Source organism: Talpa occidentalis, unplaced genomic scaffold, assembly GCF_014898055.3.
Source record: "Talpa occidentalis isolate TD23 unplaced genomic scaffold, MPIMG_talOcc4v2.1 talOcc4.12, whole genome shotgun sequence".
NCBI classification, from domain to species: Eukaryota; Metazoa; Chordata; class Mammalia; order Eulipotyphla; family Talpidae; genus Talpa; species Talpa occidentalis.
The window spans coordinates 86,740,871-86,859,396 of NW_023601212.1; the positions used below are offsets into that span (position 1 = coordinate 86,740,871).

At 44.4% G+C, this 118,526-nt stretch overlaps 1 protein-coding gene across 2 annotated transcripts; it reads left to right on the forward strand.

The window, feature by feature from the left end:
* Positions 1-25,886: 25,886 nt before the first annotated feature.
* Positions 25,887-117,890, forward strand: XPO6 (exportin 6). Of its 2 annotated transcripts, none has more exons than XM_037507381.2 (24): positions 25,887-26,389; positions 51,612-51,702; positions 54,403-54,515; positions 55,263-55,460; positions 60,884-61,043; positions 63,089-63,166; positions 71,122-71,575; positions 74,716-74,842; positions 79,619-79,728; positions 90,379-90,487; positions 91,885-91,977; positions 93,095-93,164; positions 99,846-100,005; positions 102,559-102,651; positions 104,673-104,817; positions 107,007-107,153; positions 108,007-108,190; positions 111,352-111,507; positions 112,518-112,632; positions 112,801-112,972; positions 114,343-114,504; positions 115,855-115,953; positions 116,114-116,344; positions 117,245-117,890. In XM_037507381.2, the coding sequence occupies exons 1-24, from the start codon at positions 26,387-26,389 to the stop codon at positions 117,344-117,346; spliced, it is 3,372 nt and encodes a 1,123-aa protein (XP_037363278.1). In that variant the 5' UTR covers positions 25,887-26,386; the 3' UTR covers positions 117,347-117,890. The 2 variants fall into 2 exon arrangements, with proteins under 2 accessions (XP_037363278.1, XP_037363279.1); XM_037507382.2 differs by having other exon boundaries at positions 26,192-26,389; positions 91,888-91,977.
* The last annotated feature ends 636 nt before the right edge of the window (positions 117,891-118,526 follow it).

The following is a 118,526-nucleotide window of genomic DNA, read 5'->3' on the forward strand; positions in this document are numbered from 1 at the left end:
GGCGAGGCTGGGAGGACGGGCTCACAGATGCCCTGTCCATCTGGTCATCTGTCTGTCCAGCTGTCTGCTCCTCCCTGACCAGCCAGCACCGGCAGCCCAGGGCTTCCCTAAGAAAGTTTGTTCTCTCCTGCCGGGATGGGTGGCAGGCGTGGTCTCCAGAGGGAAGGTCAAGACCTGAGGCCGAGGGACAGGCCAGCAGCAGGTGAGGCTGTCCCCGGAGAAAAGTTCTGGCCCCAGTGGCTGCTCCGGTGCCTCCGAGGCTCAACTGGAGCTAGCTCCCTCCACTCCCTGCTCCTCAGACTCCTACTCTGGTGGCTGCTGCTCTGGCAGACCGGCTTGGCTGTGGGTATTAATAGCTCCACATTCACGCTGAGAAGGCTGGAGGTTAACTCCTTCCCTGCCAGAGGGGAGGCTGGTGGGGCTGCCGGTGGCGGCAGGGAGCAGAGGCTCGGCTGCCTCCACAGAACCCTCAGATGCCACTTCCTGCCCACGAGGCAGTGCAGCACTGGGTATCTGGTCTCAGTCCAAGTGCCTTGGCCATTTGAACCCCATGCACACCCCCTAGAAGTCTAGCAGGACCAGAACCTCCAGGCAGCACTCCTGGAATGGGGGATTCTGAGCTCCAGGGAGCGTCCCTGGATTCCTGCACTCGCTGACCCCTCCACCCCTCCATTCCCTGGGGCCATTGCTTTCCCTTAACAAACAGTCACTATTGTGGGACTCTAGGTCCAGTTTGGTTGCTGAATTTCTGTGGTCCTGCCCCCGGATAAACCTCATGCAGCTCCAGTGGGAAACACCAAGTCCTCTCATCAGTTGAGGTGTGTGGGAAGAGGGTGGAGATGCAGGAATCTGAGTATAATTTGTTTGCTTGAAAATGTTTATGAAACACCTGCTAAGTGCCAGGAACTGTGCTGGGTGCTGGGCACAGTGAAGAAGAAGGGCCGTGTTCCTGCTCTGGAGGGCTGGCAGGTCACAGTGAGAGGGCCGGTGCCACAGCTCACCTATGTGATGCCCTCCTGAGAATAAGGGCAACTCATTCCCTGCAAGTATGGACAACCCTGGCGCACCAGCTTGCGGATGGATCCAGGCTAGGGTTCTGCTCCCCTCACCTCCAATGCAATTTATAACATGCGCAACCATTCACATTGCCCCTGGAAGCACCAATAAACAAAGGAAAAATAAACCCAGAGTCTGAAAAATACTACAAAATGCCATGAAAAAATGAAACTGGTATGTGAGAGGGAAGATGGTTTGGTAGAATGTTCAGGGAAGACCTCCCAAGGAAGGTGAGGTTGGAGCAGGGTGAGGAGTCAGATCTGGTGGGAGGAGGTCCAGGAAGGTGGATCAGTAGATGCAAAGGCCCAGAGGCAAGAAATGGCTGGTGAACGGTTTGAGGAAGAGAACTAGAAGCTAGAAGACAGTCTTCAAGCTGGGCCTTGCAGAGTGAGACTTTTAGGGGCTTCAAGAGAGAAGGTTTCAGCAGCGGAGATAGCAGAGTATGTGCAAAGACTCAGAGGCCAAAAGGATGGGTGGCCCAGTGCTAGGCACGACGAAAGTTACCCTCTTGGGGCTCTAAAAAGAAGGATGGGTGGGAGGGGGACGCGCGTGGGAACTGGGGGCCAGTGGAGGGGCTGAGGAGAAAAGGCTAGGCAGGAAAAGGCTAGGAAGGAAACATCTATATTTGTTTAATTGAATTCCACTGGCTGGAAGGACAGGTGGGGGCTGAGGACACTGCCTCCGCGTACAGTTGTTTAGGGCGCACAGTCCACAGGGGCATCCAGGCAGATGGTGAGTGGGAGCTGATAAACTGTGAGGGGGAGGTGTCCGCCATTTTCTATTTGGGCCACCCAGCAGGATGCTTTTCTCTAATTGGTCAGCTGCTAAAGTGCCTTTTTCTGATTGGTTCGCTCAAAAGGATGCCTGTTTATGATTGGTCAGCCTGAATAGCGCCCTTTTTCTAATCGGCCCACCTAGAGGATGCCTTGTTTTAAGTGTCCCACTCCAAGGGGGTGCCTCTTTTCTGATTTTCGTGGAGGTGCCCATAGGCTGGGCTGGGGTGTGTGATTTAGGGGTAGGGGCCTCCGGTTCTAGTGTGGGCTCTGCTATAGAGGTGCGGCCCACTAGGCCAGTCACTGTTGCTTTCTTATCCATAGAACCTCTAGACCTGGAGGACAGCTGGTCCATCCCCTACATACCTCCCCCCAGGAGAGGGAATGCGCCCCAAGAGGACGGGACTCCGTGAAGTCACACCATGACTCACAGCAGAGCCCGGTGCGCTCATCTGGGTGCTGTGTCTTCTCTGTTCCAATCTTCAGCCTGAATTGCTTGCCTCCGAGGGCGTGTCCTTGAGGAGAGTACAGGAATGAGAAGGGAGGGCAGCAAGAGTGCGGAGGGAAGGGGAGGTCAGGCCAGGATATGGCTCCCTGGGGTGGAGTCAGTAGGGCCTAGGGTGCCCCAGGCCTCCAGGCGCCCCTTCCACCTCCCCGGGCCCCTTGGGGTTGTCATTTGCAGATGTTAATTATTCAGGATGCTGGTGCTTTGCCTGGTTTTAATGCACTCACTCTGATGGCGTTCTTTAGCTAATGGGGAAAATCAATAGGTTTTAATTCTTAGTGGCCGTGAAGCTGTCTGTCTTCTGTTTGGGTGCCTGAGCCTGGCTCTTGGGCTGGGGCTGGGGGGTGGAGACTCAGACCCAATTCGCAGGGAGCCTGAAACTCCACCTTTTCCTCCCCCTCCACTCTTCCCCCAGGCCCTCAGATTCCAGCTTGGGGAGGGAAGATTATAGTCACCAGGCAGCTCCAAACTCTGCGGTAGGCATCGTGGAGGGTCTGAGCCCTCAGATGTCAGTCTTTTGCTCCTCCTCCAAGGGATGGCATCCCCCTTGGCCCCTTCTGGCCCCTGCACCAGAGAAGGGGCCAAAACAGGCCAGCTGGGGTAACCCCACCCGCTTTGAGGGAGGGGCGCTGGAATCAGGCATGCAGTTTTTGTCCTCGGTGCTTTCAGGTCTTGTGGAGCCTTCCCACCCAGCACTCGGAGTCAGCCCAGTCATCTGCCTGGGCTCAGGCCCAGCTCAGACCTGTCTCAGGTGTCGGGGGAATCCAGCCCAGGCCTCACATTCCTGAAGAGCCTAAAATGTGAATCTCTGATATTATTTCTCTGTGCAGTTGTACATTCAGGTATGACAATTTCCTGGACAAGACTGAAAACTGAGAACATTCATGGGGCATTAAAAGCATATTGCTTCTCAGACCATATCCTCCTCCACCCCTCCAGGGATGCCCCTGCAATGTGTGTTGCTCTGTGTTTGTATGTTTGTTAAATGCATTAATTAGGCAAGGGTAACCAACCATTTAAAATACATATGGTCTCATGGTATTGTTTTTGGTATTTCTTAATGTTTCCACAATACAATGAGCCTCCAAAAAAGGAAAAGATCTGAGATGTCTTGACCTTGGAGAGGCCTTGCCTGCTTCTTAGAGAACCCAAGCCTTTGCCAGTGGACCCAGGGCCTATGCCTGGCCTCTTCCTGCCCGGCCCACCCCCCGACCCCCCACAGCCCAGTCCCCAACAAACCTTTCCCTTGTTTTTATCCATTTCTCTCTTCTCTTTCACTCCCCTCCCCACCCACCCCCCTACCCCCATGGTGGGACAGGCAAAAACTGCTGAGGTTACTCTAAAAAGGCCAGCTCACGGGCTTTTGGAGAGAATTATATGAGCCAGAGCCTGTGAAATGCCTGGCACACAGTAACTGGTCAGTGACTTGGTTCTCACCCCCAGGGCCCTTTGAAACTTGGGTAAAATACCTCCCCTTTTTGTCACCTGTGCATGTCTGACATTTTTTAAACGCTGGTATGGTGCACAACTCATTCCCTTTTCAAATTCAAATTCAGTAGTTACTGGGTGCACATGCAAGGCCAAGTCATATGCTAGCAGTGCCTGTGGGGGCCCAGATAGGCACATAGAGGAAAGGATGCCCACTGTAGGGGATTCTCTACTCAGTGGGGGTGAGTGGGAGATAGCCCTTTTCTCTCTATCCATGAGAGAGCCACTAAGCTGCTATGAAAAAGAGGCTTCACATTACATTGACTCAAACAAATCTTCTGACAAATTAATTAAGATCACAAACTACAGGTTTGCCATAGGGAAAGAGGCTTATGACCAAGTTGGTTCAAAGAGTCCTTTTCCTTTTATAGGAAAGAGCATGATTAGATATTTGCAGTTGGAGCAGACACAAGAAAAAAGAAAGGATGGTTTCATATCATTAGGCCCCAATGACTGACAGTTGGATGGAACAGGAAGTTGGCTTCCTAGAAGAGGTCTTACTGAATCAGAAGTTTATCAGAATGTTGCTTAAGCATTTTGTCAAGAGAGCCAGTGTCTTCCCAGAAGGAAACTGTGAATTATACCACGTGGGAAAAGTTATGTCCAAAGCAGCTTTGGTCCAATTTTTTAAAATCACAAAGTAGGTTTGTTTTTTTTTTCTCTTTGGGTGACATGATGTCTGAGGGAAGGGGCTTCTCTTGCTGATGCTGGCTTGTGAGCACCACCATATAGTCATGTTTTAGTTCTAAAGATGGAATGATACAGAAGTGATAGTTCTCGCTTCCTTTTATATTTTATTAGCAAGTAGTTGGCCCCCAAATTGCAAAGGAAATTGGGAAATCTACATAGCCCTCTGTAGGGTAAGGTAAAAAGTATCAGGCTTTTCTGCCCTCCTGCCATTAGGATAGATGACGGAACCCTGTGGTCCCAAATGCATGCCTGATAGCGGGCACCTGGAATAGGGTGTGGGTATATGTAGATGGGATTCACCTGGACTGAGACTGGGCTTTTAGGGGTAGCATCGCAGGGATGCCAAGAACAAACAGAAGCAGAGAAGCAGAAGCAGAACCACGAGAGAGAATGCGAGAGAAGGCTGGAGAGCCCAGAAAGAGTAAAGACTTGCTGGGAGGCTGGCAGGCTGGCAGTCCTCCCAGCCCCCCAACCCCCCAGCACCCCTGCCTGCCGTGTACCTGGTAAATCCCAATAAAAGCCTGCAAAAGCCACTGAGGGCTCCAGGACTCTTTCCTCCTTTACCTGGTCTGCATGGGATCATAGAAAACCTGCACTGTGTCCTTCCTGTCACATACACCCTCTGTATTGCTAAAAATCGGGTAGGAATGGGGTGTCATTAAAGGTAAGTGAGAGAGAATAGGATATGGCTAGCAGTCATGAGGGCCTTATTCGTGATGAAATTCTGAATTCTTTGCTTCCTTCACAAACTCTGTTGACTCGTCCATTTTTCACTCTTTTTAATTGAGAAAACATGTGGGACAATCTATCTGAAATCCAGAGGACAGAAGTTCTGAGACACAGATTATATGATGTCCTTGAATATATCAGGAAGAGATTTTCAATTTTGACAGGGGAGTTCGAAAATGCATTAATTTAGGTGAAATAGCCCCCCGCTCCAGCCCCGGTGGCACAGCCGATTGAGCACAGCACTGTGAAGTTGTCCACAGCCTGTTCTTCTCCCCGCTGTCTCTGGTGAATCCTGTCACCCTTCCGCGCTTCTGGCCTGTACCCCAGCTCTTGTATAAATAAATAAATCTTTAAAAAAAATTTAGATGAAATAAAATAACAAAAACAAAACAAGAAGCAATTATTAACTCCAGGAAAAACAAAAAAAGTTGCACAAGTAATCATGGTAACTATGTGCCAAAATTGTGAATATTATCTACAAAGGAACAATATAAATACTGAAAATTATATTAACCAAAAAGGGGTTACTATATTAAGAGATACGTGTGTGGGAGGGAGTGTTTGGACATAAGAGCACTAAACTTTCATTTTCTATATTAGGAAGCAAGAACAAAAACGGAAACATCAAGAACTAGCTGTATTAGCATGGTATTTAGAATCTTGACATTTAAAGAGTGATCCATGACCAGCACCATAAGGGAACTTGTTAGAAATGCAGAATCCTAGAACCTCCCCCACAACTGTTGAATGAGAACCTGCATTTTAACAAGATCCCAGGTGAACCATGTGCTCATTATATTTGGGAAACTCTGTCTTAGAAAGAGAAAGGCAAATAGAGAGGGATAGCTAAAAATATTGAATTCATTGCCTTTAGGAAGAAACCTGAAGTACAGAGAGGTGGAGTAGGGGACTGCTAAATTTTTATATGAGCCCTATAGCTTTTTTCTGAGTTTCAAATCATGCAGATTTACATTGTTGAAGACAGGTAAATCATGCACATGATTTAAAGTCCTAACAATCAAAATGCAACGCAAAGCTTTCCTCTCACTAGAGCCCACAGACTCCCTTTTGTACTTCTAGAGTATCCATTCAGAACATTTATCTACATTTCCAACCTATATGTGCTTTATTATCCTGCTTATTTTTTACAGAGAAGAGCACATGCAAAACACTGCTCTACATCTTGATATTTTCACTCCACAATATCTTGGAGAGTATTCCAAATAAGCACATATAGATCTGCTTAATTCATTTGTAGGTTGCTTTTATAGGCTATTACAGGATGCCTAGTATTATAACTTACTTAACCACTCCTCTACTGATGGGAAATTAGGTTGTTTCCAGCTTCCACTGTTACACACAATGCTGCAGTAAGCATTTTGTAACCACCATATAGTGCAGAGTTAAGGGCACAGGCCCTGGGCATAGGTGCCAGGGATTGGAAACCCAGGGCTGCCTATAAGGTCAGTCATTTCCTTTTTTATTATTATTATTTTTAAAAAAGATTTATTTTATTTATGCATACAAGAACTGGGGTAAAGGCCAGAGGTGCAGAGGGTGAGAGGATTCAGTAGATTCTGCTCACCACTCTGGATTCAGAGGATTTTGCTCCATACTCTGTCTCTGGTGAATCCTCTCATCCCCCCACACTCTGGCCTATATCCCATTTTTTGGATGCATTAAATCTGGAAAAATAAAAAGAGAGAGAAAGAGCCATCATTGCAGGTGAGCTGTGTTGTGATGGAGCTGCCTGGAGGACTATAGTGGCATCGGCCACAGCTGAAGAAGCCAGGTGGCCTCAGAGATGGAACTGGAGTCTCATTCCAACACAGCCCGTCCCTGGCGCCTGAGGACTCTATCTCCAGATCTGGTCCTTCTTCCAGAGTGGTATGTGGTGCGGAGTAGGAACCAGAGAGTGAGAGGCTGGGGATGCTACCTTTGGGCCAATACAGCTGGTGGGCTCAGCTTTGCAAGGTTTGTGGGCTGGGTCGCTGTGTGCAAGCAGGCAGGCTCAGCAAGGTGGGTCTGCGAGCCAGGAGAGCAGCCCTCTTAGGCCTTGTTGGTCTCTTTTCTGATCAATTCCAGAATTTCTCTGTAGTCTTCTTTGGGACAGAAATCTGATGGGAAGAGGAGGAGGAGTTTGTTCTGAGGCAGAGAGGGAGCAAGGGTGCTGTTGAGCTGAGAGTATGTTTATTTGGGATGTTTATTTGAATATGTTTAAAATATGTTTATTTGGGATGAATGAGGGGAAACTGATGAAGTAATGGGAGGGCTAAAGTCTGGAGGAAATTTTTCTTTAGAGACTTCTTTTTAGATTTTTTACCCATTTTTCTCTTGGATTATTGGTCTCTTGCTTATTGATTTTAAGAGTTTTATGTTAGGCAGAAAAGTCATTCATTTATGGTATGAGTTACAAATATTTTTGTCCAGTTTGCAGATTTTCTTTTGACTCCAGTGAGGAGCAAGAGATATATGGGCACTTGTGCAACATTTCTGGAGGGTTGTGCAAATATGTACAATTGTGATTGTCAACCTGTCATTATCTATCAAAACGAGAAATGTATCTCTTGACTTGGCAGTTTCAATTCTGGGAATTTATGCTATAGATTTACTTGACATTGATGAAAATGTGTGTGTGTGTTTTAAAGATTTTATTTGTTTTTGCATAGAAGAGCTGGGATGTAGGCCAGAGGTACAGGGGGTGAGAGGATTCACCAGAGACAGAGTGGGGAGCAGAACAGGTGGATCTACTGAAATACACCGCTGAGGGGAGCATCAGGTAAGACAAGAGAGGTCTGCTGCACCATGTGGGTCAGCTCCCTTGCTGGGGATCTAACTCAGGCCATGAATCGCTGTGGTAGCCCTGAGACTTAACCCCTAAGCCACCAGAGAGGCCCCACGTGTGTGTTCGTACTGTTGACTTTTTTCTTATAATACTGGAAGTAAGTCAAAGAGGCCATCAGTAAGGGACTGATTAAATAAACAATGGTAAAGGGATAAAATGAAATATTTTGCTGCTATAACAAAATGAAGATTGTTTCTATGTACTGTAACAGAAAGAGCGTTAAGATACACTGTTGGTGGGCCTCCCCGGTGGCGCAGCGGTTGAGCGCTGGGTTGTGAAGCTGCCCGCAGCCTCTGCAGCGCCGGTTCGATCCCCGGCTGCTCCCCGGCCACCGGAGGAGGGTCCCACATGGCGCGCAGACCTCTCCTGCCGCCCGCTGCTCCCCTCAGCAGTGTACTTCGGTTCTTCTGCCTGCTCTGCTCCCCGCTCTGGCTCTGGTGAATTCTCTCACCCTCCCGCGCTCCTGACTGTACCCAGGGCTTATATAAATAAATAAATAAATAAAATCTTAAAAAAAAAAAAAAAAGAAAATTAGACACAGTTCTTGAGGGGTACGGTTCCAGCACAAGTGTAGGAATTTACCTCAGTTTCTCCATCTGTAACATGGGGATTCTCAAGCTAACCATGCACTGATTTATATCGAATGAAATTTGTCCCTTCCCTGAGGCCCAGGACGGGCTGAATGCAGATTTAGGCCTTGGGAACAGGCTTTGTCCACAACTCTTCCCAATGCGTTCTCAAGGACGAGGCCAGAGGAGACTGAACTGGTCCAGCGTCTCACAGCCTGAGAGGGAGAGGAAGGGAGACTGGGACTGATGCTGGAGGAGGGGAGACCGCAGGCCTGCAGCCAAGATGTTGGGTGTCCTCCCACACCCTTCCCCAGCTACACCAAGCCCACGATGGGGACAGATTGGCCCTAAATTTAGCTGAAAAGCAGCCCCAGAGAGAGCTCTCAGAAATCAAATGCGTAGCATCAGCCATCGGCATGTTATGTCCCTTGCTTCACAAAAGAGGAAACCAAGGCTCAGAGAGACCAGAGGGGTCATTTACCATCTATAGTGAGGTAGGCCTGGCTCCTGCTGGTAAGTGTATGTTGTGGTCTATGTTAGAGCTTCTTCTCCCAACTCACGTGCTGAAGATAATAAAGGTGAAATCAGGGCCTCCCTGGTGGCGCAAGGGGTTAAACACCACACTATGAAGCAATCTGCAGCCTCTGCAGCACGAATTCGATCCCCGGCTGGCCAGGGAGCAACACACATGGCCCGACAGACATCTCCTGACTCGCCCGCTGCTCCCCTCAGCAGTGTATTTCAGTAGATCTGCCTGTTCTGCTCCCTACTCTGTCTCTGGTGAATCCTCTCACCCTCCACACTTCTGACCTGTACCCCAGCTCTTGTATGCATAAATAAATAAATCTTTAAAAAAAAAGTAAAGGTGAAATGAGGTATTAGGGTGGCCCGAATCCAATAAGACTGGTGTCCTTATAAGAGAGGAGATCAGGACACAGACACCCAGAGTGGAGGCCATGTAATGACAGGAGAAGACAGCCATCTACATGCCATGGAGAGAGGCCTTGATCTTGGATTTCTAGCTTCCAGAATTGTGAGGACATACATTTCTGTTGCTTAAGTCCTCTAGCCTGTCATTTATTAGGGCTGAAGGAGCCCTAATATCAACTTTCCTTTCATGTCAACTCACTCTGGAGGCAGGCAGTCCTCCTAAATAGTGCTGGCCATGTAGAGACTCAGCTCCACCGTCTCTCCCAACCTGCTATTCTCAAAGTCACCTGTTGGACCAAGATGGACCAAGATGTTGGAGTGGCTTTAATCCAGCCAGCAACAAGGACGCAGCTACAAAGTGTGGGTTCCTCTTTTTAAGAATTCCTGCAGGTGCCCACGTGCAGTTTTGCTTACATCTTATTGGTTACTGCTTAGTCACATGCTCATCTCTCACCTCAAGGGAGCCTGGGAAATGTGACTAGCTGAAAGCAAGGGCTTATCCCTAAAGAGCCAGAGGAGACTGGATGCTGGGCGATAACCAGATGTCCCTGCCCCAGACTGTGACCCTGGATCACATACTCAAAGATGCACGAGAAACTTTCTTTACATTGTCCACAACTCAGTATGATTTCTATAGCAAGCCAGGGTGGCACGTCCAACTTTCTGTGTGAACGTGTCTAACTTGGGTGGCTTTCTTAGTGCCCGGCTTTGGAGGGCAGTGTCAGTCCTGAGGTCCCGTGTCCATGCAGGTGTGCCCATGACTTCAGCCTCAGCTGTCTGCCTCTGTCCTGCAGCCCACACAGGTCACCTTCTGCCTATGCATCTCCTTCGATCTTTCCTGGACCATCTTCAAGGCTTAGGGATCAACCTGCTGCTCCCATACCTGTTGGGAACCAGGCTGCTTGGGTACAGCGTTCTTCCCATCTGCTCTGAAGCTTCTCAACCTCTCTCTGGAGTCTGCCCCTTCTCCTACAAGGGTTTCGGTCTGGAGACTGCCCCAATTTTTTATTTTTTAAAATCTTTCCTCTCAGGGGAATACCTGTGATCTGAAGATGGCTTGCCCTATTTTCAGCTTCTATGTTTTTTCCAATAAGGACTTATTGCGGCACAGATTCATGGCTTTCCCCCCGCTGATTCCCACACACTCACATTCCTCTTTTGAAGATACAATCACAGGTTTTGACTTGACATCAGGGAAGAAAAGAAAACATCAGGCAATTGTAAAGAATATAGGTTAATGTTTTTAAAATATCTTTCTGCCATATTTACAATAAACTGTCCTGTGGTGGACACAGTTTGTCACTCCTCACTTCCTTTTCTTTGGCTATTGTCAGTGTCAGTCCAGAAGCTAAATGATTCCTTTCCCAGTCTCTCACAGTTCAGCCAATAAGTTGGGAACAGAAGACAGCTCATATTTAGAGGAAGGCTTATATTTTGTACAAAAAAGAAGAAAGAAGAGGAGGAGGAGAAGGAGGAAGAAGAAAAGAGCCCGGTGTGGCTGGTACCATTTGCTTCCCTCTGCTTCCTACGTAGATGTAAACATGAAGGCTGGCACTACAGCAGCCATCTTGCTACCATGAGGGCAAATTTTAGAAAATCATAGAGAAACCAAGACAGTAGTTAAGCCTATACAGCATCACTTATTTATTATCAGGCAGGAAATATAAGTTGTCATTTTTTAAGTCCTTGTTACTTGCTGCTGAAAATATCCCTAATTAATATACTGTAACTTTATTTAAACTAGTATAAGTGGGTTTCTCATTGTTGAATTCTGGCCCATGTGAAGTGAGAGAGTTCCTAATCACCCTCATCTTACCCAGCCACCAGGTCTTTACTGGTGGGCGCCATGCCAGGATCTAGTTTTTATTTGATTATTTATTTGTTTAAAGATTTATTTATTCATGCATACAAGAACTGGAGTACAGGCCAGAGGTGTGGGGGGTGAGAGGATTCGCCAGATACAGAGTGGGGAGCTGAACAGGCAGATTGACTGAGATACACTGCTGAGGGGAGCAGCAGGCGAGTCAAAAGAGGTCTGCTGTGCCTTATGGGTAGCTCCCTGGCTGGCTGGGGATCGAACTTGTGCTGCGGTGGCTGCGGATAGCTTCATTGTGCTGTGCTTAACCCCTTGGGCCACCAGGGAGGCCCCCAGGATCTAGTTTTTAAAGTGAGTTATGTGGGTAAGGGAATGCTGTTTAGGGTACTGAGTGGAAAACCTTGGTCCTTGTATCAAGCTAGAGAACGAAGACAGTCCACTAAGTACTGTCAGCCTTGGGACCCACCACATCTCCTTGGCTCCAGTTCTAGGCAACAGAGGCCTCTGTTCACTGAGTGTTTGGGGGAAATCCAGACCTGTCTACTAGGGGTCTTCTGCAGGCTGTGTCATGACACACTGGGTAGTTTCCCGTTGACCAAAGGGGAAGTGTCAGCCTGAGATCTCCCTTTCTGAGAGGATAAATCCCTCTCCACACTCCTCCCTGTACCCCCACCTCTTCGCACCCCCACCTCCGCATCCTCCCACAATTGAAGTCTCAAGTTCTGGATGGGGGAGTGATAGTTGGCAGATATGGACAGTATGTGGAACATGTGTACATCCAGGACTTCCAGTCAGATTCCATCCAGCTCAAAAGTGATGACTTAAGTCAACCTAGAATAAATCCTAGGACTCTTTCCAGAGAAATTCAAGAGATAAAAAACAACTTTCTTTCCTTTAGAATTATTCCTGTAGGGATGATGGTCTGGAGCAGCCAGAGACCACCACGAAGGGAGATCCTGGGCAAGAGCAAAGCAAAAACTAAGAGACACAGCAACCAAGTCCCAAGGACATGTCAAGAACTCCCAGCTTAGGCTACGCCTGAAGGTCACGTACAGAGAGACTTTCACTATATGTGAATCAGAATATGTTCCTGTTTTGGTAAAACCCAGTGGAATTGCTTTTCTCTCACGTAGACTAAAGCGGTCTTGAGAATTCCAGTCTGTGACAAATAACGTGGCATATAAACATAGTGGGCTCAGAGCACAGCCCAGAATGCCTGCTGTCAGATCCAGCGCAGTGCACTGGTTGTCCTGAGTCTGAAGCCAAAGTGTTCTGGGAGAATTTGTGTGCACATAGCTTTTCTTGATGCTGGAGTCCCGCCTTGTCCCTGAGGATTTCCCAGACCATTGGGTTCAGCCCAAAGTGCATCTCTCTACTCTCCACATTGTCTGCACGGTACATTTGGCACTGAAGTACGTGCCATCTCATCTGTTATTGTCTTGAGCTGGTCTTTAAATCTTGGCAAACTCAAGCTTCTCTTCAACTTTTCCCTTTTGATGTGAATGCCTGCTGTCCAGTGACAGGCTCTCATTGATTTCATATTCCCACATAGCTCAGGGATAAGCATGGAGTTGGAAATTTTGGGGGCAACATGGGACCCTGGCTTTGAATCCTGGCTCTGCCACTTATTAGCTGGGCCATGTTCTCTGAGTTATTTAACTATTTTGCATTTATGAAGGTTATTGTGAAGACTAACCAATGTAACATGTCATTCATTTGTTGGTTCATTCAAGTAATATTTATTGTATCAGGCATGGGGCAAGGGACTATAAATACAATTGTGAACGTGCCAGTCAAGACATACTTTGTTTGGTGGCAAATAGTGGTAAGTCCTGTTTCTTTTTTCTTCCTTCATACAATTAGTCTACATTTCTTAGCCTCCCTTGCAACTGCATGGGGCCACATGACTAAATTCTAAACAGAATTTGGGGCAAAGTGATATGGAATACTTCCATGCTTTTCTACTAATGGCCCTTCAACAGAATCCTCCATATGCTCTTAACAGATGTAGAGCTGATGACTCTAGGAACCTAAAAGAGGGTTGAATCCCAAGATAGAAAGAGCCTGGGACCCTGAATGACTGTGGAGCAGAGTGCCTCTCCCTCCCCTACTGCCAACTCACTGTGACTATAACATGAATAAGAAACAAACTTCTGCTATTTTAAGCTACTGAGATTTTTGGTTGGTTGTTACAGCAGCATAGCTTACCCTGAAATCAACTGTGGCCAAGTTAAAAGTGAATTTCTTGAAAGGCAATGGTCTTCTCACAGAGTCAACAGGAAGCTTAGGGATGGGCAGCTCCAGGGACAGGAAGTGGTGGCGGTGGGGGCACCTCACAGAGTGGGCCACAATTGAATCATTTCAAATTCCTTGAGGGGAGGGGGCTTATCTGGTCTGGCTTGGGCCATACACCCTTCCATTGGATAGAGGATAGAAAGACTCTTATTTCAGTTCCTACTGACTATATTCAACGAGAGGAAGAAAACTCCAAAGGGAATTGTGGGGGGAGAGATGGGTGTTGGGCAGGTTGAAAGCAGAAATATTTTCCAAACGAACACATTCCCTTCCATCTTAGGGTTCTAGCCCAGGAGAGGCCTACATAGCCCCCTAGTCCTACATTGCTCAACAATGGACGGGGGTGACCTCATGATGGAGACATACAACCCCACCAGACTTGATCTAAGAGGTCGAGCACAGCTTCCTAGAAGAAGTGACACTTGATCTTGGGCTTGAAGTGTCATCTACTATGAAAAGGGAGAAGGGATGGCAAAAGAGAGAACATATGTAAAGAACCTTGAGGTACTATAGTAGAAATTTAGAAGCAAATTTATAGAATATAGAAGCAAATTTTTCTCACATTCGTCACACGCAGGAATTGAAATCAGAAGATCCCTCTTTGATTTTCAGTCATTTCTAGGAAACGGAAAAAGGGAAGTAAAATGAACATGATTTGCAGATCATAGAGTTTTATATTTGGAAAACCCAAGTGAATCTGTTGAAAAACAAACAGTAAAAAAAATCAGCTAGTTGGCTGCATCCAATATTAAACTAAGGAAATCAATAGCTTCCTTTTTTATACCAACAACAATCACTTAGAAGATATAACAGAAGTAGTGACCCCATTTACAATAGCAACACAAAAGGTAAAAGACCTAAGAATAGACTTAATAAGAAATGCATAAAATCTATATGAAGAAAACTTTTAAATGCTGATGAATGATGCAAAAGAAGACTGAACTAACAGAATGGTAAACTTTTCTTAAAAGAAAAGTCAAGAGCATAAAAATGTCACTTATTGCCTTAGATGATCGAGGCAATTAACACTGTTGCAATTAAAAAATAATTCTTCATTTGTTCAAAGCTTCCCAACTCATTAAGGCTCAGATCAATGCTATCACCTCCTACAATAAGCCCTCCAGGTCAGAATGTATTGCTCAGTGTCCCTTGAACTTTATTCTGCTTTTAATCTTTTGTTGGGGTCAGTGGCAAATACTTGCGTCTCTCCTTCATGAATGAGAATTTTCTGGAAGCCAAGGACTGCCTTCCACTTGTCTCTATAGACCAACCCAGTGGGGTTTGGGCTCATAATTACGCAAGGCTTGGGCAGCTTAGAACCACAGGGGTTCCTAGAGGTCAGGCCACATGTGGACACCCGTTGGAAGTGGTGTCCAGGCCCCTTCCTGGGCTTGTTGGCCTTCTGTTGGCTGGGACCTTCTGCTTGCCCCGTGCTTCTGTTTCTTGTCATCAACCTACTGGGATGTGGTGTTGCCTCTGGCTGTCCTGGAGTCTAAATGTGGCCAGTTCTGGGCACTTCTTCAGTACCATGCATTAAGTCCTGCCAACTGACCTGGCCTCTTTCTGGGAACAGAGTCACCTTAGTCTGTGCTTGGTTCACGATTGACGTCCCCACTCAAACAATAACTTGGATTCATACCTCATCCTACACACTCAAATAAACTTCGCGTAGCTCAAAATTACCTGTTTGTTGTTCCTTAAACTATAAAATACTTCAAGTAAGGACTGGCAAATATTCCCTCAAACTTTGGCATAGGAGCATTCTTTTTTTTTTTTTTTTATAGAGGCATACTTTATTTATTTGTTAGCTGGTTTGTTTGTTTGTTTTGTTTATACATGCACTGGGTACAGTCAGAAGCGCGGGAGGGTGAGAGAATTCACCAGAGCCAGAGCGGGGAGCAGAGCAGGCAGAAGGACTGAAGTACACTGCTGAGGGTAGCAGCGGGCGGCAGGAGAGGTCTGCACACCATGTGGGACCCTCCTCTGGTGGCCAGGGAGCAGCCGGGGATCGAACCGGCGCCACAGAGGCCGCGGGCAGCTTCGCAACCCAGCGCTCAATCGCTGCGCCACCGGGGAGGCCCAGCATTCTTATTTAGTATGACTCAAACTCTAGACATTGTGAAAGATCAATCAATTCAGCTTTAAAAATAGATTAAAAACTTTTTCATGGAAAAGTAAAATCAAAAGCAATGTCAAGAGGCAAATGAAAATCTGGGGAAAATGTAAGTCAATCTCACAAGTAGTTAATCTCCGTATTTTGTACGGGTGTGTGTGTGTGTGTATATATATATATATATAAACCCTCCTAGAAATCTATAGAAAAGAGCCCAATAATTTAATAGCAGAGAGAGGCAAAGTACATAAACAGACAGTTCACAAATAATTTTTTTTTTAAAAAAGATTGATTTATTTATTTATGCAAGCACTGGGTACAGTCAGAAGCACGGGAGGGTGAAAGAATTCACCAGAGCCAGAGCGGAGAGCAGAGCAGGCCGAAGGACCGAAGTACACTGCTGAGGGGAGCAGCGGGCGGCAGGAGAGGTCTGCGCGCCATGTGGGACTGTTAGGGGGAAAAGGCTGTCCTAAAGCTAATTCCATACAGGCTTTGTGGACTCCACCCCCACCCCAGGCCAAAGCCAAAGACACTGGGAACTCCAAATCCCATCACCACCAAAGGGAAGGTGGCTGGGACCTGAGGGTGGGGTTAAGCAGCCAGGTTGGTATAAAGCCAGACACGTGGGCTTTGGAGGGGTCCCCCATTTTGGCTCTCCACCAGCTCGCAGCGTCCGGCCAGCTCTGAGAGTGCCTTTGGGTTTCCAGGTCGGCGGATCGGGTAGGACGCATTAAAGACTTTATTTCCCTATTTTCTTCCTGAGTTGTACATTTTCCTTATTTCCTTTTCCCTTGTAAATAAACCTTTTATTATTCTTTTGTGTGTGCCTGTAGTGGAGTATTCATAAGTCCCTTTTAAGCGCGCGGGTGAGGACCCACAGCCAGGCAACCCATTCAATATCGGGGCTGCCCTATAATAGGACCCTCACCCGGTGGCCGGGGATCGAACCAGCGCTGCAGAGGCTGCAGGCAGCTTCGCAACCCAGCGCTCAATTGCTGTGCTACTGGGGATGCCCAAGACAGTTCACAAAGAATTCTGAGACACTGAGATACTCTTTTTTATTTCTTAGACGGGCAAAACTACAGAAGTTTGACAATATATCCTATTGGCCAGACTGTGTGGAAATAAACACTTTGTGCAATGGGAAGGACTGCACAGCTCCTAAAGGGTTAATGCACATTGACCCTTTTTTCCAGAAATTCTACTGTTTATGATTTTATCCTCTAGACACACCTGCACACAGATGGACATATTTGCACAAATTATTTTTGACAGCATTGGTTTATTAGAAAATGAATGGAAACCATATTATCTTGGGTCATGTGCTTACTCTGGACGTCAGGGAGAGGTTCAGTCCTGTGCTTCAAGAACTGTGTAGAGGAGAGGTGATCCTTCGTGGCAAAATTAGGGTTGTCTGAAGAAAGAAAAGGAACAACAAATGTCTTGCGCATCATGTATTCCTATATAACAAGGAGTTAATGTCATTCAGCAGGAAGATCCAAGCACAGAGGATAACAGGCCTTGGGGTGAGATTTCAAGGTGTGTTCAGGTGGCCCTCCATGGTGGCTCAGTCGCTTTCTACAGAGTGACTTCTGCTAACATTTGGGCCCATCGCTTCGCTGAGCTCCTGAGGTGAGGCAGGATACACACAGGTAGGTAGCATCTCGGGAGCTGCTGAGTGACTTCTCTGCAGAAGGGCAGGGAGAGAACCTGGAAATTTGGAATGAGATTCTGGAGGGAGAACTAACAGCCAGGCATTATGAGAGATGAGGGGCTCAGGGAGTAATGATGGAGTAGCAGTGCTGCTGATGATAGATTGTGGGAAGGAGCAGGACGTGTGAATGAAGGTTTTAGGTGATGCGCCAGGGGCTGTTGTTCCTTCTGTAGCCCTTTGCACCTTCAGTACAGATGGAGGCCCACTGCTGGGGGTGGGAGTTGTTTCCACCTAGGGTGGTGCTGTCCTCAGAGGCACTGGAAACGTGAGCTGGTTATATTATACTTGTTCTGTGACTGTTGGCGGTGGGGGCATGACAATTATTAACTTAGTGACCAGGATAGTACCATGTGTGCGATGTGTCTCACACACAGTCCAGTAGTGCACTGGAAACCCTGCTTAGAGTTGTTTCAGGAAATTTAAAAATGTTCTGAGTTTTGCCTCCAGATTAAAAAACAGCATACAGGAACCATGGGACAAAAGAGCAGCTGACACCTGAGTCCCACCTGTATTTAAGACTTTGCTTATCTTGTGGCTACACACATAATGAGTCTTTTTGTGACTTAGGTTAATTTCTTTATTTGTCATCTGCTTCATAATAAGTTGTCCTTTTCATTTCTGTGTTTTACATTATTTTTTATTAGTTCTAATCTGCATATAAAAGCTGCACTCAATTTGCATTTGTTAGTCCCATAGAGGGGGCTCATATCTTTTGTCAGCGTTATATTTTTGGATTCACTTGTGATCTTTTAATATCCTCTCCATTTTCATTTGCCATAAAAACAAAAGTAATTTTTGGTCAGTAACACACTGAATTTCCTAAATTTAGATGTTGTTTGGGAAACACTGAGATAAAAATAACTGTTACACACACTGTTCAGAATCGAGGTATTGCAATTTTTTTCTATTAATAATTTATATGCCCTGCTTTATCACTTCATAACAAAGTTGTCCATGCCAACAGAAATCCATTTCAGCAACTTGCTAAAAGTAAAGGTGGGAGGCTGTGTTCCAGCTGAAGGGTCTCTGATCTGAAGCTCCAGGGAGACTTAGGTGTGGCTTGGGGGTTGAGTGGGGGGGTTGGTATCAGGTACTTCCTGTCTTAAAGGGCTCACTCAACAGACCACGTGGCCTCTTGTCAGGGGGCTGCCTAGTGGTTGAGGGGGGTTATGGGCAGTGGTTTTTCCTAGTCCTACAAGGAAGGAGCTGCGAAGTTTCTTTTTTAGCTTTGTGATGACAGTGCTCTGGCTATGTACTGTCCCATGACTAATTGTTGGGGGAAAGGATGTCCTGAACAAACTTCACAAATAGGTTTTATGGATCCCACCCCTACCCCAGGCCAAAGAAATCCAAGACACCAAGGACTACAGATCTTGAAATGTCATCACCACTGAAGGGAGGATTGCTAGGTACTGAGGGTGGAGTTAAGCAGCCAGGTTTGGTATATAACCAGACATGTGGGCCTTGGTGGGCCTTGGCTTTTTGCCGGCTTTCAGTGTGCTATTGGGGTTCCAGCTCAGCGGAACTGGTAGGACGCATTCACCATTTTTCTCTCTCCCTCTTTCTCCCCGAGTTATTCATTTCTTCATTTTCCGTTTTTGTAAATAAACCTTTTATTATGCCTTTTTGCGTGTGCCTGCAGTTGAGTCTCATTTTAAGTCCCTTTTAAGTGCACGGGTAAGGACTCACAGTCAGGCCAACCCACTTCACATTGGGGTTGCCCTGTAACATAACCACCCCCAAATGTACTGACTTTAACAAATTATTTCTCACAGTTTTGCAGATTGACTGAGCCTTATTGGGTGGCTTTCAGTTGGGGCCTCCCACGCAATTGCAGCCAGAGAGGTGCTGAGGCTGGAGCCTCCCACGTCATGACTGTCTAAGATCGCCGCCTCACTCCTAGGGCCGGCACCCAGGAGCTAGCTGTGACAGCTGTAAGTTGGTCAGATAATATTCTTTCTTCACCTGGTCTTTCCACATGGCCCTTTGGGACTGGTTCACCACATGGCATTCTCAGGTTGTTGGACTCCTTACATGGTGACTGGCTTATGCAGAGGGAACCTTCCAAGAAATACCCAGGCAAGAGCAGAAGCAGATGTGGCTGAACATCAGAGATCTTTCCCCCGCTGTGCTGTATCATGGGTAATTCCTGTTGTAGAATTCTGGTGGTTGTTACAATTTGGTAAGTCTTCAGGCATGATATCTCCATTAATCAAATTAATGGATGTTAATCCAGATGGGGGGGGGAGAGGATCTCTTAGAGAAGACTCTTGAGTTGGTCTTTGAGATGAGTAGGAATTTAAAAGGAAAGGAAAGGGATGGAGAACAGATAATTCCAAATGGCGGGTCAACATAAGCACAGACTCAGAGACATGAAGAAGTCTGCCATTTTCCAGGAGCCATGAGGAATCTAGCTTAGTGGGTTTGTAAAGGGAGAGGAAACGGAAAGGTAGGCTCAAATGAGGATGAAATAGTTGAATAATTAATAGTTAAAATTTACTAAACTGGGCCTCCCCGGTGGCGCAGCGGTTGAGCGCTGGGTTGCGAAGCTGCCTGCAGCCTCTGCAGCGCCGGTTCGATCCCCGGCTGCTCCCCGGCCACCGGAGGAGGGTCCCACATGGCGCGCAGACCTCTCCTGCCGCCCGCTGCTCCCCTCAGCAGTGTACTTCGGTCCTTCTGCCTGCTCTGCTCCCCGCTCTGGCTCTGGTGAATTCTCTCACCCTCCCGCGCTTCTGACTGTACCCAGTGCTTGTATAAATAAATAAAAATAAATCTTTAAAAAAAAAAAAAAAAAAAAATAAAATTTACTAAACTCTTGTAATGTGCCAGGCACAGTTCTACACACTTCATGTGCTTTGCTGCAGTGATGGTGCTTTGCTGGCTCTTCCACTTGCACCTTTGGAGTCTCATTCCCCCTTCTCTACTTACCCCTGTGCCCAGGAGATTGGCCTCTACGACCTACATCCCCAGACTCCTTTGTTCTCTGGATTCCAGTTGGATTTGTCCAATGGAGAGCCCCAGCAGGAGAGAGAGGGGAGGAAGAGAGAGTGTTTATTCCACCGACTTCCTCCCTGCAGAACCACCTTGGCTGGCTGCTTCCCTTAGTTACTCTCTCCTCCTGCTCCCTTTCAAGATTCTGGCAACTATTCCTCCTCTGGCTCTTTCAGGACTAGGGGTATTAATTGTCTTGCTGTTACTAGACCTGGGGACTGTATTATCTTGCATGGTTGGAAGGTTTGCCCACACCACTACTAAATCACCTCTTAACACTGTGCTGTAATTCGGTGACTGTTTCTGTCACAAGGGTGTGAACAATTTGCCTGAATTATATTTATTTTGGAATTCTTAGTTTTTGCAAAATATGTGGCACAAAATTGGTGCTAACACACTAAATGTTTGTTGAATGAATAACTGGATGAATGAGACCAAGACAGTGCAACAGGAATGAGTAGGAGGAGATGGATGGGGGCCATCCCTGCAGTGCCAACCAAAGGTAATAGCAGTCTTAAATTTTTTTTTTTTTTGGAATAGACAGACGAGATTAATATTAATAACGAAATGTTATTTGGTTGACTTGGGCAAAATCCCTGGAGTAAAATTAATAATAGGTGTGATTTACTGCACGCCTTATGTGCCAGATGTTTTTTTTTAAAAAAGATTTATTTATTTATACAAGAACTGGGGCACAGTCAGAGGTGTGGGAGGGTGAGAGAATTCACCAGAGACAGAGCAGGGAGCAGAACAGGCAGACGGACTGAAGACACTGCTGAGGGGAGCAGTGGGCGAGGCAGGAGAGGTGGGACCCTTGCTGCGCCATGTGGGACCCTTGCTGGCAGGCCAGGAATCGAACCAGTGCTGCAGAGGCTGCGGACAGCTTCACAGGGTGGTGCTCAACCCTCTGCGCCACCTGGGAGGCCTGCCAGATGTTTTTTGTACATTAAATTTAATCTTCAGGGCAACCCCCTTGGGACCCCTCTCTGCTCAGAGAGATTTCCTTATCTGACAGTAAATTTCTCACTTTTTTGCCTTAAAAAAATTTAATCTAGGGCCTCCCCGGTGGCGCAGCGGTTGAGTGCTGGGTTGCGAAGCTGCCCGCAGCCTCTGCAGCGCTGGTTCGATCCCCGGCTGCTCCCTGGCCACCAGAGGAGGGTCCCACAATGCGCACAGACCTCTCCTGCCGCCCGCTGCTCCCCTCAGCAGTGTACTTCGGTCCTTCTGCCTGCTCTGCTCCCCGCTCTGGCTCTGGTGAATTCTCTCACCCTCCCGCGCTTCTGACTGTACCCAGTGCTTCTATCAATAAATAAATAAATAATAAATAAATCTTTAAAAAAAAATAATCTTCACTCCAGTCTAGCAATGGAGGGATAGTGAACATGTGGTGATTTCACCACATCTTCCTTTTTTCTGGGCAATTGAAATCAACTCCAGGGAGGACTCTGTAATAGTAATAGTTGTAGTCATAGTCATAGTAATATCAGTCTATCTGATTGATAGTAATGCCATTCTCCTCCATGGTGGGTAGTTCAGACAAGGCCTGGCCTAGGCCAATTAGGACCAGGAGGACAAGGCTTCTTTCTGTGATGAAAGGATTGACAAAGGAGACTGTCTTTTGTTTCACATGAATGGGGAAGTTTGTGGTCCTGGCTGTTCTGGCAGCCATCTGAGGACAAGACTGATGCATGAAGGAGAGCAGAACCGAGAAAATCCTAAATGAATGGGTGCAAGGCGCTGTCTCTCCCTGAAGCTGACCTATCTCTGAATGTCCAGTTATGGGAGTTATATGAGCCAAAGGCATAGGTCTAATTGAGTCTGTTGGGGAGCAAATGCAATCAACTCATTCCCACTGTGGGTTCTTCTAGGCTGGCAAATAATCAAACTAGCACCAGATAGATTGATAAAAGAAGTAAAAAAGAAGTTTAATAAAAACATAAATACCTCCTCTTTACATGGTCAACACCCGGCCTTCCTGATAATTGGCCCAGGTGCCTTTAGAAATCATCTTAAATAGCTTAGCCAAGACCAGGATGTGTGTGTGGGGTGGGTTTTGAGGTGGGGGGAGGGGAGAGGGAGGAAAATTCAGTAAGGGAGGTTACCAGGAAAGCACAGTAGGCAAAAATAGGAGTCTCTACTGTGAAAAGAGATAAGGAGAGTAGGTTTCCCTGGGAGAGGCCCTAGTAGAGATATTACATCTAGATATCAAAAACAACCTCCATCCACACTTCAGAGCTCCTTCCATGCAATTGATCATTTGTCAAAAAGAACTATTTGGGGGTGACAGATTTTTGCTCTCCTATAAGTCTGAGTTGAGTTTCTGTTATTTCAGCCAATTTCATAGTGAGGAAATCGAGAGTTAGTCACTTGCTCAACAAAACTAGTGGCAGGAGCAGGGATTCCTCTCCAAATCCTTCTCATCCCTAAGGTTTTGCTTATTACACTAAACCGAGCCAAGAAAAGGACAAGCCATTTGGTCTCGGTTCTGACTCATCTCTTTACCTCCTAAGATGACTTTTCTTGTACATGCAATTTCTATTGCCGAAACTATTCTATGCCCACTCCTTTTTTTTTCTTTCAGATTTATTTATGATTAGAAGAACTGGGGTGTAGGTCAGAGCTGTGGGTGTGTGTGTGAGAGGACTCACCAGAGACAGAGTGGTGGCAGAACAGGCAGATTTACTGAAATACACTGCTGAGGGAGGGGAGAAGTGGTTTAGCTCCCTGGCCAGGATTGAATTCAGGCCGCAGAGGTGATAGGTGATCCTGTGGTAGTGCCGCAACTTAACCCCTTTGCCACCAGGGAGGCCCGGGGCCCCTCTCTTTTTCTAGAAAACTACAACATGTCTTTCAGGCCACAGCTTAAATAAAATACATATCACTTCCTGACCTCTTACTCATCCCAATACCTAAGATGAACTTGATCCCTTGGAGACAGGAAAGGTCTCAGGAGAGAAACAGCACAGGGCTCAAGGACAGAACTTTGCTGTTTCCATTGACTTTATTGGGCTGGTAAACAAGAAGTTAAATAAACCTGATTCTAGGCCCAGACACTTGCTACCATAAATTTCCTTGGCCCATTGTGGTGTATTTTTTTTAAAATTATCATTATTTTTACTAATTTCCCCCTAGCCTATGCTTTCCTGAACTATCTTCCTATAGACCTTGAGACCAGATGGGGACAAATTGGGAGCTGCAGGTGCACAGTCTTCATGAGATATCCCCCCACAAGTCAGTCACCAGCCCTGCACCACCACCAAGCTGCAGCTGACCGGTGCTCACACTGGCAACAAGAAATGGACCACCCTTAGACAAGTGGACTTTAGTCAAGTCCATTCTCCTTGTCTTCTTAAACCTTGTCTTTGTCCTCAAGCTCCAATCCTAAAACCTATATAGACCCCTAGCCCTGGCACCTCAGAGAGTCTCCCTCATGCCCGGAGCTTTCTTTCCTTGCTCTTTGGCTAATGAATAAATGCTGACTCCTTGTCCCTGTGTGGTCCTCTTTTCAGTCTTCACCAGGGGGTCTCACGAGCCCTTTCCAGGGCTTGGGAGCAGGGCCCCTCGGCCCATCCCTTCAATTCCCAGTGGGTAGGGCAGTGGACAGCAACTGGTTCATGCCCAGCTTCTGCACCTGCATTGTTGGAGGATCAGACTGAGGAACCCCAGGGGCCCCCCTTGTCCTGTGACACCCTATTAACCCTCACTGTGATTGGTATTTTTCTTTCATGTTCATATCACAATTATAACTTATTATATATATCTATATAGATTATGAAATGTTGTCTATTACGTAAGTGCATAAGTGTGTCTTTGTCTCAGCTCTGAATCCTCAGACCGCGGCCCTTAGTGGGCAACAATCAATGATTGATGAAAGAGCGAAGCTGTGGCTTTTTGTGGTTCTGAATTATAAGAGCAACTCTCCGGTGTAGTCACTGGAGCTACAGCATTGCCATCACCTGGAGACTTGCTAGAGATGTAAATCCTTAGGCCCCAGCCCAGACCTATTGAATTAGAAACTGGGGGAGTGGCCCACCCTCCCTCCATGTTTTCAAACAGTCCTTCCAGGTGCTTCTGGTTCACCGTGGAGTTTGAAAGTCACTGATTTATACAGATTTGCTCCCGTCTAAGCAGCAGGACACCCCAGGCTTCAATTTTTCCTTGGGATTGTTTTCTTCTTTGATTTCTTAAAATCAGCCTTTTGACAAGTTGGAGGGGTAGGAACAGGAAGGCACCACACTTTTTACCCTTTTGCAACCCTTTCAGTTGCTGTTCCTTCAGCTTTGATAACTCCTCCCAGTATTGATTTTATTTTTCCAGACCTCAGCTTACATTCCACCCTGCCTTTCCATTGTCTCGCTCGGCCCTCTTCCTGTTCCCTTTTCTAACACAGTGCTCTTCCTTTCTTACAATTAACTTATTCAGTGGCTTATGTTGCTTACCTGCCTCGAAGGTAGGGATTACAGATTTTTTTTTGATAAAAATGTGATTTTTATTTGACAGATTGAGGGGACGGGGTAGCTGTTTTGCTCTCATGAGGGCAGCGTCTGCCATTTGTTCCAGGGGTTACGATTCCGGCCGTACCTGACCCTGCAGTCATCTGCCACTCCTCAGCCACCACGCCTTTAAAACTTTATTGGTGTCAAACTTGGTAAAGCTCCACTTCTTGGAAATATGAATTTTCTGGCGGCCAGGGAACTTGAACCTGGCCCTTACACCTCATTGACAAGCTCCTTGCTCTGCAGCTTGGTACTGATGGACAAGATGACTTGGCCAATGTGGGTCACTGTGCCCTGGGGCGCTCCAAAGGTGCCCTGCATACCCGTCTGGGGACTAACAGCGGGGACAGCATGAGGTTTTATTAGTGGGTGAGTCCCAGTTCCAGCAGCAGCAGCAGCGCCTGGGCTAACGCAGGGCTAAATTAGTGCGTGGATTAAATGGATGCAAGTGCCAAGAAGACAAAGCTGCGTGCCCCTGACTTCCAGCCAGGTGCCCGGCACGTAGACGGTGTCCCCCAAAGCTGTGCGGAATGCATGAGCCAAGGAAGCAAAAGCGAAACCCTCCCTTCACCAAGATGGCAGGTCGCGGTCCTTTACCAACATGGCCGCCGCCCGCGAGGGCCTGCGGCGGCGCGGGGCGGGGCCCTGGGGGCGGGGCCAGGCGGGGGCCGTCAGGTGCGGCCCCGCCCCGCGCCCGCCTCCCCCTCCCCGCGCGATTCCGGATTGGTCCGGATCCAGCGCCGAGCCCGGCGGCCGCGCCGTGGGGCCGCGCCGGGCGCTCGCCACTTCCGGCGCGCTGGGCTGTTGGTCGGGGGCGGCCGCGCGGCGCGGCGGGCGGCTCCGGGCGGCGCGCGCAGGGATGCTCCGGGGGGCGGCGGCGGCGGCAGTGTGGGCAGCGGCGGCGAGGACAGCGCCGGCGCCCGGGCCTCTTCCCTGAGCCCCCGCTCGGACCGCGCCGCCGAGGCCCCTTCGGCGTCCGCCCTCCAGCCTCGGGGCCGGGCCAGCCGCCGCTCCTGAACGGGAGGCCGGGGAGCCCCTGCCTGGGCCCGTCGCCTCCCCTCGGGGGTCGGGCCCGGGCAGGGGGCCCCCGAGCCGCCGCCTTCCTTGCCGGCCGCCGAGCCCCATTTCCTGCTTTTTCAGTTTCCTCCGGGAGGGAGGGTGGGTGTGGATGAATTCTTCCGGGGGTCCCCGATGAGGCGGGCCGGGGGGCCGCGCTCTTTTTAGAGGGTCCCCGCGGGACCCGGGGGGGCACGAGGCTGTCTTTGCATGGGCGGGGGACTCCCCGAGCCTGCTGCGACCATGACCTGAACTGTGCGAGCGGGACGTGTCCGAACCCGAGAGCCAGCTCACCTGAGCCGCCCTCGCCCCCGGCCAGCATGGTAAGTGGAGCCCGACCCCCTTCGCACCCCGGATGTGGGGTCTCAGGGCTGGGAGCGGGTTCCTGGACTGCTGAGCCATCGCTGCTCCCCGGGGCGGGGAGAGGCGCGTGCCGAGCCCGGCAGTGACACATGCGTGTAGGGTTTGCAGCCCCAGCTCTGCTGTCCCCTCCCCCCACCTTCCCCCACTTCTCCCCAGGGGATGTCTCCGGACGGGGAGGAACCTGGAAGCGTAGCAGGCGCTACTCTAGCATCTGGTGATTGCCTCTCTTACAATGTTGCTCATCCTGACAGTAGCCATTATTTATTTATTTGAGGCCTTACTATGTGTGTGAGGCCTTAGGCTAAGTGATTGACGTGTGTCATTTAAGTAGCACACCAACCCTCTGTTCTCGAGCTGGGACACTGAGGTACAGAGCAACATTTGCAAGGTCACTTGACAGTGTTGAGGTTGGAGCCTAGACGGTCTGACTTTTGGCATCATTTTAGATACAATATGCTGGGCAGATTTAGACGGGATCTGGAAGGCTATTTCATCCAGTTTAGGTTTCTATATGGGGAAACTGAGGGAGGGTTCCTGATTTGCAGGGGTCATTTGCCTCCATAGTAGCAAGGTCAGGAACAGTGCCTATCTTTTGCCACCCAGTCTGCTGTTCTTCTGCAACAGGCTCTGGCTTTTCCCCTGCTGGTGCCTGGAAAACTGATCATTCTTCCAGATCTAGCTCTGAAGCTACCTCTTCTGAAGATACTTCCCACGTTTCTCACACCAGTAGACACTGAGGATTGCCTTAGATATGTGTACTCAAATCTGTTTGTCAACGGGCTTTTGTTTCTGAGCCTTTCTGTCTACTGTAGACTCAGCTTCCTCAGAGGTGAAATTTTCTGAATCTGCTCCAGCTCTTGACACATGGTAATACCAAGGGGGGAGTGGTTGCCCTGTGTGGGTGCCCTCAATGTCAGCGCTGTTCTCCCATTTTCAGGCTGCCCATTTTACTCCTGCCCAGTTAGAGTTTAGTAGAGAAAGGGACAAAACGACATGTGTGATGTAGGTGGTCAGGGGTATTCAGAACATTCAAGACACCTGAGGTGGTTTGTTCTGGGCACCGCCCTTCGTGGGCCTTCCAGCTGAAGGGCATGTTAATGCTGAGCAACACTGTGTAGTATAGCCCCCCCTTATCTGCCCTTTTGCTTTCTAGGTTTCAGTTTCTTGAGCTCATCAGTGGTCCTCAAGAAGATGTTTTGAGAAGAGACCACATTCACATAACTTTTGTGATTGTTTTATTGTATTAGTTACTCATGTTATAATCTCTTGTGCCTACTTAATAACTTAAACTTTCTCGTAAGTATGTATATGGGGAAAAATGTAGTATATCTGTAACTCTGTGTTTTGTACTCTCTGGTTTCAGGCGTCCACTGGGAGTCTGAGGACATGTCCTCCAGGGTGAAGGGGACTGCCATAGATGTTATATGTAGCGTAGTGACTGATCAGTTAAGCTTTCTTGAGTCACAATTTCCTCGCCTGTAACACGGAGATAGGAATTCTATAATGAATAATCCAAATATACGAAATATAATTAGTGATGAAAGTAGTACTATTTCTTCATTCTTACAGCGAGCTCTTGGTTTTATTTTTAAATTGTGAAATATACATAATGTAAAAGTTACCATTTTAGTCATTTTTAAGTGTGGTTTGGTGGCCCTAAGTGTGCTCACATTGTTGTGTAGCCATCACCACCATCCATCCCCAGAACTTTTTTCATCTTGCAAAACCGAACTCTGTATCCACTAAACAATATCTCTCCTTATCCCTTGGCCACTAACACTTTCTGTCCCTGGAGCTCTGACTACCTAGGGTATATCATGTATAAGTGGACTCATACAGATTTGTCTTTTTGTGACTGGTTTATTTTACCCAGCAGTCTTTCATCTTTAGCCATGTTCTATCATGTGTCAGCATTTCCTTCCTTTTTCAGACTGAGTAGTACTCCGCCTGTGTACTGTGTGTACCATCTTTTGTTTTCCATTCATCTGGACACCTGCGTTACTTCCACATTTTGACTATTGTGAGCAGTGCTGATGTGAGCATGGGTGGACACATCTTACAGTCAGGTTTAGCCACTAATGCCAGGCTCTGGGGTGTGTACAGATGAACCAGTAGGCATAGTCCTCCCTCTGGGGGCTCTCAGTATTGCTTTAGGACCCGTGGATGAAATTTTTTAGAAATTTTAGCGGCTATCAACTAAGCCAGCCAAGCACTCTTGATTTTAGGTTTCATTGTAATTGGCAGTCATGAAAATGACTTCTTTGAGCAGTTCAAATAGTTGATTTCATGATCATCATGTACCTTTTTTCCTGAGGTAAGTTTCAAGTCAAAGTTTTTATAACCTAGACGTCACTTATTTAAGCGCAGGGGTGGCCACAGTGGCTGTGAGGTAATTAGGACCATCTAATCAGGTCCTTCCGCATTATTGACATCATCCTTTCCTGTAGGTGACGGGGGTAGGAGTGGGCCAGGCCTCATCCCCAGAATGCAAGGTCTTATACTTTGATGTATAAATTTGAGCCTTTTTAATATTTTTAAAATTCTACTTAAAAAAATCAGGCTTCATGTGGACATGGGACTTCTAAAAGTAACTTCAACTCTTAAGATGAAAATGGTGTAATAATGACAAAACTACCATTTATTAAGTATCTGTGGTAGCTAGCTAATTTTCTTTTAGTTATTCAGTGTCAGTTAACTACACGGGCCCTGTTGGGTTACTTACTATCTTTACTCCCAGAGGGTGGGAGATAACAGACCTGCTGTAGGGTACCTGCCCAGCCAGCGGCAGAGCAGGTACCTGAACCCAGGGGGCTGAACTCCAAAGCCTGTGCTCTGTGCAGTCCTTGGACCAGCTCCCCTGGAAGACTGGCAGGAATGTCATCCAACTGTGCTTTGCTTCTGAGAGAGTGATGGACACCTAGTGGAATTTACTGCAAGCTGTTCCTTTATTTTCTTTTTTTTAATTTTTTTTCTTTTTTTTTTTTAATAGAGGCATGTTTATTTATTTATTTGTTTGTTTTGTTTATACATGCACTGGGTACAGTCAGAAGCGCGGGAGGGTGAGAGAATTCACCAGAGCCAGAGCGGGGAGCAGAGCAGGCAGAAGGACCGAGGTACACTGCTGAGGGGAGCAGCGGGCGGCAGGAGAGGTCTGCGCACCATGTGGGACCCTCCTCCGGTGGCTGGGGAGCAGCCGGGGATCGAACTGTTGCCGCAGAGGCTGCGGGGCAGGTTCGCAACTCAGCGCTCAACTGCTGCGCCACCAGGGAGGCCCGCAAGCTGTTCCTTTAGAAAGAGGGGTCTTGACTTGCAAATTTAGAACCAGTTAGCAAAGATTTATTGTTGCAGTACAGAATTACTAGAACAGCTAGACTGTGACTCCATTTGTTTAACTGACAATTTCAGGTTGATTTCCTATCAGTTCTTGAGTGGTGTAACATGTTAGAAGTTCCCACCACTTCTCTGAAAACTTGTTACTTAATATTGAACAAGCTGTTGCCTGTTTTGGAAATTTTGTCCAAAACTGAAGCCTGTCTTAGTGTTTTTTTAATTGCTTAGAAAATTGGTTACAAAAACTTATTTTTGAGTGTCACCTTCCAAAGTGGCCCCTGGGATGGGGGCAAATTAGACCTTCTAGATGGTGTGTTACTCATTGTTCATCAACAGTGTTGCATCGTGTACCATATTATAAGAGCTTTGAAGAAGCCATAGTGATGGAGGGAGATGGCAGGGAGAGGATCAGTGTACTCAGGTCTGTAGTCAAATAATTTAAGGGTAGCCTGCGAGACAGGTTAAATATCAGAAATGACTAACACCTTTCGAAAAAATTAGTATACGACACGGTTCAAGTGATAAAATTACCTGGTAAAGTAAACAAAAGCAGAAAACTATTAATGTGGTTTAGAGAAATAATTATAGTAAGGCAGAACTTTTTATTACCCTGGTTTATTTTATTTTTTAAAATATTTACTTATGCATACAAGAACTCGGGTACAGACCAGAGGTGTGGGGGGTGAGAGGATTCACCAGAGACAGAGTGGGGAACAGAGCAGGCAGAATGACTGAAATACACTGCTGAGAGGAGCAGCGGGTGAGGCAGGAGAGGTCTGCTGCGCCATGTGAGTTGCTCCCTGGCTGGGGAACGAACTCGTGCTGCAGTGGCTGCGGATAGCTTCATAGATTGCGTCTTAACCCCTTGCGCCACCAGGGAGGCCCTGCCCTGGTTTATTCATGAAATAATTTATTGACTTTCCACAAGAAGCTTAAGGTACTGTGGGTATTATATAATAATATAATAAATTAATAGGGCTTAACATATGCTGGGCACTTTACATACATAAACTCATTTATTCTTCTAAACAATGCTGGGAGGTAGAGGCTATTTTGATTTCATCTGAGGGAGATTAACTGAGGAGAGGGCCCTGGGAGGAATATTTGAGTCCTGAAGGATGAGGAAGAATTTGGCAGGTAGTCAGAGGTTAAAAAAAAAACAACTTTCTAAGTAAAAATTGTTTACAGATAGTTATGAAGCTTAAATATATATCAATAAAGATGATAGAAAATCGATGTTTAGGGAGAATGAAGGAAGGTATAGGCCTTTTTTGGGCTTTACATATGTCGATGTAACACACATACTATTTTTTCTCATTGTAACTACCATTACCCCTATTTTTCTGGTGAGCTTTTGCCACATTTCTTTATTCTTCTTTGCTACAGAACTCCAGGAAAGAGTGGTCTCTACCCCTCTCTAATCCCCCCAACTTTCATTCTCTTAAGCTCACTTTTCAAGGTCCCTTCTACCACTGTTGCTAAACCCAGTGGTTAGCTCTTAGTCATCTTCACTTGTCCTGTCAGTAGCACTGGACAAATTGGACACGCCCCTTTGCTTGAACTCCAGGCTACCAAGATGTGGTTTTGCTCCCCCCACCTCTAGTCCACCCCCAACCCCCACCATGGCCACTGGTTGTTTCTTCCTCATCTCACTGATCATTGACTAGCTGGCGTACCCTAGGGCTCAAGCTCCTAGTCTAGACCTCTCTCCTCAGCTGCAGTTCTCATATCCAGCTGCCTGCTTTGCGCAAACTTATTTGTAAGACATGTGAAAGGTAACATGTTGCAGACTTAACTCCTGATCTTCCCTCTAAGTTTTTTCCTCCTTTAGCCTTCTCTGTTTCAGTTGAGGTCAGCTCTATCCTTCCAGTTGCTTGTGCCAAAAATCTTGGAAGTCATCCTTGATTTTTCTCTCCCACCCCACGTCTAGACCATATCAGGAAGGTACATTGTTTTCTACCTTTGAAACGCAGCCCAGAATTCAGCCCTTCTTGTTCCCCCCACTGCTGTCCCTCTGGCCTGGGCCTTTATCTCTTGACTGGATTACTGCACTTGCCTCGTTAAGTATTCTGGCTTCTGACTTTGCCATTTTATAAGCCATTTTTAGCATGTGGTCCCAGTGGTCCTTTAAAAACTAAGGCCAGTAGTGTCTTTGCTCTGCTCCCATGGCTTCCCCCACCCCCCACCAGAGTGAAGACAGCCGCCCACATGGTTCTCCATGAGCTGCTGTGTCCACTGTTACATTCCTGTTTGTCTCCTGCTACTCTTCCCTGGCGCTCTGATTTATCTACCTTGATCTTGTTGCTGTTCTTCAAGCAGTGGGACTTGTGTGTTCCTGCCACACGTTTTGGCCTGGCTATTGCCTCTGCTTGGACTACATTTAACTCCCTTGACACCTGCACAACTAACTTGGTCTTCTTCGTGTCCTCTCAAGAGCCATCTCCCAATGTGGCCTATGCTTACCTCTGTTTAAAGTTGTAATCCCTCTCCAGAACTCCCAGTAAATCAGCTTGGACTTTTCCTTATCCCTTGAATCTGCAGTCAGTCAGTTTTTAAGTAGTCCTTTACTTGTGACATTTACAGTTTTAAGTCATTTCATATACTTAATGTCTTTAGTTATTGTCATTGCCTTCTGCTAAACTAGAACTCCATAAAACTTGGAATCTTTGGTTTTTCACTCATGGATCTTGAGTCTGGGACAACTGGCATAGAGGTGTTGGTTAAGTTGGGGTAGGACTGCTATGGAGGTCTTGGGAATTCAAAGAGGGCTTCAGAGAGCTGGAGTAAGCTAGGTTTCCTAGGGTGACTAGAACTTGCAAAGGGAATGTTTCAGAAGATAAAGGTATAAATAAATATGAAATGTTAAGAAAGCACTGAATAAACTGGTTTGGCCACGGTAGAGGTTTCTTGTATAATTGCAGAGACAGCTGTAAAGGTGGGTTATGGCTAGATTATGGAAGCCTACAATTTTACTCTAGGAAATTTGCCTTTATTTTTTTGCTTTGTTAGATTGGCATGGGAAACCAAATATAACTCTCTGCCTGTATGGCTGTGACAGGCCTGTGCTGGGTGCGGAATTAGGAGTGGAGAGGCAGACTGCAGCAGGAGGTTGTCACTACTTAGAAACGGACTGATTGTAGATGCACAGGATGAAGGGAAAAGCCCAAGCTGATTTTGGAAGCCTCTAACCTGGTAATTTAGTACAGTGGGACATTTTAATTAACTGGTGCTTTAGATTTGGGGGGATTGGAAGAGACAACAGATAAGGAAACAGGAAGATGGGTCTTCTACTGATAAGGGATTTGACTCTCTAGGTAAGTGGGCATTTGCCGCTGGGTTGAGATGATGCTCATTGGCATTGGCCCAGAACAAGGACCTTGAGGATTTTAGGTGCCCAACTGAATCGTTGGCTTGTTGATCCGCATGCCCCGGTCTTGGAAGATGTGGTAGCACAGGCTGGGCGGACGAGGGAGGGAATTCCTGAATGTGTAGCTGAAACTCTGCTCTGCTTTTGCAGTCCCCATCCCCTGCACCCCAGTGGTCCGTTCTGCAACCCACTGCAGACTGCCTTTTTCTTCTCACCGGTTTCCAAGATCACCTTTAACTTCTGTGTGCTGAAGTCACCACAAATAGCTTTTTTCCCTTCCTTCTATCTTTTAACTTTTCCTCTCGACTTTTGGCAACCACTGGTCTCCTTTGGTGTGTTGGTTCAGTCTCCCTTGATGTTTATCGTGGCTTCAGTTATGACCTGTATACCAAAGAGAATTCAGCCTTCCTCCCCAGCCCTTTGTGTCCTCTCGACTGTCCTGTGGACATCGCATTAGACATGTCTCGGCCAAATCCATCATCTTCCCCTCAGGTTAGTGCCGCCTCCTTAAGCCCTAGTTCTGCTACTGACCTTTTCACCAGACACTAAAATGAGAAACCCAAGCCATCTTTAACTTCCTCTTTGGCTGTCAACCCCTCATTTTTAGATCTCTTGATGCTTATTTGTTTCCTGACTCCCTAGCCTTTCCCTCCATTTTCTCTACTTTGGTTAGACCCATTGTCATCTCTTGATTTCAGTGTTGGTGTCATGACAGCTTCCGGGTTCTTCTACCAGTCCATCTTCTGTCTTCCTGCCAGAGCTACCTCATAGGGCTCAGGTGTGATCATGCCACTTGGTCCAAGCCATTCAGAGCAGAGCGTCTCTGTTGTGTCTCAGACACCAAGTTTTCATCATGGTAGAATAGCAACAAACACATGGACCTGGAAGTTCATAGATTTACTTCCATTTCTCCCAGTGAGGTTGAAGGTGATTTATTAAATGCTTAAAGTGATTTGGAATATCTTTTAAAGACTTCCCAAGTTATGTCTTGTTCTCTAGCTGCAACAAAGCACTTATCATTGTCAGAACACTGAGAATGCTTTCTTCCTCCTGCCTCTGCGCAGTGCTGCGCCCTCTGCTTGACTGTCTTTTTCTTCCTTTTTTGCAGGTAAGACCTTACCTCCCATTTCAAAGTTACCAAAAAACATAACTTCTTTGAGGCTTTCCAATGACTAGTTTGAGTATCTTTAATTATAAGGTTTTTTTTTTTTACTTATTTTGATTTTTGTTATTATATAAGAATTACAAGACTACATTCTTAGTAAGCGTCAAACAATCCAGAAATTTAAAGAGCAAAGTGTGAAAATCTTCCATCCCCTTGCTCCTTCTCTGCAGGGACCTAAGATGTGGCTTTGCTACTTCCACCCCCTCTACTGTCCTTACCCCACTGGTTGTTTCTTCCTTATCTCACTGATCTTTTTTTTTTTTTTTTTTTTTTTTTTATAGAGGCATGCTTTTATTTATTTTGTTTTGCTGGTTTGTTTGTTTGTTTGTTTTGTTTATACATGCACTGGGTACAGTCAGAAGCGCGGGAGGGCGAGAGAATTCACCAGAGCCAGAGCGGGGAGCAGAGCAGGCAGAAGGACCGAAGGACACTGCTGAGGGGAGCAGCGGGCGGCAGGAGAGGTCTGCGCGCCATGTGGGACCCTCCTCTGGTGGCCGGGGAGCAGCCGGGGATCGAACCGGCGCCGCAGAGGCCGCGCGCAGCTTCGCAACCCAGCGCTCAACCGCTGCGCCACCGGGGAGGCCCCTATCTCACTGATCTTTGAATAGCTGGAGTGCCCTAGACCTCAGACCTAGTGACTTCTCAGTCTCGACCTCTCTCCTTAGCTTCAATTCTCATGTCCAGCTGCCTACTTTGCCATGCAAACTTTGTAAGACATGTGAAAGGTACTGTGTTTCAACTCCTGAGCTTCCCTCTAAGTCTTCTCCCACGACCTTCTCTATTTCAGTTGAGGGCAGCTCTATCCTTCCAGTTGCTGAAAAATTACTGATCTAAAGAGAGGCGTCATATGAAGAGAAAAAACTTGACTTGTGAAAGACCTCAAAGAGATGTAAGAAAACATTTTGAGAAAAAAGAATTCCCCTTTATACCTCAGTAGTGAATCGGTTGAAAATGAAAGAGAACTTTGAGGTGACAGCTTTTATTGGCATATTCAATAAACCTGTGATATTTAACACTTTTGTTTTTGAATTTTTTGTCAGTAACCTTCAAGGCCTTTGATAAGTTATTTCAAAAGATATGACTTGTAGCCTCTTCAATTGTCTGGAGCAAGTCACTTAGGGGGCCGTCTTTACTTTTGGAAGATAAACCCCCAAAGAAATTCAACTACTAGAACTGGTAATGCAAATGAGAAGCTATGAGGAAGTTAAAGTTCTTGGGAAGACAGTAGAAGTTACAAATAAAGAGTAGAATGTTAAAATTTGGTGTCTTGGGGCCACTGTAATCTAGATCTAGGAAAAAAAGGAAAGCAGTTCCTAGTACGAGGCCATGGTACATGTTGCTGATTATTTACAGAAAGTTGAAGAGATACTTGTGCCAGTCTGTGTACCTGAATGTGTGTGATTTGTAATTCTTTACTGAACTGGAAAGTCAGGAGCTGGAGAAAGCATTATTTGGGGATGAATTGTGAATCTGGGGGCTCACTTGCAAGAATTGCAGAGTAGTTGGAATTCATCTGATCTGCATCTACTAAATGTAAGAATGGAAAGGGGGAGAAGTTCTAAAAGTGTGTAACTTCTGAAATTTCTAACCCTGGATGTGGTGGGGGATAAGTGCAGAAACAGAACCTTGTGAGAGGGATGGCTGTTCTTAAAAAAAAAAAAAAAAAAAGCCTGACCAAATTGGGTTGTGTCAGTGAAGTTTCCCAAAAGTCGGTGTGCGTGAGTTGGGTTTCAAAGCAGTGGTAGGAAATCAAGAGGCAAAGAATTTGGGACCTGAGTTGAAGAAGCAAAGGGCCTTTTTGGGCAGATGGAGTCACAGATATACATGGAAAGTGTAAAAGTTCAGTGTGTTCAGGTGATTTCATAAAGATGAAAACTTCAAAGTGTTGAAGAACAAGGTGTCTATTAGGTAGCACAGGTGATGTCTGTGACTGCAGCTACTCTGGGAGAGATTTTTATGTAATTCATGAGGAAAGATGCTTTACCATTCTCCAGGAAATTATTCATCTACATTCTGCATTCTGTTTTTAGAGAATGACAAATTAAGTGATCTATCAAGGATTTATTTATTTAAATTAAGTCTCTTATTTTGGGATAATTTAGATTTGCAAAAATAGTGCAGGGAGTTCCTGTCTATTCTCAAATAGGGGTTTATTAAAACAAACAGTTCCCTTCTCCCAACTGCAGTACACAGTTCTTCCAAGATTTGTGACTAGTAATTTAGCTCAATTTCTGCACTTTCTTTGTTCTAGCATTGCTAGACAATTAAAGTATGTGCTGCTGCTGTTACAGAATCGCTGCCACATCTTGATTTTGGTTAGTTACATTTTCCTGATAGTAAAAAGTATTTTAAACTTTGTAGAATATTTAATAAGTGTTAAGACAAGAAATTACCACCATCTGATTCAACTTCTCATGTCATGTCATTTTTGTTTCTTCTAGTCTTTTTTTAAATTACTTTTAAAGTATGGTTGAGATCACACTGTAAAGGCACATTTTCTGCCTTTTACACGTAGCATTATAGTATAAGTGGTTTTCTAATCATTAAAAACTTCATAAATATTTATGATGACTGTATAATATTACATTGCATGGATTCTTGGATAGTTAGATTGTTTTATATTTTGCCACTGTAAATAATATGTGATTAACGTTGCAAAAAGCTTTTTCTGTAATTCAGAAAATTGCCTTAGGCTGGATTCCCAGAAGGGCCCAAGGGTATGAAGATTTAAAAAAATCTTTTATTTCAGGATAGATTTAGACTTAGCATGAACATTTTTAATGAAGACTGCGAGATATTTTCCAGAAAGGTTATACCAGTTTACTCTTCCCACCAGCTGTAGATAAATAACACTTGTCAGCATGGCATAGTCTTAAGAAAATTGTTACAAAATTAGTAGGTTAAAAAATGGACATTTTGTTCTTATTTACTATGCACTTAAGTACCCTTTATATTTTAATATATTAGAAATGGTGCCTTAGCATTTTTATTTTTTCACATTCTTAAGTTGGATACTTTTAAAACATTTTTGATGAAATATATTGATATATAGATGAAATTTGCCACTTTAAAGTGTCCGGCTCAGTGACACTAAATTACACTTGTCCTGTTGTATGGGCATCACCTCGCCAGTTCCAGAGCCTGCTTCACTCCAAACCCAGGCTCCATGAAGCAGTCACTGCCCATACCACTCTTCCCTGCCCTGGCCAGACATATCTGCTTTCTGTCTCTCTGGGTATGCTTACTCTGAATATCTCATATAAATGGGATCATACAATATATAGCCTCTCAGTATATTTTAAAACAGAAGAAAGATGAGTTAGATTGTTTGAGTTGAATCTCTGTATTATAGTCTGAAAATTGGTAACCCTCTATGCCAGTAGTCTTGAATTCAGCATATTTAGTTGGTCATTCCCAGTTTACGATGGAGGGTGGTAGGGAGAATGGAACCTAAAGTAGGAACAAAGATAGGAATAGGAAAACACGGTGGGTAGAGAGTAAAAGCCAATAAAATGAAAGCACTTTCTGTGGCTGGGAATATACTGGATTTCTTCTAGCGGTTGTTGATCTTTATGGCATTGTGATTTGGACAACTTTCAGATAAGCAAATAGCCTAGCCTCAAAACTAATAAATTCATTCCTGACAGTATCTAATACAATAAGATCTCAGGGAATGTATGAGTTTTTGGCTTGAGAGTATGAGCGGGGCTGGGAACGAAGACCGCCAGAGCAGGAAAAATGGCACAAAGTGTGCTTGCTGGGTGAAGGTGTATTTAAAATGTTGATAGCTGTTACTGGCTAACCTTCCGGTGAGGCAGCCCTGGCTCAGGCCCTGCCAGCCCTGTGGGAGAGCCAGAGGTGCAGCTCATGGTGCGCAGTGTGGTGTTCCGAAACCCAGAAAGAGTGACTGGCTCTGCTAGGGGAGACTACAGTAGCTCCCCAAAGGTGGTGACATTTTCAAGGAGTTTTAACACACAGAAAGGAGTTTCCTAGGTAGAGGGGGACATTCTAAGTAGAGGAACCGGCATGTTTGGAGACATGGAACTATCATGTGGAGGGGAAGTGAGAAGTTGGGTCTGGCTGAGGCACAGATGGGTGAGGAGACGGAATAAGGAAGTGTGGGGACAGTGAAGCTCGGGCAGGTCAGTGCCAGATGGCATGGGGATTTGATCGCCTGCTGGTCCGATGCCAGAGAGCCTGAGTGGCTGCCCTTGAAAGATGCTTGAGAGAGAATTTACAAACCAGGTATTTAGCAGCCACTTTTCACTCCAAGAAAACCTTCTAGGTTGAACTTGAATCACACGTCATGCTGGGAGGGCTTTAGTGCGGAGGTGAGGTGTTTTACTGTGAAGTCTTTTTTTATCGTGCTCTGCAGGCCCATCGGGTTCTTGGAGCTAGTTCAGGAGCTGGATTTGGGCATGTATAGGCATTTGTCCCCCCTCCCCCGCCCCCGTTAATTAAACAGGGTCCCTGAATGAGTTTTATATATTAGGGTTCTGCGCCTGTTTTGTTCTGATTCTTTTGGGGGGAAATATATATATATCAGAACAAAACAGCTTTTGCTGCTGGAATCGTAGATCTGGTCCCAAACCCATGCTGTCCAGACCACAAGCGGAGGCCTGGACTACATGTAGTACTGTTTTCCATTCTTTGCTTGTCCTGCTCGTAGGTGATCTATATAAAAATGAAAGTAAGACAGTAGGGCTATTTTTAAGCACTTACTCGACACGGGGAATTTTTATTTGGTTTCCTCCTCTTTTTTTGTTAAAGTTTATTGACTCGCCAATGAAATACATAGTGAAGTAGTATTGCTCATTTATGATGCGGGGATTTGCATCCATTATGTCATTTACTTCTCATAACTAATTACCCAGTGAGGGGAAGTACTATTGTAAGTCCATTTTGCAAGTGAGGAAACTTGAGGCTCAGAGTAATTTGCTGAAGATGATGTAAATATAAGTGTGAAGTTAGAAATCAGATGCTGAGGGCCTCCCCGGTGGCGCAGCGGTTGAGCGCTGGGTTGCGAAGCTGCCCGCGGCCTCTGCGGCGCCGGTTCGATCCCCGGCTGCTCCCTGGCCACCAGAGGAGGGTCCCACATGGTGTGCAGACCTCTCCTGCCGCCCGCTGCTACCCTCAGCAGTGTACTTCGGTCCTTCTGCCTGCTCTGCTCCCCGCTCTGGCTCTGGTGAATTCTCTCACCCTCCCGCGCTTCTGACTGTACCCAGTGCATGTATAAACAAAACAAACAAACAAACCAGCAAACAAATAAATAAAGCATGCCTCTATAAAAAAAAAAAAAAAAAAAAAAAAAAAAAGAAATCAGATGCTGAACTGGAACTGACTTCAGAGCCTACATCCCTTCAAATGCACCAGCAGTGCATTTTCAGACAGTTCCAGGGTAGAGAGTACCCAGCCACCTGTATTGGGTTTAGGGAAGACAGAATTGGAATTACTGCCCCTTTCTGCTACCACCCAGCATGAAGAGCATAGCTGGGGTGCTGAACCCAGAGCAGCATTGTATCTCCCTTTCCCACTCCTTCCCCATATTGTAGCACTTCTGGTTGAGAACCAAGGGAGGGGGGATGCTTGCTGCCTTCTCAGGCTGCTTATTGTGTGGGGCTGGGCGACCAGTGGTACCTGCTGTGGTGCCACCCCTTCATTATCCTGGGGTGTGAGCAAGGCAAGGTGTCTGGCTGGGTTGGGTAATTGGAGGAGTTCATTAGCCACTTCCTTTCTTCTGAGCACCTCCCTACCCCCAATTAAAAAGCAAGAGCCTGTTGCCATTCTGCCTTTCCAACTCATTGAAACTGATATGGTGGAGGAAGGAAGGAAATCAGATATAGTTCTAATACTACAATATAGTTTTCCATATTGTAAAAATTACAGCTTTTTAAAAAGCATAGTTTTGATTACCAACTATGCTACTGTAAGTAAGAGCTTAGCAAAATTGCCTTGGCTAGTCATGCTGTGCAGGACACGAGAGTCCCCGGCTGGAGAGAGTGGCTCTCCCCAGAGCCTGCCTGTCTTCTACCTCTGTGGCTAGTAGCCATCTATGGTGGTGGAAGGAGTGTTCAGAACCCTGGGCCAGGAAGAGTCACTTCCTACTGCGCACAGATCTCTGCTTGTGCAACACCATCACGCTTCCTGCCTACGTAATCAGAGGTTCCCCACCAGTGCTCTGCTGGTGTGTATATTGTGTAGGGTGCATCAGCGCTGTTTGGCAGTTGGTCATCATGCTTTGAGAGCCTGAGGTAATGTGACTGAGCCTGAATTAAAGGGTTAAGGTGTGCTGCCTCTATTGAGAGGGGCATGCTGATGACCATTTAGGGAGCTTTGTCCTTAGGAAAGCAAAGCCAAACATGGAGTTTGGGTAATTCCTGAAGCTTGCCGCATTAGCCGACATAGCCCAGTGCTTTGTATCCATCAGATTGCACTTTAATACCAAGGATGCTTCAAGAGCTTGCAGGAACTGCCCTGCATTACACAGGCTGTACTCTTGACGTCCATGCTGCCTCTAATCTTGTGTTTTCTCCTGCCTTGCTGAGACTGGTCCACCTCAGTGGGAGCACTGGTTCTCGTGACACTGGCTTGTTCTCGTTCCCGTAGAGGGTGCCAGTTCAGTGTCCGCTCATCTCTGCCTGGGCGCACACTCAGAGGGCTAGAGTTGTCATCCGGGGCCCAGGTGGGAACAGTATTGGAGCACCTTCTTCTGGGCTCTGTCTCCAGCCTCTCATTTCTTCTTTCATGTGTGATTTGTCTTCTAATTTATTTGTGATGGGTGCCCTGGGGAGAGCCAAGCCAAACTGCACTGGCTCTGTCCTCCAGGTACAAGGCCACTGCATCAGGACACTCCTGACCTGTGTGTAGACCCTCACACCTCCTTAACTTCCAGAGAAGCTTGTCTTCCTCCATGTCCTGCCACCTTGTTGTGGCTAGAACCAGCTTTTCCCCTACACTGTTCCAACCAGGGATGACAACTCTAGCCTTCTGAGTGTGCGCCCAGGCAGAGAGAATGGACTCTGAAAGGGCGCCCTCTGCATGAGTAGCGAGAACTAGCCAATTCAAACTACAAACGTATCCACAACTAACAGGCGTCACCACAGCCAGTGCTCCCACTGAGGAGCCAGGTGTGTAGCTGTAGGCCAAGGTGGGAGGAGTGGGCATTGCAGCTTTGCCAGTCATGCAGAGGACCTAGACTTTGATCTGCACTTGAGATCTGCACTTTGATCCGTTTCTTGACACTAAATAGAAATGGATAAAACCTGGAGAAAAGTGATGATGTCCCCCCCCACCCCCCCAAATCCCAACAGTCATGCAGTCTGGAGCTATTTGTCACAATCAAACAATTGTTATTTTTAACTGTTTAGAAAGCTGTCTGGAGATAATTCAGGATGAAGGTGGTGTGGGTTTTACAGGAGACTTGCTCTTGAACTGTATAGGTGGTTACAAAGGTGGATATGAAATTATTTACATATGAGCCGTAGTGTTAATTGTACTTTTGCATATTTATAGTTGTCCATCAACTTCATACCCATTCATTACCTCATTTCATCTGATGCAAGGTAAGGCCAGCTCATTCATCGACCTTTCAGCCCTTGAAGCACAACCATCTGTGCCTCTTAGGGGGTAGCGGAGATGGTCAGGGAAGGGGCTCCGATGGCCCTGCCACCATTGACTTGATGAATAACTGGCTGATTTTGGGCAGGATATTCTTTGAGCTTCATTTTTCTCCTCTGTAAAACAAACTTGGACTTGATGTTCTCTGGGTTTGTTTATTTCTGTCTTAAGATTCTGTAATCTTGTTTTAGAATTTCTTGGTAGCATGCCTTATGCTAATTAATGTGCTCAGTAATCGTCTTTTGAGTTTAATTGACTAGGCGTGCAGATATAAACATTCATGCTCCCGGGATATGTACCTGGGAAAGAGAAACAGATGGGGTTGTAAAGAGAAAACCTATTCTTGGCTAACTTATTTTAGACACTTTCTTGCAGAATAACTATTTTTATCGTTACTTTTTTGGCTGTCTAATTAAAGCCTTCTGATTGGAATATAAATAAATAAGTATATATATTATAAGTACTTCAGCTCCTATTGGGTTATGGGTGTTGCCTAACCAGCAGATGCAAACTTTTTAATGTCTGGACTATATAAGATCCTTTTTCAAAAACTGTGCGTGGAGATAGACCTGATCTGAGAATAAAGCAGGCTTCTTCCTAGGGCGCTATTTTCTTATTTTCTTTTTCCTTTTTGCCCATCTAGCTTGGAGTGGTGCGAAGCAAGGTAGAGTTTCCCAATCCAGCAGATGAGATGTTTAAAAACTTTTTATTTGGAAATAATTTTCAACTGCCAGAAAGAGTGCAAGGAATGAGTGGCACAACGAATACTCTTAAGTCCTTTACCCAGACTCCACAGTCGCTGACATTTGCTTTGTTATTTGTGTTTCTTATTATATACATGCATGTATATATGTGAACACAGTTTTCTCCCTTTCCCTGAACTCTTTGAGAGTGAGCTACCTGCGTATACTTCCTATGAGGGATATTCTACCATGGTGCAGTTATCAACTTCAGTTAATTTAACATTGGTTCAGTACTTTTACCAGCTCTACCATCTGTATTCCAGTTTGTCGGTTGGTCCAGTTTTTTGTCCTTTATAACATTTTCCCTCCAGGACAGGATCTAGTTTAGAATCAGATGTAGCATCTGCTTGTTAGGACTTTCTAGTCTTCTTTAGATTTGTTGTTTAAGATTTTTGACATCACTGTACCTGTTCACTGGTAGCTGTTTGGTGCCTCTTATTTTTGGGCTGCCTGTCGTACATGGATAGATTTCCCCAGTATAAAACATCCTGTCCTCTATGTACAAACGTTTTCTCTGATTGGCCCTCTTGGGTATAGAGTATGCTCCCTCGACCTTGTCACTACACAGGGGCACTGGCTGGGCTTTCTGGCCCAGATGCCTGGCGTTCATCCTGCTTCTCACCAGTGTCCTCAGCAGTAAACAGATCGCTTTTGTTCATGAAAGAGACAGACTCTGACTGGGCACACTGTGCAAACTCAAGAAATACTGGGGTGGGGGCAGGGGTGGAGGGAAGGGGTATTTTGCCACTATCACCTTTATGGTAGTTTTAGATTAAAGCAGAAAAGTGCCTTTTAATGACTAGAATTATGTATAGATGCAGCTGGAGCATATATTTTCATCAAATATTAAGTATATGCATGATGGTATTATGCAGAGTTACATCTGAATATACTCCCAAAGCACAAATATTCAGATTTAGCCTATCAGCAAGTCAACCAGGAGCAAAAGCGTGACTCCAGTGGTTAGTCCCAGGGCCGTGTTCATAGCTGTGGTAAGAGTGCCTGCCCTGGCCTTGATTTCCTGAAATGTGGTTGGCTCTCTCTCTCTCTTTCCTTCAGTAGAAGACATTTCTTTCCTGCAACTTTTGCACCTAATTTTCAGGGTTAGTTACTTCAGTGTATGTATATCTGTGCCTCTGGGCTTTCCTCCCTTTAGCTTGGCCTCTGCCTCTATCACTGGACAGTCTAAGGGAAATCAGGGGCCTGAGGGAACTGAATGAGGCCTTTTGAAGGAGGTGTTGGATGCCCCAGGGTTTTGGTTCTGAGTGCTACACTTTGAAGTTCAGCTGGTTTCATCAGTTTGCTTTTGGAGAAATAAAGTGAGATTTCTACATCATGATTGTTTTAGTTTGTGTGTTTGTTTTTTCAAAAGGACATTGTCTGCAGGTTGAGAGATGGAGCAGTGACAGGAAAGGTGGGGAGAGAATTTGTCTTGGATGTTTTTCTTCTGACACGGGCTTCCTCCATTTGCTTCCTAGCATTTGAACTAAGGAGGGATTGCATAGAGGTGGCATTGATTACCTTCTTGCACTGTAAAATTTAGTGTTGCATTGCATACTTGCAAACATGCAAGCCTAAATGCCAAAGAGATCTTTTTCCTTCTCTGTTTTCTGTGCTGTGAAGACTGTAGGGAGGAATGAGTGTTCTTTTTGAGAGCTTAGAACATCCATGACAATCCAATTAGTTTCCAGAGAAAGTTTATAGGAGGTAGAATTTCCTTGCTAATGCCATCTGTTGTAACACACTCAGGTATGTTTAAATACTTTTTTTTAAAGAGATTTTTTATTTATGCATGCAAGAACTGGGGTACAGGCCAGAGGTATGGGGGGGAGGTGGGTGAGAGGATTTGCTAGAGACAGAGTAGGGAACAGAACAGGCAGATTGACTGAAATACACTGCTGAAGGGAGCAGTGGGCGAGTTAGGAGAGGTCTGCTGCGCCATGTGGGTACCTCCCTGGCCTGGGATTGAACTTGTGCTGCAGTGGCTGCGGTTAGCTTCATAGGTTGCATCTTAACCCCTTGTACCACCAGGGAGCCCCCATTTAAATACTTTTTTTTTTTTAACGATTTATTTATTTATACAAGCACTGGGTACAGTCAGAAGTGCGAGAGGGTGAGATAATTCACCAGAGCCAGAGTGGGGAACAGAACAGGCAGTCTGATGAAATACACTGCTGAGGGGAGCAGCGGGCGTAGCAGGAGAGGTCTGTTGCTCCATGTGGGTCCCTCGCCAGCGGCGGGGGATCGAACCATCGCTGCAGAGGCTGTGCGCAGCTTCGCAGCCCAGCGCTCAACCTCTGTGCCACCAGGCGAGGCCCCCATTTAAATACTTTTTAACTTGGTCTCAAATAGTGTAGAAACACTTTTCTCAGAAACCCTCTTTATATATAGTCAAGTAGAGTGATAAAATTGTAATAAAACTCTTCTAGAAATGTACAAGAATATTGAGTGGGGTGCTGGGCACTAGTTCTGATTTTTTTCCTTTGGTATCAAGCCATGAACCTGAATATTGGCTGCCCATGATTCACCTCCTTGTAGGAACTGCAAAATGTGGCCCCTGGAACAGACAGCAAGAAACTTGATAAAACTTGATAAAAGTTTTCCTCCAATACCAGTTTTACAAAAAGACTAGTCTTTTTGCCCCAGGGATGAAGCATCATATTATCTAACTTCAGTTGTAATTTTTTTTTTTTTTAGATAAATTATTAGCAGTCTCCTATTTTTCAAAATAGTTTCATTGAGTGTTAGCAAAGCTTATTATCATCAGGACCATTACAGTGGGAAATTTATTTATTTATTTTTAAAGATTTTATTTATTTATAGAAGCACTGGGGTATAGGCCAGAGGCGCAGGAGGGTGAGAGAATTTACCAGAGACAGAGCAGGGAGCAGAACAGGTAGAAGGACCGAAGTTCACGAGGCAGGAGATGTCTGCCCCGCTATGTGGGAATCTCCCTGGCAGACCAGGAATCGAAATGGTGTTGCAGAGGCTGCGGACAGCTTCACAGCACTGTGCTCAACCTGCTACGCCACCGGGGAGACCCTACGGTGGGAAATTTAAACAGTCATATGTATCTTGAATTTTGGAGGAGTTACCAGTATTCTGAAGAAAACTAAAAGTGATACTGGCAGTCTTTTTGTTCTCTTTATCCTCCTGAATTTGGTCTATGAAATATTTGAACACTAATCCATGCTGGATGATAAATGTACTCTGTAGAGTCTCCTTGAAGACAGTGTATGCTCTAATTCAGGAGAGAGGCCTAATATCTATGAAGTAGAAGTACTAACAGTTCCAGTATGACTTTCAGCACTTATTTTATTCCTGGCATGGTGTTTACTATGTGCTTCACATAGATTATTTTATTTAATCCTTAGAACAACCCCATGTGTAGGTTCTCTTATAATCCCCAGTTGTACTCAAGAGGAAAAAGATTGACAGATTAACCAGGCCAAGGGTTGAGGTACCTTCTAATTTGCACCCAAGGAACCCAGCTCCAGAGCCAGTGTCCTTTAATTGCGTCCTCCTGAAGTAATCAGGGAGCCGTGCCTTGGGCAGAATGCTGAAACTAATTACTGGAGAAAAGCAGAAGACCCACAGAAGGGAGACTATACTGTAAAAGTAGTAAAAAATGTCGTGAAGGTTGAATCCTGATTGCAAACCCAAGAGCAAATAAAGGATGGGAGTGGACATTTGTGTACGCAGCCATGAGTAACCATGGCTTTCTGTGCCCAGTGCTGCTCAGTTGCCAACCTTTTTTCTGTCTCCCTCTTAGTAAAAACATCATGTCCTTTTTTTTCTTCACAGATTCTTCCCTTCTCCCCACAGGCCAACTCCAATTCTTTGAAGTCAAGCTCAGTTTTACGTATCTTTGCATCTTAGGGGACTTAATGCAGTACCTGTTACTTAGTGAGTACTGAGCTCGTTTGTTGAATGAGTAGCTGAGTCTCTTAGTCGGTCCAGATTTAAAGGCTCCTTAAATCTAGATTTAGAGTAACTGGGGCAGGAAATCTATATTTAGGAGTATTTATCTGGTGGTAAAGTACAGATTGGATTGGAATTGGAAAAATTGACCAAGGAAAAGAAATTATAGTAATCTAGGCAGGAGGTGATAGACAGAGTTCGGTAGAAGTAAGTAGTAGTGAAGGAAAAGGTACAAATCTAAGAAGTAGTGTGTAACAAAAATTAGTTCCAATGACATTTGTTATGGGCATGGAGGATGTGGGGGAGAGTCAAAGAGAGTTTCCAGTGATGTGACCCCTCCCCTCCTTTTCCTTAGAGCTCCTTAGGTGATTATGGGCCTAGGTTGACTTAATAAGTGAGTCAGCAGTGTAGTCTCTGAACTGCTGACCCATGAGCAGTGTGCTAACAGTGCAGCTAGAGCCAGGGCAGGCACAGTTGAAGCTCTTCCGTGTTGCAGATTTTAACACTTTATGGAACAGAAAATTTTGGTTTATTTTTAGATGTATTCATGCTTCTCTGAGAGTATATTCTGAGCCAATAAGATTTATGCATAAAGAACTGGGGTGTAGGCCAGAGGTGCAGGGTATGGGGTGGTGGTGGCGAGGATTCACCAGAGACAGGGGGGAGCAGAACAGGTGGATCTCCTGAAACACATTGCTGAGGGGAGCAGTGGGCGAGACAAGAGCTCCCTGGCTGGGGATCGAACTCATGCTGCGGTGGCTAGAGATAGCTTGATAGTGCTGAGACTTTAATGCCTGCGCCACCAGGGAGGCCTCTGAGTCAAGTTTAACTCATCCTGCCCAGAGTTTTTACTTTGCTGTTGAGATAAGCCAGGTAACTCTTGGGAGTTGTGTTGCCACTCCGGCAGCTCTGAAGACGAACATGTGATGGTTCTCAGAAACCCAGGATTCTTACACTCAGACTTCATCGGTTGTGTAGCTGCAGACTTCCAAATTACTCTCAATAGTTGTGCTAACAAATAAACAGTTCCTGTTTAGTGTCTGAAAGTACCAATTTGGAAATTAGAGATAAGAATAACATTGATTTAAAGATTGTCTGTGTGGTAATAAAAGTGATCTCCTTATGACACTAAAGCACAGATCAAGAAAACATTGTCAAGCCAATATCCCTCCTCTCTGTGAATAGCCATTCTTCTGATTATAACACCATAGATCTGTTTTGCTTGTTTTTAATTAGTTACATAATAATTACATAATTAATGAATGCAAAGTGAATAATGAAGGTTATGTTTTGGCTTCTTTCATTCAACATGTGTTTGTGAAATTCATCATGGCGCATGTAGCAATATTCATTTGTTCTTGTTTTCTTAGAGTGTTCTATGAACGAATAAATCACAGTTTATTTGCTCTACTGGTGGTGGACATTGGGTTCTTTTAACTTTTTTTGGATATTATGAATAATGGTGCTGTAACATTTGTGTACCTTTTTTTGGGGTATGGCTATACAAATATCTATTGGCTCTATTACTGAGCAGTGGATAGACAGGATCATAAAGCACGTAAATGTTCAACAGCTGTGTGATTTTCCAGAGCTGTCTCTCCTCCCACCAGCACAGCATATGCATGTTCCAGTTGCTCAGTAGCCTCAGCAACACTCTGACTGTCCTTTTAATTATAGCCATTTTGGTGGGTGAGTAGCACTATCCTGCTGTTTTTCTCCTGCATGGCCCCATTTCCAGTGAGGTTCAGTACTTTATGTATAGGCTTTTTGAATACCCTCCTTTAAAATTATTTTCCTGTCCAAAAAAAAAAAAAAATTGAGTCATTTGTCTTTTCCTAATTGAGTTGTAGATGTTATTTTATAATATGATAGTAGTTTTCTGTGAGTTAACTCTAATGGAAATGTCTTCTCCCACTTCTTTTGTACTTTTCACTGTGCCGTCTGAGGGACATCCTGACTTGTCCTTTATGTTTAGTGCTTTTGTGTGTTAAGAAATTTTTCCCTACCTCAGGGTCATGAAGGTGGTCAATATTGTCTTCTAGAATCTTTATTATTTCACCTTTCACACATGGATCTACAGTCCAGCTGGTATTTTTGTGTGTGTGAATGTGGCTCTCTTGGTTTTGAGCTAATCTTATCTTTCCTTAGTACATCAAGATCTGGTTCTTGAATCCCAAGCACAAGATGGGAAGCAGTTGGGTGTATCTGAATTCTGAGTGTTCTTCATAAATTACTCAGCACGGTGCTACAGTAGCCTTGGGAATTGAAGTCTTTTCTCCCTACCACACCATGGAGCTTGGTTTTTGCTTTGCTCCTTTGTACTTGAGAGTGTAGTCTGTGGAATATTACTACATCTTTATTTGCCATTAATTCCTTAACCCACTGCAGTATGGATTCTGGCCTCACCACCTGGTTGAAACAGCTGGCAAATGTTCCAGTGGCCTTCTTGGCCAAATGGGGAGACTTCTCCATTATTCTCAAACCTTGTGCAGGTTTTGAACATAGCCTTTATATCTTTACATCTCTGTTCTGATTGCATGACCCTGGTAAATGCTCAGCTTTCTTTACTTCTCCTATAAACTTACATAGTTTCATTTTGAAATCCATTTGAACAAACCTAGCTTGATTTGTTTAGGACAAAGCCCTTAAACCTGAGGGCGTGAATCTCCAGTTTCAAAGTAGGCCCAATCACTTCTTTTGTTTTGCACTGGTCTGTTTTCTAAGACCAAGTAAAAATAATAGCAACCATAACTATGAATTACTTAATTCCTTAGAGTTTACTTAACAGCTTTACATGGATCACTTCATTTTATCCTCCTAATACCCTGGGAGGTAGGTACTGGCGTTCCAGTTATAGAATGGATGGAAAATGCAAACAGCATATTTATTTGTTCTTATTGAGAAACACCTGGTGATGCCACCAGGCTAGGTTTTGGAATTTCCTTTTTCATGTGACCATCATTTGTTGGGAACACCGATCTTATGATCCTTGTGGGTACTTTTGTCTTTCCACTTTCTGCTGGTGTGTTGACTTCTTGGGTTGGAGCAGGGAGGATGGGGTGGACAAGAATGGGAATGGTGATGGAGTTGGATCTTTTGGAACTTGCTGCACAGCCTTTCATACGGGCTGGCAGTTGTCCCATTCACAAGATAAGTCATGATTGGTTGACTGAATGTTGAGCTCAGGTTTTCTAAAGGATCTTCTCTAAAATGATTCATAAGAACAAGTTGTAGAGCAAATTGAAGACATGGCCTTAGTTTTCAGGGACTCATTTGGGCTCCGGGAGAACTACTGATTTATTTGAACTAAGTTCCTGACTTTTTTTTAACAAATATCTCTTAAATTATGTTTTTTTAATTTTTTGCCAGTAAGTTACTTTACCATGTAAGACTTCCCTTTTAATTCTTCCCACAAACTTTCTTTTTGAAACAGCAAGTCCATTTTGAAACAAAATGGTATACAATTTGATTTATGAAACAGATCAAAGCAATCTTTTATATAAATTGCTTAAAAAATTTGAATTTTTAGCATTTACTTAGTCCCTCAGTGAGAAAAGTGAAGCTGTTTGATCATTGCAAAACCTTGAAACAGGTTAGGAGAGGTTGTGGTCTGAATTCAGTGCCACATCCAGTTATCTCTGTATTTGAGTTATGTGGTTTTCACTAAAACAACTTGCAGTCCAAGGATATTTTTCACCTGAACTGACATATTGGTTGAAAAAGGAGTAGAAAGCTATTATAAATATAAAATTGCTGATAGAAAATGATCTCAAAAAAAAAAAAAAAAGCTATCACTGTTGTACAGTGACTCCTCACTCAGTGTGTCAGAGGTCAGTGTCACTGCACAGCTGTGGTGCTGTGGCTGCAGTGTGACGAGGTATTGTGTCTGGCACTGCTGGAGCGTGGTTGCGAGTCCTGTGTAGTGTCCTTTCACATGCTGGTTGATTTAGATGGGCTTGTGCAAGCATGGTTCTGCACAGCACCCGTCCTGACAAATCACGGTTAATGCACAGAGATGGCCCAACTTGCACAGTCTTCTCAAAAGTCAATAACTAGGACTCTGGTAATATTATACTTTGGTGCAGGACATATTTGAATGTGCACTTACAGTTTTAAAATGTAATTTATGTAGTCAGTTTTCTCTCTGGGGGCAATGGAGAGGATATGGAGAAGGGAAGAGGAGAGAGTGGGTGGGAAGAAAGGAATTAATAGATTACCAAGAAATCAGAATTACTGTTGCCTCTTGATTACCTCTGGGTAGGTTAATGCAAGTGAAGATTCAGGAGTGGTCTGGGAATGCTCCCCATCTTTGCAGATGGGTAGTATGAAGGAGTGTTGACACAGACTTACTGCTGCAGCAGGTGTTCCCCACTGCACCGAGAGAAGAGGAAGTGTTTTTGGGGAATCTGTATGGAGAAGGGAGAAGATGAGAATTGGGAGCCTCTGGCCCATGGCTCATTATCAGCCTGAGCAGCTTTGCTAAGCCGGGTCTCTCTGTAGGCCTGCGGCTGGGAGCGGCTGATTTTGAGTCCCTGCTCAGCTCGGCTCTTTGCTCTGTTGGCTGAGATTGAGACTGGAGAAAACCCTGAATCCATGTACCAGTTTGACTACATTTGCTCCAAGTCAAAGTATGGCTCATTACTCAGATGGGGAGAAAGTATATTGCCAGATGGGCTGCAAGAAACCTAGCCTTCTTCTTGATTCTTCACTCCTGCCTGTTCTGTTAGGGCCAGGGGCTGCTTGCTTTCAGTGTGCGTCCAGAATTAAAGTTTGAATTATTTCCCTTCTTAGCATAAATAATTGAAAAATTGATTGCACAGTAGCATGGATTTATACTAAATGTACTAAAACTTTGGGTTTCGAGTCAGCTGGGAAATTCCCTTCAGTTTTCCTGGCTTGCACCGTGTATTTGAAGAACATTGGACCAAAATGTTTGAGGGAGTAAAGTATTATCACTGTTAAGTGTGACTTGGAAAGAACTGAGAAAGAGTAGAATTGAAAATACAGTTTATTGATCTTTTTTCAAATTCCTTTATTAGGCATCTGAAGAAGCCTCCCTCAGGGCATTGGAAAGTCTGATGACAGAGTTTTTCCATGACTGTACAACCAATGAGAGAAAACGTGAGATAGGTGAGTGTAAAGAGCTGCTGATTACAAAAAAGACCCCAATGGGGAGGAAGGAGTTGGTAGTCTTGGCTGGTCATACCTGCATGTTCCCCTTCTAATTCTTGCTCCTTTTGCTCTGGTTCTGATGCTTGGTGGTTGGTGAGGTCTGGAAATCTAGCTGCCAGGACCAGTCCTTGGGACCTGTGACAGTCAGTGGTGATGGATTTCCTCTCCTGTGGCCAAGTGTGGGAAACCTTTCTCCTTGCTTTGTTCTTAATTTTGAACTTTGTAAGAAGCATGTGGCTATTAATTAAAAAAAAAAAAAAAAAGCAAAACATAAAACAATTCATACAAGTGTCAAGGTAAACATGTTTTTGGGGGTGTATATCTAATTCAAATCTAATTTAGTACCTCGAGAGCCTTTAACTGGTGCTAACCTTTAGGGGCTGGTTTTATTTTCCTTACCTCTACTCTTATCTGTCCCATTCTGCAAGTTTTGATAAAGGATTCAAATGAGAGAGAGATGTAGATATGACCACTTCAGCTCACCTGGGTACCTCAGCACCTTTTGAATTTTATATTCATTCACATGAGCAGCATGCATCAAAGCATGTGGTAAACTAGAAAGTGCATTCAAACACCAGATCCCTGCCTCACAGAAAGACTGCACCAAGTTCTCACTGAACCCCAGAACTTGAGAACAAAAACTGTTTTCCTCTATCCATACGCAAAGGTTTTTCCCTTGGATATCCAAACTGACCTTCATTCATTGCTTTCACCTCTGTGGAGGCTGTATTCCTGTGTCCCCAGTACACTGGAGGCCCATTTCTTCATTCCATTCACCTTCTCTGGCTGTGTTTACCAGTTAAATATTAGGACTGGTTTCTGCCTTTGGTCCAAAGCTTGAGTGGTATTTGGACTTGCAGGTCACGCAGGAGACCTTTGGCTGTAGCCCATTTTCCCTTGTATCTTTGAATATCACATCAGCTCCTGGCAGAAGCTCATTTCTTATCTCTTTAATTTTAAACTTGGTGGTTTCTTTTGGGCCTGCCCTGTGCATACTTTCTCTTCTGAGGAGTGCACTGTAGAGAACAGAGCGTTTGTAAGCAAGGGTAGTGGACAGAAGCTGCCCTGGCGTAGAGGATCCATGCTGCTTGCTTCCCTAGGTTTTCAGCTGGACTCGCCCTCCAGAGAGTGATCCCTCTTGCTGGTTTCATGCCACCAAAGTGCCTTACACTTACAGACACCACTCATGATTTTAACCAGAAGAGGAGGAGGGTCTTTCTCTTACATCAGTCTACTGTATTCCAACATATTTCTCCTCAGCCCTCTTTTTAGCTTGTGATTAATATGTTTTTTTTTTTCTTAATTTTTGCTTTGCAAAGCAAATATTTGCTCACCTTCAGCATTCATGAGTTAGTAGTGGAACCTTCTGAACATGTTCATATTCTAATCTGATTTTAAAATAGCTTTAGATAACCAGATGCTACAAATGTCTAATTTAAATAGCAGGCTAAGGGGAATCCGGGGGTTTGGTTTTATGTAGTGGGTGTGTCATAGTTCAGTTCTCTTTGTTCTTAGTCTTCCTAGCTTTATTTGAGTGTGTGGGCTGGAGTCATTTCTTGCTGCTTTTTTGATGTCTTAGGATAAACTATAGGCTTTCCTGGCTAGGTGGGAGAAAGGAGGAGGGGAGGGGCTTTGTAGGGGCTTCACTGCACCTACCCTCCACTAAAGTTGTGGTGTTCGTGCTCTCTCAAGAGAGAGAGCTGTTAGCGGGGAGCCTCCAGTCAATTGGATCATTTTAACAGTGGAGGAAGCTGAGGCATTGTAAGGAGGAGCAGTGGCTTTCTTGGGAAAACCATTAGTGAATTGGTGGCAAAATCTGCTCTTCAGTTAGAGCTCATTCTCTCCAGTATGATTTTACCTCTTTACCTACCTTTTACTTTTATAAGAACAAGCCATCAGATTCCTTTTATGGGATTTTCAAAATGAGACTGCCTTGTGGCATTTAGCCTAAGTCGGGTACTAACGGAACAGTGCCTTTAGATGTGGTTAGAGTAGTGATTAGAATGGGCTCCGGTGCTGCTTGCTTTTCCAAGGACTTCCTAGAATTAGGGTTGTTGCCTTTGTATTTTCACCTTTTTTGGTGTTACATTTCATGTCTAGTGCAGCAGGTCAACGTGACTAAGGGGCTGCATGTCCAGAAACATGGTTACAGATTCTTATTGCTGATGCTGCCAGCAGTCGGAGTAGGAAGAAAGCCGTTCCTAACTGATTCAGTGGAGACAGGGTGGCTCCTGGCAAGTCCCATGATTACTGCTCTTATTTTTTTGTGTGGTATTTTGAAATAAAACCAACGCAAATGAGGAGATCTAGTCATCTTAAATTCTCATCCATTTTTCCTTGTGTGTGTGTGTTTTTTTTAATAAGGTTAATCTTGATCTTTTCTAGCCATCATTTTTTGTGGCCAGTGTGAGTGGTGAGGATATATATCTATGTAGCTCATACCCAAGAGGAAACAAGTTCATGGTCCCCTCAGAGTAAAAAAAATATTCCGTGGTCTGTCCCTTCTTATTGAAGAATCAGCAAGATTTTGTAGTTGATTTTGACATCATTTACATTATATGGAAAAAGGTGTGTTTAAAATAATGATCAGCTCAGCCTTGTATTAACTTCATGTAATTTCATAGCCTTTTTTTTTTCTTTGCTATTTAACTTTTCCAGAGGAACTTCTTAATAACTTTGCCCAGCAAATAGGAGCCTGGAGATTCTGCCTGTATTTTCTCTCCAGCACTAGGAATGACTATGTAATGATGTACAGTTTAACGGTTTTTGAGGTAAGTTGTAAGTTAACTTTATACTTGATGTTCTAAAAGGTATTGTCATGGTATTTATTGGCACTTGACTCGAGCTTGGCTGGGCAGATGGCTGGGGAGCAGTGGTCCCTCAGCGCAGGGACTCCTCACACACTGCCTTTTATCTAGATATCTGGTGTTCTGGGCTACCTTTCCATCTTCCACCCCAGAAAGGTAAGATGGAATTAGGTAGGTAGGTCGTTTGTGGCAATGGGTAACTTTTTCTTCCATCGATACCACTTAAAAGAGAAGGAGAACTAAAGAAAAACAATTTGGGAGGAGGGATGAAACCCCTGATACCATTATCCCAACCACAAAAAATTTTCATTTATATCCACTCTCATCTAGTTTTTATCTTTCTGTATCTACCTTAAAAAAATCCTAATTATGATCATTTTGCACATACCATTTTTGTATTTACTTATACCCTTATTTACCAGTCCTTTCTCTTACTTTGAACATTAAAGTTGTTTGGTTTTTGGTGGCCACTCGAGAGCCTGTGTGAGGAAGGCTTTTGCATGTGCAGCCGCTGGTATCTATTAGATCACTTACCCAGTTGTCCTGGGAGTGGGTTGTGGTATCGTAGGATTTGGACAGCTTTATTTACTCTTCTTGCCAGATTCCCCAATCTTTGCTTCCTGTTTGTTGTGCTACAGGTAACCATTAGAGAAAAAACAGTTATTTTTGTGTATAGATGGTTAACTTAAAAGATGTGTATTTGCTTTTCAGAATTTGATCAATAAAATGTGGCTTGGGGTCCCGTCTCAGGATAAGATGGAAATCCGTAGTTGCCTGCCCAAACTCCTTTTGGCTCACCACAAAACCTTACCTTACTTTATCCGGAACAAACTCTGCAAAGTTATTGTTGATATTGGCCGTCAGGACTGGCCCATGTTCTACCATGACTTTTTTACTAACATTCTGCAGGTAAGGATATACCCGGGAAAACTTTATCTTATGAATTTTCCGTGTGTAGAACTGATTATTGCCTTGTCATAAAGGGAGTTTGAGCACGTTGGAACTGCAGTAGCAAGGTCATTATAGGAATAGATTATTTTATTCACTTAACTTTGTATTTTTGAGACATGTTGCACCTTGGAGGAAGGGTGGCACGGGGGTAGGACTCAGTTGCTTTGTTAACCTCTTGTGAAATTCTGTTCAGCAAATAGTTGAAGTCCTGCACCAGGTGTTAGGATGAGGCCTTCAGTAATTGTAATTTAGTGGGGAGCTAGCCTTGGAGACAGTAATTATCTAATGATCTGGTAATTACTATAGGGGAAGTATGTGCAGAGTGCTCTGGTAGCATAGCATTTAGCCCCAGGGAGCTGAGTTACTTTCGGGGTTGTTTCTGGTGAGATATCAGGAAGTGGGGCGGGAGGATGAGGGACTAGATGATGGGCCAGGGGCCAGACAGGATGGGACATGTTCTTGCAGTGGGGCTCAGTGTTTTCATCCAGTCCTGTGGGAGCTACTAAAAAGTATAGAGAAGGAGGAATGCCTGGTCAAAATATTTATGTGGGAATGACAACTCCACCAGCACAGTGGAGTGTGGCTTGCCGAGGGGTGAGACTGGAGTGTAGGAAGCCAATAAGGCTACTGTTGGAGAAGGCTGAGCGAGAGCAGGGGAATCGGAGCCAAGCAGAGGCTTACCTGGGGGTGGAGACGAAGCACTCAGGAGATGGAACCAAGAGACTGATCAGTGACTAGGCAGTAGTGGTGAGGGGAGGGAGGACTCTAGAAGCATTTCAGATTTCTGGCTCAGATAGCAGATTTTCTAGGCCAGGGATATGGGAAGAAGAAATGGATTTGGGTAGAAGGTGGTGAATTCAGCTTGGCAGAAAATGCATTTTAAGCTTTGTGTGTTCCCTTTTTGCATATCTAGTGAGACTTTAGGAAATGTAAATCTGAAAGTCATCAGGGAATAGATGGGACCTAAGAACCGAGAGGGAGAGGCTGTTCATTTGGATCATCTGAATCCTGTGATAAAGTTGGAAACATTTTCGTATTACTGAGACACATATTTGCTGGAAATGGATATTATGTACAGTTCATGGAAATGAAATTATTTTAAAATCGGTTATCAGTGACTGTAGGTCCAGGATTTTTGAGAACAGTATCACTTTCTAACATTCTATGTGCTTCCCCTACAAGCTATTTGAATGATGCAGCAATTAAAATAAAAGTTCAGCATCCACATTGCTTCACTCATATTGTCTTGCAAGGGGCACAAAGAATTCTTCATTCCATTTTGTTTTATTGAGTGATTTGTTTATCTAGAGATTTGTTGGATTGATACTGCAGAGGAGATTCATGCATTTATTCAGTAAAATGTTTGTTGAGTACCAGCTATATACTAACTAAGCATGTGCTGGGCATATAGCAGTGAATATCCTGCCTTCCACCTCCATGGAACTCATCATTTTGAGGGGGGAGGCATCTGTAAATAATAAGCAGAAGAAAGAAAAACAACAACCTTTCAGGTAGTTGTAGTATTAGGAAGAAAACTAAGTCAAGGGCAAGGAAAGACTATCAAGGGGTGTTACTCAGATGGGATGATCTCGAAGGCTTTTCTGAGGAGCAGACATTTGAGCTGAAACCTGAGTGGAGGGGGTGGGGTGAACTAGGTGGGTATTAGAAGGACTAGCAAGTGCAAAGGACCCGAAGAATGGCAAGGAGGAGGCCTTGAGTGGTAGGACAGGAGGAGAAAGGTTTTCCTGGTGCTCTGATATCTTTCCTTTCACTCCAAGTTGTGAGTCTCCATATCTCTTAAGACAGAACCAGAAAGTCCTCTGGAGATAGAAAAGACCAACAAAGTTGGGGGTCTAAGTGGATTCAGTCCTGGGCTCGTCGGTGACATGTCCATGAGATGAGTCAGTAGAGTGTGAGCCAGAGTCCTGCCACCAGCAGGTGAGGGGGGCCGTGAGAGGGGCCGTGTTTTCACCAGGCTCGGATCAGTTCCTTTTGAAGGACAGACATTTCGTCTGCCCTGGATGTCTAGTTAGTGATAACATGGGAGTGGAAGAAACTTAGGCCAAGTGCTTATGGAGACTTACACAGGCTTGTTGCCTTCTTCATTACCCACCACTTTCCTCTTTCTGCCCCCTCAGAAGTGACTTTAGCCTCACGCAGCCTTAACGACTTGGAGTCTCCACTAGAAGGAGCACTGAACTGGGGAGCAGTAGGCTCGGGCTCTGTGTCGATGTTTATCACAAATACCTGAGTTTAGCAACTCCAGCCACTTAATGCGAGCTTCCATTTCCTTCTTTGTGAAATAAGAGGATTGGACTAAGTGATCTTTCAAATCCTTTCCAGTCGTATTGTCTCTGTTGCTTATTTATTCCAGAGAACCAGTCAGTAGCATGTAAGTCTTCTCAGGGGTGACATTCCTAACAACAAAAATAAAGTCAGCCTTTTTTTCAGGTATTAGTAAACAAAACAAAACCAGTTGAAACTGATATAAACCAATATTAACTCAGTAAAAAGTTTTACAAAAAACAGATGAACAAACAAAAACAAAACTGGTTGCGAAGTGAACTGCACCATAATGTGGCCCTTGGATTAAACCAACTAAAAGATTATTGACTCAGTTCCACTGTGGTTGGCTTGCATAACTTTTTCTGGGGTACATAGCTTTTTTATTTTGCTTTTTATTTTTTTTATTTTTATTTTATTTTTTTTTAAAGATTTATTTATGCATGCAAGAGCTGGGGTACAGGCCATAGATGAAGGGGGTGAGAGGATTCACCAGAGACAGAGTGGGGAACAGAACAGGCAGACTGACTGAAATACACTGCTAAGGGGACCAATGGGTGAGACAGGAGAGGTCTGCTGCACCATGTGGGTTGCCCCCTGGCTGGCTGGGGATCGAACTAGTTCTGCAGAGGCTGCGGATTGCTTCATAGTGCGGTGCTTAACCCCTTGCGCCACCAGGGAGGCCCTATTTTGCTTCTTTTTAAAACTCTTAAGACAATGCTGAGTATTCATGTAATTTGTGTTATAATTTGACAAGTACTATACCAGGCAGAGAGGAGTCGATTTGGGTCTCCAGAAAGATACTTATTGTTGCTTATACCCTTTCTCGACCACTGGTGAAGGAAATAGTTAAAGTGAAAATTGACTCCTGTTGTCCCTACCCCCTCCTGCCTCCACATACCTCAGTGCACACAGCACACCTTTCTAGTCTCTTCTTCAGATTCCTAAAATCTGCTGGACTGTACTTGGTCACATTGTGCTTAAGGGGTAAGCAGCATGGGAAAAAAGAACTTCTGTTTCTTCTCTGATTGACAGGTGTGATAAAAATTATCGGAGCTTCTCAGAAGCTCACATTAAGAATTTAAACCTGGGCCTCCCCTGGTGGCGCAGGTGATTGAGTGCAACGCTGTAAAGCTGTCCGCAGCCTCTGCAGCGCCAGTTCGATCCTGGCCGGCCGGCAAGGGTCCCACATAGCGTGGCAGACCCCTCCTGTCTCGACTGCTGCTCCCCTCAGCAGTGTTCGGTCAGTATGCCTGTTCTGTTCCCCGCTCTGTCTCTGGTGAGTCCTCTCACCCTCCTGCGCCTCTGGCCTGTACCCCAGTTCTTGTGTAAATAAATAAATAAAAATCTTAAAAAAAATAAAAAAGAATTTAAACCTGATCTTCAACCTATAGGTGCTTATTCTCTGTTAAAATTAATTGCAGAGATTACCTGTGTTCTGAGCTTAAATTATATATATGAAAATGGTAAACACTTCTAATAAAATGCTTTCTAGACACAAAGCCAACACGAAGGAAAATGAATGTTTTATCATGGTGTTCTTTCAGTAAATTTTGCTTTTTAACTGTTTTTTTGCTGACCGCCTCTTAACCCAAATGATGAGAGAAAGGAGAGCCTTAAGATACATTTTCCATACTGTAGGGATTTTTTTTTTTTTTTAAATATCTGGGGAGCACAGAAGTCTTTCATATCTCCAGAAAAGTATATTGCCAAATGGAATATTTAGTGATACAGGTCAGTCCTTGGCTGGGAGAGTAAGATTGAGATCTTTGGAGAAGATGGAGATCCGAGAGGTTGTGCGGGTGGGGGTGGAGGAAAGAGGTGAAAGGGGATGATATGGAAATATTTTAAATTACAGATTGAAATTCAAAGGTTTCCAGGTGGAAAGTGGTGCATCAGAAGGGTCAATTCTACCTTCTTATGTAAAAAACATTCTTTAGAGGAGGGATATCCTGTTCTTCTACTGTACTATCTGAATTTAAGTCGGTGTTAGAAATAGTCCAAAGCTGTAAAAAGTAAAGAATTGTGGTACTTAGAACTGATTTGATATAGAGCATTTTTTACACACATTAATCGTGACTGGTTTTACTAATGCTGTTGAATTTATTGTAAGTTCCTATTATTCTAGTGCTTTCCCACCCATTTGGGGATGAGATTTTTCTTGGTCTGTAGTGAGAAGAGTGGTTTTCCAAGGAAAGGAAAAGCCTTGTATTTCTTGAAGTGGAAACTATCCATTCCAGCTCCTGGAGTGTCCTCTTCTTGAGGACTTATGTTTTACAAACTGAGCAAATAAGTAACTTATTTGTATCAGGGAATGAAGTAACATATAAAGTTAAATGAGATTAAAGAAAATGGTCAGGTGTCCCCTAAATTGTTTACCCAGCTATAGTTTGTACCATATAACTCAACAGTGAATTGTAGTGGCAATCACTTGTAACATTTCTGGGAACTTATAAAGTAACCAATAGTAATGGTTTGAATTTTGTGACACTGATTAGAAAGATAAAAATAGTGTTACGTGTTGAAGGTCTACTTTTCTTTCTGCCTCTTGTTTGAAGAAACTTTTTTCAGGTAGGTGAATATTGTAGATGATAGGAAAAAAGCAGCTTATTTTGCTACGTAGATATTTGCAAGATAACTGTAGCCATAGTTGAATGATATGTATGCATACTTCTGTTCTGCCACATGTTTAATCTTGAACTTTTATGAAACATGTAAAGCTTAGAAATGTAAAGTTGATTTAATCCTTCACTGTTGAAAAGATCACAGATTGGTTTACACATATCTGAATCTCTAAATAGCCAAGACACATTGCGAATCTGGACATGTATAAAAATTGTCATGTGCGGTGTAAAAGAGCATTGTTTTCAAGTTCATGGTATTAGAATTTTGTCTTTAAAATAAGGTAAAAATGTATTTTGAATGGTTAAAAAAGATGAATATTGTACTCTTTGATTTTTCTAAGGCTTCGATTGTTGTGGTCTGTTCATGTAAAATTAATAAGCACACAGGGATACTTCATAGGGTTAAGGTTATGGAGTCCTCTTTGTACCTTAATTTGCCAGATTCTGAGCTCAGAACTTACTTTTTCCTGGCAGTTGATCCAGTCCCCCGTGACAACCCCCCTGGGGCTGATCATGTTGAAGACAACTTCGGAAGAACTGGCTTGTCCCCGTGAGGACCTCAGTGTGGCAAGGAAGGAGGAATTGCGGAAGCTGCTGCTGGACCAGGTGCAGACAGTGCTTGGGCTCCTGACAGGTGAGGTCTGGGCCTAAGAACTGACTGGTGTGGGGCGCCTGCACCTCCAGGGATTCCCGTGTACAAGGACCTCAGAGAGTGCTTGTGACTTACTTGTCTTGTAATTGGTCTTGATTAATGGTTGTATTAGTATGATCATGTGTTAATTGGTAACTGATTAATGAGGTCACAGGAATGTGATTGAAATGCTGATTACTGCGTGCTTAATAATGTGGGTGGTGAGCACGTTAGTTAAACTAATTTGAATTGAACATCCAGAGAAGTTGGGAGAGGAGAAAATTTTAAATTCTGTGTAGGGCAGGAAGACAAGGTGTCAGATCGGCCCTCTGTGCTAGGTTGTAATTGTGTGAGGTGTTTTCTTTTCATCTTGTCTATTAAAACCTCATGACGATGTTCAACAAGTAAGAATGAAGAGAAAGCCAACCGCAGAAAGAGGAAGGCAGGGAGAGCGGAGCCTGAATCACGAGGCCATGGCTGCAGCCGGAGCCTGCTGGGGTGGCTGCAGGTGTGGCCCAGCTGGCTGTGGGAGGCTCTGTGGCTCAGCAGCGTCTGCCTCCAACTCCTCCACCCAGCTCTCTCCTTGGATGGCTAGGGACTTTTGAGCATTCTTTTGAGCCCAGTGTAGTGCTGGGCATGCAGTACCCTCAAGCTGGTTATAAGAACTTGCCTGAGCAAAAGTGAACTGAGTTGGTTGTCATTTTATGCCCTGAGTGGGCTGGGGGGACATACACCAAACCTCAGAGCCTTTTTTTCTTTCAAAGCACATTGATACTCCCAGCTCTGGGTGTTACCATCTCTGAGCTGATATGTCTGTACAGACATTAAAATCTTGTAAAAATTGAGATGCGGGCCTCCCCCATGGCGCAGCGGTTGAGCACTGGGTTGCGAAGCTGCCTGCAGCCTCTGTAGCGCTGGTTCGATCCCCAGCTGCTCCCAGGGCACTGGAGGATGGTCCCGCATGGCGCGCAGACCTCTCCTGCCGCCTGCTGCTCCCCTCAGCAGTGTGCTTCGGTCCTTCTGCCTGCTCTGCTCCCCGCTCTGGCTCTGGTGAATTCTCTCACCGTCCCGCGCTTCTGACTGTACCCAGTGCTTGTATAAATAAATAAAAAATAAAATAAATCTTTAAAAAAAAAAATCGAGATGCAATTCCCATGTCATAAGTTGTCAGTTTCAAACAAGGTATATCTTTGATTTTCAGTATGTTCACAAGATTGTATAACTACCACGGTTGTCTAATTCCAGGGCTTTTTATCGCCTACTACCCTGAGCCCCGGGCAACTACTAATCTGTCTATATGGATTTTCCTATTCTAGACTTGTCATAAAAATGGAATCATATGATGTGTGACCTTTTATGTTTGACTTTTTTTACTTAGCATGATATCTTCAAAGTTCATCCAAGTTGTCAAATATATTTGAAAATAAAATATTTTCAAGAATATTTATGATCATCGATGTGCCAGGTTCTCTAAGGAGATACAAAGAGAAATAAAATGGCACCTTTCCTCCAGGAGTGTGTACCCCAGGAGGGGAGAAGGGCTGCCACACCACAGTGGGTTAGGGCCGAGGTGTTTTCATATGCAGGCAAAACTGAGCAGATAGAAGATTTCTTTGAAGAGGTGGCACCTGGGTGGCATTCTGAGGGACAGACAGGTAGCAGAAAGGTCAAGTTGGGATTGGGGAGAGGAGGTCATGTTAGAGATTAAGAGAAGGAATAGCTCCTTGAACATGAAGCCTTTGTGGGGTGGCCTGAAGGCGGGACAGGTAGAGCACATGGGTGAGCAGAGAGGCAGATGCTGAGATTACATGGCCTGGTGCCGGCTACTTGGTGAGAAGCATAAGAGGATTATTGCAGGTTTGTTAGACATAGAAGTTGAGTTTGAGTACGCAAGTGGTGGTGTCCAGGAAGCGGTTGGATGCATGGTTGAGAGAGGGATGTGTAAAATACAGGTGTTTGACCAAAGGTATCAGCTAATCATTTATCTAAATCTGATTTTCATCTGGTGAACTTTATTTCTCAAACTCAGTTTCTCCCTTTTTTGGTAGGTATCTTGGAGACAGTCTGGGACAAACACAGTGTTACTGCTGCCACCCCACCACCATCCCCGACTTCAGGAGAAAGTGGTATGGTTTGCTCCCCCTAACATGTGATGTTCCTCTTTGTAAATGCGCTTGGGTGTTTCTGCAGGGCAGTGCTTGCTTATCTACAGCCCTTTTTGTAAATGCGCTTGGGTATTTCTGCAGGGCGGAGCTTGCTTATTATCTACGGCAGATACAGTGGCTAATGCTTCCTCAATCTATTTTTGACCTTTCTGCCCATGTTTTCTGAGTTCCTCGTAAGTACTTGTACTTTCTAATACAATTTTTTGAACGGCATATTTTGCCTTTTCCTTGTCTACTAAGAAGATGGCACTTTTGATCTTCTGCCATTCACCTTCATGCCCTTCAACTCATGACTGCTGTCTTTCCTGGTTGTTTTTCCTTCCCCCCAACATTTCCTGGTCTTATTGCCCACGTTGAAGCTGATCTGATCCTGTGGGCTTGACGAGTCTGCTTGGCATGCAGTGCCACGGGGTCCCAGGAGAGGGAGGGAATGTGGGAATGGGGAGGGCTTTGGGTTGGGGGCCAGTGGGCAGCAGTCAGCACTGACTGTGTTTCGCAGTGTTCAGAAGATTGGTAAGGCCTGGGCGTATTTACAGTGAAAGTTAAGTCGTGTATTGGTGGCTAATTATTGTCCAGTTATGTTAATATCTCTTTCAGAAGTCAGAGTTCACCAAAAAATGGCTACTTTTAAGCATAGAGGGAAAGAGGAAATTGTGTCGGAGCAGGAACTTTTAGTTTCTAAATGCTTCTGTTTACACTAAATGATCACAAATGCTTTCAAGTCCAGTACATCCTGTGTTCTTCCTCTACTGTAAAGGTTGATGCGGCTAATGAGAAATGTTTCCACATCTTTCTGCTTTACCCCAGGAAATGGACTGTTGAAATCAGATACCTCTGAGCTCAAACTGGTCATGTAGCCTGCTGTTATGTGGAAGTTGAAATTCTTGCAGTTGCTATAGCATTGGAAATATGTCATGAAGTTTTGAGGATTGTTCAAAACTGTAGTGTACTAATTTATCCCAAATCCCCTTTATTATACTTGGATGAAAAACTGCTAGTCATTTGTCATACTTAGATAAAAACTGAAACATGTTAAAAATCCACAGAAAAGTGAATTTTATTTGTACTTGGTGGCAAACCTTCATTCTCCAGGTGAGGTTTGAGGAGGCTTAGCAGGTTTACATTTTGTAATAGTGGAGTGGTTAAAGAAAATATTGCAGATGATGCAGAGATTTTAGGAGGGTGCACCTTGGAATCGCCTGCCATTTAGTTGATATTAAAATTTGCAGTTTCATTTATAGTTTGCAAAGATTAGTTCTTTTGAATTAGATTTGTTTTTAGGTAGTTGAATATTAATTTAGCATCTAGTTTAAGTCAGCAGCAGCATTTTATTCCAGTAAAACTTACTTGATTCTCTGAAATAATTTTCCAGTGCCAGAAGTTGTGTTTCTGGTACCTGCCCAAGCTAACTCAGTTTATATTTGCATAGACTGACTTTTCTGGAGGCTAGATTGGGGAATACAGGATAATACAAACTAAAAATACATACCTCTTTCATGTGGCACCTAGGTTTTGTTTATGAGATTAGGTGAAATAAAATATGAACTAATTTGATATTTTCATAATAGACAAAATCTAAAAATACATTTTGTGTACATTGTGAGAACTGCCATTTAGGCACTATTAAAATATTTTGAAGTGTTAAATTTTAGTATTTGAGAAAAAGCAAAATAACCTGAGACCAGGGTAGGGGGTAGGTGGGGAATTATGTAAGCTTTAAAGCTGGTGTACTTCCCCTTAAAAAAAAAAAAGAATTGTGTGTTCATGTGTTTTGATAATTTTTATGACATTTGCAAGTAAAGTCATCAGCTCTGTTATATGAGAGATATTGGTGATGTAATCAGCATGTATTTGGATGCCTTTGTGCACTTAAGACACCAAGTTAAGGAGTAGAACTTCTAGAAAATTGTTTAGCTTTGTTGACCGGAAAGCTCAGTTTCACAGAGGAAATTCATTTTGAGAAGCTTACGGTTTAGTGAGTAAACCCAGGTAATTCCTAAACACACCCCTCTAGCCGGACCCTTCCTGTCCCACTTAATTCCAGGGGATTTTGGTCTGCCTTGTAGCTTTTCATTTTGTTTTCTGTTTATTCACTTTCAAAGAGCAAAACCCAGGGACTAGTCTCTGCAGCAGTGACTCCAACAGTCTGGGTAGAGGAAAAAAAGGGTGTCAAGGGTGTTTGTATGCCATATTTCTCGGAATAATTCCCCGTAATTGTTGTCTCAGTTTCCTAACCTACCTCACTAGGCCAGAATCCTATGACGCAGGCAGATGATGATTTTCTCTTGTTTACAAACAAGGAAACTGGGGCTCGTGGTGGAACAGGGACACAAGCCCATCTTTCCAAGTCTGGGTGTGCACAGTCTTTATCTTCAGTTTGCGTTCTTGGTCCCTCTCACTGCTTCTGCCTGCCTGTTGTTCCCCTGGTTTAGAGTCCTGGCTCCAACACTGTGTACCTTTTCTGACCACGGGCATCCATGGTCTGAGAGGAGAGGGCTGTCCTCTGGGGAGGGAAGGTGTGGTGGGTGTGCCTTTCATTTTGGGCTTGGCTTTTATCTGCACTTGAGCAGCCTCAGCCTCCTTTCTCTATTAGTCTTGTCCCTTTTTATTCTGCTTGGACAAATGGAAGAAAAAGGTGAACAAAATGAAATTGTGTAATTACTGTAATTCTCAGTTGACTTTGTTCTGCAATAAAAATAAAGGGACCATATTTTAGCTATATGGTATAGTTTCAGAAATACGTACGTAGAGTGGTATTGGAAAGTTTCCCAGGGTGAAGATACATATTAGAGAGCTTGAAATGATTGAGATCAATTTATACCTTATCGTTTTTTCCCAAACTCTTTCCAAATTATATATCTTTGTGTATTTGTAAATCTTTTCACCTATTCCCTTATATGCTACTTACAGAAAAATGGGACTTGGAAAGGTCACTCACAAGTATTGTGATCATGATTGCCCCTTCTAAGGACTCCATGAGTAGAGTTTCTCCCCAGTTTCACTGAACTGAGGTTATAATTAGATAGTGGATCTCAGTTGGGGGGGTTTTGCTGTGCAGGGGATATTTGGCAATGTGGAGAAATGTTTGGGTTGATACAGCTGGAGGAGCGAGTTCTGCTGGCATCGGCAAGTATAGTGCGGGCGTGCTGCTAAATATCCTGTAATGCAAAGAATTACCCAGCCTGGTAATGTTTGCTGGTTTCTGCTCTTCATTTAATACCAATGCAGTCCAACACAGGCACTCTTTGAGAGAAGGTGCCAGGGGACAACTATTTGGTCAAATCTACTTTGACCATGAAAATTAAATCCCTTATTAATAAATGACAAAAATCCTCATTTTTAATGGGTGAGGAGATTGAGGCTGAGAAAGATCAACTAATTTGTTCATGTTCACCCAACATTAATTACTATAAAACAGCAGTTCTCAGTAGGTCTTGGGACTCCTAGGAATCCCAACCCTTTCAGGGGTCCCAAAGGTCAAATATGTGTTTGTAAAAATACTACACAACGTCAATTTTCTCTCATTCTTTTAAGTATACCAAATAAAAAGAGCTCATTCAGATTCTACATTGTAATGAACTTCTAAGAAATGACTACTCATCAAATTTTATTATATTAGCAACAGCTAGGTATCGAAAAAGACCACGAAGACTCTTCTTTCTCAGTTGCCTATGTGTACAGCTGGGTTTTCTTTATGTGCTTCAATGAAAACAACATATTGCAACAGATTGATGCAGAAGTAGAGAAGAGAATCTTTCCTGTCTGCTTTTAAGCCACACATTAAAAGGATTTCCAAAAATGTAAAAATAGGGCTGCTCCTCTCACTAATATTTTTGGGGCAAAATACAGTTTTTCATTTGAAAATGTTACTTATGCTAACTGGTAATGGGTTTGTCATTATTAAATAAACTAAATATTTGAAAACTTACCAGTTTTAATTTCTATTATGGCAAATGCCAGTAGAAATAACCTGCATGAAAGGTTTGGTCTGAGACCAAAACTTTTGAGACTGCTGCTGTAAGGCACAAAAGAAAATGTAAAAATTTACCTGGTATCCCAGCATATAAAAATAACATCTTTCCAGAAATACAGGAGAATAGATGTGTGCAGGCGTGGACAAGATAGATTTAGCTCAGCAAAAAGGCAAAATGACATCATATCTTATTTATTTTCGATGAGAGGAAAAAAAAACCCAAAAGAAACTTACTGATATTTATACCTCCTGTATACAGGGAGAAACCCAAGCCACGACTAAGTTGTCCAAGTGGCTCCAGAGGCTGCCATTAAATAGCTTAGCTGAGAAAAGGGGACTTGGGAGCGGAGCCAGGGAAGTGCAGGTCTGGAGGTTACCAGGAAAGCACAGTAGACAAAGACAGACAGATTTAAGTTCAGTTTTATAATCATACATAACGTACATACATACATATGTGTGTGTATATATATACACACATATAAAATAAAAATATATTTTAATTTTATATATTTTTACACAGGTCTTCATTTTTTTTTTTTTTTAAAGATTTATTTATTTATTTATTTATACAAGCACTGGGTACAGTCAGAAGCGCGTGAGGGTGAGAGAATTCACCAGAGCCAGAGCGGGGAGCAGAGCAGGCAGAAGGACCGAAGTACACTGCTGAGGGGAGCAGCGGGCGGCAGGAGAGGTCTGCGCGCCACGTGGGACCCTCGCCAGAGGCTGGGGATCAAACTGGCGCTGCAGACGCTGTGGGTAGCTTCGCAGCCCAGCGCTCAACCACTGCGCCAATGGGGAGGCCCCAGTTCTTCATTTCTGTACAGTGTATGGTTTCTCCTCTCAGTTGTAGTCCCCGTAAAATTCCTACCACCAAGTCACCCATGCACCATCACCATAGTCCTTTGTGCTTTTCCCTCCCGTTTTGATCCCTCTGCCTTCCCTGCAGAATGTCTTTGATTTATAGTTGTCTGTTGATTTTTTTTAAAGATTTATTTATTTATGCATACAAGAGCTGGGGTACAGGCCAGAGGTGTGTGGGGTGAGAGGATTCACCAGAGACAGCGGGAAACAGAACAGGCAGATAGACAGAAGTACACTGCTGAGGGGAGCAGCGGGCGAGTCAGGAGAGGTCTGCTGCGCCGCGTGGGGTTGCTCCCTAGCCAGAGATCGAACCGCGCTGCAGAGGCTGCGGACAGCTTCCACCCCTTGCGCCACTAGGGAGGCCCCCCTCTGTTGATTGTTTTTAAATGTATTATAATTATTATTTCTTGATCCCCTATATTTTTATTTTATTTTTAAAGATTTATTTATTTATGCATACAAGAGCTGGGGTGTAGGCCAGAGGTGCGGGGGGTGAGAAGATTCACCAGAGACGGAGTAGGGAGCAGAACAGGCAGATCTACTGTAATACACTGCTGAGGGGAGCAGCGGGCAAGGCAGGAGAGGTCTGCTGTGCCATGTGGGTCAGCTCCCTGGCCGGCCGGGGAATCAAACTCACGCTGCAGTGGCTGGCGATAGCTTGATAGCGCTGTCTTTAACCCCTGTGCCACCAGGGAGGTCCCTATATTTTTATTTTTAATAAAGGCATATTTTAGTTTTACCTGAACTGACAGAATATTAAACTGAAGGAATTGCTGGTCTTCCCCACGAGGAATATTAGTTTGTGAAAGATACCTCTAAGATTAAGTAAAAGAGATTATGAAAACCAGTTCCTTACTACATGTGTTAATTTTAGACTATGCTTTTTAAATCATATCTTAGTGGTTTGCCATACGTTTATGTAACTACATGATTTTAGGAGTACAACTTCACACCTCGACATGTGCACACCCTTCATTCACCCACCACCAACGCTGTGGTTCCAGCACGCCAGCCCATGCCCCATCCCCTCCTCTCTACCCTCGCCCTATTTTTTGAGAGTTATAGCTTGTGAGAGATGAGAAAATTAGCTGGCACACCCTTCTATAATTCTTACATTTGTTGAGCCTGAAGTTTATATTTAACTCAAAATTTGCATTAATTAGTCCCTTTGCTACAGCTTCTCCGTTCCCGAATTCTTTTTAAAAATCTCTTTATTTGCATAGTTTCATTGTCGAGCACCCTCCTTAAGAAGAATTTGTGGACAGCATGTTATGGGAGTTTCTGCATGCTTGAGAAAAATGTTACCTTCGTTTTTGTCAAAGGACAGCTTTAAGTTAAGTCATTCTTTGTTCCAGAACTTGTAGACATAGCTCCACAGTTTTCTAGCTTTGAGTGTTACCTTTGAGCGGAGGTGTCTGAATTTGGTGTTTTCCCCTTTTGATATGTGCTTTTTCTGCCTACACTCTTTCCTTATTCCTAAAGTTTTTAGTATTGATGATTTTTTTTTTTAAAGATTGATTTATTTATACAAGAACCAGGGTACAGGCCAGATGTGTGGAGGGTGAGAGGATTCACCAGAGACAGAGTGGGGAACAGAACAGGCAGACTGACCGAAATACACTGCTGAGGGGAGCAGCGGGCGAGGTAGGAGAGGTCTGCTGAGCCAAGTGGGTTGCTCTGCGGCCGGCAGGGATCCAAGCAGCACTGCAGAGGCTGCGGACAGCTTCACAGTGCTGCGCCTGTGCCACCAGGGAGGCCCATTGATGATTCTTTATAATTTTTGTGTGTGGAGGGGGGCACTGAATAAGTCCCTTTATTTTGTAGAGTTACACTTTTTTATTCAGAAAAGTTTTCTTTTTGTTTATAGTTTTAAGTATTGTTCTCTAAAATCATTTTAGAGTCCCCTACCCCCCATCCCATTTCATTTTGTGTGATTTCCTTTAGTTCAGTGCTTCTACCTAGATCTTAGGCAAGAGGCTCAGAAAGCCAGCCAGCACTTACTGAAAATTAAGCAAGCATAACAATCACCTGGAATTTGTAAAACACAGATTTCTATGTTCTACCTTTCAGTTTTGCTATAGTAGGTGTGGGTGGCATCTGCTAATTTGTATTTTTCTTATATTGCAGTAACATTAGTTTACAACACTATATATATGTTTTAGCAGTGCAAGTTCACACCTCTTCAAAGATGTGTTACCACAGCACATCCCCCACCCAAGTACTCCTCCCCAGTCCACTGCACCCCGTATCCTTTCCTCCCACTCTCCATTGAAACACAGTTGACACACAATGCTGTTATTTTCAGGTGTGTAACATAATAATTTGATGTAGGTGTATATATTGTAAAATGACCACCAAAGTAAATTAACATATTACCGTATATAGTTCCCCCTCCCCTTGTAATGAGAACTTTTTAACATCTCTCTTAGCAAATTTCAAATATGTAGTTAGTATTGCTGACATAGTCACCATGCTATGCATGACACCCCAGGATGTCTACATTTTACAACTGGTGATTTGTATCTTTTGATCCTCTTCACCCATTTTGTCCCCTTCCCACCCACCACCCAGGGCCCCTTCACATTATATCTGTAAATATAGCTTTATATCTTTATATCTATTGATATTAAAGCTGAGAAAATTTACAAATATATATATTCATTTAAAAATAACTGATAAGCTCATTGCATATGAAAATAATGTGTTTTAATGAAAATGGCTGTGTTTTCTAAAATTGAAAAAAATTTTCTAGGAGTAGTGGCATTATTTAAATCTTTTCAATATGTGACCCAATGAAAGAAAACTTCTGCTCTCTCTGTTGCATTCACATGTAATGGAGCCTCTGGAGCATGCCACTGCAGTGAGATAGGAAAGTAGGATGTTTGTGTTCTTTCAGAAATGGTTTTGAATTTGTGAACTCTGAAAGGGTCTTGGGCAGTGACCCTCAGGGGTCCCTATACCAAACTTTTGAGAACTACCACTTTGTAGTAATGCTTGGGATTTTTTTTTTTTTAAACAACTACTTAAATTGGTTTGTCAGCGATTTGATGCCATCTATCTTAAAACCTTTTTGCATTTGCAGGTGACTTACTGAGTAACCTGTTGCAGAGTCCTAGTTCAGCCAAACTGTTGAATCAACCAATCCCCATCCTTGATGCGGAGAGTGAGTATGTTTGTTCCCTGGCGTTGGAGTGCTTGGCTCATCTCTTCAGTTGGATTCCTCTGTCTGCCAGCATCACCCCATCCCTCCTTACCACCATCTTCCACTTTGCACGCTTTGGCTGTGACATCCGGGCCAGAAAGATGGCATCAGTTAACGGCAGCAGCCAGAACTGTGTGTTGGGTCAGGAGCGTGGCCGGCTTGGGGTCCTGGCCATGTCCTGCATCAATGAACTCATGTCCAAGAACTGTGTGCCTATGGAATTCGAGGAGTATTTACTGCGTATGTTCCAGCAGACTTTCTACCTCCTGCAGAAAATCACCAAGGATAACAATGCCCATACCGTGAAGAGCAGGCTAGAAGAACTCGATGAGAGGTAATGAAAACAGGTGTGGAGTCGGCTGTGCCCAGAGAAAGGGCCCTGGCTGTTTATTACATTGTGCTGCTTAGAGTCTGTAATCCTCTTTGGTTTCAGAATTTGGGGCCGCTGGTGAGGAACAGAAAGGTAGGTCTTCTATCAGTAAGTGTAAGTCTTGTATCAGTAAGTGTATCAGTAAGCTGGAAGGGCTAGGGTGGTTAAGGGAAGTGAGTTGAGTTTGAAAAGTGATTACGAATTGTGTAGGTGTGTTGTCTTTTTTCCCCATCCATCTGTCTTCTGTTCCACCCCTCCTGCCCCTTCCTCACTATTTGCCTGCAGGTCTGAGGTGGTGCAGGAACTGATGCTGCTCATACATAGCCAGGAACAGGAGAGGAGGTCCGCGGAGGTACAGGGGTTATAATCACCCTTTCTCACTGTGCGTCAGCTTTGACTATTTGACTTTCCCAAGTGAATGTGTGTAGTGTATGGGAATGTTATTATATTGAGTCTTACACAAATGGCAAGATTCATCAAAGAAAGGAGAGTTGTTAATGTGGGCACATGCTAACCTGGCACACACCCTGTTCCTTTGTTACGGTCTTCACAACTTCCTAAAATTGCCTAACCTTTTGTAAGTGCTCTGAGAGACTACTGCATCAGAGTAGTCTGAGCCTGGGCTTGTGGCTTATTTCCATGCAGATGATGTTGTTTACTTCAAAACCTTCGTATGATGCGACTGCTGTGTAAAAACAAGAGGGAGTGTCGGGAACTCGTATTGACTGTTCAGAAACTTCCAGGCAGATAAACTGTATTGAATCAGTAAATATTTACCGATTGCTTGGCAGCAAAAGTTGTTCATATTTTAATCAGTTTTCCTTGGCTTGTTATATAGAGTTAAGCTATTTCCTTTTCTTTAGAGTAAGTCAGGACACTTTCAGTGATTTTTAAATCTAGCAATTAAATTTTTCTAAAGTTAAAAAAATTGGTACATAATATTTTGGTTTGGTTTATTGTAAACTGAAATTTTCTTTGTATAATTAAAAGAATTTATAATCTGTTACAGTAATATGTTGGTTTTATTTTTCTTTAATTGGTGTATGAATTCAAAGGTATCAATATTCAAACACAATTTTATATCCTTTCTGGCTTTGGTTTAAGAAAGGCTGTATTTTCATGTTAAAAAAAAAGCTAGTGCTTGTGTACCAACCATCAAATATAGTTTTGACTTTTCACTTGTTGTGATGGCTTATATTTGGGTGGTATAGTAATGTCATCATGGATTATCTATGTACTGATTCTCTTACATGTAACTTTTGTGATCTTGGTTTTATATTTTAATCCTATGCTTCCTATTGCCCTGTGAAAGCTGAGAGGTGCCTGGAAGCAGAAAGGTGACATAAACGATACTGTGTGCTTGCTTCCTGGCTCCTGAGCCCCTACCACTAATTCTAAACAGCTAAGTCCATTCTCAGTTGTTTAGGAGCTGCTTAACCAGGCCCTTTGTGTCTCTTCCCTCTCCTGCCTTTTTTCTAACTTTCTACTGCTCATTAGCACCTGTACCAGAAGGTGGGCAAGGGAAAGAAAATGAGGTGAAATAAATCTGTAGTTTTAGTGACTGAATAGCCTTGTTTATATTTTTTTAAAAATTGGGTTGGGGTTTAAAATAAAATCGAGATGGTATGATATTTGACCCATGGCTTCTCTTTATTCTTTTGTGGGTGTAGGGAATTGAGGGCATCTTTCTGAAGAGCAGTAAACTGGTTGATGACTTTTGACTATCCATGCAAAAATGTAATAATGTAAAAAGTGGAAGCAAAGAAGAGGAGTTCCTGCTCTTGAGCTTTAGTGTTTGAAGACATCAGGGAGATGTCTCTGTGGACTTTATCATGTCTAAAAACGATTTATGGCCTTACTGTTTTTCAAGTGTTTGACCCCATAATCCACTGAGACAGCCATTTTCCTTATCAAATAATTTTTTTTTTTAGCTGCAAATAAGCTTACATGTGGAGGTCATGTAAGCTGGCCACCCTCAGTGTTACAGGTCCCAGGAATAATGTGGGGCATTTTATTTATGGGCCAGTTTTGCCCTTCTGAGTGGAAGTCTTCTCCCCCTTTATTTTATTGACATATCTTGCTTTAAAAAAATATCCTTGTGCACTTGAGAGTTTCAGGGTTGTTCTTAGCCACTGTTTAATTTTTGGCTAAGTCCTAGCTTGTCTTTACTTATTTTTTTAATCTGTCTCTGAAGTGTAATTGTGGGGGTATGCCCATCTCATTTTCTGATCACCTTTTGGTATTTAGGGGCTTAAAATGACAGTTTTTGAAATGTGAGAGTGATGATGTGCTGTGCATTTAATAACAACCATCTCTTATCCTTGCAGCCTTGACCCACACTCTTCTGTGGAATGATTTTCTGAATACAAATGAATTGGGGATTCACTGTGATGTGAAAAGAAAGAGCACTGGATTGGGAATGTGGTCCCATTCAGCCATGCGCTGGCTGGGTGACCTTGGGCTGGTCACTATATCTCTCTGGGCCTCCTGTAAAGTGAAGCATTAGGCTGGATTGCCCCTGAGCCTTGTCCAGCTCTAACAGCCTCCCTCCTTTATACTTGAAATCACTTCTAGAGTGGATTTGGGATATATGCTATGTTTAGCCAGAAGGTGGGGAAAAAAAGGAAAGTTAGGTTGCAAACCTGAATTTATCTTACCTGGACACCAAGGCTTTTGGCCTTGTTTTCTTTTTTGCATTTTTAGCACATTCATTTGAATATATTGGCCCCTTTCAGAGAAAACCAGCCTTCTAGACATGCCACTTTGAAATGACACAACTGTTTTGCCCATCAACTTTTTGGCTTCATTTCCTTTCACTTTAATTGGGTTATAACTTAACAAGATAGGAAATAGGAGAACACGAGCTTATAAATGCCTAGTAGATAGTGCCTGAGGATTAAAGTTGCTTTTCTGCTATGTTTCAGGTGGTAATGGAATGAAGGGTTGCCTGTCCCGTAGGTAATTGTTGCAGGCCTTTATATTTTTAAATGAAAATATAAATCTGTTTAGTTCTGTACTGAAAGAAATTTGGATTGAATTTAAGTTCTCTTTTAAGCAGCTGACTAGGTTTCTTATTATCACCTTTGTCTTCTTGTCTTATTTAGCTACATCGAGAAGTTTACTGACTTTCTGCGGCTCTTTGTGAGTGTTCACTTAAGAAGAATCGAGTCCTACTCCCAGTTCCCTGTTGTGGAGTTTCTGACACTTTTGTTCAAGTACACATTTCATCAGGTAAAGCGGTGCTCACTCCCCTGCCATGTCCATTTTGTTATTTCCAGGAGAAAGAAATCTTCATTTATTTCCCAAGCATTTATATAATGCTTACTTTGTGAAGATCACACATTTAGTCTTCAAACAACTCTGCTAGGGCAGATATTGTTATTATTAGCTCCTTTATACATATAAAGAAACTGAGGTCAAAGAGTAAATTGCTAGGGGTCGTACAGTTAGTAAGTGGTGATACCAGGATTTGAACCCATGGAGCTTGTGTTCTTAACCACTATTATGTCGGAGAAGCAAAATACAGAAAATGTCTGAAATTGGAGCTTTTAGTTCTAATCTGTAACTGCAGCTAAAAAGTCCCACAAGGAGGTTGTAGTGGAGGGTTAAGTTTGGTGGTCTCCAATTTATTCCCCTATTCAGGAAATATTTTTGCAACTCTTACTGTATTTTCGGAGTTAGACATATAACCCTCACAAGCACAGCCCTTTCATTTTATTGAATTTAAATCCTAGTGATCCAGGGTTTTTTAATTTATATATATCTTTTACAAGTTTATTGAGGTAAAATTTGTGTAGTATGAAATTCACCCATTTGTAATTGTATAATGAAGTTATGTTGAGCAAACATATAGACTTGTACAACCATCACTGTAGTCCAGCTTTAGACATTGTCACACCCTGCCTCTTGTGCCCATTTTTATGTTTTTAAAATAAACTTTTTATTGGGTTATCACACACATATAGCAAGTACATAAATCTGTATCGCATAGCTTGATAGAGAAAGGCATAGAAAATGTATTTGAAGACTAATGCTGAGAAGCATATCTACCAGGGAAATGAACCAGACCAAGATGCCCAAGAGTGCTAACCAAAATAATAGTAGGTACAATCTAAGACACATTATAATAAAAGTGTTGAAAGCTAGTAGCAAGCATGGAACACTAAGGAAGGGTAAATTGTTAGGGAAACATCAAGTGGAGCTCAGCAGAGACCTCACAGGTGAGAAGGGAGTGGCAGGAGCTGGTTGAGTACTCACAAAGACTTCCAGGCTAGAACCTTCAAGAAGGAAGGGAAAGGAGCTTCACTGAGAAGCAAAAACAAACACTAAGCCAAGCATGAAAGAAGTGCAAAAGGGGTTATTATAAAGCAACAGCAACCAACAGGGAACAGGCACCTCAATTAAACAGCGTGGAGGAGGAGGAAAGGCGCAGGCTGTCACTAGACAACTTTGAGACCAGACCCCCGATGGCTGCATGGTCCATTATAGACTAACTTCAGCAGAATCTTCAAACAAAAATAGCCTAAGTGGGCCTCCCTGGTGGCACAAGGGGTTAAGCTCTGCACTATGAAGCAATCTGCAGCCTCTGCAGCACGAGTTCAATCCCCAGCTGGCCAGGGAGCAACCCACATGGTGCAGCAGACCTCTCCTGTCTCAGCAGACCTCTCCTGTCTCACTCGCTGCTCCCCTCAGCAGTGTATTTCAGTCAGTCTGCCTGTTCTGTTTCCCACTCTGTCTCTGGTGAATCCTCTCACTCCCTGTATCTCTGACCTGTACCCTGGCTCTTGTATGCAAAAATAAATCTTTAAAACAAAAAATCCAAAAAAAAAAAAAAAAAAAAAAAAAAAGCCTAAGTATCAAGTAAGAAAGACTATGGAAATGGAGCCTAAACAAAACAGTAAAAGAAGACATTGGAAAAATAAAAAGATAAACTACCAAAAAACCCCCACAAAAAAACCTACCCAGTGATAAGGGTGAACCCTTCCTGGGAGGAGGGGAAAGGCCAGAGCTGTAAGAGGAGACCAGAGGTGAGGAGGCATCACGGTATCTAAGAGGGACCTTGAGTGCAGAGCAAGCTCAACCATGCTGAGCTTTCCAGACCAAGGACGAGGAGAAGCGTGATGAGGTACATGGGGGAGGCTGGAGAGAAGCGTCACAGGTGGATCTAACGAAATCTTGAAGGGGACAGGAAAAAAGGATGTGAGCGATACGCTTGGATAAGTGTAGCAGAAATGAAAGCGAGACAAGGAGCCAGGCTAAGCTTGGAAGAAGGGGTCCTATTGGGGGAAGTGGAATAAAAATGTCTTCAAGTTTTGCTCCCTATTTGAAATGTGCTCCCTTTAGCATATGATATACAAGAAAGCTAAAAAATAGCTTTAAATCATGCATGTAACTTAGGCTTCCTTCTTTGGACTTGGACCTCAATGTTCCATGTTTGAGCTTTGGTTATTTCCAGTAGGTGTGCATCCTCGAGCAAGTTTTTAAATGTCCTCAGGTCCCATTTTCTTTACCTAAGCGGATAATGGGCTGTCTTGTGGGCCTTCCCCATTGTTCATCTTCTGTGATTCTTTCACTAGACTCCTACATTTTATTTTCCACAGAACTGAATGTGGTGATTTTATGTATTTATAAATTATGTTTGTATACTGGGAAAAGAAAAAATATGGTCATGAAGCACACAGTAGGGCTCTTCTTTCCTCCCTTTAATGGCAGGTCGCTGTCAGCTGAGTTCCCTTCTGCTCTCTTGGCCTCCTGTGTGAGCACCTCCCTTTCTGAGATCCATGTAGGCACAGAGCTGAACACTGGACAGAGGGCAAGAGCCTGGACTGTGCTCCACGCCGTGCAGTGCTCCACGTAGGGGCGGCAGCCCCTCGCTGGAGAGGCGAGTGGAAAAAAGATGGCAGCAGTGGTGGCCGGGGAGATCTTTGGGCTGAGATTTAAGAGTGAGAAACTGATCACTCTTGGGTAAATCTGTCTTCTCATCTGTTCATGAAGTGTGATCTTACTTTATCATAGTTTGATTCTCTGTAAAGTGGAAAGTGTGTCTTTGCTCTTGTCCAGAGGGGCGTTATGAGTATATTCTCAATATTTTTGCCTTTCACTTCTAAAAGTCATAGAAGTTTTACTACCAGTAAACATTTTGAAAGAACAGTAGTAAGACAAAGATGGTATTAGTACCTTTAACCATTTTCTCTCTTCTGTTTCTTTACCTGCATTTCTTTCACCACCTAGGACTAACGGATGTCCCTTGAACCACTAATACTCACCAGATATTTGTCTGTGAGGGTTCTGAGGAGTTGAATGACTCCCAAAGTGTAGTTGGCCTCTCGTCTTTGTGACCCTAACATCTGTGCCCACTGTGATTGATGCTGAGGCCGGTCTTGTGCAGCGCACAGGGCCGCACAGCGCGGCTGCAGATGTGGATGCGAATGTGGTGTTTCAGGTCCTGCAGAAGCTTCCCCCCAGCTTTCCCCCAGCTTTGTGCTGCATAGTAACTCCTCCATTCAGGGCCTGGGAGGATGTGTGTAATTGCCAAGTACTTTGATAACAGCTGTGTATGTGGTGCACTTTTGCAAAGCATCTGCTCAGTTATGTTCTTTGGGGCAACTGGTGCGTCTTTTCAAATGGGGGAAGGATGACGAGGTGACGACTGAGAGGTAAACTCAGCAAGTAGAAGTCAGGACAAGGCTGCACCTGCTAACCATGCAAGCTAAGGCCTGTCCACCAGCTTCCTGTATTATTTCCACATGGCTTATTTTTTTCTTGCTGTTCTCTGGCTCATCTCATGTCATGGACATCCTGAGTTTTGTGAACTTTCAAGTGGTGACAGGAAGTGGTCATTCTGTTTTCTGAGGAAGCTTTGTCAGTGGTCCTGACTGAGCTATAGAAGTCTTGCTCTAGGGCTTCCCTGTGGGTTTTGAGGTTGAAGTCTGCTCCATTTTTAAACTTGCAGTTTTCTGTCTGAGACACGGCCTGGGTACAGAACTCCTTCCCACTGCTTGTTACTACTCATGTTAGTTATTCCTTGGACAAATTCCACTTACACCATTGTAAGCTTGTGAATTTCTCTGGATTATAAAAGGAAGAAAGCCGATCTAAGATGATGATCATATTGTGGCTATGCTCATACCACCCCAGTGTGTGGTTCAATAAAGCAATCATAACTATAACCAGAGAGTTCTTAGAGTAGCAGAAATTTTAGTTGCTATATAAGGAGTTTGGTGGGGGGGGCACTGATGAAAACTGAATATGTATTGGAAGGACTGGATGTGGGAGAACATTGAGCTTAGATTTTGCTTGAAATGAAAATCTCAAGACTCTTGGGTAGGTTAATCAGTGCAATGGTCCAGGCCTAGCACCCTCAAAGAATTGGCTTTTTTCGTCTCTTTCTGTCTTTATCAGCAGTTGGTTAGAGGTTGCTCTAGCCTTTTTGACACCCCTACTTTTGCAGATAAGATAATGCCCAAGAGTTAGAATTAACAAGCTCCTTTTCAATCTGTTATATAAGAAACTGCAAATGTCACTTCATGTTCAAATGTGTAAAACTTGTCTCCTTTGGAGTCACTGAAACTTATTTTAGGTTTTGTAATGGCATATATTGGAAAGCACGTCGGCCGAGGGCAAAGGAACCTGCTCCTCCTCCTTGTCTTGAATTATATTTCTGGATCTGTTTCTTTCTCTGTAGAACAGATTTGAGTTGATGATCTGTAAGAGCCCCCTCCATCACAGTCTCATATTTTAAAATAGCTGTCAGCTTGGCTTATTTTGTAACTCAGTTTATTCTGCCTCCTGTCTCCCTACTGATGTGTTCCCTGGTACCCCTTGTCTTGTTATGTTCAACAGGCTCGGTTTGAGCACCCAATAAGATACCAGTTGTGGTCCGCAGGAAGGTAGGGGAACCTAGGCTGATGGTTTTACCATTCTAGGGGACATCAGCACTGGTGGGTGTGTCTCTAAGGAGGAGATGCACCAAGTAATCTCATGTCTGCCTTTCTTTTTGTGCCCTAGCCTACACATGAAGGTTACTTCTCTTGTTTGGATATCTGGACGCTCTTTTTGGACTATCTGACAAGTAAAATTAAAAGTCGTCTTGGAGACAAGGAAGCAGTTCTCAACAGGTAAGTTCCAGAAACAATGATTACTAAAGGTAGAGTTTTGCCAGTTTTTTTGTGACTAAAAGGTCACAAGAAATTTCCAGTGAAAGCCAGAAACTTCCAGTGAAAATGAGTCATGTAAGTTGGTTAGGAAGTTAATGCCAATGAGCATTTTCCTCTCCTTTTTCCTCATATATCTTGTTTTCTTAAGACTTTTTCTGATTATAAAAGTAATATATATTATTGATTTTTTTTTTTTAATGTATAATGTTTGTGTGTGTTTTTAATGGCCCTTACTTTGGAAATACAGACTGAAGTGTGTATTGCATGAAACAATACAACATTTGGTATTTGTTTTAAAATAATTCACTGGGAAGGGACAAAGGGTTGGCTTATAGAAGGGACAGAATTGGCCAGGTGTTTATATTGATATTGAACTTAGTTAATAGGAACTTGGGATTCATTATATTCTTTTATATGTGTTCAGAAATTCACAAAGAAATAATTGTTATGAAAAGAAAGTATTTTACAAACTAGGAAAATATAGAGAATAATCCCACCATTCAAAGATAGTTATTTTTTATAAACCAACATTATTACCTCATTAAAAAATACAACACTGTGTTATGAAGGGCACAGGTTCACAGCTCTTCAGCTGTCCTATTTCACATCAGGACCATCACCACAGCACCGGCAGTTCTCCACCGTAGTACCCTGGGTCTCCTCCCCGCCCGACTAGGCCCCACCCTCCCTCCCCAGTAGCCTCAGTTCTGCATTTTGATTTCTACGGTTTGTTTTGGTTTAGTTTTGTCTGTTTCTTTATTGTATTTGTGACATAAATTCCCCCCCCCCCCATATGTTCATCAAGTCTGTTTACCTTGCTTACAAACAGAAAGTATGTTTCCTGTATACTGTGGTCATTACTGAAATGAAGTAAGCGAATGTACCTGGACTGCTTGGCACATACAGATGCTCAGTAAATGACATCAGTGGTGGGTGGTAAAGACAGCGAGTGCCCCTTCCCAAGGAATGTACCCCATGGAGGTGGAGAGGAGAATGCCCTCCTCAGAAAAGTCGTATTAAACCACTAAAACCTTTCTTAGCTGAAAAAGTTTCCAGCTAAGTTTCTTAGCTGGAAAAGTTGGATTAAACTGCTAAAACCTTTCTTAGCTGGGCAGCCTAGAGGCCTTTAGCCCACCTATAGAATGTTGACCTGCCCCTTCAGGTGTGTGTCACCTGGCATCACGGTTGTCAGTCATTCTGGATAACCACATTAAACACTATGGATTTTTTTTTTAAGATTTATTTATTTATGCATACAAGAGCTGGGGTACAGGCCAGAGGTGCGGTGGGGGGTGGGGGGTGGTGAGAGGATTCACCAGAGACAGAGTGGGGAACAGAATAGGCAGATTGACTGAAGTGTGTTTTTTAAAATGTTAAACAGAATATTTAGTACTTTTGTTCCCAAACATTATTTTTATGATTGCAAAATAACTTCCAGGTTGCTATGGTGTTAGGTCAAATGTGGTTATGGGTAGTTTATTCATGTGTCAGAAACCTTATGACACACTGGTAGATCCTGTTTTTGGCCACTTTTGCCAATTTTCAGTAATTGTGTTTTTGAATGAGATTCTTCAAAGAAAAAGCACATCATCAAATTATCTTGTCTGCCCAATAGTCATGTCCTTTGGTTTTGCAGCTGTGCCCATTTTGCTACATTTAGTGGCAGATATTCTTCACACCTCAGGCTTGTTAGAAGAATTAACTGAGGAGGGGCCTCCCCGGTGGCGCAGCGGTTGAGCGCTGGGTTGGGAAGCTGCCGGCAGTCTCTGCAGCGCCGGTTCAATCCCCGGCTGCTCCCCGGCCTCGGGAGGAGGGTCCCACATGGCGCGCAGACCTCTCCTGCCGCCCGCTGCTCCCCTCAGCAGTGTACTTCAGTCCTTCTGCCTGCTCTGTTCCCCGCTCTGGCTCTGGTGAATTCTCTCTCCCTCCCGCGCTTCTAACTGTACCCAGTGCTTGTATGTATCAATCAATCAATCAATAAATAAATCTTAAAAAAAAAAAAAAAAAAAAAAGAATTAACTGAGGAAATGATTTCTGTGAAAATGCTTTTTAAAACATGTTATAAATGTGCTTTAGATGTGGAGAAAATGGTTTCATTGAGAAAATATACAGCAGATTATTAATATTAAGTAAACACTTATGCAGAATATTATAACACTAGAAGGAACAATGGTGTGGAAAATTTAAATTCCTTTTCTGCATGTGGCAGCAGTTTCACTTTAGTCAAGTTTTGTGCTGATTATATTTCCTCTTGCGAAATGAATATATTAGTAGCATTCTTGCAGTATAACTGTGATTCAAGGAAATCGTGCACATAAAGTACATGGCACAGTGTCTGACGTGTACCCAGTATGCCGTGAATGGGCATAGTGGTGACAGCCACAGTAGCAAATAGAAGATGCTGCTGCTGTTTGACTGTGGTGGTGGCCATGGGGTTACGTGACAAGGGTCCCTGGGCAGCCTAGAGGCCTTTAGCCCACCTATAGATGTTGACCTGCAGGTGTCTGTCACCTGGCATCACGGTTGTCAGTCATTCTGGAGAACCACATTAAACACTATGGATTTTTTTTTTTTTAAAGATTTATTTATGCACACAAGAGCTGGTGTACAGGCCGGAGATGGGGGCGGGGGGGGGGTGTTGAGAATATTCACCAGAGACAGAGTGGGGAGCAGAACAGGCAGACTGACTGAAATACACTGCTGTGAGGGGAGCAGCAGGCGAGTCAGGAGAGGTCTGCTGCACCATGTGGGTTGCTCCCTGGCCAGCCGGGGAGCGAACTCATGCAGTAGAGGCTGTGGATTGCTTCATAGTGCAGTGCTTAACCCCTTGCGCCACCAGGGAGGCCCAACACTATGGATTTTTATTGTTGATCATTTAATTATCTTTTCTAAATGAAGCTTCCTAGTTTTTCATGATTAAAAAAATTACACTTTTATGCTTTTGAAAAATCAAACAAACTTTCAAAGCTGTGTTGTAGTTTTGCTGTTAGATAGTGACCATCATTCTGGGGAACTGCTTGTTGATCAGACACCCCCTAGTGGTTTAGGGTGATAGACGTCAAAGAAGGGTGTTGAAGTAGTCCACAGGGGTGCCTGAAGATAATTGTTGAACTTATTTATGTTTCCTTTCGCCTCTTACATTATTTATACACCTATGTGCCCAAAAGTTTTTAAATGCAAGTTTGACAAACACAGCTCTAGGTTATGTGAGATCCCAGTACAAAGATGCTATTTTGCAGAAGCAGCTGATAGAGAACATTGCCTACTGATAATCACCACATTCATTTTAACTAAGAGCATGTAAATGTGATCAAATGTTTTTCAACTGGTAATGTATATGTGAAAGAAGCTGGGGTACTTTTGGAATCACACTTGTGATTTGAGGCAGAATTTCAGAAGCAACTTGCAGGAAGTAGACAAGAATGTTTTCTTGGTGTCTTAAATGGGAAACGTAGGTGTGGTTAAGTCACAGAGGCAGCACTCAGTTCCTGTCCCTTGTGGTTTAAAGGTTTTGCATCATTCATCACAACAAAGTGGTAGGCATTGTAGCCTACAAATTTAGAAGCACAAATGTACATGGATTTATTTTTGATCTTAGAAGTTTGGAAATTTGGAGCTCAGCATGTTCCTTGCTCAGTGAGATTGTTCAAGAGTTTCTTGATCAGAACTGGTGAGAACTTAGAAAACTTGAGTCCCAGTGTTAGTGGAATAAGTTGTCTGTAACATAACTAGTTGAACAAAATTGTAGATGAGGTTCATTGTCCAAATTTGCCATTGTGGAAGGACCTGAATTTCAGCCTCCTTTTCCTCATTTATACTTTGGGGATGGCTGTGCTATTTCATAAGATGTTAAGAAAATTAAATAAACCAGTGTGTGTATCATACCTGACTGACAGCAGGTGCTCAATAATAAGTTATCTCTTCTCTCATTTCTCTTAGTGCTTGCCAATGTGAAGGGAGCCATTGTGTAAAAGCTTATTTTTGTGGGAAGATGGGGGATGCCTAAATTGAGTTAAGCAACCTAAAATCATTGAGTCATGTCCTGTGAACCCCTTTGTTGCAAGAATGCTGGCAAGTGCTGGCAACTAACCAGCATGGGGATTCTGGGTGACATGAGATTGGACTGTAAACAGTTGTGGGTGAGTGTGGGAATGTTGTTGCTTTATTCCCCAACTGAGTGGGTTATCTGCTTAATAAAGAGGAAGTGCTGTAATGACACAAGACATTTTGAAACGACTGGTAGTTGTTTCAAATATATAACTAGATTTATATAAGGGCTCCCAAAGCTTTCTAGTTTCCGCTAAGAGAAATTCATGCCTTTGACTATCCCAGAGGGCAAATGAACAGGGTCTTAGTTATTGCATTAGTTGAAAAAGCTATCCAGGGCTATGCTTCAGTCCTTTGTAGTTATCTGGCTTGGGTTTTGTTTGTCACATGCGTATTTATTCATTTTCTTGTTTATTGTCCTTCATCCATATGTATTTATTGGGCCCCAACTATGTAATTGCCTTACATGTGTGATTTCATGAAGTTTGTAGAACTTGTGAGGTCTGTAGGTTTTTCTCCATTGTCTGTGGTTCAGGCGGTACAAATGAGAAAGGGGAGAAGTTGGACAAAGAATGGGTTTATCTGTAGTCCTCATCTGTTGTTATCTCAGTATTCCCATTTTACTTTTCTAGTAAATGCTGTAAGTTTGTCTCTAAGCACTGCTTTAGCGTAATCCATAAAATTTTAGTATTTTAATATTAAGTACTTTGTTTTTTTTCTTGATATTTTCTTTGTGTTGTTTAATTGCCAAATATTTGGAGATTTTCCATTTGTCTTGCTTCGATTTTAGTCTGTTTTGATCTGCAAATATAGTTTGTGTGATTTTTAATTCTTTCCAATTTGTTAAGGTTTGTTTTATGCCCTCTTGGTAAATGTTCACTATACACTTGAAAAGAGTATTCTGCTGTTGTTGGGTGGAGTGCTCTGTACATGTTGGTTAGGTTAGGTTGGTTGATAGAACAAGCAGGATAAAGACAACATACATAATACTGTCAGTTACTGAGAGAGGTAGACTCTCACAGTATAATAGTGGGTTTGTCGATTTCCTTCAATTCTGTCAGTTTCTGCTTCATTTAGTTGTCCTTTTCAATGTATCTAATGAGCATTTATATGAAAAATTTTTAGTGGTTACTCTGGATATTAGCATTTTTATACTTTTAACATTAACATTTTACCACTTTAAGTAGAATGTAGAAATCTTACCACCATGATAGGTTATTTTAGCTTCCTTTCTTTCTGTTGAGGTTGCCATGTTTTATATCTATGTATATTGAAAGCCCCATCAGACAAAGTTCTCTTTTTCCTTTCATCTATCATTCATATCTTAAAATATCTTAATAGGAAAGAAAAGTGTATTATGTTTACTCATACATTTGCCATTTATCTTGGTTTTCCATTATTCTTGGAATTCGAGGTTATTTCTCATTATCATTTACCTTGTGTATGAATGAGCTCAGGCTGCCATAACAAAATACTGCAGTTCTGAGACTGGAAGTCACAGACCAAGGTGCTGACAGATTTGGTTTCCAGCAAGGACTCTCTTTGTGGCTTGCAGATGATGCTTTTTCTATGTCTTCCTCATGTAGCCTTTCTTCTGTGTATGTGCGGTGAGAGGGGTGAGGGGAGCTTGCATGCACATGCACCTGTGCACACACACACGTGTTACACACTCTTGTGTTTCTTCCTTTTCTACAAGTCCTATGAATTAGACCCTTACCCATGTGCCCTCATTTAATCGTCATAACCTTTTAACAGTCCTAGGACAGTAAAATGGGAATACTGATATAACGATGGGTGAGGACTACAGGAAGCAGCACCATACCTAGGTATAGAGGTAAAATCTAGATCAGAGGAATGGGCCTCCTCTCCAAATATAGTCAAGCTGGGGGTTAGCGCTTCAACATAGGGATTTTTCAACATAGGGATTTTTGAGGGTATACAGTTTAGTTCATAACACCTTTTATCTGAAGAACTTCATGGAGGATGGTTATAATACCTGGTTTAAAAGTTCCAGCATTTGTCTTCTTGAGGTTGGCATCTGTTGATGGGCATTCTTTTGAGAAATGATCTGTATCTCCTCATTTTTGTATGTCAGCTGATTTTTTGGATTCTTTTAGCTGTTTGTTCTGCCAACCTTTTGGTATGGCTTCCACCTTCAGCCATCTTATGGTCAGAGATGTATGTTGGATCTGTAAACATCACATCAATTTAAAGCAGCACAAGTGAGAAAGGAGAGAAGTTGGACAAAGGAAGGTTTCCCTGAAACTCCACCCTTCTTTTAATATACCTTTGACCCACACCTTACCTGCAAGGGATGCTGGGAAATGTAGTCTTCATTTAGCCTCTTGCCCAGTGTTCTCTTAAGGAAGAAGAAGGGAAGAATGGCCCCCAGAGTCTGCCCATCCATATATTATTCCTGGCCGTTCTCACCCAACACTTTGGGAGGTCAGTTATCTAAGTGCGCTTTTGCTTGGTTGGGTTTTATATTCTAGCGGTAGGGTTTTGTTGTTTGGGTTTTTTTTTTTTTTTTTGGATTTGTTTAATAGCCAGAGTTGTCAAATGCCAGTAAGGATTTTATTTATTTATATATTTTTAAAGATATATTTTTACTTATTTGTGCATGGAAGAACTGGGGTGTAGGCCAGAGGTGTGGGGGGTGAGAGGATTTACCAGAGACAGAGTGGGGAGCAGAACAGGTGGATCTTGCCACGGACCAGCACAGCAGTAGACGATGAGGCCGTCTCAGGGTTGAGAGACTGCGCAGGGTGGTCAGGGATTCGGTTAAAGAAATGACAAACAGACACACTTCAAGAAAGTGTAAATCTGAGTGCAATTTTATTTGAGTCGGTGGTCAGTATATATATGTTTTTTCCAAAGGCATAGGAACAGTGAACATCAAAGAAATTAGTTTGCTCATAGGTTTAGCTTATCATTGACAGGGCAGTGATTTATGTCCACAATACATCTGGACCTAGCTGCATTCCTAAGTAGACAGGTTATTAACTCTTTCTGTATTCTTGTACTAATTACTACTACTATTACCTACTTATGTTTACTCATAATTAATTGTCATAGGTAAATTTATATTATAATGCAGTTAATATCAAAGGTACTAAAGTTAAGCATATAACAGAAAGATTATTAAACTAACAATTCTATTATAACACAGTGTTTAGTAATGTTTCATTTGCATTAGCCTAATTATTAAATTACGTATGTTTTTTAATTAACAATCAATGACCAGAAAAAGGAAAGATTTTAGAAAGACAGTTGTAGCAGAATAAAGTTTGTGGGCCTTGAGAAAGCGAGATAAGGTTCCAGGTGGTCAGCATTTCTTTTAATCATCTTTGTGGCAGCTTCTGGTGGTCGTTATCTCTTGGCAGGCATTCGGCTTCTCTGCATCTTAGGGAGTTTGCTGTTCTCCCCCTGCGCGCATGGTTCCTTGCCCACGCCGGACCTCAGGGACCATGGCAAAAGCCATTAGCCCTGAGGGTCACTGCAGGGGGAGGTGCAGCAGATCTACTGAGTGCACTGCTGAGGGGAGCAGTGGGCGAGACAGGAGAGATCTGCTGCACCATGTGAGTCACCTCCCTGGCTGGGGATTGAACTCAGGCTGCAGTGACTGGTGATAGATTGATAGTGCTTAGACTTTAATGCTTGCCCCCTAAGGGAGGTCTCTGCCAGTAAGGATTTTAGGTCTAATTTAGGGTTATTCTTTGCACACTTAAGTCTGAAAACTCCCTTTTATCAATAGCTCAATAAGACTTTTTAATAGATGACAGAATTTCATCTGCCTTTGGCCTGAAATGGATCCCCCCTCCCCAACAATATTGAGAAAACGTTTGTTTCATCATAGCAATTTATGGCATGAAACTTCTGTAATGTTAGGAATTTATGTTGTGAGCCAATGGCAAATAGAAACTCCAGACTAAAGTGTTTGATCATACCTTTCTGAAGTCTACTGAAGTGGGGTTTTGACTCTATTGGTAATATTCACCATAGATGTTGCATTTTTTTTTTAAAAAGATTTATTTATTTTTATACAAGAGCTGGGGTACAGGCCAGAGGTGCGGGAGGGTGAGCGGATTCACCAGAGACAGAGTGGGGAACAGAACAGGCAGATGACAGAAATAAACTGCTGAGGGGAGCAGCGGGCGTAACAGGAGAGGTCTGCAGCACTATGTGGGATTCTCGCCGGCCAGCCGGGATTGAACTCACACTGCTGAGGCTGTGGACAGCTTCACAGCACGGCGCTCAACCTGCTGCACCACTGGGGAGGCCCCAGATGTTGCATATAATGAGTTTTCCCTGCCAGCATTCTTTCCTGGTCATGTTCAATTGCAGTCTAGTTTAGGTTAAGTCATCTGCAAACACTGAAGGACTCACTTTTGGGGGAAGGGGTGGGCAGTGCCTTTGACAAAAAATGAGCTGTTGTGCTCACCAAATTCTGAAATGTGATGGTTCAGGAGGATTTTTAAATAGCTCTTATCCTGTCTCTGCAGAGTCTCATCATGTGGATTGTAATCCTCAGACTGGAATGGATTGTATCTGATCTTGGCATTGGGTACCTTTTAGTTCTGGTTATCTTCTTGTTTTCGTTTTCACTTGTATTAGATTCAGTGACTTACTGAGGGTCTTGTCAGGAAAACATACCACTCATAATTATTTTAGGAATGCAGGGTAGGAAATCGATAAAGCAGATTTTGATGACTTGAAAGTAAGATGGGTATACTGAGATAAGAACGGAAGAGGACTACAGGAAGCAACTCCAATCTTTAGAGCTAGTGGTGACAAAGGAAAGAGGTAAAATCTAGAAGATCAGAGGAATGGGACTCCTGTAGCGAGTGTTCTCATCCCTGAAGGTTGGGCACCAACCAACTGCCTCAGGAGCTCAGAGGAGGTGCCCCATGTTGCTGGGATGCATACTTTTGAGGAGGAAAGTAACCTGGCCATGGCCAGCACCTCTGAAGAGTGCACCTTGAGACCGGTTCGGGGCATGTGGAGCAAAGCTAGAACATGAACCAATGTGGAGCAAAGCTAGAACATGAACCAATTATTACTACCAGGTGACTTTTGTTGTGGCAACACTGCTGGGACAGCAAGCCCATGGAAAGAATAGACTCCTCGTGCCTTCTTGTCTCCCTCCAGTACCCCTGTTGACAGCACCCCTGTGACAGCTGCCTCACCACGTGCTTTGTGTGGTCTTGGCCCCAAGTTGTGTAGAGGAGATTGGCACTGGGAGCTGAATAACCAGCTTGGGTGGTTCGCTTTGTGAGTGGGAGCAGTCCCTGAACTTATCATAAACATCTCAGGACGGGCAGATATTTAGGCAAGAAGTTTGCCCTTGTGGTAGCAACTGTCACGTGTAACTTGGTGTCTTCTGCGTTAGGTTCTTATCACATATGGGAAATAACCAAACCTGGGGCTGCAAATGTTTCTTTTAGGAGTTATTAGATGGATCAAAGAGTTAGGGTTCCCAGGCCTTTTCCATTTCCTCTTGTAGGTGGTGTTTTTTTTTTTTTTTTTTTTTTTTTGTGGGACCCTTGCCTGCGGCCAGGGAACGAACCGGCGCTGCAGAGGCTGTGGGCAGCCTTGCAGCCCAGCGCTCAACTGCTGCGCCACCAGGGGAGACCCTCCTCTTTTAGGTTTTAAGTCTTGACTAGAGATTAGGTTTTGGGGCGGGGGTTGGGGAGACTCAGAGTCCATAGGCACTTTACATGTAGAGAGAAGAACATGGGGTATTGAGTTAGGGAGCCCTGGGTTCAAGCCAGCTAGCTTTGGGAGCATGGGCAGTTTATAGTGTTCTCACCAGAAAATCACCCATACCGCTGATCTCTTACAGTTGTTAACAGGATCGAATCATTGAGTTATTGATAGTTACATGTGGTACCTATAATATCTAGGGCCACCACTGAGAAAATAAGTATATAGTAAAAGAAATGACAAGAGAATTAAAATGGCACACTAGAAAATACCTTTAACACAAAAGAAGGCAATAAGGGAGAACAAAAGATATGCCATATAGACTACAAATAGGAAAGTGGTAGAAGTCCTTCTTTTCTTAGAACTGATAGAATTATATTAAATGTAAATTATTAAATTCTCCAGTTAAGAAGAAGAGATTGGCAGAATGAATTAGAAAATAAACACGATCCAATTATATGTTGTCTTAAGAGACTTACTTTAGTGCTAAAGACACACATAGGTTGAAAGTAAAAGGATGGAAAATGATCTTCTTTGTAAACAGTAAGCAGATGAGATGCATGGTAGTGGCTATCCTATTGTCATACAAAGCAGACTCTAAATCAAGAATTGTTAACAGAGACGAAGGAGGACATTGTACAATGATAAAGGGCCAGTCCATCTAGAAAATGTCAAATAAATATCCCTGCTACCATTCTGTGCACATATACCTGTCAACTGATAACTCAGTGGAATTTAGATGATTCTTGTATGTGATAATCCACCGTGGACACTATTATCCCTTCATAGTACAGGAACTCTTCAAAATCCTAGGCTAAAAGCCTGCTTTCACCTGATGTTGAATTTCTCCCTGCTACATAGGTACGAAGACGCCCTAGTTCTCTTGCTCACGGAGGTGTTGAACCGAATCCAGTTCAGATACAACCAGGCCCAGTTGGAGGAATTGGATGACGAGACTCTGGATGATGATGTAAGCCGCACATTGTAAACAACCTTGAATCGTTGTCCTGTTCTGGTCTGAATCAAAGTGCTGCATTTCAGACCTACAATATAAGCCTCCTGCTCTGGAGACTAGTTTTAAGCTAGAGTAGTGTTAAGGTTTGAGTTGTGCATTTGAAATTTATATCCTACGGGTCTCTTTGGGTTCATTCATTATTAAAAACAAAAACAAAAAACCCAAAAGCTTTACAGGCATTTTCACCCCTATGGACTAGAGTTGTAAGCAGAGAGATATGTGTATAGTGAAGAGTGATTTCATAAGAACTCTGTTCCTCCTGTTTCCCTTGCCTTGTACCTGCACTTCTGCTCCCTACTCTGGGCAACAAATAGAACCTAGCTAGGTGCTGGTGGAAGTAGTTAAAGGGACACTTAAGTATATTTTCTGAACTAATGTCTTTTAACATGTCTGGAGTTTACTGAGGCTTCTGTGCCCAACATTGTTAAGGAAAGTGTCTTTAAGGACACAACTCCAGTGTTTCTTTATCTGAAACACCATGCACTTTAAAATTTTCAAGTCATTGTTAGGGCTGTCAAAACAACAGTGACTGTGGCATGGTCAAGACCTTGAGGGTAGTGATGTTTGTGTTAGAAAGAGCCTGTACTTGGAACCAGATAGCCTGGATTTAAATCTTTTCAACTGTGGGCGTGAAGGAGGTAGAGGTTTAGGCATTGAATTTCTTTGAGCTTTAATTTCCTTATCTCTCAAAAGGACAGTAATTTGTTCTGAATCCTGTTGACAGTTAACTGTGGAGGAACTGACTGGCTGCATGCCTGGTACATAGTAGGCACTTAGTAGACTTGAGCTTCACTGGCTTACTATATGATTTAGGACAATGCTTCTCATTTCAGTGTGGACAGAACTGCTTGGACAGCTTGTAAAACAGGTTCTGACTCAGGACCTTTGGGGTGGGGCCACAGAATTTGCATTTCTTACCAGCTCCCTGAAGAGGCTGATGCTGCCTGTCTGGACCAGAGTTTGAGTGGCACTGATGTAGTCAGTTGTCCTGTGGGAGCCTAGTGATGGATTGCTTCAGGAGGTGATGGGGGACCAGTTCCCACCGCTGGGATGATGGAAAGGGACGGGAGAATTTCACAAGTGACTTTTTAAATCTGTATTCCTGTGAGCCAATGGGAGAAAAGTTCATCATTCTATCTGAGGAAATCATTTTTTATAAAATGAATTCATTGGATTAAAAAGTCTATTCCAGCATGGCCCTTTTGAAATACCAAATAACCTGGTTCGGTCATTTTCATTTTCATTTCTTCAAAATTGTATGTCAGAGTTGACTTGAGGCAGAGGGTAGATTGGCAGGGATGACAACAAGGCCCCTGTCTAGGAGAGCTGATCCTTCTGTGTTTCCCCCACAGCAGCAGACAGAGTGGCAGCGGTACTTACGCCAGAGCTTGGAGGTAGTGGCTAAAGTGATGGAGCTTCTTCCCACACACGCCTTCTCAACACTGGTAACTCACCATTTGGAAGGGAATAAAGAACCTTATTTCCCTGTACATGTAGCTTGAGCAGTAAGGCTTTCTTGCTTACCGTTATTATAAAGTGTATGTATTTTAAACAGAATAATAATTACCATAATAGACCCTCAGATTTCACAAATGCTGACGTTTTCCTAAATATTTTAAGTCAACTTTTGGAAGCCCTGTTCTTTCTTAAACTCTTGGATATAATGCGAGTCTTATTAATGCCTTCAAGCCTTCCTCAGTAGCTTGAAAATGGCCAGGCCAAGTAGAGAATTTGTTTATAAAAGTTACATTAGTAAAAATTTTTAAAAATTACATTTAAAAAATAACCTTTGTAAAGCTCACTCAGTAAATTGCGAGTACTCTGCCTGTTTGTTACTATAATTGTTAGTCACAAGGACTTATTTGATTCACTAAGTGGCACAAGGGTGCTTGTTATATGAGGAGATCTCATTGAGCCCGTCTCTTCTTCAAAGGCAAGATAATTTATTGGGGTCTGCTTTGCATTACCCAAACCAACTGTGTCTTCTGTTCTTTTATGAAAGTGACATTTTATTTTGCCATCTGTTTTGCTTAGTGACCAGTCACATAAAAGTGTCTTTACAGTGAGTTAATACCTTTAGAGAGAAAAGATACAACTCTGGTTAAAAGGTCTGTCTGCTCAGTGTGTTATTGGCCCCTCTTTTCCCTTTCCCCAGCATTTCAATAGGAACAGCTGATACTTCTCAAGGGTGGATTTGAAGGGAGATAGGCCTTGCCTCAGAGCTCTGAAAGGTGTCGGTCATCTTGGGGCTCGATGGCCTCTTTTAGGAACCTAACTTATCACCCCAGCACCCACTGCTCTGTTTAAAAACAAAAAGCATCAAACTGACAAGCTGTTTTCTTTCTTATTTCAAATATAATTTGTAGATATTGTTGGGAGCACAGGGGTGGTGGGCTGTTGAAGGGGGCATTCCTTTATGGTGGCGTGTAAAGGTTCCCAGAGAAAAGATTTTTTTTTAATCCCATCCCTTCTTGCCCATAGGTATTTATAATATTTTAGTGTTAAAATGTTATAAAATTCACATTTATGTTTTTTCTTTAATCTTTGTTTCTTTGTTTTCAGTTCCCAGTTCTTCAGGACAATTTAGAAGTTTATCTGGGGTTACAGCAGTTTATAGTTACTTCAGGGTCAGGTAAACTGGTTTTTATTTTCTAATTTAACCTATGTTAAAAAAAAGTGGACTGTATTTAATTATTGCTTCTTTGCTGTCAGAACATGATTTCTCCTCTGCCACCTCTTTGCTGTTCCATCTCTCCCCACTTCTAAACAGGGAAGATTTAAAAAAAAAAAACATGAAAAGGAGCCGTGGGGGATGTCCAAGATGGGTTTTGCCAGTGTATTCGAAGCGTGGTCTCCGTGAGCGAGGAAGAAAACTAATTTAGATCAGTGAGGTAGGACTTCATGACGACCTAGGAAATAGGACTATTTCCTCCTGTCCCCTAGACCAGCAAGTGCGCTAGAGAAGAAGATGGCCTGGGACTTGCGGTGCTGTGGGCTTCTTTGCTTTTTAGAGTCAGGAGGATAGAGAGCACCCCCAGAGCAGGGGAGTCATGGCTGGAGAGGCAGCTAAGGAGTAATTGTTAATGGCCTGTGACAGGCTCTAACTTACAGCTATTTGGAAAGGCATTGGGGTGCCATTTACAGATTGTGTCTGCTTGGGGTTTCAAACTGACATTATTTTTTTTGTTGTTGTTAATAATCTTGTTTTTATTTTTTTAGTGAGGATAGCCTCCATTTAAAAAAAAAACTTATTATAAGCCAGGCACTGTGTTTGTTACTTAATTTAGCTGTCTTGTGAGGCCTAAGTACTAATATCAATGTGTTGTCCCAATTTTACAAAAGAGGGGATTGATGTTCAGAGATGTGTTTACCCAAGGCCCCATAATGCTAGTCCCAAGGTATAATGAGAATGATAAAAAAAAAGAAAGTCGGATTGGGCCTCCCCGGTGGCGCAGCGGTTGAGTGCTGGGTTGTGAAGCTGCCCGCGGCCTCTGTGGCGCCAGTTCGATCCCCGGCTGTTCCCTGGCCACCGGAGGAGGGTCCCACATGGCGCGCAGACCTCTCCTGCCGCCCGCTGCTCCCCTCAGCAGTGTACTTCGGTCCTTCTGCCTGCTCTGCTCCCCGCTCTGGTGCTCTGGTGAATTCTCTCACCCTCCCGCGCTTCTGACTGTACCCAGTGCTTGTATAAACAAAGCAAACAAACAAGCAAACAAACAAATAAATAAAAAAAAAGCCTCAAAAAAAAAAAAGTCGGATTAACTTAAATCTGACATTGATTTTGGCAGCTAAAAACACCAGAAACCTAATATTGTTCTTGCAAAATGCACCTGTGCCTTGTGCATGTTGCCCCCGACCCCCAAATGTCCTCTAAGCGGTCATTTCACACTGCTCTTCTGTAGTGTTTTCCTTACAAGAGTTCTACCTGGGCCTAGCACACAGCTGCCCGGGGTGCAGCCGTCTCCTGGACCACCTTGTTATTCATGGCAGAGCCTCTGTGGGAGACTCTTTCTGAAACTGCCCTTCTTGGTGGCCCATGACAACTTATTTCCATGACTATATTAGCTTCTAAGTAATCCACTGGGCCCCAGGAGGTTGATGGGACTGGGCATGCCTCAAGTACAGCCCTGGCTTTGTAGATTGGGTAAGAACAGCTTATACAAAACTGAACTTTAAAAAGACTTTTTCAAAGCAAACACCTGCAAAATAGTCTGTTATAACTACTGAAAAATCTTTTGACTGTGTACAAATGGCACAGAGGTTTCCAGAATCTATTCTTGGGAAAAATCATGCCCTGGTGGTCTCTCCCTTATTACATTCAAAGTAGAACATACGTGGAACCTTTAAGATACTATTCTTGATCTTAAAAAAAAAAAACCCAAGCATGCGCTCTCTCCTCCAAGAATTCACTCCTGTTTCCTTTTCTGCGTTGTAGCTGACTTACTGTGTCACACTGAGTTTGTCTCAGGTGAAGGTGAAAATCTGCACTGATTCTTAAATTCTTTTTCTGAGATGTAACAGCTAACTCAGAGCTTTCACATTTAAGAAGGATAATCTCATTTATTTTCCCCTAAATGAAATATTGTATATCTACTTTCACTGAAGTCCCATTTACTGGCAGTTTCAAAGTGCGCTGGAATTGCCCTTCAGGTCATTTGTAAATCTCATTCCTAGTACTGATCGTTGGTGTGTACTCCAGTAGCAAAACCTCTCAGACCAGAGAAATACTAGTTTCCTGTTCTAAATGAGCTTTCTTATCCATGACAAAGCATTCCCCCACCCCTTGGTGGCTCAAAAGCCAAGTTTCCAGTGCAAAGGCTATTAAAAAATGGAAACTCTCTGAGAACAATTTGTTCCCTGGTTCCCATGGCCACTTATCCCACAAGCAACCTCCACGCTATATTAGCACTATTGCCTCCTAACAGAAACCGGGTTTGCTTTCCCCATAGGTTTGCATTGACCTAGTTGGTCTTTAGTTCTTGGGTTGCCTCCGGAGCCTGTGTAGATGGGAATCAGTCTTGAGTCTTGCTTTCTTGTGGTGCTGGGATTGTGTATGGCAACAGGCCGTACAACTACAGGGATGTCACCAGCCCAGAAAGCCCCCTGCCTTTGTGTTAGAGCATACAAATCCAGAAGAGCTGTGTGTTCCTTACTGTTTACCTCCTATTGCTGATCTTCCTCTTCCATTTTAACAAAGTCCACAGCAAACACTGTATCTCAGGCCCAGCAGTGGCTTGCGCCACTCCTGCCCAGGGAAGCCACCCTTTGCTCTCATTGTCCATCCCTCCCACTGCTGTGGTATGCTTGGTCTGCAATGGCTCCATTGGTGGGTTTGCACCTACACTGCATTTGTGTCTTTATGTGGGTATTTGGCTTCTGCCACCCTCACTGTGAGCTCCTGACTGCTCCCGGTAACCCTGTGAACTTTTCCCTTTAGCAATAATATTACTCCTACCTACGAAACTGTTCCATTTGTATTAGAGGAGCTTTTTGCACTGTATTCTTTGTTCTGCTTGGGTTCATTTATGGCTTGTTTGTTCTCTCAGCGTGGAATACCTCAAATATAATTTTAATACTGCTACCTCCCCAGCTCCCTTTGCTGGAAAAGAAAAACTGAGTTATATTTAACATTAAGATGTTTTCTTCTTTGGCAGTGATTAGCTGGGGAGCTGTTCTGTGGATGTGGCTTAGAGACATAGGAGACGGGATGTTGGTGTGGCCATGCTGCTTTGTGTCTCTACACCTGTGCACCCTTGTTCTCACTCATAGTCTCCACTTGGCACATGATTGTGCTGTTGGGAGATCTAAGCCTTAGCCAAATAGAAGAAAACGTGGGTGGATCTCAACAGCTTTTCCCAGTGGGAGATCTGGCCTGTCCCTCAAGTTTAGGTGGTGCCTTGTGGCTTTGTGGTGGGGGGGATATGAGGTTTCAAGGCTGGGGGCAGGGGTTGGAGACTTTGACATGGGGTACGTAGTGCCTGTGTATGTGTGTGTGTGTGTGTGTCTAGGTCTATCTAGGTCTAGCATGCAGACAGAGCAGGAAGGAATCAGCTGTAGTTTTGATTAACATGAATCTTAAATGACACTAGTATTAAGGTGAATTGTATGGAACTGCAGGTAAGAAATGATCAAATATCAATATATAATAATTTCATATGATTCAAACTTGCCATTTAAAACACACACACCAGTTCCAAGATGATTTTCATTCCAGGTACTATACTTTGTTAGACAAATTAGGACAGGTTTAGAGGGAAGTGATCAGGATGACAGTGCTGCTCGGAAGGAAGGTGACATGGGGAAATGCAAGGGGCCAGGTATGTATTTACACCAAGAGGAGATTTGTGAGAACGTTACCCTTGTCTTCTCGTTACCCTTGTCTTCTCATCTGCCCAAGATGGTCACGTGTCGGTAGGCCTAGGCATGTTTTCTCTCTTAGTGTCAAGGAGGAGTTATAGGGGCACAGGCATCCCCTGTCTCCTTTGACCAAGCAATACAAAGATGGAAGGCTCCCTCATGAGGCTTTGGGCCCTCTAGCATTCAGCTGAGGTGTCCAGGAAGAGGCTGAAGGGCCAGGTGGGAAAGGGAATGCTGGTGACAGAGGAGCGGCGGAGGGCGTGGCAGGGGGCCTGGTCATGATAACTTTGAAGTTGTCTAATGACAGTTAGGGACCACACTCAAATGGAAAGTTGATTTTAGGGTGTTTGGGTGTAGTTTTTAAAAGAGAAACAGACTGTTTCTCTTCATGCTTAAAATTATCTAAGAAGACTTGCAGATAACCCTAAGGGTACCTCGTTCTGGGTGTAAGTATGGTGAGTGCGCTGAAAGCTAGTAAGAGGGTAGAGATGGGGGAGAAGAGGAGGAAGGGAAGTTGGGCGCATACAGGGTAGTGAGGGGCTGTCGATGCTGACCAAACCTCCATGCTGCTCTTTGCAAAAAGACCCCACTTTGGGGTCTCTAGTGCTGCCAGTTTCAGTTTCCAGAGAATATTTTTTCTTAAGGGTGCATTTCCCTAAGGCCTGGTGCAAAGAGACAACAGGTTTTGGAATTTTCCCTGGGAGCCCATTATATGACTGTCACCTTTGAAAATCCTTGGCATTCAAAAGGCGTACAATTGTGGGACTTTTTGTGGGACTTTCATTAACTGGGGGATGAGGAGAGAGGGAGTGACCAGGCACAACCAAGAATACTTCTTGGTTCTGTTTGTTCTGTACACGCCTCCAGTTGCTCTGCCTAGAGGAGTGGGCTTGCCGCCACCCCCATGGCCTTGGCAGAGCTCTCAGCAGGCTGAGGGCCCCATGTTCTGCCCCAGGGCTCTGCTCTCTGTGGGTGCAGCTTGCACAGGGGTACAGGGGGCGGTGTAGGGCAAGGCTGGTCTGTCTCTGGCTCTCTCCTGGTAAGGTACTTTCTTAAGTTGTCCCTTCCATTTGTTTTCTGGCTCCTTGGACTGTCACCCACTGTGACCAGGCCTGGCCAGAGCGCCCTCCTTTCCAAGCCCCTGTCCTCGCTTGGCAGCTCTCCCAGGGGCTGTTGCGAGCATCATCACATGAAAATTCTTTTAGCCTCTGAGGCATCGCGCTTGCTTCTTCATCCCCCACTTTCTTTATAGGTGTTCGTCTTTCCTGTTTGCGTTTTCCTCTCCACAGGTGTTGCCTACCCATATTCACCTGGAAATAAGAAAATGAGTATTCTCAAAGGGTAGTACTCCCCAAGAGCTCCTGCTCTAGTTTGCTTGCTGTTCCGTGCTGTGTGATCATCCACACAGCAGTGTTCACTGCCTGTGCCAGGCTCTGTGCTGGATGCTGAGCCTGGCCCCCCAGTGGGTCAGGAGAGAAACTTGGAAATCACTCATTTATGAATGTGTGCATGAGGTGCCCCGGAGGAGGGAAGGAGGGGGTGGGGAGTGGGAAGGGATGGCCTCCCAGGAGAGGTGATACTGATGTGAGTCTGGGGGGTCTCTGGGGTATGCACAGGGAGTTGGGGAGTGCAGGTGGAGGCACTGTGTGTGCAGAGGTGAGAGTGCCGGGCTCCAGGGAGTCGCCAGTGGGTCCAGATGTTAAGAGTGGAGCAGTGGGAGGGGCTAGGTCATAAGAGTCCTAGAGTTGATACAGGGGAGTCCAGGGTCTCCTCCGTAGTTGGAGAGAGCCCAGGAGGGTTTGACACCTTGCTGATGGCCAGCTGTGTGCTTAGGTTGGGGTTCTAGGAAGATGCTTGTGGAGGGGTAAGGCAGGAGTGGGGTGATAACTGGTTCAGGGGCTCTGCCTTCTGGCAGTAAACACCTGGAGGAGTAGTAGAGGGAGGGAGCAGGTTTGAAAGTAGTTTGGAGGGGTGGGATCGCAGGTACCTGGCTGGCAGTGACCTGCAGTTCCTGCCCCCCTCATTCTTGCTGGGGAAGGAAGAGGACTGTCAGGCTCAGCTTGCTGTCCTCTGGTGTGCCAGTTCTTTCTGTCTTTGCGGACCTTTGAGGGGAGACGGGTCCAAAGGGCAAGAAGGCTGAATAGAGGATGTTTGTCTCCTTCCTCTCTGCCTCCAGGCTCAGCTTGAAAAAATCATGTTGAAAAGTAAGGACGTTTCAGGCCTTAGAAAAATCACTAGTTCTTTGTTATCATGGTTATTAGAAACACAATTATTAGAATATAGTTTATAGTTTAACTCAGTTTTTACAATAGTGAATTAAATATAGGTAGATTTTTTTTTCCATTTTAAAGATGAGGAAACAGAGATTTTGCAGAGCTCACTGAGGCACAGAGCTAGCAAGTGGCCAGGAACCTGTGTCTTCCTAATCTCCATCTTGTGCCTTTTTCATACCCCACTACCTGCAGACCTTCTGAAGAGTGCTGATGCACGCTGTTCTTTGTGCAGGGTGACCCTTCCTGCCAGCCCATGGAAATTGCATTCTGCCTCGGGGCCATGGCAGGGTGGGATGGGGGGGGTGGGCAGAAAGGTTGTAATCACATGTAGACTTAGCTTAGGACCCCAGCTCTGCCCCGGAAATCTGGCCCCTGCTGGGTCAGTAACTGGGCCTCCCTTGGTGTGTCCTTGTATGAGACACAGGTGCTTCAGTACCTCCCAGGTCAGAAGCAGTCAATCAGGTTAGCATACGCAGGGCTGTCTATCCTTCCCTGTGGTCGCTGCTGGGAGGTGGTGGTGGGTCTGGTTTTAGGTGGAGGCCTTGTCTGTCTGTCTGCTAGGTGCTGGGAAGCTGCCTGTGAGCTGCTGTGTTAATTGGTTTTACTAAATGTAGCTTAGCTAGTAGTTACAGTGGTAACTGAAGTGTATTCTTCCTGTGAAAACCGTCTGAGGTGTTATGTTCCAGGACACAGGCTGAACATCACAGCGGAGAACGACTGCCGGCGGTTGCACTGTTCCCTGAGAGACTTGAGCTCCCTGCTGCAGGCGGTGGGCCGCTTGGCAGAGTACTTCATTGGAGACGTGTTTGCCGCGCGCTTCAACGATGCCCTCACGGTTGTGGAGAGGTAGGCCAGAGGTTACATTATGAGCTGTTTGTCTTCAGAGCTCAGTGGTACCTCTTGTGTGAGGGGCAGCGTGTTGCCAGACAGCTGCTGCTCTGGGGCCAGGCACGGCGAGGCTCTGCTGTGTATGAGGTCACCCTCTGGCCTTCAGGTCCAGACTTGACGTAGTATTTTGCAGGTTTATTGCCCAGTATATAAAAAACACTCAAATATGGACTCTCATTTCCCTGAAGATCTTGTGAGTAGATAAAAAAGGGCTAGCCTCAGAAGAAACCAGGTGAGCGCAGAGAGTTAGGACACATTAGGAGTGCCCCATTAATACAGTGCATGTACACACTCCATGTTGGCAGCCAGCTGCCAGAGGTGGGCCTTCCTGTCTTGTCCAGTCCCGTTAGGGATGTGAGCTGGGCAGCCACGAGGCCTGGCCTGAGAGGTAGGTCCCAGCCCTCCTGTCACAGGCTCCTTTTGTTACTTCCTCCCCCCAGGTCTCTCATAGGGTTTATTTGTTGAAGACTATTTCCTATTATTCAACTCCCCCCCAGCACCCCCCACCCCCGCCCTCCCCAAACTCATGTACTTTAAATAAAGTCATATACTTAAGTGTAAGTGATAAGAGGTTTAGGTTATTTCAAGGTACCAGTGGGTTGATTAGGTCACAACCACATGGCCATGGTGCACCCTGTAGCCAAGACACCTGATGTGTTCACTAGCCTGGTGGCTGGACTTTGGTGACACACTGTAGGAGGAGGAGGGGGGAGGACACCAAACTCAAGCCCAGTTAACCTGTATAACAGATTTTTCTATAACCACAGAGAGCTTAGCCAGGTCTCCAGTTTTCCCCCCTTTATTCAGAAAGGAACATCTATCTAATGAAAGAGGCATTTTCCATTTCCCAGTGGGGCTGGCTGTTAGTTGTTGTATCTAATGTTTGTGTGCAGTGAGCCCTTGGGTAATCAGTGGGCTCAGTAACTTGCTTCTAAGAGAATTGTGTTTGCAGTTATAAACACCTGAATTTATTCTAGAAATTTTTGCTGCTCCTTAAATTCCTCCCGCCTCTCTTCCCAACATTTTATCATGAGCATTTTCATATCTCCCCTATGGTCTAACATTTCCTTTTTTCCCTCATTTTTTTCTCTGTGTTAAAATAGACATAAAATTTACCATCTTAATGATTTTTAAGTGTACCTTTCAGTGGTATTAAATGTATTCATAATTTTGGGCACCCATAACCACCCCCCCCCCATTTCCAGAGTTCTTTTTATCTTGTAAAGCTGAAGTTGCCCATTAAATAACTTTCTATCCCCCTGCCCCACCAAACCTCTGGCAACCAAAATTACTGTTGCTGTCAGGACCTGATGTGCATGGAATCATACAGTATTTGACAGGTTCCCTTCACTTAGCACAGTTTCCTCAAGGTTCATTCACGGTGCAGCTCATTGTAGCACGTCCTTTTTTAAGGCTCAATAGTACTTCATTCAGCCTTAAAATGTATGTATGTATGTATGTAAAATCTTTTGCTCATCCATGGATTGACACCATGTTTTACCTGTTGTGAAAAATGCTGCTATGAACATGGGTGTTCTTTGAGGCTTAGTCCTCAGTCCTTTTGGGTATATACTAGAAATGGAATTGCTGCATCATATGTAATTCGACTTTCAGTTTTTTTGAATACTGTACCATTGTACATTTCCACCAATAGTGTACAAGAGTTCCATTTTTTCTACACCTTCACTAGCTCTGTTCTTTTTTTAATAGTAGCCATCCTAATGGGTATGAGATGGTATCTTATTGTAGTTTTGCTTTGAATTTTCCCTAGTGATTTGTGATGTTGGGCATTTTTTCATGTGCTTATTGGCTGTTTGTGTATCTTCTTTGAAAAAATGTCTTTTGCTCATTTTTTAATCAGGTTATCTTTTGTTGCTGAGTTTTACAAGTTCTCTGTGTGTTCTGGATATTAATCTCTTATCAGATTGAAACATTTACTTAAAAATGATTTAACATAAAAGCTAGTAGCAGAAAGTCTGCTTAAATTTTTTTAAATTCTTATTTGTAAATGTATATATTCATTCATTGTCGACAGTTTAGAAATACAGAGGAGAAACATCCTCCATAGTAATCCACCCACTCTTTCCTACCTCAAAGCAAGTGATAACCAGTGAGCATAATTTGATGGAAATTGTTCCATTCTTCTGTTAATAGTGAGAATAGAAAAATTTGAAAATGAAATTTGGTTGTATTCTGTATATGTATTTGTTACAGCCTTTTGTGTTTCAAATATTTCGTGTTTCAATGTTATGTGTACATGTTATGTTCGTTATTTCAATATTGTATTTTTTTTCTCTATAGTGGATATTTATGTTGTCTTCATTTTTTTTGATATTGTAAATAATGCTTTAATTGGTGTCTGTATATAAATCTTAACAAATATTTTGAGATAAAATTGAAGGTCTGGTCTTGATTCTTTTTGGTGTGAAGGTCCTTGTGGTACCTTGTCTGTTTTGTCTATTGTAGTCCATAAGCTGAATGTTTTTTTCTTACCTGTTTCTTTGCCAATAGGTTGGTCAAAGTCACTCTGTATGGGTCTCAGATAAAACTGTACAACATTGAAACTGCCGTGCCATCAGTGCTGAAACCTGACCTCATAGATGTGTGAGTACCGAGTTGCATGTTTATGCATTCTCGATAATGACATTGTCCTCCAATCTCATTTTTATAGATAAAGAATTATTGCATGGGCCTCCCCGGTGGCGCAGCAGGTTAAGCGCAGCGCTGTGAAGCTGTCCGCAGCCTCTGCAGCATGGGTTAGATTCCGGCCTTCCAGGGAGAAACCCACATGGCGCAGCAGACCTTTCCTGACACGCCCGCTGCTCCCCTCAGCAGTGTATTTCAGTCAGTCTGCCTGTTCTGTTCCCTACTCTGTCTCTGATGAATCCTCTCAACCCCCACACATCTGGCCTGTACCCCAGTTCTTGTATGCATAAATAATAAATCTTTAAAAAAAATTATTTTGGCTGTCCCAAGGAGAAGAAAAGCTCCCAACTCCAAACCCCAAGAGAAAGGGTAATGGTATGTCTGGAAGCAGAGGTGGTTGGATTAAGTGGTATTTGTCAGGCAGAGGAGAGCTCGCCACAGAGGCTATGTGGAGTTGTCATTTCAGGAGGAAAAACAGCACAGACTAAGCCACAGAAGAGTTGCAAAGTCACACAGTTAGGGAGGGGGAGAGCAGTTTGTGTGGTGGGAGATGAGGCTGCATAGTGTCGGGACTAAAGTGGAAACACCTTGAAGGCTGTAGTGACTTGAAATTGTAGGGTATGGGAGAATTACTTGGGAACACATTTTCTCAAAGAGATTCTGATTATAGTAAGATGGCATAAGGTTCAGGTATGTGCATTTTAAACAAGAACCTCAGGTGATTTTGAAACAGGACTTCCAGGGACCCCCCCCTTGAAGAAGCTATTGGCAGTTGAAATGCTATCAGGAAAGAGATGCATGGAAAGGTGAGAGGAATGGGGGCTGGAGATGGGCCATAGCCTGGAATGCACACTGTCAGAAGGCTGCTCTAGACTAGAGCAGTGATTGGCAAAAGAAGGCCTGTGCCAAATCTGGCCTATTAGCTTTTGTAATAAAGTTTTGTTGAAGTGCAGGTACGCCTATTCATATACATATTGTCTCGTGCTTTTGTGCTGTAATGGCAGAGCTGAGTAGCTGTGGGCTACAAAACCTAAAATATTTATGCTCTAGTTTTTATAGGAAAAGGTCTACTGACCCCTGTTCTAGAGTATTTTTGAGCTGTAAATTAGATAAATGATAGACATACTATTTACTACGGTGGTTTTAAATTATATATATGTAAAATACATCTTTTTGAGAATTTTAGAGAAAGTTATGAAAATTCTCTGAGAAAGAGGGTAACTTGCTAATAAACACAGCACATTGCACAGAATTTCAGAAGTTTGAGAGCCCCTCCTTTCAGCCTTAAGGAGGTCTATAAATTGGCAGATTGACTGAAGTTTTTAAATTGTAAAGGCAATCTTCTGCCTTACTTTTGTTACTCAGAACTTAATGGATGAAATGATTGGATTCTAAATACAAAATACAAAATAGCTGGGCCTCCCTGGTGGCGCAAGGGGTTAAGATGCAACCTATGAAGCTGTCCACAGCCACTGCAGTATGAGTTCACTCCCTGAGCCAGCCAGAGAGAGACCCACATGGCATGGCAGACCTCTCCTGGCTCGCCTGCTGCTCCCCTCAGCAGTGTATTTCGGTCAGTCTGCCTGTTCTGTTCCCCACTCTGTATCTGGTGAGTCCTCTCACCCCCCACACCTCTGGCCTATACTCCAGCTCTGTATGCCTAAATAAATAAATCTTTAAAAAAAAAAATCAAAATAGCTGCCTGCTCACTATGAGTTTCAGATTCCCAGTGTCTGTATTTTCTTACATAAGGTGCTTAGTAACTAGCTGCCTTCTGAGTCCTAGTGGTGATGGCAGTACTCAGATGATGAGTTCCTAGGTCCATTTCTAGGTCCACAGTAGCAGGAAGTGACTCCATGCTGTGGCACCTATCCTGGCATAGTAAGTGCAGTGAATGGAGCCCTTAACCTCCTGTGGAAGTGAGAGCATTGCAAATGTATTTCGACAGCCTCAACCTCGCGCCTTCTCTCCTTCTGCAGGCATGCGCAGGCCCTGGCCGCACTGCAGGCCCACTCTCACTGGCTGGCACAATGCTGCAGCGAGGCTCATCGGCAGAACAGTGAGCAGTTTGTCTCGCTCATCTCCACCACCATGGAGGCTGTCGCGCCGCTGATCAGCACCAAGGTCTTGAAGCCATGAAGGATATGCCCGTTATCTTATGCTCTGTCTTCCTGCCCATTTATTATCAAATCAAGATCTACGTAGCATTAGATCCATACTTCTTGATGACTGTGATAGAACTATGTGTCATTTCATGTTCCCTTTCAGATCTAGTCTACATAAGTCCAAGTATAACTTCATTTTTTTAGTTCTAAGCCCCACATGAATACATGCTCATCGTGAAAAAGTAAAATATTGTTCAAATTTACAGACTAAAAAGTTACAGTTAATTCCTTCCTCCAGAAGGAATTAACTTTACAAGGTAAGCATCATCAACAGTTTGTTGTATGTCCTTCAGACTTTTTCTGTTTTGGCATACATTAGTGAGGTTTGTAGGTGGCCGGAGAGACAGTTTCTTTTGCTTCACAGCTTGCTCCTTGGAGACCTTCGCATGCGTAGAGCAACTTTAGTTTTGCCTGGTGCTCTTTTGTAGTGGGGATATATTCTTTCCGTTAATGGAAATCTTTGTGTGTACGTCCTTATAGGATGAATTCCTGGAAATGGAATTTCTGGGGTAAAGGCTACGTCCACCTAAAAGTTGATGGAATCTACTAAGTTGTCCTCCAAGACGACCACCAGTTTATGCCACTAGACTATATGATACTTGCTCTTCTTTTTATGTAGTTTCATTCATCTGTAGCATTCTGTGCCACTACTGACAGTGTATGGTTTTCTGTAAAGTTTTGTTGTATTTATAATTGTAATTTGTAAGTGAGTTATACCCCATGGAGGGGGTGTGTCATAGTTTGCTTAGCTGTTGCTGGATTTTTTAAATTGCCTCCATTTGGGAAAAAAATCATTACATATATTTGTGATATGTATTACTTGTGGCAGTAACTTTATCCTTTTGGTAATTTTCTTAGAATAAGTGGGATTATAGAACTATAAGTTAGGGATATTTTATGGCTCTAGAGGTGATAGTAATACTTCTTTCCTAAATTATTTCCTGGCTCTTGGGTGTGCTGTTTCACCACAGTCTTAGCAGCGTTAGGGACCATCTAAAAGGACATAGTGGGACTTAGACCCAGTTTTTCTTTTCAATTAAAGTAACATTGGATTGTAACTTTATATCGGTTTCATGTGTGCATCATTATAAATCAGCATCTGTATATATACGTACAGATATAGAACATTATGTTTACGATTAAGTCTAATTCCATCCTTTACATAATTGACCACTTTTACCTGGTTTACACTCCCCCTTCCCCTCTGGTAACCACTAATTTGGCAGTAGAGTCCAGAAGTTTATTTTTGTCCTATTTGTTTCATTTATTTTGTTTCTTTTTACCACACTAGTGAAATCATATGGTGTTTGTCTTTCTCTAACTTAATTTCACTAGCATAATACCCTCTCGGTCCATCCATGAAGTTGCAGATGGCAGGATTCCATCTGTTTATAGCTGAGTAGTATTCCACTGTGTATATAAACCACATCTTTATCCAGTCATCTACTGATTGGTACTTGGGTTGTTTCCAGCTCTTGACCATTGTGAATAATGCTGTGATGAATATGGGGTGAATGTCTCTCTTCAAAATTAGTGCTTTTATATTCTTTACTAAATACCTAGAAGTGGATAACTGGATCATATGGAATTTCTATTTTTAATTTTTTGAGGTATCTTCCTACCATTTTCCATAACAGCTGCGCTAATTTACATTCCCACCCACAGTGTATAAGGTGAACCTGGTTTTACACAGGCATGCTGAGGCGCAGGAAGCAGTTGTGACTGGCTTGGCTGATGGAGTGAGGCAGGCAGGGGCCAAGAGAGATCTTGGCTTGGTTGCACCAAGAGGAGTGCGATGAACAGTCCCAGTTGTGTGAGTGATATGCCCGTGAGTTTGCCGTGTGCTTTAAGAACGGATAGGGAGCCACCGTAGAGTCTTGAACTGAGAAGTGACTGAGTTCCAAGATACAAGTCACTGAACAGAAGGAACTGGGAGTGGTGGCCCTGGCTCGAGGCAGGCACTGTGGACATGGCAGAGAGGAGAATGCCTTGTGGCTGGGAGTCTTCTTGGGAAGACGTCTTTGAGAGGGAGCCTAGGGGGTAGGTTGGCAGACAAGAACCTCACTTAGCTTGTGGCTGCCTCGTCAGAGTTTTTCTGTTTCCAGTCTCACAGGGAATGTAGTGGCTCACGTGTCCTTCCCTCTCCAGGTCCAAGACAAGTTGCTGCTCTCTGCATGCCACCTGCTGGTCTCACTGGCTACCACCGTGCGGCCTGTCTTTCTGATCAGCATCCCTGCAGTGCAGAAAGTGTTCAGCAGAATCACAGATGCCTCTGCCCAGCGACTTGTTGATAAGGTGAGTCAATGGCTACCGCCTCGGGGATGCCAAGGGAGAAGAGTCTGATGACCCCCTTTTTGCACTCAAAGCTTATGGACCACATCAGCCTAGACGTGTTTCCCACACATGTGGCATGCTCGTTCAGCCCTTGCCAGTGCAAACAGTCAGTGTGCCGAGTTAGACACAAAAAGCCCTTACCCACATGCACAGAGGTGGTGCTGCTTGAGAGCTGGTCATTTGGCTGCTGTTGAGAATCCTTTTTGCGTTCTTTTTGGTCCAACACAGTCTATTTTTTGTTGTTGTTATGTTCCTTTTCTTAGGGTTGAGAAACTCCAGACAAGTACAATATAGTCTCTTAAAAATAGGCTGTAGGGGGCTCAGGGTGGAAGTGTAAAACTTTTGAAAAGGGTTGGGTGATAGGGGGAATCAAAGCAGTTACTTAAGAGGATCTGGGATTTGGGCCTGTTGCCTTGGGCGTGGCTCCAACGGTGTGTTGATTGTAAGATTCTTTTAACACCCCTGTTCTGAGTAGCTCCTCTGAGTGTCAGAAGCCAGCAGCAGAGGGGATAGCTAGCTTCAGTGTCTGCAGTGCGGGTTCTCCTGCCATTCTTCAAGGGGGAGGGCCTGCACCAACAGCCACTGGAGGCAGGTCTGGTTTGCACCAGACCAAAACTTGGTGCTGTCGCTTCAGTTTGTCTTTCCTCCCCGCCCTCCTAGGGTTGGTGGGCCAGAGCTCCAGGCACAGGCTGAGAAAGGAACCTGGGGGCCTGACCTGAGCACATGCTGTGGGCACCAAAGATGTATCAGGTGTGATCTCCCTACCAGCTTTTTGCTGTACAGTCACTAATGGATGCCTTGGGGTCTTTTCCAGGCTCAGGTGTTGGTGTGCCGAGCACTCTCCAACATCCTGCTGCTCCCATGGCCAAACCTCCCAGAGAATGAGCAGCAGTGGCCCGTGCGCTCCATCAACCACGCCAGCCTCATCTCCGCACTCTCCCGGGACTATCGCAACCTGAAACCCAACGCAGTCGAGAGGAAGATGCCGCTGAATGACAGTAAGTGACCTCCAGGACCTGCAGCCCAGAGAGGTGGGGCCGGTGCTTTTCTTCCTTTGTGCCAGATGAAACAGCACCTGAAGCCATGAGGTTAATTCCTCGGTCCATAAACCAAACACCACTAAAAGGAAGAGCCAGAATTTGGCTCATTTATGGATTCCAGCGAAAACATCAACTGGGGCTATTTCCTGAGCGCAGGATGGTCCTCTTACTTAAAGTGTCAAAAATAAGAAAGATAACCTTTGAAGACTTTTAATGGTGCCTTCTGTCAATAAGAAACTACAGTGATATTGATTATAAGCACTCAAAACAGATCACCTTTACACACTGGAAAAAATGAATTTAAGAACTATCTTTTGAAACTGTTTTTAACCTTTCTTATTTACAAATATTTCAGGATTTGAAAGAGCTTGGTATCCTCACAAATGGCCCTTCAAGTTTGAGTTTTATATTAAAGATAGAGAAAAAAGTCATTCACGAGAACTCAGTAATTCAAGGTTAGAAGGAGTCAGAATTAACTGAAAAATCTTGCTGAAATAATAGATACTAAGGAACTTTTAAAAATACAATTTATTTTGACATTAGAAAGGAATGGACCATATTGGATGTTATAGAATGTCAGTAGAAATGCCTTATGAAATAGAAGAAATAGTAAATACTCAACATTCTTTAAAAAAATAAAATCAAAAACATTTAACATAAATGTTCATTGTACAAAGAGTAGTATTAAGGAGAAAGAAACTTAAATCTTACCAGTTTTAGTATTTTAGGAAATATTTTTTAACCATCTTGCTTTCCTTTACTTATTTTAAAATACATGTTATATAGTTACACATTGCATGAGAATGGCTGCCTCGGTGAGGGCATAGGGCGTGCTAGGGTCTGACCTTGGGGATCTTGTGTCCACCGTCAAATCTCTGGCTATGCCTGCATCAGCCTTCCGAGTCTGTCCAGTAATTCATTTAATTTTCACATCAGCTTTTAGAGTCAGGTCCTTTTAATTATCCTGACTTTATCCTCAAGGAAACTGAAGATTAAGTAACTTCCTCAGGGGTTATATACAGCTATTATGGAATTATGTTTTGTAAAGTTTAATAGTCTTTTCTTGATTTGTTTTCCATGTAATTGTACTCGTGAGCGTAAGTTAGGTTATGCTGTATTCACAAACAACCCCAAGTTTAGTGGTTTCGTGCAGAAAAGTATTTCTTTCTCCTGGTTCCATGTCCAGCCTGGGTCAGGGGTTCGGGGATGTTTACTCATTCTGATCACTTGAGGACCCAGGTGGTGAAGGCTCTACACCCTGCACATCACACTGGGGAAGGGGCGTGCACTGAGTGTGTTTCCTGCAGCGCTTGCTTGCCAGTTACCCAGTCTCTCCCTCTCTCGTTGACTCTGGGGAGGTGGCCATGGCTCACCCTCCGGGCATGATGCCGCGTGTGCTGGGCAGGCCACGGGCAGCGCTGATGACTCGCGCAGGGAACAAACTGAGTGCTGTCACTTCCTGGTGCCAGACACAGGGCTGAGAACCTTATTATTTTGTTTAGTCTTCCCATAACTCTGTGCTATTTGTCTTATCCTTATTCATCAAGTGTGAAAATGAAGGCCTGGACAGTTTTTCTTAGTCTAACTTTTTCCTTTGAAAAAACCTTCAGTCATACAGAATAGTTGAAATAATGAGAAAACGAACACTCGTTACTGGTATATCTTTCGCCAGGCTCTGTCTTGCCACACTGTGTCCTCCCCCCACTTTCCCTTTTTATTTGAGCCATGTAAGGTAAGCTGCCGGCAGTGACGCTTCACCCTGAGACATGCCTCTGAGAACCAGGCAGTCTCCTCTGTAACCAGCCACCACTTACACTGTCAGGCCGTGCAGCCTTATTGCAGTAATGCCATTTAACACAGATCACTTCGGAATTTTTCCAGTTATCAAATTGTCCTTTTTCACTTCTTAAGAACACAGGATGTGTGTTGTGTCTGATTGTACCCCGTTTTAGTATTTCTCGTTATAGAAAAGCATCCCTGTTTTTCCTTTTTCATGGCATTGAGGTTTTTGAAGAGTCCGGGCCCATTTTCTTGTAGACTACCCCATAATCATGTTCTGATTGCTTCTAGCAGTTTTGGGGCAGGCATATCAAGAATAGATAGTGTACACCCTGTTTCATCACTCCTGTTTCTCCCTGTTATTGATGATACTCAGTGTGATCGCCTGCTTCAGGCGGCGTCTGCCAGCCTCCCCATTGCAAGGTTGCCTCCATGTCGAAGGGAAAAGAACAGCTCAGAAGTGCTGGGATGGCAGCTTCCCTGTCCTAGATCTTCTGATGTGCCAGGCACTTTGCTAGAATTATCCTGAACCTTCTCTTTGGTCCTTGAAGCAGCCCTGCAAAGCGAGGGCTATTGACTCCCCCTCCCCCCAGTGCACTGACGAGGATCCTGCCCCAGGTGGTTGGTCGTCTATCTAGTGACTCTCTGGTTCATAGCCCAGAGTGCCTGACCTGGTCCTTGCTTGTCTTCTGTACTTGGGCCTATCCACTGGCCACTGCCACTTTGCCCTTGATGTTATATGGAGACATTAAGTATGCTTATACAGCAGGATATTGCTAGAAGTATATGTTGTTAATAACATGTAAAATTAAGCAATATAATAAATAAGATATATATATGTGTGTCAGACCACAGGCCCAGGATTAGTCAGGCATACTCTTTCCGACCACAGCAGTGGTAGGCACAGTGGCAGGGGCTGTGTGGTTGCCTGGAATCGTGTCTGGAGTTAGAGATACTGCATGTGTCCAGTGTTGCCTGTGGTGACCTTTGACACTCATTTTTTCATCAGTGTATTCACCATCTTAGAGTCCTGATTAAGTCCAAAGCCCTTGACCTGAGTGTACATTGCATCTTCTCTGTAGACTTGTCTTCTGGGGGATAGAAGCAAAATGGAGGGAAAAAACTGGGCAGGCAGGTGACTGGAGTCCTGACAGTAAAAGAGGGCATAAATGGAAAAGATACAGAGATTGGTAACTCATTCAAGAAAGACTGTTCCTTTGGCAAGCTGTCTGTGTGATTGTCCTCTGCGGACCCCACACATGTTCCTCACATCCCCTCCTGTTCTGCTTTGCCCGCCTCTTCACTGAAGTCCTGACATGCACCTTCATTTTGGTCTGCAGCCAAAGTGATCATCCACCAGACGCTTAGTGTCTTAGAAGATATTGTGGAGAATATTTCTGGGGAATCCACCAAGTCCCGCCAGATCTGCTACCAGTCGCTGCAGGAATCTGTTCAGGTCTCCCTGGCTCTGTTTCCAGCTTTCATTCATCAGTCAGGTAGGTGCTGCCATGGGCCTCGCTGGTGGATGTGCCGAGCACGCCCTACAGTGCGCTCTGAGTCAGCGGTGCAGGCACTAGCACCGTGGGCAGAGGCAGTGGGGTTTCTTCGGGGGTCCTGGAACCAAGGCCCCGTGGGACCCTTGTGTGGGGCACTCACTGTGTCATGTGGCACTGTGACTCTGGGGCCTCTTGCCTAGTTTGTTTTAAGTCTTTGCCTTCTCCCAGAAGGAATATAAATGAATGAGAATAATAGGGGCGTTAAAGAGGATAGGGAACTTTTTTTCACATAGCAAGGTGGGTTTAGCTGAGACGGTTCCCCGTTGGTCACTGTTGCCAACAGAGGCTCTCTCCAGCTCTCTTGCCTGGCTCTCATGAGAGCATTTACGAGTGAAATATCAGGGGCTTCTCAGTCAGCAAATATACTGTGATTATCTCTTGTAAGCAGAGTGTTTGTAGTCAGAGCCAAGACGTACTGCATAAGATGGTTATTTAGATCTGGAAGTGGAACTGCACTAAATGCAACCAATATTTTCTGTAATTAATCCATTTAATGGACCAGCGCCTCAAAACCTGAATACATCCTTTTTATCCACTATATTTGTTTAACCTCCGACCCAAATTGCAGTGATTATCGATCATAGAGAGAAAATGGCGAAAGCACTCAAGTGTTGGCCCAGTCGAGCAGTTCCGCGGGGAGCACAGACTGCTCCGCTGCAGAGAATCCGAACGTGGCTGGATGCTGGTAGCACGGGAGGCTTCGCGACGACCTTCCCTTCCTGTAGTGAGCCATCAGCAGGGCTTCACTACACCAGAGCTGTTTTCTCAGCATGTCCTTAATCATTTTCCACTTTCCATCATTGACTCTGATGGTGTGGGGAAATTTCCTCCAGCAGGAAGCCTTAAGAGCGAGACGATAGTGCAGATTGCAAAAGGAAGTCCAGTAAGCCACGGACTTCTGTCCACCCCCGTGTGCATGCTCTGATTGTCTCCTCTGTCCTCCTGTTTAGACGTGACTGATGAGATGCTGAGCTTCTTCCTCACTCTGTTTCGCGGCCTTAGAGTGCAGATGGGCGTACCTTTCACGGAACAGATCATACAGACTTTCCTCAATATGTTTACCAGGTAACCAGGGGCCCGCTGCCCAGGGTTTTCGCATTCCAAGTAGAAATAGTGGAACCTGGCTGCAAAGCCAGGACTTGGGCTCTCTGTCTCACTTGCCGGGATGCTGCTTTTCTTGCTGGTCCCAGGAAAACATTTCTTTGGCTACTGTGTGGTTTGTCTTGTGCGCAGGGAACAGCTGGCTGAGAGCATCCTCCATGAGGGCAGCACAGGCTGCCGGGTGGTGGAGAAGTTCCTGAAGATCTTACAGGTGGTAGTCCAGGAACCTGGCCAGGTGTTCAGGCCCTTCCTGCCCAGCATCATCTCCCTGTGCATGGAGCAGGTGTACCCCATCATCGCCGAGGTATGTGTGGTGGACTGGTCCTGCGCACCTCCCATCTGACTCGGGGGTGAGGGAAATATCGAGTAAAGTACACTGTGTTTTAAAGCTGATTTTTGTGTGTGTGTGTGTGTGTGAGAGACTCTCGCTGGTGGCTGGGGAATGAACCGGCGCTACAGAGGCTGCGGGCAGCCTTGCAGCCCAGCGCTCAACCGCTGTGCCACCAGGAGAGGCCCTAATTTGTTACTTTTCTTGTAAAAAGTTTTTTTTCCGAAAAGGACTGCCTTCAGCTTTTCTGGTGGGGAGTTCACTAGAACTAGTCTAGTGTGTAAGTGTCACAGGTTGTCACAAGGCTATGTTGGTAAGTAAGATTAGTCTCCCATAGCAAATAATTTGTAAGTTTAGGTGAATGTACGGTTTTGTACAGCAAACATAACAAATGTTATTTCCGTGTTAAGAACAGTCATGATCTGAGGGGACAAGGCAAATTCTTAGAACCATTAAAAGCTTTCATAGTTATAGTGTAGCTCTCTGTCCTTCTTAGAAAACAGACTCAGCATGACAAGGTCCAGAATAAGTATAGATTTAATTTATATTTTATGTAATAGCTACGCAATTGGAGCTAGCCTTTTAAACTAAGGTGAAATGAGTCCAGGGCTTTGCATCAATAAACACACTCAGGCCCTGTAAAGATTCCTCCCATGGAATTGTGCCCTCTGGTGTAAGTTTCATTTTAATCAAGGCTGAATTAAATATCTGGGCCTTACGATTTTGAATTCCACAAAGTTATCTGGAATCATGTGACCTGTCATGCTCTCTAGTGACTTAGAGATTATGGACAGAAAACAGTGCTGGGCCTGCTGGCTCTTCCCCGTCCCTGCCTTTTCCCCACAGACCTTTGATGTTTCCATCTGTGGTTCCCGAGTACTCTGTAAACTCCTCTTCTGTACAGAACCACTTTGATGGCTGCTTGTTTATCTTTAGCCTCAGAGGTTGCACCAGGTCAGCGGGTTAGCTGGGACATTTGTTATCCTGGGTGAAGGGACAACACAACCAAGATGTGACAGACCAGTCACCTGCGTTCTGATCAGAAAATGAATATTCCTAATTGCTTTTCTACTTAATTGCTCTTTTTTTCCTAACTGAGAGCTTTTATCGGGAAAAGGCCCCGTGGCACCAGCCCAGGATTCTATCTCAGAGGTGGTCTGACTCTGCCTGAGTCTTCTGGATTGAACTGTGGGCCCGAGGGGGACTTGAAGTGGAGGGTGGGGGCTGAGACTGTGCTTGCTGTTACCAGGTGTCTCTTAGGCCTCTTTGTTGCTCTGGGCCCACATTGTGAGGGGCTCCCCGAGTTGCAGGGAAGGAAGATGTGCAGTCTGTTTTTGTCTTCACAGCGCCCCTCCCCAGATGTGAAGGCTGAGCTCTTTGAGCTCCTCTTCCGGACACTCCATCACAACTGGAGGTACTTCTTCAAGTCCACTGTCCTGGCCAGTGTCCAGAGGGGGATGGCTGAGGAGCAGATGGAGAACGAGCCGCAGTTCAGTGCCATCATGCAGGTAATGGGGGGCTGCTGGTGAGGCTGCCATGTAATCCAGGGGTGACGGGCCTCATCCTGGTTTGCTTCTGTGGCATACGGTCCTGCTTCCTGTAATATTGTCACTGCCACAAATGTCTTTGAAGCCCTTGGGTCTTGGATCTAAAGCTCAGGTCTTCCTCTTTATACCATTGAAGTTAAAGTTAATTAAATTCCTAAAGCCTTAGCCTTTTCATCTGGAAGGGAGGGACACTAGCGCCTCTTTCTGGGCTGCTTGTACAGTTCAGAGACTACACGTGTAGGTGCCGACGGCACCCTCCTTAACTGGGTGCCAACTACTAGGGGGTGCTGGGGTTGGCCTGTGAGCTGTAATTATGAAGATAACCGGCTCCTCCGCATGGGGAGAAGCTCTGCCCCTTGGTGCTGCCCTTCAGAGCAGGTACAACCGTTAGACACTGCGGGTGAGCTCTCCTGGAGCCTCACACATCGCACATGATGAGGCGAATGTCAGGAGCCTCCCCTGGTTTGTGGCAGCTTTCAGGTGTTCCCCTCGTCTGCACTCAGTTGTTTAACCTTTTTTTTTTTTTTTGGTCCACATTTACTACTTATTTAGTCTCGTTTGGGATGAAAGGTATAGAATTCACAGGTACTATCATCTAAGCCCTTGTTTCAAATTAAACACTGGCTTCAGCTTGCAGAATTATTTCTTTCCAATTAAATGAGTAGCAGAAGACCCACGTCAGTTGCTGCTTCTCCTTATTTAGCCGTCGGTAGGGAGGCTGCGTCCTAGGGCATCTCTGGTTGAATTTGCCAAATCTTGAGTTCAGGAATTTGTTTTCTCTTCGAGATGAATGTAAAAGCTGTTTCTTGTTGCCCTTGAGCTAGTAACTTTTACAGCCCAGGTACTGCAAAGCAGTAAAAAGTTTGCTATTGCTCAACCCCCTGGCAGAGGCAGCTGGTTGTGAAGGAGCCGCTGAAGAGTTGTGGTTTCTGAGGTCTGGATGGCACGTAGGGGCGGCTCATGCAGTGCACGTTGCCGACTTGAGGGGAGGGGCAGGCTTTGCCTCCGCTGTGACTGCTGAGGTTTTTCTTCTTGCTTCAAAGCTTGATCCCACGAAAGGGTGTAGAAGCTTATTACAAAAGGAGCAAGCGGAGACCCAAGAACAAAGTGAGGCCCAAGGGGCAGTACTTAGGAGTGAGGAGAAGATGCTTTCCAGGACAGGTCAGAGGAGCAGAGACAGTACATACCTGTGCCCTGGCTGTTGGCATTGGTAGCCACGCGCAGAGGTCTTGTGGTGTGGGGCAGGTGCCCAGGAGGGCTTGATCTGAGGGGCCCACTGTACTGCTTATAAATGGTGGCCTCATTTTCTAGGCTTTTGGACAGTCCTTTCTTCAGCCTGACATCCACCTGTTTAAACAAAATCTCTTCTACTTGGAGACTCTCAACACCAAGCAGAAACTGTACCACAAAGTAAGTGCCCCATCCCTTAGAAAACGTCCTTCCCCACCTGTCTCGTGCTGGGCAGAGTCCCACCCTTCTCCTGTCCATGGCTGGGAGCACGACAGGACGTCGCGGGTGCGACCCGTGAGCCCTCAATGCTGTTGCTCACCCGGGCCTCTCTCCTCTGCAGAAGATTTTCCGGACCACCATGCTGTTCCAGTTTGTGAACGTGCTGCTCCAGGTCCTGGTTCACAAGTCCCATGACCTGCTGCAGGAAGAGATCGGCATTGCCATCTACAACATGGCCTCTGTGGACTTTGATGGCTTCTTTGCAGCCTTCCTTCCTGAGTTCCTGACCAGCTGTGATGGTGTTGATGCCAACCAGAAAAATGTGCTGGGGCGGAATTTCAAGATGGATCGGGTGAGGAGAGAATGACCAGGATAATCGTGGGGGGCGTGGGCAGCTGTGGGCACTCTAGCCTGGTGCCTGTTGGTGAGCTGGGCTGGTGTGTCCTGGTTCCGCCGCTGTGCAGGAGCTGGAGGGGGCCATGTGCACCCACCAGCGTGGGCGCAGCACTTTTCCTCGCCCCGGCCGTGGTTAAGCCCCCCATGACCTCCTGAAGTGTAGAGTGTTACCCCACTCCCGGGCGGACCCAGGCTCAGGAAGAGCAGCAGCTTGTGGCAATCACAGGACTTGGGTTGGCCTTGCTGGCTGGGGCCAGGAGGTGGGAGCTATCCCTGTGGTCTTTGGGAAGAGGCAGCGATTGGGCTGAAGTTAAATGGGCAGGAGAGGTTGGCCAGGTGATGTAGGTGCAGGCCCAGGACAGTGCCTCTGGCCGTTTCCTGAGCTGTGTCCTGTTCCTGAAGCCTCAGAAGGGGCGCCTGGGTGCTGCCTCCAGACGGGGACCAGTCCACTGCTGCAGGCACCGCTCATGTTACTCTGCACTTGGACCCACGAGCTTAGCAGTCAGTAACCCCAGTCTGAAGGCGACCCCCTCGGGGTGTGTTTCTTAATCTTTCATCCTCACGATGGTGGCTCTGAGAGAACCTGTGTTGCAGGCCTGTGGTGAGGACGAGTGAGTCAGTGCTGTGAGGGAGGGGCTTGGGGCAGGGCCTGGTGCGTGGTGGGCACCGGGAAGTATTTGCTGTTCTCTACCTCCCTGGTGCTTTCGCTGACGTGTGATGCAAGAATGAGAAGTTTCGAGTTCTGTGAAATGTGCGCTTAACTCTAAGCACACGCTGGGGTGCAACTTGCTGATGGGGTGGGTGGGTGTTTGGGGCGCGGGTGGGGCTGGGCTGCAGCTGTGCCCCTGTCTTCTAGGACCTGCCCTCGTTCACCCAGAACGTGCACAGGCTGGTCAATGACCTGCGTTACTACAGACTCTGTAACGATAGCCTGCCGCCTGGCACCGTGAAGCTCTAGCGCAGCCGCCCCCTGCCCACGGACACCAACTCCTGGCGTGCTGCCTGCACCACCGCGCCTTCTGCACAGATGTCTCCAGGACCAGAAGCGGCCACTCCTTGGGTCTTGCACCTGCCCCCGCCCCTCCTCCACGCTCGGTTCCTGCCACCCACCCAGCAGAACTGGCTGCGAGGGCACTTAGCCCTGTTGTCATTCCCAGAGCCTGTGGAGCAGCGGGGGTCACGTGGCCGGTTCCTGTGGGGACAGGCGAGTCCTGGGTCCATGCAGATCAGGTACATTGGTCAAGTGGCGGAGAGGCCAAGGACACTTAGGACAATGTCACCTTCTCATCATTCCACCACCTCACACAGCGAGTAAAGAAGACATGATGTTGGAACTGTTTTGGCGCGTCATTCAAGCCTCTCCCCTTCTCCCCAGTTGCCTTGAAGTCTCTGCTGCCAGAGATTTGTGGACTCAATGGGTTATTTTTTCTTTTTTTCTCATCATTCCATTGTGATACTAAGGAACTAAGAAGAAGCTTCATGAAAAAATAAAATGCTTTTGTTGTTGTTATATAAACACTGGTTAAGGAGTTTCTTGCCACTCGGGCTCCCCAGGGCCAGCATCCAGGTGGGGGGACAGTCCTCGCGGGGACAGGCCATGAGGGACAAGGCCTGTTTATCCTGGGAGGACGAGACCAGCCGGGAGGGGGTGGGCGCGGGGTGCGGCTCCAATTCACCCGCTTCTTGATGACATCTTCTTTGAGCCACGGACCACACAAGGTCCCTGTGTCTTGTGCTCAAGACGGGGGGAACTTGGGTCACGGTTAACCTGTGTGGAGGTGGGTGTGGGGTATGGGAGGTGGTCATCATCCCCACCCTTCATGCTGTGGGCACCCGCTTACCTACCTTCCAGAGGGTGGATCCTTCCCCGAGATCCCAGGCAGACGCTGTGTTGTGTGGGTTGAAGTTTCCCTGAGGACAGCAGGGGGTTCTCCTGGTGGCTTGTCTGAGACTAGAGGCTGGAGAGGGAAAGGCGGTGGGAGGCGCTTCGTGAGGTATGGGGAGTGCCCAAAGCCAGGCCTTGCCTCGCCACTCGTGTGGAAAATGGCACTTGCCTCAGAGTTTCTGGGGTAACAACTGAGCAGCTCCTGCTGTGGGTGTCACAGTGACTGGACAGACGGCACGAGGGCAGGTTCTAA

Coding starts and splice junctions, on each gene's coding strand:
- XPO6 (XM_037507381.2), top strand. Junction 61,044..63,088: donor AGTGCTTGGGCTCCTGACAG/GTGAGGTCTGGG, acceptor CTTTTTTGGTAG/GTATCTTGGAGACAGTCTGG. Junction 74,843..79,618: donor TCAAGTACACATTTCATCAG/GTAAAGCGGTGC, acceptor TTTGTGCCCTAG/CCTACACATGAAGGTTACTT.